Here is a 140,593-nt window from a genome sequence, read left to right on the forward strand (position 1 = left end):
GCCACAGGAATGCAGAATCTGAGTGGAGGTCACACAACCACGCCTCACAGTGAGGCAGCTGTGAGGAAGGTAGAGTTAAGTTCCTCCCAGGGACCTGGACTTGGAGAGGCTGAGTGGACTGAGTGGCGCTTAGGGGATTAATGGCCCACAATTATACACACCATCAGTTGGATTGTAGGTGAATCAGTCCTAAGTAGTTATGGCTTCAGAAATTACTTTCTGACCTAAAATCTCTGATCATTATGGACAGTCAGCAGGAGAGCTGACCCAAAGTTACTCCTGGGGAGGCTGGCAGCCTCATAGCTATGTCTCTTAACCCTGGGCATGTGCAGATTTACGCTAATAAGTGATAAAGTAAATCAAACCCACTATGTTAATATTTCGTGTTAAAAAAGAACAGGTACATATTTCATATTTTAGGTATTTCAGATAATTAAAAGACTGACTAATATAAGATTATAGTTGAGAAATAAATTATCCTTGTGATTTTTATTTTGCTATATTACTGAGTTGATAAGCACTTTTAGAACATTTAAGAATATTTAAGATTCATTATATGAAGGATGAACTTATGTTGGGACTAATGACACGTTAACTAACTCAGGCTGACTCCTTACTCCCCGGTGAGTGAGCAAGATCAAGGCCTCAAAGGCGGTTTCAAAAGTTAATGACGATAAATTGGACCACCCTCAGGGATTGGTTAACAGTTCCACGAATGTGATCAGCTCGTGCTTGCCATATAGTCCTATGGGACTCTCGCCTGCGTGAACCCCTCCATGCCTTGCTGACCTTTAAGCTGATTGGTTCCCGCCTAGCCCCCCACCCTACATAAAAGCTGTGTGACTTCCTCAATAAATGAGTTCCTGCTGTGACTGGTCTCCCTGCCATGTCTGATTGTCCTCCGCCCAGAGGGCTGGGAGCAGGCGGTCAGTCGGCCCTACCTATCCTGGTCTGACCTTGTTGGGGAGTGTCCCCTTCCCTTGCCTGGTCGAGAAGAGTAAGGGGGCTTAAGACCCCGACAAACTTAGACTTTTGAAAGGTACTGAAGCACTTGGAGTGGTTTTGTTAATTGAATACATAGATACTTTAGAAACCTATCAAATTTACAGTCACAAATGAAAAGTCTTAAAAATTTTATTACATTGCAAAATCCCCATCAAAAATGATTTAAATATTTGGGAGATTAATAAATGCAATAATGAACTTTGCAAATTGAAAGTTTAAAGAAGAGCATTTAATTTAGTTTTGTCAAATAATCAGCAGAATGTTACATTTTTAAAGTACCAAAGGAGATTCTGTATGGAAAAGGACATAAAAATGCACATTAATAACATTGACCACACGTTGGTGGTGAGTTGGGGTGAGTAGCCTTACCTCCAGGCCTGGCGACCTGCTGAAGCATCTGGCACGTGTGTCACCTACTGCTGCTATGACACCAGCACCCCCCCTTGAATCCAGCGGGAGTCCATCTTAGACCTGTGTTGCCCCACAAGCTGCTGACATAATGAGTTAAAGTTAAGTAAAACTTAGCATGATTTTCCTCTGACACGCTAGTCACTTCCCACATGCGCAGTAGCCACGGGTGGCAGGTAGCAATGGTTCTGAAAAGTGTTGGAAGACGTCCATCAACTCAGAGTTCTGTCAGACAGCAGTGTTTGGGGGTATTTTTCAGCTCTGGTCACATTATCACATTCCTTTAAAGTTCTCAAAAATAATTTACTTCGTTTGAATTTTGCTCACAGAAATTTCAGCAAATCCTCCCTCTGGAAGGGCAAACACTGTGCTGTTTAAGACTCCAGGATTCATCCTTTTTCATATCTCACTCACCTAGAGCTACCTTGACAAGACATCATACACTCGGGGGCTTAGAAAAGGAAAATGATTTCCTCACAGCTCTGGAAGCTGGGCAGCCTAAGGTCAAGTTCTGACCAGCTGGCCTCCTCGTGAGGGCTGTCTTCTGGCTTCTCAGGCAGTGGCCTCTTCCTGTGGGCTCACATGGTGATGCCTTCATGCACAAGGGGGTGAGAGGAAGAAAAGAGAGAGGGCTCTCTCCTGCCTCTTTGTGAATCGGCACTCATCCCATCCCAAGCCCTCCATCCTCAAAACTCCTCCTGTCCCAATCACTTCCCCAAGGCCTTATCTCCAAACACCATTACATCGGGTTAGGGTTTTCATCTATGTGTGGGGTACATATGATTCAAAACATAGCATCTACAGGATTAATTTTCTGGAGTTGCAGTTACAAAGTACCTCCAACTGAGAGGTTAAATATCAGATGGTTATCATCTCACAAGTCCAGAGACCAGAAATCTGAAATCGAGATGTCCTCAGGTTTGATTCCTTCTGAAGTCTGTGAGGGAAGATTTATTTAGGGCCCTCTCCCAGCTTCTGGTAGCCTTGGCTTGAAAGGGTCTTCTCCCTGTGTCTTCTCATGTTTTCCCTCAGTACCAGTCGGTGTCTGTGTTGAAAATCTCCCTGTGCGTAAGGCTGCTAGTCAGGTTGGATTAGAGCCTACCCTAAGGAACATCCTAACTTGACCATCTGCAAAGAGCCTACTTCCCAATGAGGTCACAGTCACAGGTACGACGAGTAAGGTCTTACACAACATTTGGGGAGAAACACTTCAACCCATACCACCTACCCATCCATGAGGCTTTCCAGGAGGACTGACGCCGAGTCGCTAGATGAGGGCCCAGGACCGGCCTGCAGGTGGTTTCTGGGTCTCATGAACTGAAGTAACATCTCCAAGGTGGGAGGGAGGCCCTGGGAAGGGGAGAGCTCAGGACTCACCCTTCTTTCACTCTGCTCTGAGTACCCCTCCACATCAGTGACCGCCATCTGAGTGCCCACTGGGAAACAGCACTGCCGTGCCAAGCCCTGTGCTCCTTCCCCTGGGCTACCATGCTGAGCTCACCCTGCAGGCAACCACAGTGGGTGTCCCTTAGTGGAAATGGAACCTGCCAGTGCTGGGTGGATAGGAGTGTCCCTAGGGGAGAAGAAGCTATGACCTCCTGCCACACTGAGCATGGAGTCCTGAGCGAGATCCTCATCATCAAGTGGGTCAAGAATCTGGGTTGCCAAGGTTGGTGGTCTAGGGTGGGTCTCGGGCAGGGGTTAGGATGAAGACCTGGGGTCCAACATGCTGGTGAGGTGGGGACAGGATTAGACCAGAGAATAATCTGCAGTCTCTTGGTTTAGACTCCCTTTGGGGAGGAAGTACTCAGACCTGGCCACTTCCTGTATTCAGAAAGTAGGGTATAGAAGGTCTTTAATTCTCCAGGCCCGCCCACCTGTTGCCTCCAGGAACACCATCCGCAGAGAAAAAGAGAAAGAGAGAGAGGGAAGAGTGTTTTACATACTCCTGTCTTTCACTTCACCCACCCTCACAGGAAGCCTTCCTAATGAGCTAAATGGATGTTTTTGGTTAAAGTGTCCTTCTGAAAGTATATGGTATACATGAATTTTTCACTTACTGAATTGATGTTTTGTGGACTCTCCTCAGTGACTGGGTGGACATGGACTCCACTGCTTACCACTCCCTGCAGTGCGACTGCTCATTTTGCCTCTCCATTCATAGTAAGCACGCCACTCTTCCGACTCCTTCTCATGGCAAGTGGGGGAGGGTAGTGAGTGCAGAGGATGTCCCTCCCTTATTATTATTTGTCCTGTTATGATTCAGCTATGAAACGTCCCCCCAAAGCTCGTGTGTTAGAAACATGATCCATAACATAACAACATTCAAAGTTGAAAAGATTGGATTAAGAGACCTGTAGCCTCATCAGTGAATTAATCCATTTGATGGACGGAATATTTGAATGGACTACTAGGAATGGATAATTAAGTGGTAATTGTAGGCAGGCTGGTCATGGCAGAAGGAAGTAGGTCGCTGAGGGTGTGTTCTTGGGGATTGATTAGATCTTGTCCCTGGCTCCTCACGTTCTCTCTCTGCTTCCCTGCCCCTGTGAGCTGACAGCTTTCCTCCACCACCACATTCTGCCTCAACTCAGGCCCAGAACAATGGAGTCAGTCAACCATGTACTAAACCTCTGAAATCATCAGCTCCCCCAAAACTATCCACTAAATTGTTCTTCTCATGTATTTTGGACACAGTAATAAAAAGTTAACAGGTCATTAGGTAATTCACTATGCCTGGTGGTTATTTCTAACAGAATTTTAACACATAATTCATGAACAGGATATCTGGTTTATACTCATTATTATTGTTAATAACTTTACACACACTCATTAATTTACTTGAAGTAGGACTTTAAATATTTTGTTTAAATAAGTGTTGAACATGAGCTGTATTTCCCCCTCACAAGGTGGGAAAAAAAGGTTAGGCTAAAGGTGCCCCAAGAGCTTGACACCAACATAACGCACAAATATTTACACCAACAAGACAGACAGTTATTATAGTATTACTAGGGAAACTAGTCATTAACTAAGACAGTCAGAATTCAGACCCCTTAACAATAAGTGTTGGCAAGATGTGGGGGAAAATGTACACTCATACATTGCTGGTGGGACTGCAAGTTGATGCATCCACCCTGGAAAGCAGTATGAGATTCCTCAGAAAACCTGGAATGGAAGCACCATTTGACCCAGTTATCCCACTCCTCAGTTTATACCCAAAGGACTTAGAATTAGCATCCTACAGTGATGCAGTCACATCAATGCTTAGAGCAGCTCAATTCACAATAGCCAAACTATGGAACCAACCTAGATGCCCTTCAATAGATGAATGGATAAAGAAAATGTGGTACATATACTCAATGGAATATTACTCAGCTTTAAAGAAGAATGAAATTATGGCATTTGCCAGTAAATGGATGGAACTACTAGAGAATATTATGCTAAGTGAAATAAGCCAACCCCAAAAAACTAAAGGCCTCATGTTCTCTTTGATCTGTGGATGCTAACTCACAATAAGTGGGGTGAGGAGGGATAGAAGTTCCCTGGATTAAACAAAGGGGAATTAAGGGAAGGTAGAGGGGATGGGAATAGGAAAGACAGCAGAGTGAACTGAACATCACTTCCCTATATTCATATATGAATTCAAGACCAGTGTAACTCCACATCATGTACAATCACAAGAATGGGAAGTTAAACTCTATGTATGTATGCAGTGTCAAAATACATTCTACTGTCATGAATAACTAAAAAGAACAAATTTAAAAAAATTTTTAAAGAATTCAGACTCTTTAGGAAAAGATTTCTGTAGGACATGAGAGTTGCTGAAGTCATCTTGCAAGATTCCTTTGTGAAAAACATCTTCAAAGACCGTTTTGTGATACAGAAGACTAGTGTGCCTTTCTGCAGTTTGAGGGAAAGAAGGAACACCGTATCATGCTGACATTTCCTTTGCTAGTTGTGTAAAGGAGTTCCACTGATGAGTTCTGAGAGTTCACACTGAGGTGGCAGGGGAAGCAGCCCTGTAGGAAAGGCTCAGAACTTCTATGAAAAGGAGTGTGTCTAGTGTGAAGCTTAATCTGGAGGTCAACTTGATAGACTGTGAGAGGCCTAAGATTAAGAGGCTTCTGGGCGTGTCAGTGAGGGTGTTTCCAGAGATGACCACCAAGTGGGACAGCAAACCAAGGTAGGGGGGACCTACCCTGAATGTGGGCAGCCCAGTCCCCAAGCTGGGGGTCTGACGGGAACGAAGAAGAAGGAGGACGTCAGTGCAGAGGCAAGCACCCCTTCCTGAACTAGTGCTGCAGTTGCTGTTGTGACCATCTGAGGACTCTGGACTCCAGCTCCTTCTTTCTTCCAACGTGGACTCAGACCAGTGATTTCCTAGGCCTTCAGCCTCGGGCTGGGGCTGCCTCATGGGTCCCTCTTGTTCTAAGGTTCCAGCTTCTTGGACCAAGTAGCTCCTGGTTCTTCTAGCTCTCCAGCCTGCAGATGGCCATTGTGAGACCGTCCAGCTTCTGACTGTGTGAGCCACTCTAAGAAATTCCCCTTCCACAATCATACATATACATATACATGTAAGGAGATGCATAAAGATATAACACCTACACACACATAAGTACAACTGGGGACTTTCGATTGCATCTGATCTTATTCCTCTGCATCTTTTGGCACTAATAAACATTCCATGGCTTCCAGAACATGACTGGTAATTCCTTTTTTTGTTTATATGCTAACTTTTGAATCCCCTTCCTGAATGCTCAGTCTCGGTATTGGCCAGTATTTCAGTTCTGGTTATTTCCCATTGTCACAGAAGTGGAAGAAGATGAGGAAGAGGAAGAGGGAGAGGGAGGAGGAGGAACAGAAAGAAGAAAGAAGAAGAGGGAGGAGAAGGAGAAAAGGGAGGGAGAAATGCATTTGTTTCTTATAGTCTTCAAACATACACAGGAAAATGACAAGCAGGTCCAAAATTCATGTGGAAATTCGACAGGCCCAAAACAGCTAAAACAATCTTGAAAAAGAACAAATTTATAAAGATCACATTTCTTCTTTTTTAATTTGTTTTTTTTTTGTAATTGTAGATGGATCCAACCCAGTGCCTCACACAAGTGCTCTGCCACTACAGCCCCAGCCCAATATCACACTTCTTGATTTCAACATAGTATAAAGTTACAGTAACCTGGACAGTGTAGTCCTGACAGGAAGATAGGAAAATAGTTCAAACGAATAGAATCAATGATCCAGAAGTAAATCCTCACATTTAAAGTCAATTGATCTTTTATCCCTGGTGTTTTTTGTTTGTTTGTTTGTTGTTGTTGTTTTGATACTGGATATTGAACCTAAGGGGTACTTTACCGCAAAGTCACATCCCCAGACCTGTTTAGAATTTTTATTTTGAAACAGGTCTTGCTAAATTACTGAGGCTGGCCTTGAACTTGTAATCCTCAGCCTCCACAGTGACTGGGATTACAGTAAAATCCACTGGTTTTTGACAAGGATGTCAAAAAATAATTGGATGAAGAAAGAGCTGTCTTCTCAACAAGGGTGTGGGGGACAACTGACTCCAGGCATGAAGAAGAATGCAGTTGTACTCCAGCTGTCCATCAGAGATGGAGAACCAGGAAAGCCAGTGTGAGATCGAGTCTGAAGCCTGAGGAAGGCGGGGGAGTCCCCTGGTAGAAGTCCTGGCAATGGACTGGAGGAGGTCTGTGCCCACCAAGATTCCTGGCTTCAATATTTAGTGCAGCAGAGCCAGGAGCTGAGGACTTGGAAAGTGACTGGGAAACCAGGACACCACTCTCATTGGTGTGACGTCTGCCTCTAGAGACTGGGTTAGGTTTCTTTCGGCTGCTGAGTGGAAAAATAAAATGTGGAGTGAGGCACCTTACAAGGGAATATTATTGGTCCATGAAAAGCATATACGAAAGCATTATCCTAAATGAAAGCAGTCACACACCGACACATACACACATGGACAACTCCATGCTGTTTGATTCTCTGTGTGTGAAATGGTCTGTATAGAAAGAAAGTGCACTAGCGATTTGTCCAGGTCCAGAGAGGGAGGAGGCAGGGACTTGGGGTGATGACTAAAGAACAGTTTCTTTTGGAGGAGGTGAAAATGTCCTAAGATTGATTTTAGTGATGGTTGTACACTTTTGCAAATACCCTACAACCCACTAAATTTTACATTTTAAGTGGTTGAATTGGTGGTATGTGAATTACATCTCAATAAAGCTGTCACAAAAAGAGGAAAAACAACCCCAATGTACTCATCATTTTCTGGATCATATTTCATTTATTTGCCTACAGTTTAGAGACCCTAATTTCCAATTTTGATTTCTTTTAATTGCCAAAATTTTCATGTATACTTAAAAACAAATCTTAGGCATAATTCTCCAACTTTGCTGAGAAGGTTGAGGGAAGCTATAAAAATCCTAGTGCCCAGGTGTCACATATCAATTAAATCTGAGCATCTGAAGGCGGGAGCAGGGTCCAAGCAGCCCCAATCAATGTGCAATCAATGTGCTAGAAAGTTTGTGCCACACTTCTCAGATAATTTAATCATGTAAATTTGGGGAAAATATTGTAGTAGAATGCAATTTGCTAATCAAAAAACAAAACGAAGTTTTCGCGGAAAAAACATTTATCTTTCTAAATCAAATAAGATTAATTGAACTACATTCGAGATAAAGGTTTCTAATATCCGTCATTAAAATTTTAAGCAAACTTAAAATTTAACTATTGAGCATTTAGATCGACAAATCGTGATATAAACCTCCGGGTCGGCAACACCTCCTCGAGACACAAAGACGGGGGACGGCGGGCTCACCAGCGGGCACAAGCAGGGGCCTCGCCGGCCACGGGAGGCGCCCAGGCCCCAGGACTCGCGCCCTTTCCCCTGCGGCCGGGAAGGAGCCTCTCCAGGAAGCTGGTCGGGCGGCGCGGGCCGGGGCGATGGCTCGGGTGACTCCTGGGGTCATCCGCTTCCCTGCCCGCGCAGAGGCGGAGTCCGACCAGCGGCGAGGGGACATGGGCCCGCGAGCGCGGCGCGCGCTGCCGCTGCTGCTGCTGCTGCTGGTGCGCATCGGGGTCCCGCAGGGGCGAGCGCCGCGTGAGTGCGGGGGCTGCGGCCACAGCGCGGGAGGGAGGGACGGCCGAGGGCCTCTCGGCTCCTGGGAGCTTGTGACCTCGAGAGCCTGCCCTGTCCGCAGCCCTGTCCCCGCTCTCCCGCCCAGACCCCGGGAGGGGACGCCCGCCCCGAAGTGCAGGCGGGGTCCCTCGGCCGGCGCGTCCCGCTCCGGGCCCCGCGTCTCTGCCCGGGTGGCGTCTGGAGCCCCGCTCCCTCCCGACCGTGGCGCTTCGGAGTAAACCTCGTAGCTCCCTCCTGGGCCGACCGCGGCCTGCGGGTCCGCGGCTCGCGCTCACTGTCCTAAGGCCGGCGGCTCCCGTTTCGTGCGGTCATCTCAGAACAGGAAGCTCTCACCTCTCGACCTCGGCGCCCGCCCGGTGTTTCCGCGCCAGGGCGCAGCGCAGATTGGTGGTCGCCCGCGGAGGGACCCTGCGGGGCGCGGCCGGGGGATTCCTCCGCGCCAGGCCGCCTCTGGCGGACGGTGTCTGCCCCCGCCCCGGGCGGCTCCTGAGAATCCGTCTCCGGGCCTCCCCGGCTCCCGCGCTGGTTCTCGGTCGGAAATACAGGGCACTTTGTAACGATCGAGCCCAATCCGGTGGAACGCATCGCTTTCAGCTCGGCTTTGCTGATTCGTTATATGTGGCATGATTAACAGGACTTTTTCTAAAGGATGCCAAAGTAGTGAACAATATTTAGCAATGGAGTCAGTTTGAAACCACATTTAGTTCTGTGGTTTTGACTGCCATTATGCCTTTGGAATAGGAACTATTAATAGGTTCCTGTTAAACTGGCCTCAGGTTAAATAGCTCTTAGGTTACAAAGAATGCAAGCAATTTGGTTTTCTGATGTTAAATTCGATACTTACACCCCTACTCTTAGCTCCTAGTGACTACCTAGTTACCTAACTGGGCACTCAGCGCAGCAGGTTACCTACCTTATCACACGTTGGACCGCTTACAGGTAACTTTTTTCAGTGGTACACCAGAAAGCCTATGTCTCCACTTTATACCTTTGATTCCTCAACAGCGCTCCGCATTATTGGTTGAATAATAGAATTTGAAGTTGAACAGAAATATTCATTGTTCAGAAGCATAGAAAGAATCCCAACCCTGTGTTGTGCTGTTTTAGACCCAAGGGGAGAGCAAGAAACAAAGTTGTTTTCTGTTTTTGTTTTTGTTTTCCCTTGGTTCTGGGGATGGAATGGGGACCTTGCGCTACTGCTGAGCTACACCCCAACCCTGGAACTCAGTCTTTATTTCCACTGGGTGGGGCTTGGGATGGTAATAAACAAATGAGCAGAAAAATACACGACATTGGGCAGCTGCTGGGTCTGTGAAGATGCGAAGCAGGGAGGTCAGGCCAGCCTCTCTGTCGCTCTGACATTTGAACCCAGACCTGAAAACAATAAGGGTGACACTGATGGAGACTGATGAGGAGCAGAGTTTCCCAGGAAACCAAGTGGGCCTGGAAAGCTGGTTGAAGCAGGTTTTCTCAACGCTACTCAACATTGTGTTGTTAGTGGAGGGAACTGTTATGGGCGCAGTAGAACATGTTGCTATTTTCTATTCAGAACATGCCACTAGGAGCAACCCCCAAATCCCTGCTGTGACCACCAAAAGTCTCCATATATTACCAAGTGTCCCCGAGAGACAAAATCTCCTCATAGAACCACTGGGAAGAAGGAAGAGCAAGGAGTACAGGGCCACACAGGTCTTGGTCTCAGGACCACAGGCAAGGTTGCGCGCCCCTGCTAGACTGGGGTGTGAACTCCAGCTGACGACATGACCCGGGGCACGTTTTTGAAGGTCACTTTGGCTGCTGTGTGGAAAGCAGGAGACCATCCAGGAAGCCATATGCTGCTGGAGGCCAGAAATGATGGAATGTATTTTGAAGGAAGTCGTTGAAGGATCTATGCATGCCATGGAAGAGCCAATTCAACAGAGACCCTGTTCTTTACTTATTTTACTTTATGTTAATTTAATTGGCGTGAGGAGTGCTGAGGTTGTTTCTGAGAGGGTGAAGGCAGAGGAAAGCAGTTTTGGGGGGAAATCAAGAGCCTGATTTTGGACACAAGTTTGAGACTCCAATCAGGCATCTATGTAGTAAAAAGCCCCACTAAAGTGAGTTCCTGGGGTCTCCATTCTAGTAAGCTCTGAGCAATTACCCTAAGCTTAACCACCAGGGCTGCAGACGCCTTAGGAGTTGCAGAGACTCTTGGCTCTGGGAAATGGCCCAGGTGTGGGAGTGGGGTGAAGGTTGGCAGCCTTGTGCAAAAGAGGGAGCCAGCTGCACCCGGGAGAGCAGCCTGGGCTGCCTGACTGAGGGGAGGTGGGCATTCTCTCTCCCTAGGGTCAGGACCAGATGCAGCTGGTGGCATGTGACGCCTCTGCCTCCCTCCCATTCCTCCCTGCCGCCCACCTGAGGGCCTGTTGCTTTGTCTCCAGGGTCCCACTCTCTGCACTACCTCTTCATGGGCGCTTCAGAGATGGACCTCGGGCTGCCTTTGTTTGAGGCTTTGGGCTATGTGGACGACCAGTTGTTTGTGTTCTACAATCATGAGAGTCGCCGCGCTGAAGCCAGAGCCCCTTGGGTCCAGGGCAGGACCTCGAGTCAGCTGTGGCTGCAGCTGAGTCAGGGCCTAAAAGGCTGGGACCCACATGTTCACGGTGGACTTCTGGACCATCATGGACAACCACAACCATAGCAAGGGTACGTGGAAGGGGCAGAGTCCTTACCATCTCAGGAATGCATCTGATGGAAGAAACTAGAAGGCAAGGGAGAGGAAGGGGGTTTTCATACTGAGATGACTGGGTCCTTGGGAATGGTTAGGACAGGAATCTTCTCCTTTGGTTTCGGTAACAAGACTGGGGGTTTTTCCAGAGTCCCACACCCTGCAGGTGATCCTGGGCTGTGAGGTGCAAGCAGACAACAGCACCAGGGGGTTCTGGAAATATGGGTACGATGGGCAGGACCACCTCGAATTCTGTCTGGACACACTGGATTGGAGAGCAGCAGAGCCCAGGGCCTGGGCCACCAAGCTGGAGTGGGAAGTGCACCAGATTCGGGCTAAGCAGAACAAGGCCTACCTTGAGAGGGACTGCCCCCAGCAGCTGCGGCAGCTCTTGGAACTGGGGAGAGGCATTCTGGACCAGCAAGGTATGCTGGAAACACCCACCTACCCCACACTCTAGAGATGGAAGGAGGGCACAGAAGGCAGGGGATTTCAGAGGTTCAAGGCTATGAATCTCTCAAAGTTCCGGAAAGTGCTTTCCTAATCCTAGGGTCTCCACCTTATAATTGAGGTAGGTGATGCTGCCATGAGTCAATGGTTTTAGCTATTTTTCTTATGTACATGGCTAAAGAGGAAGTATCTGTGGTTGCATGGATTCCAGGGCAAGAAAATACAAGTGGATGGCCTATCAGAGCAGCGGGGTCTTCTGGAGGTTAAAGTTATTTTCGTAAAACATGTCAAGTACAACAACCTGCCTATCTTATAAGACCCTTTCTACAAGAATGCATGCAGGGTCAACCCAGATGAATGGGTAGTCTGTATTCAGTGATTTTTGATCCACATAAAGGATCCGTCTGTCAGAACCGAGGACCTGGGTAACAGGTGTACGTATGTACATAGTAGATGGGAGATCAGGCTGATATACATCTAACTGTTCTCCAAATGTCACTGCCTCAGAGCTAAACCCTGGAAACCATTTCAGAGCAAAGGGTGTCCCTGCTGCACTGTTCTGCCTGAGGGGTGTGTACCTCCACCCTTGGAGGGAAGTGAAAGCTCCAGTCTTGCTGGCAGGATGGAAGTTCCCTCTCCTCATCCTTCCTCTTTCTGTCAAGTGCCTCCATGGTTGAAGGTGACTCGTCGCGTGGCCTCTGCAGTGACCATTCTGCAGTGTCAGGCTCTGAACTTCTACCCCCAGAACATCACCATGCAGTGGCTGAAGGACAGCCAGCCACTGGATGCTAAGGAGGCTGAGCCTAAGGATGTGCTGCCCAACGGGGATGGCACCTACCAGGGCTGGGTGGCTGTGGCCGTGCCCCCTGGGGCAGAGCAGAGGTACACCTGCCAGGTGGAGCACCCGGGCCTGGGTCAGCCCCTCACAGCCACCTGGGGTAAGGTGCCAGCCGGGGACACCTGCTGTGGGGAAGGGCTGGTCCCTGTGGCATGGAGGGACGGGTCTGCTCTGGTCAAGGTGCCCATTGCCAGCTTGAACGTGCCTCTACTCTTTCAGTGCCCTCTGCACCCAGTGCCCTGCTGGTTGGGTCATCAGTGGAACCACGGCTTGTGTCCTCATCTTCTTTATTGGAATTTTGCTCCGAATCTTGATGAAGAAGTATGCTTCACGTGAGTAGGGAAGGAGGAAGTGTCCTCAGGGCCTCCAACCCCAGGACACCATAGCCCTGCAGGAACAGGGCGGGGGAAGCCCCATCCTTGGGAACCCTTTCCCCCTCTTACTTCTTTGGAGGCACCGACACCTCCAAATTCTCTGGAAGCAGGAAGGGAATTGATGAAGTTCTTGATTCAACACACCTCCTTTGAGCACCTACTGTTTTACAAGTGCTGTTTAAGTAATGGCTGGGGCTTTGAGGCTAAGAAAGTCATTGTGGCTCTTGTCACCTCCCAAGTCCTGCAGGGAGTGAAATTGATCATAAGTACAGTCGAGGACAACCCCTGAGGCCCCAGCAGGTATGCTGCAAATGCTTCAGGGTGTCAGAGGACAGATGGTGTCACCTAGGGTTAAGAATGGCCCTGGACCTGAGGAAGGGGGATCTTAGATGAGGCTGAGGATCAGAGGGGTCTGCACAGCTGAGCAACCATGGAAAGGGGACCCTGTGAGGCCTGGGGAGGTGACTTCTATACCTCGCCCCTGGCTTTGCATTCCTGTCTGTTACCAGTTCCACCCTCCGAACTTCCATGGTGTGGGGAATGACGGGCAGGCAGAAGTCAGCTCATGCAGGGTTCTGGGCCCTGTGCAGTCATGACCATTGGGGGGTCAGTGAAGGGACACGGCAAGGAGGACCATGCTTTCCCTATGATGAATGGATCGATGGAGGCGACAAGGGGGAAGGAGACCAGTCAGAGGGCCAATAAACAATTCCAGACCGGAGGTGGACAGTGCCTGGACCCAGTACCCTGGGCACAAGTGGCCAGGGGATGAGATGGGTGGATGAGGAAGGCGAGGGACAGGAAGAGGCAGAGCGCTGCCTGGGTCTGTGCTGCCTGTCCCTTGGGGCTCTTGTCTTCACAGGCGGGGCCGCGAGGGACTACGTCTTAGCGGACTGTGAGTGAGGCTCAGCCTGCAGACCTCTTGCAGGGAGGAGACACCCTGGCAGACCTCTTGCAGGGAGGAGACACCCTGGACTCAAAGCCGGGGCACCCTCGCGGACTTCTCAGGGCTTCAGGAAGAGTTGGACCTGCCCAACAGAAAGTGCCTGAAGAACTCTCTGCTCCTCGCTTTCCCTGTTCAATTCCCCAGGAGTTTTTCTCCACATGTCTCTGAGTTTCTGCAAGACTGCCACCCTGGGCTGTGACCTGTCCCCGAGAGCTGAGTCCCATAAATCTCAGGCTGCACGTGGGGGCTCCCTTCATCTCCTCTGGCCTCAGACCCCACACACCTGTCATCTCGCCTCCTATATGTGGAACAGGGCTCCTTACAGTTTGGGGACTCATGGTTCATTTAACGCCTGAGAAAAGCCTGGCCTTTTCCCCGGGAACGTGTACATTTGTAGTCTTGTCAGAATTTTGCACTCAGCTCTTTGCATCAGGACCCACGCAGCTTTCCTCTGAATCCTCTTATTATCCAGGATCTGTCACCACACCCTGGTTTCGTTTCATCAAAGGGTGATCTAGGACACTGTGCAGCCGTGAAGGCTGTGCACTGCACCACCAAGGAGGCGCCTCTCCTGGAAAAGGATGGCGGTCTGTGTGCAGGTGATACTTTTCAGCAGGTGGGAGGGACATACATGGGAGGCGATTGAGGACAGCTACCTTTTCTAATTGCACAAAGATGTCCTATAGGTTTTCAAAGATAAAGGACAGCTGCATTTGTGATGCTTGTCTAATATGCTGAATCTAAAGTGCCTTCTCTCCTGGTCTTAGTAAAGAGAATCGTGAAAAGGTTGATTATAGTATTGATCATGAGGCTGACACTTATTTTTCAAAAGTGCTGGGTGTCCATCTACCCACATGCATTATTGCATGCAATTCTCATAATAACTCTATGGCATAGGTACTGTTATTCCCCCATCCTGCCTTTTATATGAAGAAAGGTGAAGTATGGAGCAATCTTGCAGTTGCCAGGGATGGAGATGCCTTTCAGACTCAGTCTGTTTGGCTGTTTGATCCATCACCCTCCACTACATTCAGGTGGTTGAGATGAGCAGAGAACACAGAGAAGAAGAGGCTTCTCTCTTGTTTCATTGCATTTCTTCTTAGTGAGCTTGACCCAAATGGAGGGAAACGCCATCTAACCATCTCCTGACCCTCAGCTGTCAGGTCTCCTTTCCAAATTCCAAAGTGCCTGAAAGGTGGTCACTCACTCCTCTGGTGTTCCCTCTGCCTTCTCTTTAGCCCCCACAGGAGGAATGTGATTGGTGCAGTCAGCTGGTGGCTGTGCTGGCTTTGTAGTGTCTGCCCTCAGCCATTGACTCAGACTCGGAATTCCAATGTCATTTCCCCTCGACAAACTGCAAACAGTATTTCCTACTGCAAGCTGGTAGAACGGAAGCTACCGGGCAACTTGCAGGATACACAGGCATCCACCGGGGACTGCTGGGATTCTAGTTCTCATCCCCATTTATGCACATCCTAAAAGCTAACCTCACCAGGCCACTTGGGAATTTCTGGGAAAGTGATTCATCTGACCATGTTCAAGAGTTATGTACCTACATGTCCATATATCTTCATCCGGATGCCATGGGCTTACTTTTGGCACTGTATACATTCGGCCGCAATGTATACATTTGGCTACTTGTGGTATGGCACTGTGGGAAGACAAGTGCCTCAGAAACCAAACAACTCAAAAGTTTGTTGGTAGACATTGAATTGGAGTAGAAATCTCAACTTTTTAAAAAAAAATCTTTATTTTTTTTTTCTGGTTATGTAAGTTATATATAGAAGAAAGTAAAATTGGGACTCATTGTAGAGAACTTGAAAATAAAATTAAAGCTATAATTTCATAAACCCTGAAAAACTCTATTAACAACTCAATTATTACCTTTTGCTATTGCTGCCCTAAAGTATATGAATTAACAAACATATTTTAATAAGCTTACGATGTGTTATGTATGACATGATTTTACTAAATGTTCTTGTCCATCTTATGCATATAATTAACAGTTCATGTAGGAGACATTTACAATGCTTTTAATGGTTTTTTACATTTTCTTGCATGGAATATTTTCATTAAACTGTGGCAGCTGAAATGATTGTTTTTATTCACTGTAGGGACAGTATCATCTAATCATAAGATATTGGTTATTTTACCTTCAAACCCATCACAACTCCAAATGTCGTGCTAAACTCCAAGTAGAATGCCAGAGGGCATCTTTAATCATACCTCCTGAATGAATGTCACCGTTTGATTCTGCAGCGGCTAGTTTTGTACTTGTTTTGTTTCACTCAGGCTGAAATTTCAAGAATTTCAAGAAATTTCAAGAATCTGCACAGAATACATGAATTCATCATCAGCAATTGTGGCCTGTTATTTTTCTACCATAGAAATGATAAATCTCCATTTTCTTTCAGTGTTTCTTAGGTCAATGTTTCTGACCTTTGTTTACCAACTTCTCAGGCTAACTACATTAGAAAAATTGAAGTCCTACATCTTACTTTTTTTTTTTAATTTGTTGGTTTTAGATATACATGACAGTATAGAGGGCATTTGACTTACTATATAGACATGAGTACAGCCCATTCCAATTAGGATCCCATACTTGTGGTTGTACACAATATGGAGTTACACTTGTCAAGTATTCATTTACCAGCAAAGGAAGTTATTTCCAGGAGGGGAAGAATAGAAGACCTAGGTCTTAAATTCTTAAAATCTTTTCATCTCTGACCAAAACTCAGGGTGGGAGCCAGGAGAATGGCGCCACCTGGGTGGCCATGGTAACAGTATTGCGGTGTCACGGGTCTCTGAAGGGCCCAGGAGGCTGAGGGTGGAGGGTTGAAAAAGGGCCTGTGCAAGAGATGCTGGCAGAGAAAAGAGCCTAGAAATTAGGGCAAATAAATAGTTAAACAGCTGTCACAGCAGCTGGAATCCCAGTGACTGTGAGCTGTGCCAGTCGGTGAGAGGCCTGGAGAACCACCAGGTCATCTGAGTCAAGTTCAGTGACTCAGTGGTGCCTGGCAGGTCTCAGTTCTCAAGATGTATTAACATGTTAATGGTGCTGAGAGTACTTTAGGTATTGTATAATACACACACTTAAAAGCAGACCTTTCTGTAAAATGCCAAACCTTATACGGTTGCTTATAAACTGCCATTCGTTTCTAACTACACTCTGGCTGAGTATGATTGTCCCTGCCAATTTGCATGGCTTTAAGCATGGAGATGTTCACCTGTGGGCAGGTATTGTCATTTCAACCCTGTAGACGTTGGGTCATAATTTGTACAATATTAAAGTATTTTGTGGGATAATTGTACTGTAGAGCCCGGCTGCTTCAGTATGTCCGGGCTGCATGGGCATGCATGCTCACCATTCTGTACCTTAGCAGTTGTTTAAGTTGTGCAAGATCCATATGGTGTATCTGGAGTAGATTCTTCTCTAGTGTCTGTTTTTGCCCAAATGTTATTTTCATCCTCAGTAGACCTCCTGTGGCATGGATGCCTTCTAAAACTATTTTTTATGCTAGTGTCTTTTTACTTACTACATATCAGCCTTTGTTTCCGAACATTTATTAATTACTCCAAAGAACCCCTTGAGAAAGGACATATTGTTATTCTGTTACCCTTATTTTGATTTTAGGGAAACCAAGGCACAGGGAGGTTAGGTAACTTGCTGAAGCCTACAGAGGTAGAAATGGTGTGCTGGGATTTTGATCCAGTGATTCTGTCTCAGAGTCAAGCTCACAACCACTACACAACACTTACCTTTGCATCCAGAAAACATGTGCAGCAATGTTACTGTCCTCTCAGGATAGGACCCCAACCATTCATCTGCTGCTGAGTACCAGCACCTCTGATGCTTTTGACCTGGAGGAATGAATTTGTTTTAATATTTCAAAACTTACTGTAGCCCTATAATTTTATCAGAAATATTTTGAAACATTTTTCAGGTGATTTTTTTAATTTAAGAACTTTTTCTGTATATAAAAATTTCCACCTGTTGGATTCACATTTCCATTATTCTCTGTGTCATTTCCATCTACTTTCTGTGTCATTCAAACCAATGATGAAATACAAGAAATATTGAGATGGATAGTACTGAAGCCCCTGCAAAATCGATTTTTACCTACCAGATTTGTGGGTAAACATTATTTCTGAAAAGTCGAATTATAGGTTTTGGTTCTAAGATTCTGAAAAGAATTGTGGAATCTTCAATGCACTCTTTAGAAGTTAAGCATCAATATTTGTATAGTCTCCTTGGGTACTTTACTCTGTGGGTCAATGGAGTGTCCTAGGTCCATTCCTTAAGCTGAGTTTGCTGCAGTTGACCTGGGTAAACAGTCAGTAATCAACTTCAGCACTGCCCAAAGAGCTTGGCCACCTGCACAGGACCATCTTTTTAATGGACTTAACAATTGATGGTCTTTCTTTTGTCTAAATTTGAGCAAAAGCAAATGCAAAAGTCTATTTTTGGGCTTTATGTATATGTATTAAGAACTATTCAAGAGAATTTTGAAAATTCAAGAGAATTTTGAAATAAAATCTATTTGCACCACGTTTATAAAAATTTTGAAACAATATTTAAAGGAGGATAAAGTTAGAAATTTGCTGTCCAAATAAATTTTTAAAAAAACAGTTCAAAAGCAAGTGTGGTGGTGCACGCCTATAATTCCAACAGCTCTGAAGCCTTGAGGCAAAAGGATTGAAAGCTCAAAGCCAGCCTCAGCAAAAATGGGGGGCTAAGCAACCCAGTGAGATCCTGTGTCTAAATAAAATTCAATAGGATTGAGGATGTTGCTCAGTGGGTCCCAGTGCCTCTAAGCTTAATCCCCGGTACCAGGAAAAAAAAGTAAAAAAAACTATAGTTTAATCAAAGGCGGTACTTTCTGGAATGCATGTCAGGACACAAAATTACCATGTTGTATGCACTATAATTTTATTTTCATGAAGTAATAAAGCACATAGAGATGCAGAGTTGTATGATGACCTGGTCCTTGTACTTTTTCTCTGCAACATTTGACCTGCAGCCTTAGCTAAATCAGCTAAGCATGTGTGATGGGGAGTCAGGAATCTAAAACTTTTCAATCTGGGGACAGAAGATAACCACCTAATGATATTATAAGTGTTAACAAACCATATAACACGGTGGGTTCTCCTGCCCTCCCTGCGTCTCCTCTCCCACTGCATCTCTTCTCCTTTCATGTGAGCAGGTCTGAGGCTATCATACCTTCTATATCTCAAGTCATGGTCTCATGCTAAGAACCCACTATGGGTAATTATTAACTGGATTGGGTGGTGAGGTGGGCAGTGTGCCTGTTTACGTTTTTAGACAAGAGTAATTCTCCTCCACCTGTAATTCCAGTGGTTCAGAGGGCCCAGCCAGGAGGATCATAAATTCAAAGCTAGCCTCAGCAATTTAATGAGGCCCTAAGCAACTTAGTAAGACCTCTCTTAAAATAAAAATTATCAAGGTCTGAAGATGTAGCTCAGTTGTTAAGCATCCCCTGGGTTCAATCCTCAGTACCAATTGTGTGTATGTGTGTGTGTGTGTGTGTGGTGTGTGTGTGCGCGCGAGACAGAGAGAGAGAGAGAAAATTTCCAATATCCACATCAGGAAGCTAAGTAGAAACTTGGTTTGAGAATCTCTTCAAACCATATTCAGACCTATTTCTTTTTTATCCCCCACCTTTTTTTGTTTGTTTTTGTTTTCTTAGCTTGATTAGCCTTGTTTTAACATCAATAATCTTATCAAAGAACTACCAGGGAGGAATTTGTAGGCTGTATAATGACCTTAATCAAGTATTAGCCTAGTACTACAATTAATCCCCAACTCTACAAAATGTACGTTCCTTTGTCTCTAAAACCTGAGCAAGTTGAAAGTGGATGAATGCAGGCAGAAAGGGAAGCCTGTTTAGGATTGCAAGATCAGGCAGGTTCGGCAGGCCAGGGAGAGGGAAGAGGGACAACTGATCACCCACCCAGGCCTTAGCTCTGTTCCCGATTCAGACTTTTGGATAAAAAAAAAAAAAAAAGCCAACAAACTTTTGACCCAAGGTAGGAGGTAGGAAGTAGGGAGGGAAAAGTTTGCATTTATGTCTTAATTTGCAGTTATTTGTCTACCTTGTCGTCTTCCCAAGCACAGAAAGAGAAGGTAAGTGTAGAGTTTTGTCATGGCCAGCCTTAAACTTTGTCCAGCACAGACAATCAAAATGTACTGGTTTGCCTGGAAATATTAGCAGTAGTGGAGGTAAAGTCCATCGGCCTAAGAATCCGTTCTATTTTAGATGTCATTTCTACTCACGCCCAAGGAACCATTACCTAACGTAAACGTCAGCACGTGGAAATAAAAAGAAACGTGGACTGGGAGTCCTCTCAGCGACACTGACCTAATAAGATCACTTCCAATTCACAGAAACGCAAAGAAAGACGGAATCTTGCGATACAAAACAGAAGTACGGCTTTTCAGCCCAATGGAATCGGCCCCGCTCGTTCCAGCCGCCCAACGAAAAGCTAGGTTTCACGGGCCAATCAGAACACTGCGGTCTTAATGGCGCATTCTCCTTGCTCCACCCCCCGTGACCTAATTTGGAAAACCCCACCTAACGTGTGTGGTTTTCAATCAGGTCCGCAGGAGTAGTATTTAAAAGGCTTGTCGGGCCCGTTTCGCTACTGCTTGCAGCCATGTCTGGTCGCGGCAAGGGAGGCAAAGGCCTGGGCAAGGGCGGCGCCAAGCGCCACCGCAAGGTGCTGCGCGACAACATCCAGGGCATCACCAAGCCCGCCATCCGCCGCCTGGCCCGCCGCGGCGGCGTCAAGCGCATCTCCGGCCTCATCTACGAGGAGACGCGCGGGGTGCTCAAGGTCTTCCTGGAGAACGTGATCCGCGACGCCGTCACCTACACGGAGCACGCCAAGCGCAAGACGGTCACGGCCATGGACGTGGTCTACGCGCTCAAGCGCCAGGGCCGCACGCTCTACGGCTTCGGAGGCTGAGTTCCTGCTTCCTCGGTAGCTTACGTTTTCTATAAACAAAGGCCCTTTTCAGGGCCGCCCACGAGTTCGTATGAGAGCTGAGCTAGCTTTAGCATTGGTGTTTTCCGAGTTGTATCCCGAGACGTATTAGATGTGCTTCAGAGCATGTGTTTCAAAAGCCTAAAACGAACACAAATACCAGCAAAACGGTGTTCTGCGGAAAACCTAACGCTTCGTGTCTTACACTGCGCAATCTAAGCTGTTTGGGCACTATCATTCAGCGATAAGGCTGGTTTGTGGAGGGTATGATTATGTATGCACTGTCCTGGCCAAAGTGAGGTTCTCTAATGTGCACCAAGGCTAGAAGAACGCTCAGTGGTGTTAACTTTGCTTTTAACGACTTATGCAAAACGTTGGGAACCCGGTGTTGAGACCTGGGGCTGCTGGTTGAGGCGCCATTCTTCATTCCGTCTGGGCTCACTGTCCTGTCAGGCAAGTGAGGCACATTCTTGGACCATTCTCATAATTCAACCTCTTAGGAACAGAGAGTCCATCATTTTCAAGCCAGGCAATGACGAATTGGTTAGCAACAAATGGAAATCTGTTAGGTCATGTTCCATTTACGGCACAATTTTTCCAAAGGCCTAATCATACAAATGACAAGAGAGGACCTAGTGAGCCACGGAGAATATGCTGGAATGTCAAGTCACACAATGCATAGTTTTGCACCAGGCTTTGTTTAGTAACACCTGAATCCAAGGTCCCAAATAAATCAACATTAGTATAAATTTATGACAGTTATGTAAAAATGGTAAGTTACAAGTAAAGGAAAAATGAAAAATTTTAAAAAGGTACTTCAGCTTGCACCCTGTTATACAATTTTTTGTGACAGGAAAGTTGAATTCTAGCCCTAATAACTACAGTCACATAAGATTTGAGGTAACATTTATGGTTACCTCGTTATCTCTGTGAACTGTTCTGCAGCCTCATAAATAAGATATTAAAATATTAAGATCACCTTCCTAGTAGACAAATAGTTTTAAAATACGTTATGAAACAAGTGGTTTGTTGATATAGCAATCTCGGCATAAACACTATTTTTACATCCTTGCATCAACTGTACTCTCAAAGTATTTTGTTTTTAACCATCACACACAGGAAATCCTAGACTTTAGCTAGAGGTTAATGGAAAAAAAGGTTAAATTTTTCCCTACCCCCCAATCCTGCGGCACCATGATTCATATCTATTCAGTCTATGGACACCAGGAAAATCCTAACTGGAATGATACCATATAGAATAATAAACAAGACTGTAGCATAGAATAGTGAAAAAATACATAAAAAGAAATTAAGCATGTTTCTGTGCTAACATATCACTCAGTTCTCCAATCCAATAATTCTAGAATAGCACACACATAACCAGCCCTTTTCTACCACAAACCCTACTATAGCCCAAATTTCAAGATGGTCAATACCCAAGACAAGAACATCTGTACTTCTGCAGATGTGATGCAGACCAACTTGGCTTCATCTCACTACTGCAACTCCCTTGGTTAGTACAGCAAAAGCATTAACTACTTTTACATTTTTCAGTGTCAAGCCATTTTAAAAATTTGGGTGGCTCTTAAAAGAGCCGTTGGGTTCTTAGAAAATCGGCTTATTTAAGCTCTTCACTTCTTTGAAGCCGCCTTCCTAGGGTTGGCCTTCTGCAGGGCCAACTTGGGCTTCCCAGCCTTGGGTTTCCCTGCTCTGGCCTTGGCAGGGCTCTTCCGCGGCTGAATGCCCTTGGCCCCTTTGGCCTTCTTCCCACTCCCTGGAGCTTTCTTAGGTGTAGTCCTGGGCTTCTTGCTTCCCTTACTGGTTTTGGCACCCTTAGGGGACCTTGAGTCCCTCGATAGGACCAGCTTTTTAGCCTTGGCAGAAGCCGGTTTTCTGACCTTGCCCTTGGTGGTTTCAGGGGCAGCCTTTCTGCTGAGCTTGAAAGAGCCAGAGGCACCAGTACCCCTAGTCTGCACCAAACACCCTTGCCCACCAGACTCTTGAGAGCCAACTTGATGCGACTGTTATTCTTCTCCACATCATAGCCGGCAGCCGCCAGGGCCTTCTTGAGCGCAGCCAAGGACACACCTGCACGCTCCTGAGACTCGGAAAGAGCCTCCGTGATCAACTTGGACACTGAGGAACTCCTGGCCTTGTGACCTGCACCTGTCAGGCCGACTGCCTTCTTCCCCCGCTTTTGGCAGGCGGCTTCTCCATTGTGCCTGGAACAGGATCAGTGGGAGCTGCAGGAGCTGTTTCGGACATAGCAGAACCAAGAAACAGGACCTATCAAGCAGCTACAAGTGTGAAATGTGGCGGGGCCTCAGGGCCTTATATAGGGCAGGGCGCGCTGTGATTGGTGCATCTCTCAGGCACCGCCCCCGCCCCTCGGAGGAGGAGCATTTGTGTTTGTTTTACCATGAAAAGTTGCATCCCACAAAACTGGAGAGTAGCAAATTGCCCAGGTTCCACCGCAGGATGGTTCCTAGAGACGCAGATTTCATATATCTTTTAACTTTTCAGTGACAAATGACCCTATGTGGCAAATGTCTTGGAGAAAGCCCTCGATTCTCCGTCAAATTCAAGAGAAAGAACCAAACTTCCTCTTTTCCTTCTTAATTCAAAAGAAATTTCTACTAGAAAATGTATTTCCCTCTTCCCAATGGCCCTCCATATGTGTAGCTTCTAATTGGTGAAGAGAAGAAATTATTCATAGCCCCAATTTTTATTGAAAATTATTTATATATGTGAAGGAAGTAACACAGATGTCTTAGCTGCATCACTGAAGAGTTAGAGAATGTAGAATTATCTAAAAACTGCAGGGTATGTCCTTATTTAGTCAAGGATCGTCAAATAAAACACAATTCACAGGTATGAGGGTGATCTGTGATTAAAACCACCTCCCAGCTCCTGGAACTTTATAGAAGAACAGCAAGGAAGCAAGGGTCTCACAAAATCAGACCACCCTCATGAATAGTGTCCTCCACTGAGTTTTTTGTCCTTTGTTAATTCAATACTCCCCCTTCTGGTCGCAGATAAACACAGTCCTTGCTCCCAATTAACTATAAATGAAGAGACAGGGACCCTGGTCTGAAGGCCCAGTGGAAACTGCAGACCCAATCTCTAAGACTGGACAGGCAGGTGCGGTTGCAAATGTGTTGGGAAAGTGTCCCTGAAAGAAGGTCCAGCGGCAGCTCTGAGCTTCTCCCCGCATGCACCGGGACTCTTGGTTTATAAATACTTTTCTATACGGAGTTCTCAGCTTCATTTTTCTGAGCACGCTATGCTTTCACATCAGTTTGGTTTCTCTGACCCTCCATGATTCCTGAGCTTTTGTGCCACTGTCAGTGACTTATGGATCAGGATGTGGATCAGGCTGATCCTTATAGTTACAGGTTGACAGAAGGTATCATTCCATTGCTTTAAAAGCAACAAAGAATGGATGAATTTAGGAAATTCTTACATTGCATAACAAACCCAGTTAAGGAACCATATTCATATTTTATCTTAGCTGAAAATGTAACATAGAAACAAGTAGTCCACATACATGCACACACCGCATCTCCTGTGCTGTACCGGCTGTTAAAAAAAAAAAAAAAAAAGATTCAGGACTGGCGTTGTAGCTCAGTGGTAGACGCTTGCCTAGCATGTGTGAGGCACTGGGTTCGATTCTCAGCACCACATATAAATAAATGAATAAAATCAAGGTCTATCAACATCTAAAAAGTTTTTTAAATCATTCATGTATGATATAGATATGTAATCTACATTCCTAAAAAATAGGAATCAAAAAGTCAGAGACAACTAATTACATAACTAATGAATCCATAGATTATACATTCATAAAAATCGTGTTTCTAACCAGTTATCTAAAGAATTATATATTAATATAATTATATAATATATAATTATATAATATAATTAATTATATATTATATATTAATAATTAGACATATATAGATTAATTATATATTAATAATTATATATTAATAATTAGACATTAATAATGTCTAAAATTTGCTCTATATGTAATTTATTGTGTGTACATATTCATATCCATATAGATTGCTATCTCACATATGTATAATGAATAGGAGATACTAGGAGTTTTTTTTTTTTTTAATGTTTCTCTTTTCACAAATTTCTACATGAATATTCAACACTCTTACACTCAGGGGAAAAACAAAAACAAAAACCTAAAAAACAAAGACCTAGTGTGGCAGCCAGGAGCTTGTCCATCCTTCCTTGACTGTTAAAGGTCCCTTCAGTTCTCTTTTCCCCAGTGTCATTCATTGTCATTGTTTTGTGAGATGAAACAGTGTCCAGCAGGGGTAAGTGGTGGAGAGATGTCTAGTGGCCGGCTGTTCCTCCTGTGAAAAGAAAGAAATTGACCGGTTCAGTGCTGTGCCTCAGACACCTGTTATTGTACTTGACTCTGAGAACAATGATGATTTGGCAACTGGCATTCACCAGATGCCTTCTCTGTGCCAGGCACAGTTTAAAGCACTTCCTGGACGCCAGTGCATTGGTCATTGCCACAGCCTTATGCGGTTACCTACTGTCACTCTTCCTCCTCAGAGGCGAGGACAGTAAGACACAGGGAGGCTGTCTGTGCAGCACAACTGTAGGATGTGGACCTCTGCAGGTTAGCACTCTAGTCTACACTTGAATGAAGAATGTGGCCAAGTCAGTGACCTGGAACTTCTATTTGATTGGAGACTTGAAGGATAGGAATTTTTCAGGTGAAATAGGAACTAGGGGTTTTCAAAAGAGACTTAGTGACATGAGCCAGGGGTGGGATGGTCTCAGTGGGTACATCAGCTTGGCCAGGTGCATGCAGAAAGCCCTCGAGTGAGGACAGTGGGAGTCCATGTGGGGGCTTCCACACGGGGAGCTGCAAAGAGTGTGCAGAAGCCTCCTTCTCTCAAGTGCTCATTCCTATGAGCAGCTGACAGAGGAAGTCACTCCCATGTCCCCCACTTCCATCTTCCTTTCAAATATGTGTAGTCAAAAGAAAAATATATACAATAGAAAGTACCCAAATAAATGCTTAGTGCTTCTTATAGTGTTATATAACATATTTTCCTTCTCCTCTTACGAGTAAATAAGGCACATCTCATTTTATGCTCTCCGGGTGTCCAAACCCAGCACAGCATAATGCATGCAGGGATTGCATAAGAGAAGCTCCCTGTAATTCCTGAGGGCTGACACAGTAGTCTGGCAGGGAGATGTAGGTTCTGTGACAAGTGTCCCACATTCATATAACCTGATTCTTGTAACTTGACTCATACTGTACCCAGGCCATCACTTCACTTTGGAAAGACAGAAACTTTTGTTACATCTCTTGCATATACTAATGAAAGGTAGCCAGTCACATTTAGATAGTTTTGAACAAAGATCTGGCTGGAAGCAGAGCCTGTGGTAGTGAGGGTGGACATGAGAGGAGCAGACCTCTCTCAGGCTGGTAAAGGGTACCACAACCCTCGGCGATCTCTCTTAATTCCAGGGATGAACTCTGATGTCACCATAGTGCATTTAATAGACAGTCTCACTTCCAGTCTTAACAAATACCACACAGGTTCTCCTAACACCTTAGAAAGGGCGCCTGATTTAAGGACTGTGCTGGGAGGGAAGCACAGCTCCCCCTCCCTGTGCTCACACCCCCTGACACACACCCTTCCAGTCCCACACCTTCAGGGGAGGCATGGAAATGGTCCTCTGAACAGTTCAGAGACAGAACCAAGAAGGCTTTATTCCTCCTCTTTTCTCATGGCTGGTTGAGCCCTTGGGCCTTCTTTATGCTCTCTTGCTAACATTGTGTTGCCTGAAGATGAACTGAATTGATACAGTAAGACACTGAGAACAGTGCCCGACACAGCAAGCACTACAACACTGTTAACTACTGGGGCCACTAGACATTTGCATTGATGTTAATAAGGGCATTATCAGACCTGTGACCTTGCCTGGCCCCCCTTTCCCTGTCTCACATTTCCCTTTCCCTGAAAGGCATCCCTTTCTTGCATCCTATGCAATCACCAGGTAACTATTGCTGCCTGTCTTCCCCAGCTGAGATGTAAGTCCAATAAGGGCAGCAACTCTGTCCTTTCCCAAGGAGACGGGCCTGGAGGTGACTCCTTAGCAGGTGAAGGATCGAGAGATCCAGACGTGGGTCCTTCAGGACAAGGGACAATTGGAAGAAGCCCCTTCTTGGATCATCCCAAGACTTGAGCTATACTCAGTCTGTGCTGGATGTCGTCACTGCCTCAGGAGAAGCCATTATGAGGCCTTTTAATAGAAACAAGGAAGAGGAAGAGGAAAGGGACAGAACAGGGAGGACAAAGAACTGGACATGATGACAGACTCTGCTTGCTCTTCCTCCACTACATTCTGCTTGTTTCTCTGCATGGGCCCACAGCCAATCTGAAGTCTGAATTTTCTTGTTTCCCTGGCAGGGAGGTGGGGTCGAGACTGAGTCTGGCCAAGCAAGATCGACAGGAATGACAGGTGCCACTCCTAGGCCCGGTCATGACAATCTCTCTCACAGAGGCATTTTCTTTCTTCCGTCTGCTGGCCTGATCCTTAGTCTCCAGCAGAGTCTCTGAGACCAAAGGATGCCCCAAGGGATGCAGTGGGAGAAGGCTGAGGGAGGAGCTACACCCTCACCACTGTGGGGCACCATATAATGGAATAATGCACTTCCATGGTGTTTAGCCACTAAGTTTCAAGGGTCTATTAAATACAACAGCAAGTATCGCTTACCTTGCTTTGATCTGTGGTTTATCTGTGGAAGCAAACTCAACATTGCCTTTTGCACTAGCACGGACACCTGGCACACCTAGACCCTAATGCCATATCTGCTCTCCTCTGTAATGATAAACAAATGCTATCCCCCTGCAAACCTCAAGCTCTGCAAAGCTTCTGGAATGTTAGCAGGCTCTGTTTAGACCCAGGCATCAGGTCTGTGCTCAGTACTTGTTCCCTTGGTTAAACAGTGGATTACCCCACCCTACAGTACTCACCCCCAACCCTGCTCCTTGTTGGATTTTCTTTTTTTTCCTCCATGACACTCACTTTCTAGTAGACCACATATTTGACTATGTTTTTCTGCCTTACTCCACTAGAGTCCTAGTTTCCTGAGGGCAGTGATTTTGACTTTGTTCACTGGCATATGCACACATGTCAAACAGTGCTTGAGAGATAATCATTGTTCAAAAATATTGAATAAATTAATTCCATTGTTTTTGTGCATCTGCTGTTTACCACGCTCAGGGACAGACCCTAAGGATATTGTGGTAATAAAATCAGAATTCACAAGTCTTGGCAATTAGGTGAAAATTGTGCAAAAGTTACACAGAGCAATGGGAGAGAGACGCTACCAGGGTAGGGAGGTGGTGGTCAGAGACACTCGCAGGGAAGGCAGCGGCCAAGCAGATGCCTGCAGAAAGGGAGAGAGAAAGCTCAAAAAAAGAAACCAGGAAAAGCTGATGTGTGCGTGCATATTTGGCTCCAGCATAGGGCATGACACAGGAGGAGCAGGAGAGGTCCCAGGGAAGGGGTAGGGGCAGAGCCTGCCAAGTCTTGTTTGTCTCAGGTGTTTGAGGAGGCTCCTGAAGGCAACAAAAGCTCTTTCAAGCCAGTAGCAGGACACCTCTGAGGACCCAGCTCACGGGTCAAGCAGGTGGGAGGTGCCTCACCCCTTCTCCTCACTTCCAGTTGACTGAAAGTCCCTCTGCCTTCAGGATCTACAGGGCCAAGTTCTGTCTCTGCCTCTCAAGAGTCTGGATTCCTGAGCACACTCTTCAAGCATGCTGCAAAGGCCTGGCCCTGCTGCTTTCTGGGCACAGGCATCTTTGAAATCCATCTGCGGCTAGAAAGTTTCCTCCATGCAGAATCTCAGACTCCGCATCATATCTGTACAATTATTAATTTTTTTACTTTATATATTTTTTAATTTCTAAAAATATATTTAATTCAGTGCACTAAATTCCAAATGTTTCTTTTAAAATCTAGTACCCAAGGCCCATTACCTCCATTGTTTAAGAATGTTTAACAATAGAACTGAAAATTTATTGAAAATTAAAATTTTCAGTATTTTCTATTTTGTTCTATTGCTGAGTTTGAGCATATAATAGATTTAAAAAAAACTTGAAAGAAAAATTAAGGCCAGGAATAAAGAAAGAAAGGTGATTAGAGGAGAAAGACATTATAAAGGTTTATGCTTACTGCTCTTGGACCCAATTCTTTAACTGTTGGAGAAACTGAATGGCCAGATGATTAGCCTAGGTAGGTTTGATGAGGTCAAGATTTTGCCCCAGGGTTGCCTCCCAGGTAGGATTATTTTCTCAAAATGAGATAAGTCTATCATCTCTGCTACTTTGTCCCTTTGAGCCAGCAGCAGGGAGATCTAACGCAAGGGCACTAACATCAATAGTGAGATAAAGTCAGATTTTTCTGTGGATTACTCTGCAAATAGCTCATTGGATGACAAGGCCACCCTGAGTGTTTAAACGATTCAGCCACGGTTCAATTTTCGTTCTTCCTATCTTCTGAGGTGAGAATTAGCAAGAAAGCACCTTTCTCCAGCACTTCCTTTTTAAAATTTATAATCAACCCACAGAACTTGAGGACATGCCAAGCTAAATAATTAATTCAAAGAATTTAGTCAAAGCTCAGAATGTCTTTCAGGAACGATCACACACAGACAGTTGTATACTCTGCCCAGCTTAATTTTATACCTGGTCATCCAGTATTATGCAAGATAAAGTTTGAGAAAAACTAATCTTAATGCCTTTTTAATTGAAGATTACTGGGATTGTTTGATAAAGTGGCAAATCTATACCCCCTTCCAAATCAGGAAGATTCAAGACGACTGTTGTTTTTATATGCTTAGAAATGTCTCAAGGGATAATTATATATACTCTGGGAAAATACACTTTCTTTTAAACCTATTGGGAAAACACAATGCAATCAGTTGACATTTTTGTAGCAAATAATTTGTAAAATTCTTCACATTCATGATAGACTAACTCTTACCAAGATCTCCAATCATAAACTGCCTCAGGTCAGTCCTTTTAGTAAAAAGATGGTTAAAAATAAAATTTGTAACAATTGCAGATACATAACTTTGTATGCAATAAAGATCTTTAATCTTTAGAATCTTCTGGAGGTAGATTACTACCTTCCTCTTTAGGACACAGATGAACACACTAAGCCAAAGAGAGATTAAATGACTTCCTTCTTCAAAGTCTCAGTGCTAACAAAGAATGGGCCGAGTCGAACTTGGAGATTCTATCTCCAGAGACTTTTACTTTTTTTAATCATGGAATAATGTTCTGTAGTCATTTTATTGGCATACCATTTCTGGAATAAGTGTTATTTTCATTTCATTTAATTCTCACCTGTCTTTTTAAGTAGGTAATTATAAGCGTCCTACAGTCTCAACATGGCTTTGTCAAACAATTAACTCAAGGACATTAGTTAATTATTAGAACACCTTTAGTTGTGTGCAAGTTATATCAAACACCAAGGCTGTTTTCAACCAGCAAAGTTAAAAAAAAAATTACATAATACAGGAGAGAAAAAAAACTGAAGACTGTCTAAAAATAGGATATTGTGCTAGGGCATTATTTTCAAGAGCTCATTGTGAATAGTCTGTTCTAGGATTGATCAAGAAGGACTTTTTTTTTTTTTTCCCATTATTGGGGATGGAACCCCAAGCTCTGTACTAGGCAAACACTATACACTGAGCTACACTACTACCCTCCAAGAAGGACTTTCAAAGCAATTTTTATAATCATTTAATTAGGTATTCTCTGAAAACTCTCACATTAAACTAATGATTTTAGCATTCCACTTTTCCTTATGGTGTGGAGAAAAAAAATGCTCATTGCTCAATGGCTCTTATGAAGATCCAGAAATAGTTTTGTTTTGTTGTTGTTGTATTTTGGTGTACAAGGTATTTTAACCGTTTTATTACTTTGAATTTAGGGTAGGTAAAAATAAAGGTATCAGAGAAAACTGACTATATTAGGATGCAAACACAAATAATGGGTATATAAAAAAAAAAAAGCTTGCAGTCTTTAGAGTGATGACATATATCAAATTGAATTTATTACACTACAAAACAGTACCAACTTTCTTAAAAATAAACAAACTAAAGTGTCATTATCTAGTATACGTATTTGTTTCTTCTGCAGCTATAGAACCTGGTTGCCCCTTCAACGAGCAGGCAATGGTGTTCACAGGTGCAGAACTGGACAGGCAGTCACCCAAACGACGCACCTGGTTCTCAGGGCCCACACACTACGTCACATAGCCAGCCTTTTACAAATCCAAAGTGACAAAGGCAAACATAATTCTTAATTCTCCGAAGACAACATTAGTTCTTAAACCTGCTGATCAATGGTAATATAAACTGTGTAAAAATAGCAGACTACATTGAGTAAACTTTTCAGCAAATTGTATTGTGTTCTCAAAGTCAGAAATTGTAAGGATGCAAAAATCAGGTATTAATTTATTCAATATTCATCTAAGTTCTTAAAGTTATCATAGAATGTAAATTCACCTTTTAAACTGACATAGTGAGTCCTTCTAATTTCTAACATTCTAAAAATCAATCCCCTTTAAAATGGACACTGTGATTTAATTTAGTCCAGCGCATGTTTTAGTTCAAAAATTATAAATAAAATATTTACTCATTTAACCAATAAACCTAGTGGGGAAAAATTAGTAAATTCACATTAATTACAGTAACAAAATAAACCCTAAGCTTCTGTGCACTATTAACTGAAGGTTATTTTTATATTATGCTGTTAAAAATAACCATCTTACACCAAATTAAGCTTGAGTTTATCCATAAGGTTAATTTTGATTAGAAATGATTTTCCCTATAAATATATATGCCAACTATTAAAATTTTCATTATTTAAAAGTTTTGCATTTTCTTATACCCTGTTTAACGAAGACCACTAATGAAACTGTTAAAACTGTTACAGTCTAAGAGGTAACACCTTTAAAACATCTTTTTGAAAAAACTGGGAATTCTTAAATTGATATGGCCTTGCTTATTACATCCCAAGTGTCAGAAAACTGCAGATATCATAGAGTGCTTAAGTAACATCGTAACTACAATCACATATTTTCTCTAAGATGCAAAAGTCTGTTCTTTGTACTAACTTACAAAAGATCCTCATGCTTAAGGGAAGGTGTAATTTCGCAACGCATAAAAGAACCTACCGTTCTGGAAAGGGTAGGCAGACCCAGTGGAACCCGCGTATGCCAACTCCATTCGCTTCTCCGTTCCCTCCCGCTCGCCCTAGTACTTGACTGCAGCGGCACTCGGGAGCTGGCCTGTCCTGAACTGCAATTCCTATCTAGACTGCCTGTGGCCACTATGTAGGTTTTGTTTCAAAGCTCAAAACGCCAGACCAATGGCGGCAGAGTGGAAGACTAGTATTCAGACAAAAGATTGGCTCGAGCCTACCAATCAGGTCTCGGTATACTGAAGTGTCAGGAGCAGTGTTTACTGCCTTAATCCCTACAAAGACAATGTGGACTCTTAAAACCACTTTGACCATTTCGATTTGAGCCAGATTGTTTAATCCCCAACGAAAGTTAGTGTGCTCCACAGCTCTTTTTGTGGGTAGGTGGGTGGCTCTTAAAAGAGCCTTTGGGGTTAGGTGTAAAAACGCTTACTTGGCAAGTTCACTTGGAGCTGGTGTACTTGGTGACGGCCTTGGTGCCCTCGGACACGGCGTGCTTGGCCAGCTCCCCGGGCAGCAGCAGGCGCACGGCCGTCTGGATCTCCCGCGACGTGATGGTCGAGCGCTTGTTGTAGTGCGCCAGGCGCGACGCCTCGCCCGCGATGCGCTCGAAGATGTCGTTGACGAACGAGTTCATGATGCCCATGGCCTTGGACGAGATGCCGGTGTCGGGGTGCACCTGCTTCAGCACCTTGTACACGTACACCGAGTAGCTCTCCTTGCGGCTGCGCTTGCGCTTCTTGCCGTCCTTCTTCTGCGCCTTGGTCACCGCCTTCTTGGAGCCCTTCTTCGGGGCGGGAGCGGACTTCGCTGGCTCAGGCATTTTAAAGCCTCAAAACAGCAGAAATATAATGAAAGTGTGAAGCAGATTTCTGCTATTTATAGGGCATTTATGCTAATGAGGGATGCAGAGCAAGTCTTACCTAATTGGAAGACAAACGGCAGGGCTGTCATCCAGGGGCAGAACTATGCAAATGAGGTATGGAAATACAGTTTTTCTATTGGTTTCTTAAATCATGCTTATTCTAGCCAATCAGAGAGTCGGATTTACTAGCCAGGAAATGGCTATAAAAGCAGGCCTGTCCTACATACTTCCTGGCTCTATTTGTTTTTGTCAGAACCTAGTTTCGTTGTGTTGGTGTCTTGAGTGTGCTGACTTGCGATGTCTGGTCGTGGTAAACAGGGCGGCAAGGCGCGCGCCAAAGCGAAATCTCGTTCTTCTCGCGCCGGGCTGCAGTTCCCGGTGGGCCGGGTGCACCGCCTGCTGCGCAAGGGCAACTACGCCGAGCGGGTCGGGGCCGGCGCGCCGGTCTACCTGGCGGCGGTGCTGGAGTACCTGACGGCCGAGATCCTGGAGCTGGCGGGCAATGCGGCCCGCGACAACAAGAAGACGCGCATCATCCCGCGCCACTTGCAGCTGGCCATCCGCAACGACGAGGAGCTCAACAAGCTGCTGGGCCGCGTGACCATCGCGCAGGGCGGTGTCCTGCCCAACATCCAGGCGTGCTGCTGCCCAAGAAGACCGAGAGCCACCACAAGGCCAAGGGCAAGTGATCTGACTGACATCTGAGCTTCCGGAAACGTTATCAAACCCAAAGGCTCTTTTCAGAGCCCCCCCACTTTTTCAAAGAAAGAGCTGATAACTAGTTGTACTCTAGCGTAACTCAAAACTTATTCTTGCCTTTGGTTTGGGAGGGAAAGCAAAAACTGGTCACAGGTAGAAAACAAAATTATTTAACAAAAACGTTTGTACGTACTTAGAGGCATTTTATCTCACCACACTATTTATAAGATGTTGTGACTGACAAATTGAACCTAACAGCTTAAGTGGAGAAATAGGTGGTCTGCAAGCTTCCTATTCCCTTAACTACTTGAAGGGACTTGAAGCCATACTTAAGCAGAACCACAACATCTCCCTCCTGTCATATAAATTGTGTGTATTATACCAATAGTTTTGTGCTCCTAAGCTAAAACAGCCTGATAGGCAACTAAGTGCTTTTAGTAACTATTTTAAGAAGCTCTCGAATTCCCAGTATGTGTAACGGAGCTACTCTCCCCACAAGAACCGCTGTTCGGTCCTGCTTTCCTAGGTTATGGGGCTCAAGTTTGCGGGAGGATGATAATTTTGCTTTGAATGGGAGTGCGTGGGCACGGAAGCCCAGCAGGGCCAAGGCTTGCCCAGGCCTGGGCTCCAGGACTAGCCAAGCATAGGAGCAATATATTCAAGGCTCCTGGAGCTCCGATGAAGCATTTCGAGAATGGGTCCCTTTTCCGTTAAAGTCCAATGTGTAGTGGAATTTATTATTATGTTTCATCCAAGCATAAGCTTGTTCCTGCAGCTGTGCCTTCTACTTTCCAGATTCCAGATACTGACTTGAATGCTGGAGACTGGTGTTATCCTCTCCTTATCTCCCTCGTTTCTTCCCCAAAGCTGCTCTCAAAGAAAAAAAAAAGTACAGTATCCCAGAGCTTGGTGAAGGCCAGGTGGTGGAAATCAAGTGGACACCTTAGTGGCCACATGATGTTAAATTTTCTGAGGCATTTTGAAAGTTATGGAAACTAATGGGCTGCCAGGCTGAGAACCATCAGACTTGGAGCAGGTCTGGCCTCAGAGTGCTCCTGGCCTAGATCTGCAGGGAGGTCCACATTCTTTCAGTCTGGCATTTACTGTGTATTGGACAACTTGCATCCTTAGTTTAGAATAACTTGATATGAGCCTTGGGACTATATTCATTTACTAGCCATTTGGACTTAAATCCACCTCCCACACTACTTAGGTGTATGACCTTGGTCTAGGTGCTTAACCCCTTTGGCCTCCACCTCTTCCCTGTCTATGCTCACCTTGCTGTGGAAGGAGTGGCTCAGCAATGAAATCAGCTTGCGCTAGTCAGGAGAGTTGGCTCTTGGGCATTTGCTGTGTGCCAGCCACGTCTGTGCGCTCTACCTTAAATCCCAAGGTCTGGACTTCTAATGATTCTCGTCAAAAAAATGGAGACTGAAAAATCAACACACAATGGATGAACTGTACTCACATACTACAAAGTCCTTGATGGCATCTTAAACTCTGTGAAGAGCTTACAGGTGGAGGAGAGATTAACTTCCCCTGAATTTACAGGAAGAGACAGATAAATCTTCACAATGTGTTCACATGAAAACACCATTTAAAAAAAAAAAAAAAAAGCCAGTGCCTTTTTTGATTTAGAGTGTGGTAAGTGAAACAAGGGTACCTGGTTTGGCAGAGATGGTTTCCAAGGGATACACAGAGCTTACTAAGTCAGTTTGTGTTGAGTAGGGCAAGGAGATAGAATCTGAAATGGAAATTTGATTGAAATATGTATTCTTTCCTGTGGGCTCCAATAACAACACTTTGTATTGGATTACTTAATACTGAGTGATACATTGTGAACTTTGTTAAACTTGATGGTCTCTTCTTCAACAAGACTTCCAGTAAGGTCAAGGGCCCCATCCTGTTAATTTGTAGCTAGTCACCACAGAATCTGGAATGAATAGACACTTGGTACATGGGCACCGAGTGAAGGTTGAGCTGCCTGACTCAGTGACTGTGCTGCAGCCAGGAAGCACTTTGTTCTGGAGGGTCAGTTAATTACCAGGGTAGACATTAAGTACACACCAGATGGACACTGTCACTAGCATCTTCTCTCACCAGGAGAATGTCCCTCCCTTCTAATAATCCAGTTTGCATTGGGAGGTTGTTTTAGGAGCTTAAGAGAAACACAGAAGGGACCAGCGGTCCACCTCTCACCTAAGAGATACAGCCAAGAGCCTCCTCCAAGTAAATGATGTCCGTCATAGCTCTGTCCTACCTCTGTCTCCAGCACACCTCCTTTAGCTCTGCGCTGCCATTATTTATATCTAAAAACCCTAGTTACTCCAGGGAAATTCTGTACTGGAAAATAAATCCTCCTTAGCTCAGCCCTTGAGCAGGTATCTATCATGCCTCAAGGGTTCTGGGAAATACTGTTTAAATTGGGGGCAAGTTGAAGAGATTGCTACACCCAGGCTACTCATTTGCTAAAGGCACTGGACACCAGCAACAAATTTATCCCAGGGTGTTACTGAGAAGTGAGTCTGGGTAGAATTATTATTTGGTTATTTAATGTACCCTGAACAACGTAGTTTGGTTAAACTCAATATCAGCAATTATTACATTCCCCTTTACATATCCAAATTCTCCTTTTCTTTACTTCATCTGTCTGTTTTTTTCTGTTGTTGTTGCTGTTGTTATCCTGTATCATTTGGATTCTTTTTTGCAAGCATGATGAATTTTAGAGCCAGTTGTAAAACACTTTGACGTACTTAAGATTTAGGTTACTTTCTAAAGGTTTGTCAACTGTTGATTCTAAATTATAATCATAAATTGATATATTACTGGTAAATATAATGCATATGTATTAGAAGATATTTAGAAATTTAAGTGAGATCCTTCTTATGCACACTGAAATAAGAATAAGGGTAGCCATAAGAGTCTAGCCTCTTATTCTTAATGCCAATTATCTAAATATTATACAAGCCAAAAAGATTAACATAAAGAAGTTTACTAAAAAACATCCATAACCTATATTTATACCTAGAAAAATTTGTTAATAAACAAAAACATATATTTTTTGAAAAAGAATAAGTACAATCATCACACCTTCCAGAGACACTGGAATGTGTCATGTAACTCCAAAATAAAGTGGATTGTCAGGCAGGGAATTCATTAGTCTATCACACTGAAACCGTATCAGACCTTCAGTGACTTCTTTGTTTCAGTTGTAGTTTGGACAGTTTGAGGGAAGCCACGTTTTTAGGATGTAGAACTCACACACACTGCTTACACTTAAGGCTCCATCTGAAAGCAGCAGGTACGCTAAGCTCCAGACTTGGGAATATGGCGACTGGCTGCCAGCATTGCTTAAACTTGCAACATGCCCTTGACAGTCTCAGTCTGCTAAGGCTGCCACAACAAAATGATGCGGACTGCACAGCTTAAGCAACAGGTTTGTATTCTTATAGCTGTAGAGTAAGGAAGCCTATGTCCAATGCTGCCAGGACGGGCATTTGGCGAGACTCTCCCTGGCTCACAGAGAGCTACCTTCGCCCTGTGTTCTCACAGCCTTTCCTCAGACGTGAGTAGAGTGCTGTCGAGTTTCAATAAGGGCTCAGTCCTATGGGTTTAGGGTCCATCCTTAGGATATTCTTTAACTTTCATTACCTACTAAAACCGTGTGTTCACATAGCAGTCAAACTGGGGTTTAGGGCTTCAACATAAGAATTGGGGGAAGGGGTAACAATTGAGTCCGTAACATTTCTCTTCTGGCCCAATAAAATTTATGTCCCTCCTACCATGCGAAATACATTCATTCCATCCCAACAGCACCTCCCCACTCCTTAATTCATCACAGCATCGATTCTGAAGCCTGGAGTGTAACATTTATCATAATGTACAGCTGAGAATCAAGGTAGGGTTTGTCCTAAGTCAAAGTTCCTCTCCAGCCATGAGCCTGGGAAACCAGTTCTGTGCTTCTAAAACACAATTATGGGACAGGCATAATATGGACATTCATCCTAAAAGGAAGGAAAGAAGAGAGAGAGAAAAGAAGGGAGGAAGGGAAGCTGGGAGGGAGGAAGGGAGGAAGTAAAGAAAGAAGGGAGGGGTGATAGGTCTTCGGTGAGTCCATGACCGGGCAGGGCAATATCTGTCAGATCTTATGTCTCTCCACTTTGGATTGACGCCCTCTCTCCCAGGGGCTGGCCCTCACAACTTTGCGGACTCCCTTGAGGAGGTGGAGCCATCCTTGCCTGCGCCCCATGCTCTCGCGCCACACTGGTGCCATGGTGGTTGTGGCAGCTCCCATCACCTCTGGGTCCCCTGGCGCCTTTCTTTCCTTTCCTGGAAGGATGGTCCATGCTTAAGGCCCCGTGGTCTTGCCTGTAGAATTCAGGAGGTCTGAGCACCTCGCTTACTTCCCATTTCCTGTGTTTAGTGTCTCTCCTGGTGTCCTCCCTTCTCTCTTTTGTGTTCTGCTGAGATGGCTGATTTAGTTCTTGAGGGGCACCCTTGACACTTTATCAAATCCTACTCAACACTCCTCTTTAAGAAAAGCTTTCTACCAGATAGACACACTGACAGACTCCCAAGCCTCCTAGTTCTGGTTCCTTTTTGCTTAACAATTCCTGCTTCGATTTCTCTCTTTCCTCTAGCACCTTACTGTAAGGAGTAAGGAGGATCCAAACTCTACCTTCTGAACTTTGCTTAAAAATCTTCTCTGCTAAATATCCTGTTCTGTGGCTGGTAAGTTCTACCTTCCCCCAAACACTCGAACATAGTTCAGGCAACTTCTGTGCCATTTTATAACAAGGACCACCTTTCTTCCAGTTTCTAATAACATATCCCTCGTTTCCATCTCAGACGTTACCAGAATGGAATTGAACATCCATATTTGAGCCAACATTTTGCTCATGATTATTTATGTATTTTCTGAGAAAATAGAAGCGTTTCTCTACCTCTCCTCTTTTCTTTCTGAGGCTCTACCAGGATTCCTGTTAGCATTTGTATTATTACTGCGAGTCCATTCACAGCAAATAGCTATTTCTAGCATGAACCTCAAAACTCTCTCAGCCTTTACCTATCACCAGATCTGAAGTCATATATAAATTTTTAGGTATTTGTTGCAGCAGGACCCCACCTCTTGGGACCCAAATCTATCAGTCAGTTTCGGCTGCGACAAAGTACCACAGCCTGAGCAGTTTAAACAACAGAAATTAATTTTCCCACTATTCCGAAGAAGAGGTTCGAGATCAAGTCCCAGAATGGTCAGCTTCCAGTGAGGTGCTCTTCCTGGCTCATAAGTTATCCCCCGACTCTGGCCAGTTGAGCACGTACATTCTTTCCTGTTTCTTTGATAGCCAGAGCTGAAACTACAGAGCTTTGACTATGTGCCACGGCAAATGTCATTGCATTAAATATTTATCTCAAAATAATCCATATGTTACATGCTCTAAATTTTAGAAACTTGGAGCCTGGTTCAGATTCCTATTTTGTGTGTCCTTGATGGTTTCCATCATTGCAGTTTCGAGGATCATCTCTATAATAAACCTCCAACTTCCCATCGCTGACCCTGACCTCTTCCCTGAAAAGTAAAGTACATCTCCAGATCCTTCCTTGACATCTTCACTACGAATGTCAAGAGGCCTCTGAACCCTGATCCTGAGCAAGGGGTAACACCATGCTCCCTCAGAACGCCTGCTCCTGTCCTCCCAACTCAGTAACTGATACTACCACAAGTCCACTTATTCACGTTAGTATTCCAGGAGTGAAACTGCTTGCTGCCTTTCCTTCATCTCCACAAATCCAGACTGCTAGTCATGTCGCCCACACCTCAATCCAGTGTGCAAGAACTCGTCACACTTCTTTTCTTTGCTCTTTCCCAGGCCACACCACTTCTATCAAGACCCAGGGGTTTCCATACAGGATGCCCAGGGTTCTTTGCACCCCTCCCAGATGCCCTGGATGCCAGCCACTTCAGATGCTCCTCTGGTGTGGTAATTTTCCAGGCAGTTGTTTCTCTGCAAGGACCCTGCTCTTTCCCTTAGTGGTTAAATTAAATAAAATATTTTTTTAAAAAGTTCTGAGGTCTTTTAGCTCCAATTTTTGGAATTTGAGCAGAATTTCTTCTGTGCCTAAATTGAACATAAGGGCTGAGGTAAGCCAACAAAGGACACAGAGCCAGCCTAGACAAGAGTCGGGGACATATTTGGAAGGGGTTGGGAAAGAGGCAGAGGAAAAGGGGGAAGCAGGTAGAGCCAAAGGAGGAGTCTCCACAGGGTAGTAGAATCTTAGGAGCAAGGGGTGGTTGGGGTAAGAGGAGAATTTCAGTATGATCATGAATTATGTGGAGGGAGGCACCTGGGCCAGGGTGAGGTGGCACCGTGTCATGGATCTGGGGACTGAGAGGAGTCAGGGAGGGGCCCGGTAAGAGGAGACCTAAAGTGTACAGCAATTTGTTATCAATTTTAAATGAGTAGATGAAGAGAGAAAAAAAATTCCCTAGAAAAGTTTCAAACCTGTTCGTTGCTAGAAATTCACCCTTGGTTTCTACCACTTGTGGCAAAGGAAGACAAAGGCAGGAGTAAAGTCCACTGAAAAGCATCTTTGGTTGAAATTGAGATTATTCGTCCTTGAGGATGCTACTGAAATCTCTGTGCGTTCAGAGTTATCCTCCTCTGTGAGCTCTCATAATACACCCAACTCCCATTCACAGATAGGATAATGCATTCTCCAGAAGATGGTGAGAATCTTAAGTCACTCTCCTGTGCAAATTAACCAGCATGATTTTTGGTCTAGAACTGCAAATTGTATTCTACTTCCCATTTCTTCCTTCAATAAAGAGTAAGATTTGGACAATAGGAGACTTGAGGGGTTGGTCCATGACCCACACTTCCTCTGGTAGCTATGCGTGGGGTTTGTGCTCTCAGAGATGATCTCTCTGTGTTGCCACTACCCATGTTGGAGAACTCCTATCTGAAGAAAGGAGTTCCTACCTTGATTTCAGGGTCATTTTCCCTCCAAATTCTCTTCACTACCGTAGCCCTATCAGTCAACGACAATACTGAGATGAAGGCCCTTGCACATGTGAAAAATCAGCTCTTTCTAAAATACCATATCAGGGACCACAGCATTCAGCAGTGGGGCCTCTGGAAGACACTGGAATGTTCCAAAGAGAGAGTTGGTACAGAGTGTGACGCTCTTTGGGAGGAAATCCATAGTGTTACTCTGGGACATGGAGCAACACAGCCAGCAGCCTGGTGAGTAGGAAAATGAGCCTTGAATGTGGGTGGGGACAAGACCCCAGGAGGCTGAGGGCCTCTATCCTCCCCCACCCCAGTTTCTCAGAAGCATATCAAAGTCTCAGGACACATCTGAGTCAGCCCTTCTGCCAGAGTTTCTCTAAAGGAGGGGCAGGGAGGGGAGTAGTTCCTCTCTGCCCCAGTGCCATGTGGGGAGGAGAAAGAGGAAGTGAAGCTCCTCAGCCTGAAGCAGTGCTCCTTTTGGGCTTTGGGGCAGGGCCTCACATTTTGCAGATGGCTCTGGGCTGTGACATCCAGGAGAATGGTAATTTCAAGACTTCTGGAAATACAGTTACGAGGAGCAGGACTACCTCACATTCCAGCCAGCATCGCTCTGCTGGAATGCTGATGACCCTGAGCCCAAAGCATGGTGCAGTTTGTCTTTATCAATGGTGACTGTAAGCACTATTTTCAGAAGTACCCCAGACCCGGGAAGAAACTTCTGGTGCAATCAAGGTAACCGTCCTCTAGTGGAATCGGTTAGACTAGCTTCAGCCCGAGACCCTCCATGCCTCTGCCCCCATCTTTTGGTGAGAGAAGCCAGTGCCCATCAGAACTTCACCAGGTTCAGTGTCTGGGCCTGTGGTCCATTGTGACTGGGTCTTGGTTCTGTCAGAGCAGGGATTGACCTGAGGGTATGGGGGAAGGAGACAAGAAAGGGAGGAGCAGTCCCTGACCAAAATCACAAGAAATTACAACAGGAACCTCGGTGATATTTAATTCATGGTCTCAACACCGACTCCCTGGAATGGAATTTGTGTTTCAGTTTGAACGGGGCATCTACTTCCTGACTGGGAATTTCACATGAGAAACCAAAGTACCTATAAGGGATCCCACGGAAACCACGCCGGACATGGGAAATCACATAAGGGAGTTTATTAAGCAAACAGAGTGTCTCCCTGAAGGGTAAGAGAGAAAATGAGAGGAAAAGAAAGGGAACGAGAAAGGGTGCGCGCTAGAGAGAGTGGAAAAGCGAGGAGGAGAAAGAAAAGAAAGCAAGTGAGTAGGAGAGAAAAGCAAGAGAGAAGATGGCGGTGAAGCTATCTTTAAGAATCCCGCTGGGCTAACAGGGGACCAATAACGGAGAAGGATACTTGCAAGCTGACGGATGAACCAATAGCTAGCTAGGATGTTCACAGACTGACAGTAGTTGGGAGGCGGGGAAAATGGCTGCTCCGGAAAGGGCGGGGGAGAGCAGCTTTCAGACTGACAAGCTAGGTTGTGATGCAACAGAAAGGGCAGGGAGCAGCTTTGCAATACAGCACCCTGTCTCCCACTAATGAGGAAGAGTCAGAACCTGGGAAAGTACAATTTAAATGAAGGATCCCTTCACCTGAGGCAGGCTGTGCCTCTCACTCTGCACTAGATTCTGAGTTAAGTTCTCCTGTCAGGGGCCAGGACACAGGATCTCATGCATGGTGGTTGTGTTTCTCCCAGCTCCTTCCTGAGTATTCCTGAAGCTCGCTCTCCTCATCTTGCACATCCGTCCTTCAGACATGTTTTAACACCTGTGGACAGGACTGCAGGATGTGCTCCAAGTGTTACCAGAGCATCCTCTCGCAGGTGACAGGCCACAGGAATGCAGAATCTGAGTGGAGGTCACACAACCACGCCTCACAGTGAGGCAGCTGTAGGAAGGTAGAGTTAAGTTCCTCCCAGGGACCTGGACTTGGAGAGGCTGAGTGGACTGAGTGGCGCTTAGGGGATTAATGGCCCACAATTATACACACCATCAGTTGGATTGTAGGTGAATCAGTCCTAAGTAGTTATGGCTTCAGAAATTACTTTCTGACCTAAAATCTCTGATCATTATGGACAGTCAGCAGGAGAGCTGACCCAAAGTTACTCCTGGGGAGGCTGGCAGCCTCATAGCTATGTCTCTTAACCCTGGGCATGTGCAGATTTACGCTAATAAGTGATAAAGTAAATCAAACCCACTATGTTAATATTTCGTGTTAAAAAAGAACAGGTACATATTTCATATTTTAGGTATTTCAGATAATTAAAAGACTGACTAATATAAGATTATAGTTGAGAAATAAATTATCCTTGTGATTTTTTTTGCTATATTACTGAGTTGATAAGCACTTTTAGAACATTTAAGAATATTTAAGATTCATTATATGAAGGATGAACTTATGTTGGGACTAATGACACGTTAACTAACTCAGGCTGACTCCTTACTCCCCGGTGAGTGAGCAAGATCAAGGCCTCAAAGGCGGTTTCAAAAGTTAATGACGATAAATTGGACCACCCTCAGGGATTGGTTAACAGTTCCACGAATGTGATCAGCTCGTGCTTGCCATATAGTCCTATGGGACTCTCGCCTGCGTGAACCCCTCCATGCCTTGCTGACCTTTAAGCTGATTGGTTCCCGCCTAGCCCCCCACCCTACATAAAAGCTGTGTGACTTCCTCAATAAATGAGTTCCTGCTGTGACTGGTCTCCCTGCCATGTCTGATTGTCCTCCGCCCAGAGGGCTGGGAGCAGGCGGTCAGTCGGCCCTACCTATCCTGGTCTGACCTTGTTGGGGAGTGTCCCCTTCCCTTGCCTGGTCGAGAAGAGTAAGGGGGCTTAAGACCCCGACAAACTTAGACTTTTGAAAGGTACTGAAGCACTTGGAGTGGTTTTGTTAATTGAATACATAGATACTTTAGAAACCTATCAAATTTACAGTCACAAATGAAAAGTCTTAAAAATTTTATTACATTGCAAAATCCCCATCAAAAATGATTTAAATATTTGGGAGATTAATAAATGCAATAATGAACTTTGCAAATTGAAAGTTTAAAGAAGAGCATTTAATTTAGTTTTGTCAAATAATCAGCAGAATGTTACATTTTTAAAGTACCAAAGGAGATTCTGTATGGAAAAGGACATAAAAATGCACATTAATAACATTGACCACACGTTGGTGGTGAGTTGGGGTGAGTAGCCTTACCTCCAGGCCTGGCGACCTGCTGAAGCATCTGGCACGTGTGTCACCTACTGCTGCTATGACACCAGCACCCCCCCTTGAATCCAGCGGGAGTCCATCTTAGACCTGTGTTGCCCCACAAGCTGCTGACATAATGAGTTAAAGTTAAGTAAAACTTAGCATGATTTTCCTCTGACACGCTAGTCACTTCCCACATGCGCAGTAGCCACGGTGGCAGGTAGCAATGGTTCTGAAAAGTGTTGGAAGACGTCCATCAACTCAGAGTTCTGTCAGACAGCAGTGTTTGGGGGTATTTTTCAGCTCTGGTCACATTATCACATTCCTTTAAAGTTCTCAAAAATAATTTACTTCGTTTGAATTTTGCTCACAGAAATTTCAGCAAATCCTCCCTCTGGAAGGGCAAACACTGTGCTGTTTAAGACTCCAGGATTCATCCTTTTTCATATCTCACTCACCTAGAGCTACCTTGACAAGACATCATACACTCGGGGGCTTAGAAAAGGAAAATGATTTCCTCACAGCTCTGGAAGCTGGGCAGCCTAAGTCAAGTTCTGACCAGCTGGCCTCCTCGTGAGGGCTGTCTTCTGGCTTCTCAGGCAGTGGCCTCTTCCTGTGGGCTCACATGGTGATGCCTTCATGCACAAGGGGGTGAGAGGAAGAAAAGAAGAGGGCTCTCTCCTGCCTCTTTGTGAATCGGCACTCATCCCATCCCAAGCCCTCCATCCTCAAAACTCCTCCTGTCCCAATCACTTCCCCAAGGCCTTATCTCCAAACACCATTACATCGGGTTAGGGTTTTCGTCTATGTGTGGGGTACATATGATTCAAAACATAGCATCTACAGGATTAATTTTCTGGAGTTGCAGTTACAAAGTACCTCCAACTGAGAGGTTAAATATCAGATGGTTATCATCTCACAAGTCCAGAGACCAGAAATCTGAAATCGAGATGTCCTCAGGTTTGATTCCTTCTGAAGTCTGTGAGGGAAGATTTATTTAGGGCCCTCTCCCAGCTTCTGGTAGCCTTGGCTTGAAAGGGTCTTCTCCCTGTGTCTTCTCATGTTTTCCCTCAGTACCAGTCGGTGTCTGTGTTGAAAATCTCCCTGTGCGTAAGGCTGCTAGTCAGGTTGGATTAGAGCCTACCCTAAGGAACATCCTAACTTGACCATCTGCAAAGAGCCTACTTCCCAATGAGGTCACAGTCACAGGTACGACGAGTAAGGTCTTACACAACATTTGGGGAGAAACACTTCAACCCATACCACCTACCCATCCATGAGGCTTTCCAGGAGGACTGACGCCGAGTCGCTAGATGAGGGCCCAGGACCGGCCTGCAGGTGGTTTCTGGGTCTCATGAACTGAAGTAACATCTCCAAGGTGGGAGGGAGGCCCTGGGAAGGGGAGAGCTCAGGACTCACCCTTCTTTCACTCTGCTCTGAGTACCCCTCCACATCAGTGACCGCCATCTGAGTGCCCACTGGGAAACAGCACTGCCGTGCCAAGCCCTGTGCTCCTTCCCCTGGGCTACCATGCTGAGCTCACCCTGCAGGCAACCACAGTGGGTGTCCCTTAGTGGAAATGGAACCTGCCAGTGCTGGGTGGATAGGACTGTCCCTAGGGGAGAAGAAGCTATGACCTCCTGCCACACTGAGCATGGAGTCCTGAGCGAGATCCTCATCATCAAGTGGGTCAAGAATCTGGGTTGCCAAGGTTGGTGGTCTAGGGTGGGTCTCGGGCAGGGGTTAGGATGAAGACCTGGGGTCCAACATGCTGGTGAGGTGGGGACAGGATTAGACCAGAGAATAATCTGCAGTCTCTTGGTTTAGACTCCCTTTGGGGAGGAAGTACTCAGACCTGGCCACTTCCTGTATTCAGAAAGTAGGGTATAGAAGGTCTTTAATTCTCCAGGCCCGCCCACCTGTTGCCTCCAGGAACACCATCCGCAGAGAAAAAGAGAAAGAGAGAGAGGGAAGAGTGTTTTACATACTCCTGTCTTTCACTTCACCCACCCTCACAGGAAGCCTTCCTAATGAGCTAAATGGATGTTTTTGGTTAAAGTGTCCTTCTGAAAGTATATGGTATACATGAATTTTCACTTACTGAATTGATGTTTTGTGGACTCTCCTCAGTGACTGGGTGGACATGGACTCCACTGCTTACCACTCCCTGCAGTGCGACTGCTCATTTTGCCTCTCCATTCATAGTAAGCACGCCACTCTTCCGACTCCTTCTCATGGCAAGTGGGGGAGGGTAGTGAGTGCAGAGGATGTCCCTCCCTTATTATTATTTGTCCTGTTATGATTCAGCTATGAAATGTCCCCCCAAAGCTCGTGTGTTAGAAACATGATCCATAACATAACAACATTCAAAGTTGAAAAGATTGGATTAAGAGACCTGTAGCCTCATCAGTGAATTAATCCATTTGATGGACGGAATATTTGAATGGACTACTAGGAATGGATAATGTGGTAATTGTAGGCAGGCTGGTCATGGCAGAAGGAAGTAGGTCGCTGAGGGTGTGCTCTTGGGGATTGATTAGATCTTGTCCCTGGCTCCTCACGTTCTCTCTCTGCTTCCCTGCCCCTGTGAGCTGACAGCTTTCCTCCACCACCACATTCTGCCTCAACTCAGGCCCAGAACAATGGAGTCAGTCAACCATGTACTAAACCTCTGAAATCATCAGCTCCCCCAAAACTATCCACTAAATTGTTCTTCTCATGTATTTTGGACACAGTAATAAAAAGTTAACAGGTCATTAGGTAATTCACTATGCCTGGTGGTTATTTCTAACAGAATTTTAACACATAATTCATGAACAGGATATCTGGTTTATACTCATTATTATTGTTAATAACTTTACACACACTCATTAATTTACTTGAAGTAGGACTTTAAATATTTTGTTTAAATAAGTGTTGAACATGAGCTGTATTTCCCCCTCACAAGGTGGGAAAAAAGGTTAGGCTAAAGGTGCCCCAAGAGCTTGACACCAACATAACGCACAAATATTTACACCAACAAGACAGACAGTTATTATAGTATTACTAGGGAAACTAGTCATTAACTAAGACAGTCAGAATTCAGACCCCTTAACAATAAGTGTTGGCAAGATGTGGGGGAAAATGTACACTCATACATTGCTGGTGGGACTGCAAGTTGATGCATCCACCCTGGAAAGCAGTATGAGATTCCTCAGAAAACCTGGAATGGAAGCACCATTTGACCCAGTTATCCCACTCCTCAGTTTATACCCAAAGGACTTAGAATTAGCATCCTACAGTGATGCAGTCACATCAATGCTTAGAGCAGCTCAATTCACAATAGCCAAACTATGGAACCAACCTAGATGCCCTTCAATAGATGAATGGATAAAGAAAATGTGGTACATATACTCAATGGAATATTACTCAGCTTTAAAGAAGAATGAAATTATGGCATTTGCCAGTAAATGGATGGAACTACTAGAGAATATTATGCTAAGTGAAATAAGCCAACCCCAAAAAACTAAAGGCCTCATGTTCTCTTTGATCTGTTGGATGCTAACTCACAATAAGTGGGGTGAGGAGGGATAGAAGTTCCCTGGATTAAACAAAGGGGAATTAAGGGAAGGTAGAGGGGATGGGAATAGGAAAGACAGCAGAGTGAACTGAACATCACTTCCCTATATTCATATATGAATTCAAGACCAGTGTACTCCACATCATGTACAATCACAAGAATGGGAAGTTAAACTCTATGTATGTATGCAGTGTCAAAATACATTTCTACTGTCATGAATAACTAAAAGAACAAATTTAAAAAAATTTTTAAAGAATTCAGACTCTTTAGGAAAAGATTTCTGTAGGACATGAGAGTTTGCTGAAGTCATCTTGCAAGATTCCTTTGTGAAAAACATCTTCAAAGACCGTTTTGTGATACAGAAGACTAGTGTGCCTTTCTGCAGTTTGAGGGAAAGAAGGAACACCGTATCATGCTGACATTTCCTTTGCTAGTTGTGTAAAGGAGTTCCACTGATGAGTTCTGAGAGTTCACCACTGAGGTGGCAGGGGAAGCAGCCCTGTAGGAAGGCTCAGAACTTCTATGAAAAGGAGTGTGTCTAGTGTGAAGCTTAATCTGGAGGTCAACTTGAGAGGACTGTGAGAGGCCTAAGATTAAGAGGCTTCTGGGCGTGTCAGTGAGGGTGTTTCCAGAGATGACCACCAAGTGGGACAGCAAACCAAGGTAGGGGGGACCTACCCTGAATGTGGGCAGTCCCAGTCCCCAAGCTGGGGGTCTGACGGGAACGAAGAAGAAGGAGGACGTCAGTGCAGAGGCAAGCACCCCTTCCTGAACTAGTGCTGCAGTTGCTGTTGTGACCATCTGAGGACTCTGGACTCCAGCTCCTTCTTTCTTCCAACGTGGACTCAGACCAGTGATTCCTAGGCCTTCAGCCTCGGGCTGGGGCTGCCTCATGGGTCCCTCTTGTTCTAAGGTTCCAGCTTCTTGGACCAAGTAGCTCCTGGTTCTTCTAGCTCTCCAGCCTGCAGATGGCCATTGTGAGACCGTCCAGCTTCTGACTGTGTGAGCCACTCTAAGAAATTCCCCCTTCCACAATCATACATATAACATATACATGTAAGGAGATGCATAAAGATATAACACCTACACACACATAAGTACAACTGGGGACTTTCGATTGCATCTGATCTTATTCCTCTGCATCTTTTGGCACTAATAAACATTCCATGGCTTCCAGAACATGACTGGTAATTCCTTTTTTTGTTTATATGCTAACTTTTGAATCCCCTTCCTGAATGCTCAGTCTCGGTATTGGCCAGTATTTCAGTTCTGGTTATTTCCCATTGTCACAGAAGTGGAAGAAGATGAGGAAGAGGAAGAGGGAGAGGGAGGAGGAGGAACAGAAAGAAGAAAGAAGAAGAGGGAGGAGAAGGAGAAAAGGGAGGGAGAAATGCATTTGTTTCTTATAGTCTTCAAACATACACAGGAAAATGACAAGCAGGTCCAAAATTCATGTGGAAATTCGACAGGCCCAAAACAGCTAAAACAATCTTGAAAAAGAACAAATTTATAAAGATCACATTTCTTCTTTTTTAATTTGTTTTTTTTTTTGTAATTGTAGATGGATCCAACCCAGTGCCTCACACAAGTGCTCTGCCACTACAGCCCAGCCCAATATCACACTTCTTGATTTCAACATAGTATAAAGTTACAGTAACCTGGACAGTGTAGTCCTGACAGGAAGATAGGAAAATAGTTCAAACGAATAGAATCAATGATCCAGAAGTAAATCCTCACATTTAAAGTCAATTGATCTTTTATCCCTGGTGTTTTTTGTTTGTTTGTTTGTTGTTGTTGTTTTGATACTGGATATTGAACCTAAGGGGTACTTTACCGCAAAGTCACATCCCCAGACCTGTTTAGAATTTTTATTTTGAAACAGGTCTTGCTAAATTACTGAGGCTGGGCCTTGAACTTGTAATCCTCAGCCTCCACAGTGACTGGGATTACAGTAAAATCCACTGGTTTTTGACAAGGATGTCAAAAAATAATTGGATGAAGAAGAAAGAGCTGTCTTCTCAACAAGGGTGTGGGGGACAACTGACTCCAGGCATGAAGAAGAATGCAGTTGTACTCCAGCTGTCCATCAGAGATGGAGAACCAGGAAAGCCAGTGTGAGATCGAGTCTGAAGCCTGAGGAAGGCGGGGGAGTCCCCTGGTAGAAGTCCTGGCAATGGACTGGAGGAGGTCTGTGCCCCACCAAGATTCCTGCTTCAATATTTAGTGCAGCAGAGCCAGGAGCTGAGGACTTGGAAAGTGACTGGGAAACCAGGACACCACTCTCATTGGTGTGTGACGTCTGCCTCTAGAGACTGGGTTAGGTTTCTTTCGGCTGCTGAGTGGAAAAATAAAATGTGGAGTGAGGCACCTTACAAGGGAATATTATTGGTCCATGAAAAGCATATACGAAAGCATTATCCTAAATGAAAGCAGTCACACACCGACACATACACACATGGACAACTCCATGCTGTTTGATTCTCTGTGTGTGAAATGGTCTGTATAGAAAGAAAGTGCACTAGCGATTTGTCCAGGTCCAGAGAGGGAGGAGGCAGGGACTTGGGGTGATGACTAAAGAACAGTTTCTTTTGGAGGAGGTGAAAATGTCCTAAGATTGATTTTAGTGATGGTTGTACACTTTTGCAAATACCCTACAACCCACTAAATTTTACATTTTAAGTGGTTGAATTGGTGGTATGTGAATTACATCTCAATAAAGCTGTCACAAAAAGAGGAAAAACAACCCCAATGTACTCATCATTTTCTGGATCATATTTCATTTATTTGCCTACAGTTTAGAGACCCTAATTTCCAATTTTGATTTCTTTTAATTGCCAAAATTTTCATGTATACTTAAAAACAAATCTTAGGCATAATTCTCCAACTTTGCTGAGAAGGTTGAGGGAAGCTATAAAATCCTAGTGCCCAGGTGTCACATATCAATTAAATCTGAGCATCTGAAGGCGGGAGCAGGGTCCAAGCAGCCCCAATCAATGTGCAATCAATGTGCTAGAAAGTTTGTGCCACACTTCTCAGATAATTTAATCATGTAAATTTGGGGAAAATATTGTAGTAGAATGCAATTTGCTAATCAAAAAACAAAACGAAGTTTTCGCGGAAAAAACATTTATCTTTCTAAATCAAATAAGATTAAATTGAACTACATTCGAGATAAAGGTTTCTAATATCCGTCATTAAAATTTTAAGCAAACTTAAAATTTAACTATTGAGCATTTAGATCGACAAATCGTGATATAAACCTCCGGGTCGGCAACACCTCCTCGAGACACAAAGACGGGGGACGGCGGGCTCACCAGCGGGCACAAGCAGGGGCCTCGCCGGCCACGGGAGGCGCCCAGGCCCCAGGACTCGCGCCCTTTCCCCTGCGGCCGGGAAGGAGCCTCTCCAGGAAGCTGGTCGGGCGGCGCGGGCCGGGGCGATGGCTCGGGTGACTCCTGGGGTCATCCGCTTCCCTGCCCGCGCAGAGGCGGAGTCCGACCAGCGGCGAGGGGACATGGGCCCGCGAGCGCGGCGCGCGCTGCCCGCTGCTGCTGCTGCTGCTGGTGCGCATCGGGGTCCCGCAGGGGCGAGCGCCGCGTGAGTGCGGGGGCTGCGGCCACAGCGCGGGAGGGAGGGACGGCCGAGGGCCTCTCGGCTCCTGGGAGCTTGTGACCTCGAGAGCCTGCCCTGTCCGCAGCCCTGTCCCCGCTCTCCCGCCCAGACCCCGGGAGGGGACGCCCGCCCCGAAGTGCAGGCGGGGTCCCTCGGCCGGCGCGTCCCGCTCCGGGCCCCGCGTCTCTGCCCGGGTGGCGTCTGGAGCCCCGCTCCCTCCCGACCGTGGCGCTTCGGAGTAAACCTCGTAGCTCCCTCCTGGGCCGACCGCGGCCTGCGGGTCCGCGGCTCGCGCTCACTGTCCTAAGGCCGGCGGCTCCCGTTTCGTGCGGTCATCTCAGAACAGGAAGCTCTCACCTCTCGACCTCGGCGCCCGCCCGGTGTTTCCGCGCCAGGGCGCAGCGCAGATTGGTGGTCGCCCGCGGAGGGACCCTGCGGGGCGCGGCCGGGGGATTCCTCCGCGCCAGGCCGCCTCTGGCGGACGGTGTCTGCCCCCGCCCCGGGCGGCTCCTGAGAATCCGTCTCCGGGCCTCCCCGGCTCCCGCGCTGGTTCTCGGTCGGAAATACAGGGCACTTTGTAACGATCGAGCCCAATCCGGTGGAACGCATCGCTTTCAGCTCGGCTTTGCTGATTCGTTATATGTGGCATGATTAACAGGACTTTTTCTAAAGGATGCCAAAGTAGTGAACAATATTTTAGCAATGGAGTCAGTTTGAAACCACATTTAGTTCTGTGGTTTTGACTGCCATTATGCCTTTGGAAATAGGAACTATTAATAGGTTCCTGTTAAACTGGCCTCAGGTTAAATAGCTCTTAGGTTACAAAGAATGCAAGCAATTTGGTTTTCTGATGTTAAATTCGATACTTACACCCCTACTCTTAGCTCCTAGTGACTACCTAGTTACCTAACTGGGCACTCAGCGCAGCAGGTTACCTACCTTATCACACGTTGGACCGCTTACAGGTAACTTTTTTCAGTGGTACACCAGAAAGCCTATGTCTCCACTTTATACCTTTGATTCCTCAACAGCGCTCCGCATTATTGGTTGAATAATAGAATTTGAAGTTGAACAGAAATATTCATTGTTCAGAAGCATAGAAAGAATCCCAACCCTGTGTTGTGCTGTTTTAGACCCAAGGGGAGAGCAAGAAACAAAGTTGTTTTCTGTTTTTGTTTTTGTTTTCCCTTGGTTCTGGGGATGGAATGGGGACCTTGCGCTACTGCTGAGCTACACCCCCAACCCTGGAACTCAGTCTTTATTTTCCACTGGGTGGGGCTTGGGGATGGTAATAAACAAATGAGCAGAAAAATACACGACATTGGGCAGCTGCTGGGTCTGTGAAGATGCGAAGCAGGGAGGTCAGGCCAGCCTCTCTGTCGCTCTGACATTTGAACCCAGACCTGAAAACAATAAGGGTGACACTGATGGAGACTGATGAGGAGCAGAGTTTCCCAGGAAACCAAGTGGGCCTGGAAAGCTGGTTGAAGCAGGTTTTCTCAACGCTACTCAACATTGTGTTGTTAGTGGAGGGAACTGTTATGGGCGCAGTAGAACATGTTGCTATTTTCTATTCAGAACATGCCACTAGGAGCAACCCCCAAATCCCTGCTGTGACCACCAAAAGTCTCCATATATTACCAAGTGTCCCCGAGAGACAAAATCTCCTCATAGAACCACTGGGAAGAAGGAAGAGCAAGGAGTACAGGGCCACACAGGTCTTGGTCTCAGGACCACAGGCAAGGTTGCGCGCCCCTGCTAGACTGGGGTGTGAACTCCAGCTGACGACATGACCCGGGGCACGTTTTTGAAGGTCACTTTGGCTGCTGTGTGGAAAGCAGGAGACCATCCAGGAAGCCATATGCTGCTGGAGGCCAGAAATGATGGAATGTATTTTGAAGGAAGTCGTTGAAGGATCTATGCATGCCATGGAAGAGCCAATTCAACAGAGACCCTGTTCTTTACTTATTTTACTTTATGTTAATTTAATTGGCGTGAGGAGTGCTGAGGTTGTTTCTGAGAGGGTGAAGGCAGAGGAAAGCAGTTTTGGGGGGGAAATCAAGAGCCTGATTTTGGACACAAGTTTGAGACTCCAATCAGGCATCTATGTAGTAAAAAGCCCCACTAAAGTGAGTTCCTGGGGTCTCCATTCTAGTAAGCTCTGAGCAATTACCCTAAGCTTAACCACCAGGGCTGCAGACGCCTTAGGAGTTGCAGAGACTCTTGGCTCTGGGAAATGGCCCAGGTGTGGGAGTGGGGTGAAGGTTGGCAGCCTTGTGCAAAAGAGGGAGCCAGCTGCACCCGGGAGAGCAGCCTGGGCTGCCTGACTGAGGGGAGGTGGGCATTCTCTCTCCCTAGGGTCAGGACCAGATGCAGCTGGTGGCATGTGACGCCTCTGCCTCCCTCCCATTCCTCCCTGCCGCCCACCTGAGGGCCTGTTGCTTTGTCTCCAGGGTCCCACTCTCTGCACTACCTCTTCATGGGCGCTTCAGAGATGGACCTCGGGCTGCCTTTGTTTGAGGCTTTGGGCTATGTGGACGACCAGTTGTTTGTGTTCTACAATCATGAGAGTCGCCGCGCTGAAGCCAGAGCCCCTTGGGTCCAGGGCAGGACCTCGAGTCAGCTGTGGCTGCAGCTGAGTCAGGGCCTAAAAGGCTGGGACCACATGTTCACGGTGGACTTCTGGACCATCATGGACAACCACAACCATAGCAAGGGTACGTGGAAGGGGCAGAGTCCTTACCATCTCAGGAATGCATCTGATGGAAGAAACTAGAAGGCAAGGGAGAGGAAGGGGGTTTTCATACTGAGATGACTGGGTCCTTGGGAATGGTTAGGACAGGAATCTTCTCCTTTGGTTTCGGTAACAAGACTGGGGGTTTTTCCAGAGTCCCACACCCTGCAGGTGATCCTGGGCTGTGAGGTGCAAGCAGACAACAGCACCAGGGGGTTCTGGAAATATGGGTACGATGGGCAGGACCACCTCGAATTCTGTCTGGACACACTGGATTGGAGAGCAGCAGAGCCCAGGGCCTGGGCCACCAAGCTGGAGTGGGAAGTGCACCAGATTCGGGCTAAGCAGAACAAGGCCTACCTTGAGAGGGACTGCCCCCAGCAGCTGCGGCAGCTCTTGGAACTGGGGAGAGGCATTCTGGACCAGCAAGGTATGCTGGAAACACCCACCTACCCCACACTCTAGAGATGGAAGGAGGGCACAGAAGGCAGGGGATTTCAGAGGTGTCAAGGCTATGAATCTCTCAAAGTTCCGGAAAGTGCTTTCCTAATCCTAGGGTCTCCACCTTATAATTGAGGTAGGTGATGCTGCCATGAGTCAATGGTTTTAGCTATTTTTCTTATGTACATGGCTAAAGAGGAAGTATCTGTGGTTGCATGGATTCCAGGGCAAGAAAATACCAAGTGGATGGCCTATCAGAGCAGCGGGGTCTTCTGGAGGTTAAAGTTATTTTCGTAAAACATGTCAAGTACAACAACCTGCCTATCTTATAAGACCCTTTCTTACAAGAATGCATGCAGGGTCAACCCAGATGAATGGGTAGTCTGTATTCAGTGATTTTTGATCCACATAAAGGATCCGTCTGTCAGAACCGAGGACCTGGGTAACAGGTGTACGTATGTACATAGTAGATGGGAGATCAGGCTGATATACATCTAACTGTTCTCCAAATGTCACTGCCTCAGAGCTAAACCCTGGAAACCATTTCAGAGCAAAGGGTGTCCCTGCTGCACTGTTCTGCCTGAGGGGTGTGTACCTCCACCCTTGGAGGGAAGTGAAAGCTCCAGTCTTGCTGGCAGGATGGAAGTTCCCTCTCCTCATCCTTCCTCTTTCTGTCAAGTGCCTCCATGGTTGAAGGTGACTCGTCGCGTGGCCTCTGCAGTGACCATTCTGCAGTGTCAGGCTCTGAACTTCTACCCCCAGAACATCACCATGCAGTGGCTGAAGGACAGCCAGCCACTGGATGCTAAGGAGGCTGAGCCTAAGGATGTGCTGCCCAACGGGGATGGCACCTACCAGGGCTGGGTGGCTGTGGCCGTGCCCCCTGGGGCAGAGCAGAGGTACACCTGCCAGGTGGAGCACCCGGGCCTGGGTCAGCCCCTCACAGCCACCTGGGGTAAGGTGCCAGCCGGGGACACCTGCTGTGGGGAAGGGCTGGTCCCTGTGGCATGGAGGGACGGGTCTGCTCTGGTCAAGGTGCCCATTGCCAGCTTGAACGTGCCTCTACTCTTTCAGTGCCCTCTGCACCCAGTGCCCTGCTGGTTGGGGTCATCAGTGGAACCACGGCTTGTGTCCTCATCTTCTTTATTGGAATTTTGCTCCGAATCTTGATGAAGAAGTATGCTTCACGTGAGTAGGGAGAGGAGGAAGTGTCCTCAGGGCCTCCAACCCCAGGACACCATAGCCCTGCAGGAACAGGGCGGGGGAAGCCCCATCCTTGGGAACCCTTTCCCCCTCTTACTTCTTTGGAGGCACCGACACCTCCAAATTCTCTGGAAGCAGGAAGGGAATTGATGAAGTTCTTGATTCAACACACCTCCTTTGAGCACCTACTGTTTTACAAGTGCTGTTTAAGTAATGGCTGGGGCTTTGAGGCTAAGAAAGTCATTGTGGCTCTTGTCACCTCCCAAGTCCTGCAGGGAGTGAAATTGATCATAAGTACAGTCGAGGACAACCCCTGAGGCCCCAGCAGGTATGCTGCAAATGCTTCAGGGTGTCAGAGGACAGATGGTGTCACCTAGGGTTAAGAATGGCCCTGGACCTGAGGAAGGGGGATCTTTAGATGAGGCTGAGGATCAGAGGGGTCTGCACAGCTGAGCAACCATGAAAGGGGACCCTGTGAGGCCTGGGGGAGGTGACTTCTATACCTCGCCCCTGGCTTTGCATTCCTGTCTGTTACCAGTTCCACCCTCCGAACTTCCATGGTGTGGGGAAATGACGGGCAGGCAGAAGTCAGCTCATGCAGGGTTCTGGGCCCTGTGCAGTCATGACCATTGGGGGGTCAGTGAAGGGACACGGCAAGGAGGACCATGCTTTCCCTATGATGAATGGATCGATGGAGGCGACAAGGGGGAAGGAGACCAGTCAGAGGGCCAATAAACAATTCCAGACCGGAGGTGACAGTGCCTGGACCCAGTACCCTGGGCACAAGTGGCCAGGGATGAGATGGGTGGATGAGGAAGGCGAGGGACAGGGAAGAGGCAGAGCGCTGCCTGGGTCTGTGCTGCCTGTCCCTTGGGGCTCTTGTCTTCACAGGCGGGGCCGCGAGGGACTACGTCTTAGCGGACTGTGAGTGAGGCTCAGCCTGCAGACCTCTTGCAGGGAGGAGACACCCTGGGCAGACCTCTTGCAGGGAGGAGACACCCTGGACTCAAAGCCGGGGCACCCTCGCGGACTTCTCAGGGCTTCAGGAAGAGTTGGACCTGCCCAACAGAAAGTGCCTGAAGAACTCTCTGCTCCTCGCTTTCCCTGTTCAATTCCCCAGGAGTTTTCTCCACATGTCTCTGAGTTTCTGCAAGACTGCCACCCTGGGCTGTGACCTGTCCCCGAGAGCTGAGTCCCATAAATCTCAGGCTGCACGTGGGGGCTCCCTTCATCTCCTCTGGCCTCAGACCCCACACACCTGTCATCTCGCCTCCTATATGTGGAACAGGGCTCCTTACAGTTTGGGGACTCATGGTTCATTTTAACGCCTGAGAAAAGCCTGGCCTTTTCCCCGGGAACGTGTACATTTGTAGTCTTGTCAGAATTTTGCACTCAGCTCTTTGCATCCAGGACCCACGCAGCTTTCCTCTGAATCCTCTTTATTATCCAGGATCTGTCACCACACCCTGGTTTCGTTTCATCAAAGGGTGATCTAGGACACTGTGCAGCCGTGAAGGCTGTGCACTGCACCACCAAGGAGGCGCCTCTCCTGGAAAAGGATGGCGGTCTGTGTGCAGGTGATACTTTTCAGCAGGTGGGAGGGACATACATGGGAGGCGATTGAGGACAGCTACCTTTTTCTAATTTGCACAAAGATGTCCTATAGGTTTTCAAAGATAAAGGACAGCTGCATTTGTGATGCTTGTCTAATATGCTGAATCTAAAGTGCCTTCTCTCCTGGTCTTAGTAAAGAGAATCGTGAAAAGGTTGATTATAGTATTGATCATGAGGCTGACACTTATTTTTCAAAAGTGCTGGGTGTCCATCTACCCACATGCATTATTGCATGCAATTCTCATAATAACTCTATGGCATAGGTACTGTTATTCCCCCCATCCTGCCTTTTATATGAAGAAAGTGAAGTATGGAGCATCTTGCAGTTTGCCAGGGATGGAGATGCCTTTCAGACTCAGTCTGTTTGGCTGTTTGATCCATCACCCTCCACTACATTCAGGTGGTTGAGATGAGCAGAGAACACAGAGAAGAAGAGGCTTCTCTCTTGTTTCATTGCATTTCTTCTTAGTGAGCTTGACCCAAATGGAGGGAAACGCCATCTAACCATCTCCTGACCCTCAGCTGTCAGGTCTCCTTTCCAAATTCCAAAGTGCCTGAAAGGTGGTCACTCACTCCTCTGGTGTTCCCTCTGCCTTCTCTTTAGCCCCCACAGGAGGAATGTGATTGGTGCAGTCAGCTGGTGGCTGTGCTGGGCTTTGTAGTGTCTGCCCTCAGCCATTGACTCAGACTCGGAATTCCAATGTCATTTCCCTCGACAAACTGCAACAGTATTTCCTACTGCAAGCTGGTAGAACGGAAGCTACCGGGCAACTTGCAGGATACACAGGCATCCACCGGGGACTGCTGGGATTCTAGTTCTCATCCCCATTTATGCACATCCTAAAAGCTAACCTCACCAGGCCACTTGGGAATTTCTGGGAAAGTGATTCATCTGACCATGTTCAAGAGTTATGTACCTACATGTCCATATATCTTCATCCGGATGCCATGGGCTTACTTTTGGCACTGTATACATTCGGCCGCAATGTATACATTTGGCTACTTGTGGTATGGCACTGTGGGAAGACAAGTGCCTCAGAAAACCAAACAACTCAAAAGTTTGTTGGTAGACATTGAATTGGAGTAGAAATCTCAACTTTTTAAAAAAAAATCTTTATTTTTTTTTTCTGGTTATGTAAGTTATATATAGAAGAAAGTAAAATTGGACTCATTGTAGAGAACTTGAAAATAAAATTAAAGCTATAATTTCATAAACCACTGAAAAACTCTATTAACAACTCAATTATTACCTTTTGCTATTGCTGCCCTAAAGTATATGAATTAACAAACATATTTTAATAAGCTTACGATTGTGTTATGTATGACATGATTTTACTAAATGTTCTTGTCCATCTTATGCATATAATTAACAGTTCATGTAGGAGACATTTACAATGCTTTTAATGTTTTTTACATTTTCTTGCATGGAATATTTTCATTAAACTGTGGCAGCTGAAATGATTGTTTTTATTCACTGTAGGGACATTATCATCTAATCATAAGATATTGGTTATTTTACCTTCAAACCCATCACAACTCCAAATGTCGTGCTAAACTCCAAGTAGAATGCCAGAGGGCATCTTTAATCATACCTCCTGAATGAATGTCACCGTTGATTCTGCAGCGGCTAGTTTTGTACTTGTTTTGTTTCACTCAGGCTGAAATTTCAAGAATTTCAAGAAATTTCAAGAATCTGCACAAGAATACATGAATTCATCATCAGCAATTGTGGCCTGTTAATTTTTCTACCATAGAAATGATAAATCTCCATTTTCTTTCAGTGTTTCTTAGGTCAATGTTTCTGACCTTTGTTTACCAACTTCTCAGGCTAACTACATTAGAAAAATTGAAGTCCTACATCTTACTTTTTTTTTTTTAATTTGTTGGTTTTAGATATACATGACAGTATAGAGGGCATTTTGACTTACTATATAGACATGGAGTACAGCCCATTCCAATTAGGATCCCATACTTGTGGTTGTACACAATATGGAGTTACACTTGTCAAGTATTCATTTACCAGCAAAGGAAGTTATTTCCAGGAGGGGAAGAATAGAAGACCTAGGTCTTAAATTCTTAAAATCTTTTCATCTCTGACCAAAACTCAGGGTGGGAGCCAGGAGAATGGCGCCACCTGGTGGCCATGGTAACAGTATTGCGGTGTCACGGGTCTCTGAAGGGCCCAGGAGGCTGAGGGTGGAGGGTTGAAAAAGGGCCTGTGCAAGAGATGCTGGCAGAGAAAAGAGCCTAGAAATTAGGGCAAATAAATAGTTAAACAGCTGTCACAGCAGCTGGAATCCCAGTGACTGTGAGCTGTGCCAGTCGGTGAGAGGCCTGGAGAACCACCAGGTCATCTGAGTCAAGTTCAGTGACTCAGTGGTGCCTGGCAGGTCTCAGTTCTCAAGATGTATTAACATGTTAATGGTGCTGAGAGTACTTTAGGTATTGTATAATACACACACTTAAAAGCAGACCTTTCTGTAAAATGCCAAACCTTATACGGTTGCTTATAAACTGCCATTCGTTTCTAACTACACTCTGGCTGAGTAATGATTGTCCTGCCAATTTGCATGGCTTTAAGCATGGAGATGTTCACCTGTGGGCAGGTATTGTCATTTCAACCCTGTAGACGTTGGGTCATAATTTGTACAATATTAAAGTATTTTGTGGGATAATTGTACTGTAGAGCCCGGCTGCTTCAGTATGTCCGGGCTGCATGGCATGCATGCTCACCATTCTGTACCTTAGCAGTTGTTTAAGTTGTGCAAGATCCATATGGTGTATCTGGAGTAGATTCTTCTCTAGTGTCTGTTTTTTGCCCAAATGTATTTTCATCCTCAGTAGAACCTCCTGTGGCATGGATGCCTTCTAAAACTATTTTTTATGCTAGTTCTTTTTACTTACTACATATCAGCCTTTGTTCCGAACATTTATTTAATTACTCCAAAGAACCCCTTGAGAAAGGACATATTGTTATTCTGTTACCCTTATTTTGATTTTAGGGAAACCAAGGCACAGGGAGGTTAGGTAACTTGCTGAAGCCTACAGAGGTAGCAAATGGTTGTGCTGGGATTTTGATCCAGTGATTCTGTCTCAGAGTCAGCTCACAACCACTACACAAACACTACCTTTGCATCCAGAAAACATGTGCAGCAATGTTACTGTCCTCTCAGGATAGGACCCCAACCATTCATCTGCTGCTGAGTACCAGCACCTCTGATGCTTTTGACCTGGAGGAATGAATTTGTTTTAATATTTCAAAACTTACTGTAGCCCTATAATTTTATCAGAAATATTTTGAAACATTTTTCAGGTGTATTTTTTTAATTTAAGAACTTTTTTCTGTAATATAAAAATTTCCACCTGTTGGATTCACATTTCCATTTATTCTCTGTGTCATTTCCATCTACTTTCTGTGTCATTCAAACCAATGATGAATACAAGAAATATTGAGATGGATAGTACTGAAGCCCCTGCAAATCGATTTTACCTACCAGATTTGTGGGTAAACATTATTTCTGAAAAGTCGAATTATAGGTTTTGGTTCTAAGATTCTGAAAAGAATTGTGGAATCTTCAATGCACTCTTTAGAAGTTAAGCATCAATATTTGTATAGTCTCCTTGGGTAACTTTACTCTGTGGGTCAATGGAGTGTCCTAGGTCCATTCCTTAAGCTGAGTTGCTGCAGTTGACCTTGGTAAAACAGTCAGTAATCAACTTCAGCACTGCCCAAAGAGCTTGGCCACCTGCACAGGACCATCTTTTTAATGGACTTAACAATTGATGGTCTTTCTTTTGTCTAAATTTGAGCAAAAGCAAATGCAAAAGTCTATTTTTGGGCTTTATGTATATGTGATTAAGAACATATTCAAGAGAATTTTGAAAATTCAAGAGAATTTTGAAAATAAAATCTATTTGCAACCACGTTTATAAAAATTTTGAAACAATATTTAAGAGAGGATAAAGTTAGAAATTTGCTGTCCAAATAAATTTTTAAAAAAACAGTTCAAAAGCAAGTGTGGTGGTGCACGCCTATAAATTCCAACAGCTCTGAAGCCTGAGGCAAAAGGATTGAAAGCTCAAGCCAGCCTCAGCAAAATGGGGGCTAAGCAACCAGTGAGATCCTGTGTCTAAATAAAAATTCAAATAGGATTGAGGATGTTGCTCAGTTGGTCCAGTGCCTCTAAGCTTAACCCCGGTACCAGGAAAAAAAAGTAAAAAAACTATAGTTTAATCAAAGGCGGTTACTTTCTGGAATGCATGTCAGGACACAAAATTACATGTTGTAGCACTATCATTATTTTCATGAATTATAAAGCACATAGAGATGCAGAGTTGTATGAATGACCTGGGTCCTTGTACTTTTTCTCTGCAACATTTGACCTGCAGCCTTAGCTAAATCAGCTAAGCATGTGTGATGGGGAGTCAGGAATCTAAAACTTTTCAATCTGGGGACAGAAGATAACCACATAATGATATTATAAGTGTTAACAAACCATATAACCACGGTGGGTTCTCTGCCCTCCCTGCGTCTCCTCTCCCACTGCATCTCTTCTCCTTTCATGCTGAGCAGGTCTGAGGCTATCATACCTTCTATATCTCAAGTCATGGTCTCATGCTAAGAACCCACTAGGGTAATTATTAACTGGATTGGTGGTTGTGAGGTGGGCAGTGTGCCTGTTTACGTTTTAGACAAGAGTAATTCTCCTCCACCTGTAATTCCAGTGGTTCAGAGGGCCCAGCCAGGAGGAGTCATAAATTCAAAGCTAGCCTCAGCAATTTAATGAGGCCCTAAGCAACTTAGTAAGACCTCTCTTAAAATAAAAATTATCAAGGTCTGAAGATGTAGCTCAGTTGGTAAGCATCCCCTGGGTTCAATCCTCAGTACCAATTGTGTGTATGTGGTGTGTGTGGTGTGTGGTGTGTGTGTGCGCGCGAGACAGAGAGAGAGAGAGAAAATTTCCAATATCCACATCAGGAAGCTAAGTAGAAACTTGGTTTGAGAATCTCTTCAACCATATTCAGACCTATTTCTTTTTTATCCCCCACCTTTTTTTGTTTGTTTTGTTTTTCTTAGCTTGATTAGCCTTGTTTTAACATCAATAATCTTATCAAAGAACTACCAGGGAGGAATTTGTAGGCTGTATAATGACCTTAATCAAGTATTAGCCTAGTACTACAATTAATCCCCAACTCTACAAAATGTACGTTCCTTTGTCTCTAAAACCTGAGCAAGTTGAAAGTGGATGAATGCAGGCAGAAAGGGAAGCCTGTTTAGGATTGCAAGATCAGGCAGGTTCGGCAGGCCAGGGAGAGGGAAGAGGGACAACTGATCACCCACCCAGGCCTTAGCTCTGTTCCCGATTCAGACTTTTGGAAAAAAAAAAAAAAAAAGCCAACAAACTTTTGACCCAAGGTAGGAGGTAGGAAGTAGGGAGGGAAAAGTTTGCATTTTATGTCTTAATTTGCAGTATTTGTCTACCTTGTCGTCTTCCCAAGCACAGAAAGAGAAGGTAAGTGTAGAGTTTTGTCATGGCCAGCCTTAAACTTTGTCCAGCACAGACAATCAAAATGTACTGGTTTGCCTGGAAATATTAGCAGTAGTGGAGGTAAAGTCCATCGGCCTAAGAATCCGTTCTATTTTAGATGTCATTCTACTCCACGCCCAAGGAACCATTACCTAACGTAAAGTCAGCACGTGGAAATAAAAGAAACGTGGACTGGGAGTCCTCTCAGCGACACTGACCTAATAAGATCACTTCCAATTCACAGAAACGCAAAGAAAGACGGAATCTTGCGATACAAAACAGAAGTACCGGCTTTTCAGCCCAATGGAATCGGCCCCGCTCGTTCAGCCGCCCAACGAAAGCTAGTTTCACGGGCCAATCAGAACACTGCGGTCTTAATGGCGCATTCTCCTTGCTCCACCCCCCGTGACCTAATTTGGAAAACCCCACCTAACGTGTGTGGTTTTCAATCAGGTCCGCAGGAGTAGTATTTAAAAGGCTTGTCGGGCCCGTTTCGCTACCTGCTTGCAGCCATGTCTGGTCGCGGCAAGGGAGGCAAAGGCCTGGGCAAGGGCGGCGCCAAGCGCCACCGCAAGGTGCTGCGCGACAACATCCAGGGCATCACCAAGCCCGCCATCCGCCGCCTGGCCCGCCGCGGCGGCGTCAAGCGCATCTCCGGCCTCATCTACGAGGAGACGCGCGGGGTGCTCAAGGTCTTCCTGGAGAACGTGATCCGCGACGCCGTCACCTACACGGAGCACGCCAAGCGCAAGACGGTCACGGCCATGGACGTGGTCTACGCGCTCAAGCGCCAGGGCCGCACGCTCTACGGCTTCGGAGGCTGAGTTCCTGCTTCCTCGGTAGCTTACGTTTTCTATAAACAAAGGCCCTTTTCAGGGCCGCCCACGAGTTCGTATGAGAGCTGAGCTAGCTTTAGCATTGGTGTTTTCCGAGTTGTATCCCGAGACGTATTAGATGTGCTTCAGAGCATGTGTTTCAAAAGCCTAAAACGAACACAAATACCAGCAAAAACGGTGTTCTGCGGAAAACCTAACGCTTCGTGTCTTACACTGCGCAATCTAAGCTGTTTGGGCACTATCATTCAGCGATAAGGCTGGTTTGTGGAGGGTATGATTATGTATGCACTGTCCTGGCCAAAGTGAGGTTCTCTAATGTGCACCAAGGCTAGAAGAACGCTCAGTGGTTGTTAACTTTGCTTTTAACGACTTATGCAAAACGTTGGGAACCCGGTGTTGAGACCTGGGGCTGCTGGTTGAGGCGCCATTCTTCATTCCGTCTGGGCTCACTGTCCTGTCAGGCAAGTGAGGCACATTCTTGGACCATTCTCATAATTTCAACCTCTTAGGAACAGAGAGTCCATCATTTTCAAGCCAGGCAATGACGAATTGGTTAGCAACAAATGGAAATCTGTTAGGTCATGTTCCATTTACGGCACAATTTTTCCAAAAGGCCTAATCATACAAATGACAAGAGAGGACCTAGTGAGCCACGGAGAATATGCTGGAATGTCAAGTCACACAATGCATAGTTTTGCACCAGGCTTTGTTTAGTAACACCTGAATCCAAGGTCCCAAATAAATCAACATTAGTATAAATTTATGACAGTTATGTAAAAATGGTAAGTTACAAGTAAAGGAAAAATGAAAAATTTTAAAAAGGTACTTCAGCTTGCACCCTGTTATACAATTTTTTGTGACAGGAAAGTTGAATTCTAGCCCTAATAACTACAGTCACATAAAGATTTGAGGTAACATTTATGGTTACCTCGTTATCTCTGTGAACTGTTCTGCAGCCTCATAAATAAGATATTAAAATATTAAGATCACCTTCCTAGTAGACAAATAGTTTTAAAATACGTTATGAAACAAGTGGTTTGTTGATATAGCAATCTCGGCATAAACACTATTTTTACATCCTTGCATCAACTGTACTCTCAAAGTATTTTGTTTTTAACCATCACACACAGGAAATCCTAGACTTTAGCTAGAGGTTAATGGAAAAAAAGGTTAAATTTTTCCCTACCCCCAATCCTGCGGCACCATGATTCATATCTATTCAGTCTATGGACACCAGGAAAATCCTAACTGGAATGATACCATATAGAATAATAAACAAGACTGTAGCATAGAATAGTGAAAAAATACATAAAAGAAATTAAGCATGTTTCTGTGCTAACATATCACTCAGTTCTCCAATCCAATAATTCTAGAATAGCACACACATAACCAGCCCTTTTCTACCACAAACCCTACTATAGCCCAAATTTCAAGATGGTCAATACCCAAGACAAGAACATCTGTACTTCTGCAGATGTGATGCAGACCAACTTGGCTTCATCTCACTACTGCAACTCCCTTGGTTAGTACAGCAAAAGCATTAACTACTTTTACATTTTTCAGTGTCAAGCCATTTTAAAAATTTGGGTGGCTCTTAAAAGAGCCGTTGGGTTCTTAGAAAATCGGCTTATTTAAGCTCTTCACTTCTTTGAAGCCGCCTTCCTAGGGTTGGCCTTCTGCAGGGCCAACTTGGGCTTCCCAGCCTTGGGTTTCCCTGCTCTGGCCTTGGCAGGGCTCTTCCGCGGCTGAATGCCCTTGGCCCCTTTGGCCTTCTTCCCACTCCCTGGAGCTTTCTTAGGTGTAGTCCTGGGCTTCTTGCTTCCCTTACTGGTTTTGGCACCCTTAGGGGACCTTGAGTCCCTCGATAGGACCAGCTTTTTAGCCTTGGCAGAAGCCGGTTTTCTGACCTTGCCCTTGGTGGTTTCAGGGGCAGCCTTTCTGCTGAGCTTGAAAGAGCCAGAGGCACCAGTACCCCTAGTCTGCACCAAAACACCCTTGCCCACCAGACTCTTGAGAGCCAACTTGATGCGACTGTTATTCTTCTCCACATCATAGCCGGCAGCCGCCAGGGCCTTCTTGAGCGCAGCCAAGGACACACCTGCACGCTCCTGAGACTCGGAAAGAGCCTCCGTGATCAACTTGGACACTGAGGAACTCCTGGCCTTGTGACCTGCACCTGTCAGGCCGACTGCCTTCTTCCCCCGCTTTTTGGCAGGCGGCTTCTCCATTGTGCCTGGAACAGGATCAGTGGGAGCTGCAGGAGCTGTTTCGGACATAGCAGAACCAAGAAACAGGACCTATCAAGCAGCTACAAGTGTGAAATGTGGCGGGGCCTCAGGGCCTTATATAGGGCAGGGCGCGCTGTGATTGGTGCATCTCTCAGGCACCGCCCCCGCCCCTCGGAGGAGGAGCATTTGTGTTTGTTTTACCATGAAAAGTTGCATCCCACAAAACTGGAGAGTAGCAAATTGCCCAGGTTCCACCGCAGGATGGTTCCTAGAGACGCAGATTTCATATATCTTTTAACTTTTCAGTGACAAATGACCCTATGTGGCAAATGTCTTGGAGAAAGCCCTCGATTCTCCGTCAAATTCAAGAGAAAGAACCAAACTTCCTCTTTTCCTTCTTAATTCAAAAGAAATTTCTACTAGAAAATGTATTTCCTCTCTTCCCAATGGCCCTCCATATGTGTAGCTTCTAATTGGTGAAGAGAAGAAATTATTCATGCCCCAATTTTTATTGAAAATTATTTATATATGTGAAGGAAGTAACACAGATGTCTTAGCTGCATCACTGAAGAGTTAGAGAATGTAGAATTATCTAAAAACTGCAGGGTATGTCCTTATTTAGTCAAGGATCGTCAAATAAAACACAATTCACAGGTATGAGGGTGATCTGTGATTAAAACCACCTCCCAGCTCCTGGAACTTTATAGAAGACAGCAAGGAAGCAAGGGTCTCACAAAATCAGACCACCCTCATGAATAGTGTCCTCCACTGAGTTTTTTGTCCTTTGTTAATTCAATACTCCCCCTTCTGGTCGCAGATAAACACAGTCCTTGCTCCCAATTAACTATAAATGAAGAGACAGGGACCCTGGTCTGAAGGCCCAGTGGAAACTGCAGACCCAATCTCTAAGACTGGACAGGCAGGTGCGGTTGCAAATGTGTTGGGAAAGTGTCCCTGAAAGAAGGTCCAGCGGCAGCTCTGAGCTTCTCCCCGCATGCACCGGGACTCTTGGTTTATAAATACTTTTCTATACGGAGTTCTCAGCTTCATTTTTCTGAGCACGCTATGCTTTCACATCAGTTTGGTTTCTCTGACCCTCCATGATTCCTGAGCTTTTGTGCCACTGTCAGTGACTTATGGATCAGGATGTGGATCAGGCTGATCCTTATAGTTACAGGTTGACAGAAGGTATCATTCCATTGCTTTAAAAGCAACAAAGAATGGATGAATTTAGGAAATTCTTACATTGCATAACAAACCCAGTTAAGGAACCATATTCATATTTTATCTTAGCTGAAAATGTAACATAGAAACAAGTAGTCCACATACATGCACACACCGCATCTCCTGTGCTGTACCGGCTGTTAAAAAAAAAAAAAAAAAAGATTCAGGACTGGCGTTGTAGCTCAGTGGTAGACGCTTGCCTAGCATGTGTGAGGCACTGGGTTCGATTCTCAGCACCACATATAAATAAATGAATAAAATCAAGGTCTATCAACATCTAAAAAGTTTTTTAAATCATTCATGTATGATATAGATATGTAATCTACATTCCTAAAAAATAGGAATCAAAAGTCAGAGACAACTAATTACATAACTAATGAATCCATAGATTATACATTCATAAAAATCGTGTTTCTAACCAGTTATCTAAAGAATTATATATTAATATAATTATATAATATATAATTATATAATATAATTAATTATATATTATATATTAATAATTAGACATATATAGATTAATTATATATTAATAATTATATATTAATAATTAGACATTAATAATGTCTAAAATTTGCTCTATATGTAATTTATTGTGTGTACATATTCATATCCATATAGATTGCTATCTCACATATGTATAATGAATAGGAGATACTAGGAGTTTTTTTTTTTTTAATGTTTCTCTTTTCACAAATTTCTACATGAATATTCAACACTCTTACACTCAGGGGAAAAACAAAAACAAAAACCTAAAAAACAAAGACCTAGTGTGGCAGCCAGGAGCTTGTCCATCCTTCCTTGACTGTTAAAGGTCCCTTCAGTTCTCTTTTCCCAGTGTCATTCATTGTCATTGTTTTGTGAGATGAAACAGTGTCCAGCAGGGGTAAGTGGTGGAGAGATGTCTAGTGGCCGGCTGTTCCTCCTGTGAAAAGAAAGAAATTGACCGGTTCAGTGCTGTGCCTCAGACACCTGTTATTGTACTTGACTCTGAGAACAATGATGATTTGGCAACTGGCATTCACCAGATGCCTTCTCTGTGCCAGGCACAGTTTAAAGCACTTCCTGGACGCCAGTGCATTTGGTCATTGCCACAGCCTTATGCGGTTACCTACTGTCACTCTTCCTCCTCAGAGGCGAGGACAGTAAGACACAGGGAGGCTGTCTGTGCAGCACAACTGTAGGATGTGGACCTCTGCAGGTTAGCACTCTAGTCTACACTTGAATGAAGAATGTGGCCAAGTCAGTGACCTGGAACTTCTATTTGATTGGAGACTTGAAGGATAGGAATTTTTCAGGTGAAATAAGGAACTAGGGGTTTTCAAAAAGAGACTTAGTGACATGAGCCAGGGGTGGGGATGGTCTCAGTGGGTACATCAGCTTGGCCAGGTGCATGCAGAAAGCCCTCGAGTGAGGACAGTGGGAGTCCATGTGGGGGCTTCCACACGGGGAGCTGCAAAGAGTGTGCAGAAGCCTCCTTCTCTCAAGTGCTCATTCCTATGAGCAGCTGACAGAGGAAGTCACTCCCATGTCCCCCACTTCCATCTTCCTTTCAAATATGTGTAGTCAAAAGAAAAATATATACAATAGAAAGTACCCAAATAAATGCTTAGTGCTTCTTATAGTGTTATATAACATATTTTCCTTCTCCTCTTACGAGTAAATAAGGCACATCTCATTTTATGCTCTCCGGGTGTCCAAACCCAGCACAGCATAATGCATGCAGGGATTGCATAAGAGAAGCTCCCTGTAATTCCTGAGGGCTGACACAGTAGTCTGGCAGGGAGATGTAGGTTTCTGTGACAAGTGTCCCACATTCATATAACCTGATTTCTTGTAACTTGACTCATACTGTACCCAGGCCATCACTTCACTTTGGAAAGACAGAAACTTTTGTTACATCTCTTGCATATACTAATGAAAAGGTAGCCAGTCACATTTAGATAGTTTTGAACAAAGATCTGGCTGGAAGCAGAGCCTGTGGTAGTGAGGGTGGACATGAGAGGAGCAGACCTCTCTCAGGCTGGTAAAGGGTACCACAACCCTCGGCGATCTCTCTTAATTCCAGGGATGAACTCTGATGTCACCATAGTGCATTTAATAGACAGTCTCACTTCCAGTCTTAACAAATACCACACAGGTTCTCCTAACACCTTAGAAAGGGCGCCTGATTTAAGGACTGTGCTGGGAGGGAAGCACAGCTCCCCCTCCCTGTGCTCACACCCCCTGACACACACCCTTCCAGTCCCACACCTTCAGGGGAGGCATGGAAATGGTCCTCTGAACAGTTCAGAGACAGAACCAAGAAGGCTTTATTCCTCCTCTTTTCTCATGGCTGGTTGAGCCCTTGGGCCTTCTTTATGCTCTCTTGCTAACATTGTGTTGCCTGAAGATGAACTGAATTGATACAGTAAGACACTGAGAACAGTGCCCGACACACAGCAAGCACTACAACACTGTTAACTACTGGGGCCACTAGACATTTGCATTGATGTTAATAAGGGCATTATCAGACCTGTGACCTTGCCTGGCCCCCCTTTCCCTGTCTCACATTTCCCTTTCCCTGAAAGGCATCCCTTTCTTGCATCCTATGCAATCACCAGGTAACTATTGCTGCCTGTCTTCCCCAGCTGAGATGTAAGTCCAATAAGGGCAGCAACTCTGTCCTTTCCCAAGGAGACGGGCCTGGAGGTGACTCCTTAGCAGGTGAAGGATCGAGAGATCCAGACGTGGGTCCTTCAGGACAAGGGACAATTGGAAGAAGCCCCTTCTTGGATCATCCCAAGACTTGAGCTATACTCAGTCTGTGCTGGATGTCGTCACTGCCTCAGGAGAAGCCATTATGAGGCCTTTTAATAGAAACAAGGAAGAGGAAGAGGAAAGGGACAGAACAGGGAGGACAAAGAACTGGACATGATGACAGACTCTGCTTGCTCTTCCTCCACTACATTCTGCTTGTTTCTCTGCATGGGCCCACAGCCAATCTGAAGTCTGAATTTTCTTGTTTCCCTGGCAGGGAGGTGGGGTCGAGACTGAGTCTGGCCAAGCAAGATCGACAGGAATGACAGGTGCCACTCCTAGGCCCGGTCATGACAATCTCTCTCACAGAGGCATTTTCTTTCTTCCGTCTGCTGGCCTGATCCTTAGTCTCCAGCAGAGTCTCTGAGACCAAAGGATGCCCCAAGGGATGCAGTGGGAGAAGGCTGAGGGAGGAGCTACACCCTCACCACTGTGGGGCACCATATAATGGAATAATGCACTTCCATGGTGTTTAGCCACTAAGTTTCAAGGGTCTATTAAATACAACAGCAAGTATCGCTTACCTTGCTTTGATCTGTGGTTTATCTGTGGAAGCAAACTCAACATTGCCTTTTGCACTAGCACGGACACCTGGCACACCTAGACCCTAATGCCATATCTGCTCTCCTCTGTAATGATAAACAAATGCTATCCCCCTGCAAACCTCAAGCTCTGCAAAGCTTCTGGAATGTTAGCAGGCTCTGTTTAGACCCAGGCATCAGGTCTGTGCTCAGTACTTGTTCCCTTGGTTAAACAGTGGATTACCCCACCTCTACAGTACTCACCCCCAACCCTGCTCCTTGTTGGATTTTCTTTTTTTTCCTCCATGACACTCACTTTCTAGTAGACCACATATTTGACTATGTTTTTCTGCCTTACTCCACTAGAGTCCTAGTTTCCTGAGGGCAGTGATTTTGACTTTGTTCACTGGCATATGCACACATGTCAAACAGTGCTTGAGAGATAATCATTGTTCAAAAATATATTGAATAAATTAATTCCATTGTTTTTGTGCATCTGCTGTTTACCACGCTCAGGGACAGACCCTAAGGATATTGTGGTAATAAAATCAGAATTCACAAGTCTTGGCAATTAGGTGAAAATTGTGCAAAAGTTACACAGAGCAATGGGAGAGAGACGCTACCAGGGTAGGGAGGTGGTGGTCAGAGACACTCGCAGGGAAGGCAGCGGCCAAGCAGATGCCTGCAGAAAGGGAGAGAGAAAGCTCAAAAAAAGAAACCAGGAAAAGCTGATGTGTGCGTGCATATTTGGCTCCAGCATAGGGCATGACACAGGAGGAGCAGGAGAGGTCCCAGGGAAGGGGTAGGGGCAGAGCCTGCCAAGTCTTGTTTGTCTCAGGTGTTTGAGGAGGCTCCTGAAGGCAACAAAAGCTCTTTCAAGCCAGTAGCAGGACACCTCTGAGGACCCAGCTCACGGGTCAAGCAGGTGGGAGGTGCCTCACCCCTTCTCCTCACTTCCAGTTGACTGAAAGTCCCTCTGCCTTCAGGATCTACAGGGCCAAGTTCTGTCTCTGCCTCTCAAGAGTCTGGATTCCTGAGCACACTCTTCAAGCATGCTGCAAAGGCCTGGCCCTGCTGCTTTCTGGGCACAGGCATCTTTGAAATCCATCTGCGGCTAGAAAGTTTCCTCCATGCAGAATCTCAGACTCCGCATCATATCTGTACAATTATTAATTTTTTTACTTTATATATTTTTTAATTTCTAAAAATATATTTAATTCAGTGCACTAAATTCCAAATGTTTCTTTTAAAATCTAGTACCCAAGGCCCATTACCTCCATTGTTTAAGAATGTTTAACAATAGAACTGAAAATTTATTGAAAATTAAAATTTTCAGTATTTTCTATTTTGTTCTATTGCTGAGTTTGAGCATATAATAGATTTAAAAAAAACTTGAAAGAAAAATTAAGGCCAGGAATAAAGAAAGAAAGGTGATTAGAGGAGAAAGACATTATAAAGGTTTATGCTTACTGCTCTTGGACCCAATTCTTTAACTGTTGGAGAAACTGAATGGCCAGATGATTAGCCTAGGTAGGTTTGATGAGGTCAAGATTTTGCCCCAGGGTTGCCTCCCAGGTAGGATTATTTTCTCAAAATGAGATAAGTCTATCATCTCTGCTACTTTGTCCCTTTGAGCCAGCAGCAGGGAGATCTAACGCAAGGGCACTAACATCAATAGTGAGATAAAGTCAGATTTTTCTGTGGATTACTCTGCAAATAGCTCATTGGATGACAAGGCCACCCTGAGTGTTTAAACGATTCAGCCACGGTTCAATTTTCGTTCTTCCTATCTTCTGAGGTGAGAATTAGCAAGAAAGCACCTTTCTCCAGCACTTCCTTTTTAAAATTTATAATCAACCCACAGAACTTGAGGACATGCCAAGCTAAATAATTAATTCAAAGAATTTAGTCAAAGCTCAGAATGTCTTTCAGGAACGATCACACACAGACAGTTGTATACTCTGCCCAGCTTAATTTTATACCTGGTCATCCAGTATTATGCAAGATAAAGTTTGAGAAAAACTAATCTTAATGCCTTTTTAATTGAAGATTACTGGGATTGTTTGATAAAGTGGCAAATCTATACCCCCTTCCAAATCAGGAAGATTCAAGACGACTGTTGTTTTTATATGCTTAGAAATGTCTCAAGGGATAATTATATATACTCTGGGAAAATACACTTTCTTTTAAACCTATTGGGAAAACACAATGCAATCAGTTGACATTTTTGTAGCAAATAATTTGTAAAATTCTTCACATTCATGATAGACTAACTCTTACCAAGATCTCCAATCATAAACTGCCTCAGGTCAGTCCTTTTAGTAAAAAGATGGTTAAAAATAAATTTGTAACAATTGCAGATACATAACTTTGTATGCAATAAAGATCTTTAATCTTTAGAATCTTCTGGAGGTAGATTACTACCTTCCTCTTTAGGACACAGATGAACACACTAAGCCAAAGAGAGATTAAATGACTTCCTTCTTCAAAGTCTCAGTGCTAACAAAGAATGGGCCGAGTCGAACTTGGAGATTCTATCTCCAGAGACTTTTACTTTTTTTAATCATGGAATAATGTTCTGTAGTCATTTTATTGGCATACCATTTCTGGAATAAGTGTTATTTTCATTTCATTTAATTCTCACCTGTCTTTTTAAGTAGGTAATTATAAGCGTCCTACAGTCTCAACATGGCTTTGTCAAACAATTAACTCAAGGACATTTAGTTAATTATTAGAACACCTTTAGTTGTGTGCAAGTTATATCAAACACCAAGGCTGTTTTCAACCAGCAAAGTTAAAAAAAAAATTACATAATACAGGAGAGAAAAAAAACTGAAGACTGTCTAAAAATAGGATATTGTGCTAGGGCATTATTTTCAAGAGCTCATTGTGAATAGTCTGTTCTAGGATTGATCAAGAAGGACTTTTTTTTTTTTTCCCATTATTGGGGATGGAACCCCAAGCTCTGTACTAGGCAAACACTATACACTGAGCTACACTACTACCCTCCAAGAAGGACTTTCAAAGCAATTTTTATAATCAATTATAATTAGGTATTCTCTGAAAACTCTCACATTAAACTAATGATTTTAGCATTCCACTTTTCCTTATGGTGTGGAGAAAAAAAATGCTCATTGCTCAATGGCTCTTATGAAGATCCAGAAATAGTTTTGTTTTGTTGTTGTTGCTATTTTGGTGTACAAGGTATTTTAACCGTTTTATTACTTTGAATTTAGGGTAGGTAAAAATAAAGGTATCAGAGAAAACTGACTATATTAGGATGCAAACACAAATAATGGGTATATAAAAAAAAAAAAGCTTGCAGTCTTTAGAGTGATGACATATATCAAATTGAATTTATTACACTACAAAACAGTACCAACTTTCTTAAAAATAAACAAACTAAAGTGTCATTATCTAGTATACGTATTTGTTTCTTCTGCAGCTATAGAACCTGGTTGCCCCTTCAACGAGCAGGCAATGGTGTTCACAGGTGCAGAACTGGACAGGCAGTCACCCAAAACGCACCTGGTTCTCAGGGCCCACACACTACGTCACATAGCCAGCCTTTTACAAATCCAAAGTGACAAAGGCAAACATAATTCTTAATTCTCCGAAGACAACATTAGTTCTTAAACCTGCTGATCAATGGTAATATAAACTGTGTAAAAATAGCAGACTACATTGAGTAAACTTTTCAGCAAATTGTATTGTGTTCTCAAAGTCAGAAATTGTAAGGATGCAAAAATCAGGTATTAATTTATTCAATATTCATCTAAGTTCTTAAAGTTATCATAGAATGTAAATTCACCTTTTAAACTGACATAGTGAGTCCTTCTAATTTCTAACATTCTAAAAATCAATCCCCTTTAAAATGGACACTGTGATTTAATTTAGTCCAGCGCATGTTTTAGTTCAAAAATTATAAATAAAATATTTACTCATTTAACCAATAAACCTAGTGGGGAAAAATTAGTAAATTCACATTAATTACAGTAACAAAATAAACCCTAAGCTTCTGTGCACTATTAACTGAAGGTTATTTTTATATTATGCTGTTAAAAATAACCATCTTACACCAAATTAAGCTTGAGTTTATCCATAAGGTTAATTTTGATTAGAAATGATTTTCCCTATAAATATATATGCCAACTATTAAAATTTTCATTATTTAAAAGTTTTGCATTTTCTTATACCCTGTTTAACGAAGACCACTAATGAAACTGTTAAAACTGTTACAGTCTAAGAGGTAACACCTTTAAAACATCTTTTTGAAAAAACTGGGAATTCTTAAATTGATATGGCCTTGCTTATTACATCCCAAGTGTCAGAAAACTGCAGATATCATAGAGTGCTTAAGTAACATCGTAACTACAATCACATATTTTCTCTAAGATGCAAAAGTCTGTTCTTTGTACTAACTTACAAAAGATCCTCATGCTTAAGGGAAGGTGTAATTTCGCAACGCATAAAAGAACCTACCGTTCTGGAAAGGGTAGGCAGACCCAGTGGAACCCGCGTATGCCAACTCCATTCGCTTCTCCGTTCCCTCCCGCTCGCCCTAGTACTTGACTGCAGCGGCACTCGGGAGCTGGCCTGTCCTGAACTGCAATTCCTATCTAGACTGCCTGTGGCCACTATGTAGGTTTTGTTTCAAAGCTCAAAACGCCAGACCAATGGCGGCAGAGTGGAAGACTAGTATTCAGACAAAAGATTGGCTCGAGCCTACCAATCAGGTCTCGGTATACTGAAGTGTCAGGAGCAGTGTTTACTGCCTTAATCCCTACAAAGACAATGTGGACTCTTAAAACCACTTTGACCATTTCGATTTGAGCCAGATTGTTTAATCCCCAACGAAAGTTAGTGTGCTCCACAGCTCTTTTTGTGGGTAGGTGGGTGGCTCTTAAAAGAGCCTTTGGGGTTAGGTGTAAAAACGCTTACTTGGCAAGTTCACTTGGAGCTGGTGTACTTGGTGACGGCCTTGGTGCCCTCGGACACGGCGTGCTTGGCCAGCTCCCCGGGCAGCAGCAGGCGCACGGCCGTCTGGATCTCCCGCGACGTGATGGTCGAGCGCTTGTTGTAGTGCGCCAGGCGCGACGCCTCGCCCGCGATGCGCTCGAAGATGTCGTTGACGAACGAGTTCATGATGCCCATGGCCTTGGACGAGATGCCGGTGTCGGGGTGCACCTGCTTCAGCACCTTGTACACGTAGACCGAGTAGCTCTCCTTGCGGCTGCGCTTGCGCTTCTTGCCGTCCTTCTTCTGCGCCTTGGTCACCGCCTTCTTGGAGCCCTTCTTCGGGGCGGGAGCGGACTTCGCTGGCTCAGGCATTTTAAAGCCTCAAAACAGCAGAAATATAATGAAAGTGTGAAGCAGATTTCTGCTATTTATAGGGCATTTATGCTAATGAGGGATGCAGAGCAAGTCTTACCTAATTGGAAGACAAACGGCAGGGCTGTCATCCAGGGGCAGAACTATGCAAATGAGGTATGGAAATACAGTTTTTCTATTGGTTTCTTAAATCATGCTTATTCTAGCCAATCAGAGAGTCGGATTTACTAGCCAGGAAATGGCTATAAAAGCAGGCCTGTCCTACGTACTTCCTGGCTCTATTTGTTTTTGTCAGAACCTAGTTTCGTTGTGTTGGTGTCTTGAGTGTGCTGACTTGCGATGTCTGGTCGTGGTAAACAGGGCGGCAAGGCGCGCGCCAAAGCGAAATCTCGTTCTTCTCGCGCCGGGCTGCAGTTCCCGGTGGGCCGGGTGCACCGCCTGCTGCGCAAGGGCAACTACGCCGAGCGGGTCGGGGCCGGCGCGCCGGTCTACCTGGCGGCGGTGCTGGAGTACCTGACGGCCGAGATCCTGGAGCTGGCGGGCAATGCGGCCCGCGACAACAAGAAGACGCGCATCATCCCGCGCCACTTGCAGCTGGCCATCCGCAACGACGAGGAGCTCAACAAGCTGCTGGGCCGCGTGACCATCGCGCAGGGCGGTGTCCTGCCCAACATCCAGGCCGTGCTGCTGCCCAAGAAGACCGAGAGCCACCACAAGGCCAAGGGCAAGTGATCTGACTGACATCTGAGCTTCCGGAAACGTTATCAAACCCAAAGGCTCTTTTCAGAGCCCCCCCCACTTTTTCAAAGAAAGAGCTGATAACTAGTTGTACTCTAGCGTAACTCAAAACTTATTCTTGCCTTTGGTTTGGGAGGGAAAGCAAAAACTGGTCACAGGTAGAAAACAAAATTATTTAACAAAAACGTTTGTACGTACTTAGAGGCATTTTATCTCACCACACATAAAGATGTTGTGACTGACAAATTGAACCTAACAGCTTAAGTGGAGAAATAGGTGGTCTGCAAGCTTCCTATTCCCTTAACTACTTGAAGGGACTTGAAGCCATACTTAAGCAGAACCACAACATCTCCCTCCTGTCATATAAATTGTGTGTATTATACCAATAGTTTTGTGCTCCTAAGCTAAAACAGCCTGATAGGCAACTAAGTGCTTTTAGTAACTATTTTAAGAAGCTCTCGAATTCCCAGTATGTGTAACGGAGCTACTCTCCCCACAAGAACCGCTGTTCGGTCCTGCTTTCCTAGATTATTGGGCTCAAGTTTGCGGGAGGATGATAATTTTGCTTTGAATGGGAGTGCGTGGGCACGGAAGCCCAGCAGGGCCAAGGCTTGCCCAGGCCTGGGCTCCAGGACTAGCCAAGCATAGGAGCAATATATTCAAGGCTCCTGGAGCTCCGATGAAGCATTTCGAGAATGGGTCCCTTTTCCGTTAAAGTCCAATGTGTAGTGGAATTTATTATTATGTTTCATCCAAGCATAAGCTTGTTCCTGCAGCTGTGCCTTCTACTTTCCAGATTCCAGATACTGACTTGAATGCTGGAGACTGGTGTTATCCTCTCCTTATCTCCCTCGTTTCTTCCCCAAAGCTGCTCTCAAAGAAAAAAAAAAAAGTACAGTATCCCAGAGCTTGGTGAAGGCCAGGTGGTGGAAATCAAGTGGACACCTTAGTGGCCACATGATGTTAAATTTTCTGAGGCATTTTGAAAGTTATGGAAACTAATGGGCTGCCAGGCTGAGAACCATCAGACTTGGAGCAGGTCTGGCCTCAGAGTGCTCCTGGCCTAGATCTGCAGGGAGGTCCACATTCTTTCAGTCTGGCATTTACTGTGTATTGGACAACTTGCATCCTTAGTTTAGAATAACTTGATATGAGCCTTGGGACTATATTCATTTACTAGCCATTTGGACTTAAATCCACCTCCCACACTACTTAGGTGTATGACCTTGGTCTAGGTGCTTAACCCCTTTGGCCTCCACCTCTTCCCTGTCTATGCTCACCTTGCTGTGGAAGGAGTGGCTCAGCAATGAAATCAGCTTGCGCTAGTCAGGAGAGTTGGCTCTTGGGCATTTGCTGTGTGCCAGCCACGTCTGTGCGCTCTACCTTAAATCCCAAGGTCTGGACTTCTAATGATTCTCGTCAAAAAAATGGAGACTGAAAAATCAACACACAATGGATGAACTGTACTCACATACTACAAAGTCCTTGATGGCATCTTAAACTCTGTGAAGAGCTTACAGGTGGAGGAGAGATTAACTTCCCCTGAATTTACAGGAAGAGACAGATAAATCTTCACAATGTGTTCACATGAAAACACCATTTAAAAAAAAAAAAAAAAGCCAGTGCCTTTTTTGATTTAGAGTGTGGTAAGTGAAACAAGGGTACCTGGTTTGGCAGAGATGGTTTCCAAGGGATACACAGAGCTTACTAAGTCAGTTTGTGTTGAGTAGGGCAAGGAGATAGAATCTGAAATGGAAATTTGATTGAAATATGTATTCTTTCCTGTGGGCTCCAATAACAACACTTTGTATTGGATTACTTAATACTGAGTGATACATTGTGAACTTTGTTAAACTTGATGGTCTCTTCTTCAACAAGACTTCCAGTAAGGTCAAGGGCCCCATCCTGTTAATTTGTAGCTAGTCACCACAGAATCTGGAATGAATAGACACTTGGTACATGGGCACCGAGTGAAGGTTGAGCTGCCTGACTCAGTGACTGTGCTGCAGCCAGGAAGCACTTTGTTCTGGAGGGTCAGTTAATTACCAGGGTAGACATTAAGTACACACCAGATGGACACTGTCACTAGCATCTTCTCTCACCAGGAGAATGTCCCTCCCTTCTAATAATCCAGTTTGCATTGGGAGGTTGTTTTAGGAGCTTAAGAGAAACACAGAAGGGACCAGCGGTCCACCTCTCACCTAAGAGATACAGCCAAGAGCCTCCTCCAAGTAAATGATGTCCGTCATAGCTCTGTCCTACCTCTGTCTCCAGCACACCTCCTTTAGCTCTGCGCTGCCATTATTTATATCTAAAAACCCTAGTTACTCCAGGGAAATTCTGTACTGGAAAATAAATCCTCCTTAGCTCAGCCCTTGAGCAGGTATCTATCATGCCTCAAGGGTTCTGGGAAATACTGTTTAAATTGGGGGCAAGTTGAAGAGATTGCTACACCCAGGCTACTCATTTGCTAAAGGCACTGGACACCAGCAACAAATTTATCCCAGGGTGTTACTGAGAAGTGAGTCTGGGTAGAATTATTATTTGGTTATTTAATGTACCCTGAACAACGTAGTTTGGTTAAACTCAATATCAGCAATTATTACATTCCCCTTTACATATCCAAATTCTCCTTTTCTTTACTTCATCTGTCTGTTTTTTTCTGTTGTTGTTGCTGTTGTTATCCTGTATCATTTGGATTCTTTTTTGCAAGCATGATGAATTTTAGAGCCAGTTGTAAAACACTTTGATGTACTTAAGATTTAGGTTACTTTCTAAAGGTTTGTCAACTGTTGATTCTAAATTATAATCATAAATTGATATATTACTGGTAAATATAATGCATATGTATTAGAAGATATTTAGAAATTTAAGTGAGATCCTTCTTATGCACACTGAAATAAGAATAAGGGTAGCCATAAGAGTCTAGCCTCTTATTCTTAATGCCAATTATCTAAATATTATACAAGCCAAAAAGATTAACATAAAGAAGTTTACTAAAAAACATCCATAACCTATATTTATACCTAGAAAAATTTTGTTAATAAACAAAAACATATATTTTTTGAAAAAGAATAAGTACAATCATCACACCTTCCAGAGACACTGGAATGTGTCATGTAACTCCAAAATAAAGTGGATTGTCAGGCAGGGAATTCATTAGTCTATCACACTGAAACCGTATCAGACCTTCAGTGACTTCTTTGTTTCAGTTGTAGTTTGGACAGTTTGAGGGAAGCCACGTTTTTAGGATGTAGAACTCACACACACTGCTTACACTTAAGGCTCCATCTGAAAGCAGCAGGTACGCTAAGCTCCAGACTTGGGAATATGGCGACTGGCTGCCAGCATTGCTTAAACTTGCAACATGCCCTTGACAGTCTCAGTCTGCTAAGGCTGCCACAACAAAATGATGCGGACTGCACAGCTTAAGCAACAGGTTTGTATTCTTATAGCTGTAGAGTAAGGAAGCCTATGTCCAATGCTGCCAGGACGGGCATTTGGCGAGACTCTCCCTGGCTCACAGAGAGCTACCTTCGCCCTGTGTTCTCACAGCCTTTCCTCAGACGTGAGTAGAGTGCTGTCGAGTTTCAATAAGGGCTCAGTCCTATGGGTTTAGGGTCCATCCTTAGGATATTCTTTAACTTTCATTACCTACTAAAACCGTGTGTTCACATAGCAGTCAAACTGGGGTTTAGGGCTTCAACATAAGAATTGGGGGAAGGGGTAACAATTGAGTCCGTAACATTTCTCTTCTGGCCCAATAAAATTTATGTCCCTCCTACCATGCGAAATACATTCATTCCATCCCAACAGCACCTCCCCACTCCTTAATTCATCACAGCATCGATTCTGAAGCCTGGAGTGTAACATTTATCATAATGTACAGCTGAGAATCAAGGTAGGGTTTGTCCTAAGTCAAAGTTCCTCTCCAGCCATGAGCCTGGGAAACCAGTTCTGTGCTTCTAAAACACAATTATGGGACAGGCATAATATGGACATTCATCCTAAAAGGAAGGAAAGAAGGAGAGAGAGAAAAGAAGGGAGGAAGGGAAGCTGGGAGGGAGGAAGGGAGGAAGTAAAGAAAGAAGGGAGGGGTGATAGGTCTTCGGTGAGTCCATGACCGGGCAGGGCAATATCTGTCAGATCTTATGTCTCTCCACTTTGGATTGACGCCCTCTCTCCCAGGGGCTGGCCCTCACAACTTTGCGGACTCCCTTGAGGAGGTGGAGCCATCCTTGCCTGCGCCCCATGCTCTCGCGCCACACTGGTGCCATGGTGGTTGTGGCAGCTCCCATCACCTCTGGGTCCCCTGGCGCCTTTCTTTCCTTTCCTGGAAGGATGGTCCATGCTTAAGGCCCCGTGGTCTTGCCTGTAGAATTCAGGAGGTCTGAGCACCTCGCTTACTTCCCATTTCCTGTGTTTAGTGTCTCTCCTGGTGTCCTCCCTTCTCTCTTTTGTGTTCTGCTGAGATGGCTGATTTAGTTCTTGAGGGGCACCCTTGACACTTTATCAAATCCTACTCAACACTCCTCTTTAAGAAAAGCTTTCTACCAGATAGACACACTGACAGACTCCCAAGCCTCCTAGTTCTGGTTCCTTTTTGCTTAACAATTCCTGCTTCGATTTCTCTCTTTCCTCTAGCACCTTACTGTAAGGAGTAAGGAGGATCCAAACTCTACCTTCTGAACTTTGCTTAAAAATCTTCTCTGCTAAATATCCTGTTCTGTGGCTGGTAAGTTCTACCTTCCCCCAAACACTCGAACATAGTTCAGGCAACTTCTGTGCCATTTTATAACAAGGACCACCTTTCTTCCAGTTTCTAATAACATATCCCTCGTTTCCATCTCAGACGTTACCAGAATGGAATTGAACATCCATATTTGAGCCAACATTTTGCTCATGATTATTTATGTATTTTCTGAGAAAATAGAAGCGTTTCTCTACCTCTCCTCTTTTCTTTCTGAGGCTCTACCAGGATTCCTGTTAGCATTTGTATTATTACTGCGAGTCCATTCACAGCAAATAGCTATTTCTAGCATGAACCTCAAAACTCTCTCAGCCTTTACCTATCACCAGATCTGAAGTCATATATAAATTTTTAGGTATTTGTTGCAGCAGGACCCCACCTCTTGGGACCCAAATCTATCAGTCAGTTTCGGCTGCGACAAAGTACCACAGCCTGAGCAGTTTAAACAACAGAAATTAATTTTCCCACTATTCCGAAGAAGAGGTTCGAGATCAAGTCCCAGAATGGTCAGCTTCCAGTGAGGTGCTCTTCCTGGCTCATAAGTTATCCCCCCGACTCTGGCCAGTTGAGCACGTACATTCTTTCCTGTTTCTTTGATAGCCAGAGCTGAAACTACAGAGCTTTGACTATGTGCCACGGCAAATGTCATTGCATTAAATATTTATCTCAAAATAATCCATATGTTACATGCTCTAAATTTTAGAAACTTGGAGCCTGGTTCAGATTCCTATTTTGTGTGTCCTTGATGGTTTCCATCATTGCAGTTTCGAGGATCATCTCTATAATAAACCTCCAACTTCCCATCGCTGACCCTGACCTCTTCCCTGAAAAGTAAAGTACATCTCCAGATCCTTCCTTGACATCTTCACTACGAATGTCAAGAGGCCTCTGAACCCTGATCCTGAGCAAGGGGTAACACCATGCTCCCTCAGAACGCCTGCTCCTGTCCTCCCAACTCAGTAACTGATACTACCACAAGTCCACTTATTCACGTTAGTATTCCAGGAGTGAAACTGCTTGCTGCCTTTCCTTCATCTCCACAAATCCAGACTGCTAGTCATGTCGCCCACACCTCAATCCAGTGTGCAAGAACTCGTCACACTTCTTTTCTTTGCTCTTTCCCAGGCACACCAGCTTCTATCCACCAAGCACCTAAGCTGTAAGACATTTGCGTGGTTGGTGTAGTTTTCTGAAATGCCTGTCCTCTGACTTTTCTCTCAGTGAGCTGGTTTTCACCCTTCAGGTCTCAGCTCCTCCTCAGACGGGCCTGATGTGGTTCTGCCTGGAAGGATTAAAGTTCTAAGAATATGATATGTGAATATCAGGTGACATTTTGGGAGACCCTTTGTGTACTACTGTGTAAGTGTGTGTGTTTGGGGGTAGAAGGATCATCATTAAGGAAGAAGGAAGCACAAAAACAATACAGGAAAGAATACAGACCACAAAGGTCAAAAGAGGCTTAAGATACAATATATGTAAAGACAGCAGTAGACAATGGGCAGGTTTAATAAACGCAAAGGACAAAGAGGAACAGCAAGTATCAGGAAAAAGGCAAAGGACATAATATAAAAGATGACTAAAGAGGGGATGTTATAGTCTTCATTAAATTCAAATGGTCTAGTGATTAAGTTATGCAAACTAGAGCAACAAAAAATACTACTTCTTACCTACAAATGGAGATCCACTCACTAAAACCACTAATATCAGGGCTGAGGAGGACAAGGAAGAATTTCCACTGTCATATCATCTTTGAGAACTTGTCCTGCTAAGACCTACTACTAGATACTTAGGAAGCTGAGATGTCTTTCAATTAGAATAAGTGCCTTGCTATGTAAGTTTGTATATGTAAGAACTATTTTTTCAATATTTTAATAAAGAAAAAAACCTAATTATAGATGCTCATTTTCTAAATAACATAAATGAGAAAACCATTGACTTAATCAACAGGACATCCATCCATCCAAGGGAATATTAAGTAGCCACCAAAGACAATATGATGTGAGAGAGTCACACACACAACCTGTGGGAGTAAAGAAAGATGGAAAGGTGTGGAGGAAAACCCATCACAGTGTCTGACTCAGGGCAGGCAGGTTACGAGGGACGAGGAGAGATCATTAACCTTTATAAACATCTATATGTGAAGTGTTAAAAGAAGTATGTATTAATTTTGCAACTTAAAGCATAAAAATAAAAAACAACAACAAAAGAAGATTGTTCTCCCTCCTTTCCACCCCTAATTACTTTCTATCAATAAGACTGTTTAAATTGTTTAAAACATGGTGAAACTGGGTGAAATGGTACACACCTGTAATCCCAGCAATTCAGGAGGCTGAGGCAGGAAGGTCAAGTACAAGGGCAGCCTCAGAGGCTTAGCTAGACCCTGTCTCAAAATAAAAATAAAAAGGGCACAGTGGCAAACACCTGTAATCCTAGAGGCTCAGCTGGCTGAGACAGGAGAATCGCAAGTTCAAGGCCAACTTAGGGAGGCCCTGTCTCAAAATAAAAAATAAATAAATAGATAAAAAGGACTGGGATGTAGCTCAGTAGTAGGTAATAGAGTTCCCGTGGGGTTCAAGCCCCAGAACCACAACATACCCACCACACACACAAATACAGCCTGACATTTTTGTTTATCAGATCCCTTCCCATGTGTTTACCTCTTCCCATGACACGTTGCTCCATTAAGTGGAGACCTGGTCTGTCCATTTACTGTGATCCCCCAGCACCTAGCAGAGTTCCTGACCCTTAATAGGAACTCAGATATCTAGAGAATGAACCAGAGATAGATGCTTTGCCCAGAAAGCCCTTCCCCTTTCCCAAGAATGTCATCTGAACCTCTATATAAAGGTTCACAAACCATTTTTGATATACTGCCGACTCATCCCACCGAGAGAGTTGGATGTTCACTCCATTCCCTTTTCCACACTCTACCTTCCCCAGTTCCTGCACCAGCCTCTCCACATTGGGTGTCTCCTATTAACTCTGTTTTTCCAAGTAGCCATAAGTATTTCAATAGTCTGTTCTCTTCTGGTTGGAGTATGCATTGAAGAATTCTTTCTAATATGCTCTGAATCTATGACTAATAGAGTTTGCCTAAAATCATAAAAAGAAAGGGGTCACAGCTGGGTGTGGCAAAATCAGCGCTGTGTTCCCACTTGCAGTGTCTGCTCTATCAGACGGGAACCTCTGTTTTTCCATTCTAATGCTGGGGTTGTCCTGTTCACATTCTCTTCTACAGGGAGAGTTTGTTGAAAAATCATACCTCCTTCGTCTGTTCATGGGGACTTCTCATCTTTCGCATCCAACAGATCTTTAGTAAATTCCCAGAACAAAGACATTCACAAGGAGATGAGCCTGGGCAGGACAGAGTACTCACTACCTAAGCTCCAGGAAGCTTATTCCCGGGTCATGCGCCATTTTCGTCATTTGTTCTTAAACTCCAGTAGCTGAATTTGGAGAGAAGACACAGGATGAGTTCCATATCCATGCCATCTGTGACGCTGTGAATTTAAATTCAATAATTAAAAATTCAGTTTCACAGTCTCACTAACCATATTGTCAGTTACCAGTGGCTACTGTATTGGACAGTGCACAGAGAACATGTCTATCACAGAAATCCTACTAGCTAGCACTAGGCTACGTACTTCTTGTCAAGTGCACCTAATCAGACTCCTCCAGGAAGCATCTGAGAATAAGTTTGCCAGACAAAAATATAAGACACCAGTTAAGTCTGAATTTTGGACAAACAAAATTTAATCATTTTAGTGTAACTATATCCCCCAATATTGCGTGGGATGCATAACTCTTGGGAAAAAAAAAACAAAAACAAAACACATTGTTTATCTGAAACTCAAATTTAATTGAACATTCTCTACTTTTATTTGCTAAATAGATCCAGTTTATTTGAAGGGCAAAATTAGAGCATCCTTCTTGGGAGATGGAGTCCTTCAGCTGCAGGTAGTTCCTTGTGGGGAGTTGAGACGTTCTGGCCCCTAGAGAAAAGCCCACTCAGCTGAAGGGGAGAGTAACAGAGTAAGCTTTTTGTCTGTGTGAGGAAGACTGAGAGAGAGGCTCCCAAACACTTTTACTTTGAATGTCTTCTCTCCCTTAGGTTTCAAAATTTATTATTATCAGAAGAAATACCAGGGTCCCAAGTGCCTGCCAGACTAAACCAATTCTCAGAAAACTGGCTAAATAATGCCTGCATTCCTACATCACTGACTGATTCTGCACCTACAAATTTCCTCCAATTCTTCTACCCAGGTGTGGTGGCACATACCTGTAATCCCAGTGACTTGGGAGGCTGAAACAGGAGGATCGAAAGTTTGAGGTCAGCCACAGCAACTTCAGGAGGTCATAAACAACTTAGGGAGACCCTGTTTCAAACTGAAAAAGACAAAAACAAATAGGTGCAGGGAATATATCTCAGGAGGAAAGCTCCTCTGGGTTCAATCCCCAGAAACAAAAAAAAAAAAAAGAAAAGAAAAAAAAACTTATTCTAGTTTTATTTCTCTGTGTTTACATGTGTGCTTTGGGAATAAATAAAGAGGTTTAAGGGAAGAAAAAGAATATAATTGAGAGGAGCTCTCTTAATGTAAAATGTATCTTTTTTTAAATAAGTGATTGAGTCACAGGTTTCAAACAACTTGAAATAATAAGTCACATACTGAGAATACATCCCTCAACATCTCACTAGTTGATCACATTTTTGTCCTGTGTATCTGCCCTGTAAAAATTTAAGTTGATGGGAGTCAGGAATGAATATATGGTTTATCTCCCCACTTTTTGTTCTTACAGGAAGCTGACTGGGTATAGTGATCTGAACTTGCTCTTTTAATAATATAACTTGAAGAACTTTCCACAAGACACACACAGGGCTTTCCATACACAGTTGCATGAATGTGTCTTAGTCTGTGTAACCCATCCTGTATTAGGGTTCTCCAGAGAGGCAGATCCAATAGGAATGCGTATATCTCAAGAGTGGGGATTTGTTAGGGGCATCAGCTCATTCATCATGGAGGTGGAGAAGTCCCACTGCAGTCTTGTGCAGATCAGAGACCCTGGAGTGCAGGTAGGTGGACTGAATCCAAGAACAAAAGTCTTAGAACAAAAGAAGCTGATAATCTAACTCTTAGTCCAACTTCGAAGGCCTCAGAACTGGGGTGGTAGTATCAGTCCTGGGGTCCAAAGGCTGGAGAGCCTGAAGTTCTCCTCTCCAGGGGAGGAGTGTATCCCAGCTCCAGCAGAGAGCCTTTCCTAGATTTAGTTCCTTCCAGATCTCCAGTTGATTGGATGATTACCTCCCACATTGAGGGTGATTTGTCTAACCCCCAAGTACCACCAACATATGAAGATTAAGTTTCTAAAACACTCCAACTATAGCAATTAAAACAATTCTGGAATGATTAACCCCAATTTATAGCAAAATTGAAATTGCTGTCATATTCTGCTGGGAATGCAGAAAGTGAACTGAAAGTCAAGTCATTCTTGAGTTGGACTCAAGATCCTCCCCTTTCTTCATTTCAAAACTCAATTTCTTCATCTCCAAAATGGAGGTGGCATCTGCCTTCCATGACAATGAAAATGAAAAAAAAAGATCATGTGCGTGAATTATTTGGAGCGGTAAAGAACAGCAAAAGCCAAATTATTTAATTTCTAACACCAACTCTTTTGTAAGAGTCTTATGTAATCAGATCCCCCAGGTTCCAGCCTGACAAGAAGAGGGTGAAAGCAGGAGGAAAGTAGGAGCTTCCCTGGTTAAACTGACATTCCCTGCTCTCTCTGAGCAGGAGTTAGAAAATGCACCCTCCTAGTCTGCCCTTCTCCTGGTGCTTTCTGTTCTTTTACCTGCCGTCAAAGTCAGGTTTTAAAAATGTCTCTGCTGGAAGGGGTGTTGCTCAGTGGCAGAGCACTTGCCCAGCCATGCACCAGGCCCTGGGTTTTATACCCATCACTGCACAAAAAGAATGTCTCTGCTACTCTAACTTTCTCTGCTGGGGCTGAAGGCCTGTTTGGTCCTCTGCTGTGTTCCCTGCTCCAACTCCATGCCTGAGGTTGCCTGGCAAACCTTAGTCCCTCAAGAAATAAGAGTGGATGATTTCACAAGGCCTATTTGGGGTAGAGCTTTAACTTCTGGCTGTGAATTTCCAGGAGATAGTGGGACAGTTACTTAACCTCACATGCTGAGTTGGACAGAAAGAGTCAACTTATTTTTAAGAAATGCCTACAATAAATCTATAAAAAGTGATTTGTGTGTGAACACACACATACACACATATACATACATACACACATGCACACATGCATAGACAGTATGTAGACATCGAGGTGAGATGGGGCAGGGTACATCCACACACCTTCCACTGGAACTTCTCTGGGTCTAGAAGAGCAGCCCAGTGGAGTGGGTGGACCTTTCCAACTCCCAAGACAGAGACGCCCCAGGCTCAGTCCATTCTGCTTTGGCTTCAACTTGACTGCCTCCCTTCAGTGGGAATGCAGAGAATCATCCCTCCTGGCTCCTTGAGCAAACTTAACAGAGAAAAGAAAAATGTGAATGGCCCTGAAGGAACAGGGCCGTGGGTAGCTGGCCCTGTGGGAAGAAAGGGCAAATGAAGGGCAGAGCATTTCCTTTAGCACAATCCCTTTAGATGGTGGATAAAGAAACTGGGGCTCTGGTCGAGTTGATCTCCTGCCTGGCGCCAACACAGACCAGTGGCTGGTGGGATCCAGGCTCTGAGATATAGCCCCACCTTCGAGTGTCATTCTCCCAAATCACCAATGCGAAAATCCATGTGTCACTTTGAATTCTTCCTTACTTTCTCTGGGGTAATATGGTTGACAGAAATTGGTTATAAAGACAATATAAACCATGAGAATCAACAAATGCTGCAAATCAGATTTTTCTGTTTTGTTCCTGGAGAGCTCATCATTAAACATTTCCCTGCACCCAGTCGCCCTAAACATCCTAAACATCTGGTGCTTCTCACCTGTAAGGTTCTCTCTCCCTCTCTCTCTCTCCCCTCCTTCCCCTTCCTCCTCCTCTCCCTGTTCCCCAATATCCCCACCCCACCTACACACACACACACACACACACACACACTCTGACTTTCTCTATTCTATTGTGAGAAGGCTGCTGTCTCACCTCCTAAATGACCCCAAAGCTTCTGGGCTGACTTAAGGCCCAGGCTCCCGCCTATGATCTGCAACTTCTACGTCAGAGTTCAGTGGGGTTTCCCTACTCCTCTATTTTCATGTTTGCTTTCCAGATCTTATGAAGTCTAGAACACTCTTCTTCAGAAGCTCACCTGGCTCAACCCCTCATTTCTGTCACCTTTTTGCTCAGATGTCACCTTCTCTGTGAGGCCCTCTGTGACCATTCTGCTCCTCCCAGAGGGATTGGCAAGACAGCAGTGGTCAGTAGAAGATGACGCTGGGGTGTGAACTGTCAGCACCCCGTGGCCAGGAATGCCATGAGCAAAGTCACCGTGAGGGCACAGAAGAGCTCTTCACCAGTGACCCGGGGGACTTCCTTTTGTTGCCAGGCAAGTAACCAGGAACATGGTGCTGTGCTCTCTGTGGGAAGATCAGCAGATGCTCCAGGTGCTGGGAGGCGGGCTCTCCAGCTGTCATCTCACAGAGAAAGATCTGCTCTCGTGCTTTCTCCATGAAATGGAAAAGTGGGTCCCCTTGGAGCACAGCCGCCTGTGCACAATGCTGTCCCCCGTCCTGCCCAGGCCTAGGACTTTGCTAGCTGCATGAGAACAGGCATCACATACCTGCTGACTACCTCTGAGCTCCACCTGCACGCCAACCCTTGTGGCTGCTGAGGGCTGATAGGGAGACAGAAGCCAAGAGCAGGGGCCTATTAGGAGGTGTTAGGTTCCCTCCGGAGGTGGCCGTCAGTGGAACTGAGTGGGTGCTTCCTGCTTTCAGTACTGGGCTGGGTCTAACTTTTCATTATCATCTTAATCACTTGAGTCTCCTCGTCTCAATTGCTTGCCGTGAAAGCCACACACCAGTAGCTCTGTGATTTTTCATTTATCCTTCAAATGTCCCCCTTTCTTTCCCCACTGTCTTTCTCTCCACTTTCTTTTACCATTGTTTTCGAAGGAGTACTTTTAAAAAGTATCTTTCCTGCTTTCACAGCCAGTAATCAGTGTTGAAATACAGGGAGCCCTATCATGGCACTCTGCAGACGCCACCTGGGCACGGTGCACGTGAAGGACAGGAGAGTTCAGCTGGATTTGTGGGGCCCCGCGTCCGTGTTGTGAAGCCGCGCATGTGGAAGGGTGCTCTGACTCGAGACCTCTCTGATCTGACTGGGACCTTGGAAGCTGTGCCTCCCAATCAGTTGCTCAAACTCACAGGGGTGTAAGCTAGGCTGGGGAGACATCTAACTCCTCCCTCATTCCGTTAGCTTATGCTGATCACTAACTGCCAGCCGTTAACTCCTATATGTCACCCTCATGATAAATTAATGAAGTAGGTGCCACTGTTACTTGAGTTTTTAAGGGAGAAGACTGAGACACAAGAAATCGAGTAACTCTCCCAGATCCAGTACCTAAGAAGATGGCAGGAGGGTGGGGGAGAAAGAAGTGTTGGGAAAGTGAAAGGGACAGTGCACGTAAGACCTTAAGAGACCCAAGCAGGAAAGGAGCCCTCAGTCAGCGCTGCTGCTGCTTGTTAGTTGCCACTGTCATCTCTACCATGATGATCATTGTTTTACTGCAGAATGGTAAGGTAACCCAGGGAGTTAAGAACCACCTACTTCTTAGGAGACTTTGTTTTGTTTGATTCCATGTGGTTATTTGTCCCCGAGATTTTTTTTCATTGGTGTATTATAATTACACAAAATAGGGGGTTTCCTTTTTACATTATTTGCACAAGCACACATTATATCCCCCAATGTGACTTGCTCAGTGGTGTTCTTAAGTCCCTCCCTTCCGTCGTTCCCTTGGTCTCTTTCCTCTGTCCTAATGATCTCCATTTGGTTATTTATTACTCCAGTTTCATGTTGTATGTTACTTTTTAGCTACAAAATACCTGGAAGAAGACCCAGATGTTGTTTTTAAACTTTCGATTAGTTATAATAGACTGAGAGAGAAAGAAATGGACACCGAACTTTTAAAAAATGCAAAGACATTTGATTTTTAAAAATTTGTTCTTTTTATTTCTATGCAACCCAAATTGGATGGTAACAAACTTGAAAACTGGTCATTTGGGTTTCTGCGATGGTGTGAAACCAGAGAAATAAAAGCACAGGTTCGCCACCTGTCTGTCCCTACTTGATATTGTAGGGTAAACGTGAGCCAATCGCTCTCCCTGTTCATGCTCAGTTTCCTTATCAGAGGATGGCCAGGAAGATTAAATGGCATGACACGCTGAGCCCCGAGCAGACTCCTTCCCCCTCACAGGTGTGTGGATCGTCTCTGGGTATATTCTTTATCCATTGCCTGGTCACAAATCATGAGGAAAGCTGGCAGCTTCAGGCTCTGACCTCAGGCCAGCCGTCCTCTGGCTCTCACAAGGCTGCCCTTCAGGTGATAGACAGGGCTGCAGCCATCCAAAGGCTCAGCAGGGCCTGATCAGCTTCCACGCCTGAGCACGTGATCACTGACAAACGAAAGTACCTCCAGGTCTGTTTGACTGAGGTCTTGAGTCCTCGCTTGTTGTCACAGGCTTTTTTCTCCACAGGGCTCCTTTCACCATGGTAGGGGACCTCCTAAGGGAATGAGCAAGTGAAAGGGTCCTAGACAGCAGTCACAACCGTTAGTACCTAATCTCAAAATGACACACGTCACTTTGACAGTTGCTCGAAGCAAGTCACTAGATGCAGCACACTGGAGAGGAGAATGTCGGAGGGTACAAGCGTCCCAGACAGACATCCTCCTAGAGGATACCCACCACCCTGGGACATCACGACCTGTTCCACTTAAGACACAACTGTCCTTTTGGTCCAGCATTATTGACACAAGAGTGCCCCTACATTTTCAGGGCATCTGACTGAAAGCAAGTAAGGCTGCATGCTCAGAAATCTGAAATTGCAAGAATATGTGTGTTCTTTGAGTTTCTACCAGTTTTATCACCTGCTGGCTTACGCTCTGGTGCAGCTGTCCATCACTGAAAATGTGCCTCCCAGGTGCCTTTGCTCTCTGGTTTCCAGGTTTGGCCAATGGGAGGCACCGGTGGAAGGCCGTGGTGGGACCAGTCTTGCCTCCCTTCCTTGTTTGCTTCATGAAGCTTCTGCAGCCTCACCTGCATTCTTGGATTCCAGTCCCGCCAGAGAGCCCTTCTGAGACCTCAGCCTCGCCTGCTTGTGCAGGGGCCCTCTGGCTCCTCTGCAGAATGCCAGCATTCTCTCCTCTTCCATGTTCCACCAGCAAAGCGGAGATGGCAACCTTCTGCTGCAGTTGATCTTTAGGTTGCTCTCCACACCCTCTGGAGAGTTTCTCAGCTCCTCCATTATGTGTACCCAACTTCCTCTATTAAATCCCTGCTACATGAAATCCCTGGGGCTCTCACTCCCTCTCCTGCCCTCAAATGCAACTGTATAAATATCCTGACCAATAGGAGGATTGAATACAACTGAAAAGCAAGGGCTTTTTCTAAGCAACTGATACAGAACAGAGTTTGTGGATTTTTTTACTGCTAAATACCTACCCTGCTCCTCATGATCAGAAGTCCAGAAGACAATTGCTTCCTCAGCATGGATCTTCACTGATCCAGTCCAAAGTTTCTGTTTTGTACAGTGAGAGGCTTTGTGAATGTGAATATGTTAAATACAAATACTATGCTATTTTATGTGAGGGATTTGACCATCCATGAATTTATGTATCTTGGGGGTGGGGCAGATTCCTAGAACTAATCCCCTTAGGATACCAAGGGACTATTGTGCACTGCCCTACAAATGGACTGCTATGCTCTACCTGCTGCATTCTAACCCATCCCAAATCACGGAAGAGTGGATAACATGTGTGGTAACTTACTATGTGCCAGACACCATATAAGCCTGCCAAAAATCATTTAATCCTAGCAACAATCCTGCCAACTGTCCTAAGCACTTGACAAACACTCACTTAATCTTTATAATAACCTTATGTATTATTATTATTACCATGTCAGGTACTATTACTAAGTAGGTAATAGTTGTCTCAGAGTTGATTAAAATAATGCAACCAAAAAAACTCAAAACTTGGTAGATAATGACAGGCAGGATTATTCCAGCCCCACATTGAGTTTCTTTCTGGATAAGCAGCAGCTCCACTCTGCATCTTAATCACTGAGTTATGTGGGTAGAAGGAAGATGACATGAAGGGAACACATTTCTTTCAGTGAATGTGCTGGGAAGCAGGCACATGCCACTTCTACTTTATCCAGCAAAGTTGCTCACATGGTGAAGACTGACGTAGATGTGAAGGGAGGAGTACTCTTCACATGGGAAGGAATGTTGTAAATCCATATTCATGGCAAGGAAATGCATAACCTTTCCACACAGGGCAGGAAAAACAGGGCACGGTCGTCTAATCTATTGCTATATTCTTGTCCAAATTTTAGGCATAAGAAAATTGAGAAAAAGAGTTTAGTAAATTTCTTAAAAACAAAGTAAATGACAGGATTGAGATTTGAAACGGAGTGATCATACCCAGAACTGTGACAACCAGACTCCAAGATGGCCCCGTAATTCTCACCTTCTAGCATTCGTACACTCATGTGGTTTCTTCCCAGGTTAGATAAGATTTACCCTTAGAACACTGTACCTTTTGCTTTTCTCTCTTGGATCACTTGTTCTGGGGGAAGCCAGCTGCTGTGTAGTGAGCCCTCAAGAAACAAAGTCCTTCTGCCAACAGCCAACACCAATGTGCCATCCAAGCAAATCATCGGGGAACTGGACTTTCCAGCCCATTCTTCAGCCGAAGTCTGCAGATGACCAAAGCCCCAGCTAACACTTTAATCTCCCCAGAGATCCTAAGTCAAAATTGCCCATTTGTCACCCCCAAATCCCTTACCCATATACTACATAATAAAATTTTATCATTATTTTGATGCACTAAGTTTGGGGACAATTTGTTTTGCAACAATAGATAACTGTACAAGAGTCTACCTGCTTAACCATTATGCAAAACCACCATTACATATGAAGTAATGATCCTCCTTAACAGATAATGTTTACATTCAGAAACCAGCAAACTCATACAATGTAGGGGGAGTGGAAAGGGAAATGTAAGGGAAAATAGAAAAAGTAATAATGGGTAGTATGGTAATACTGTGGTTTGGATCTTGAATGTCCCCCAACAGAACATGTATTGAAATCCTGGTCCCCAGCCCACGGAGCTATTGGAAGGTGGTGGAACCATTATCGGGTAGGGTCTAATGTGCCCATAAAGTTAGGGTCTTAAGATGTGCCCATGAAGGTGATATTAGGAATTCAGTCCCTTCTCTTGCTTTCTCTTTCTCTTTGCTTCCCAGCTGCCATGAGGTGAGGAGCTTCCTCCGCCACTGGCTCCCACTGTAATATACTATCTTGTCACAAGCCCAAAAGCAATGGTGTCAACCAACTCCATACTGCACCCTCCAACCTGTGAGACAAAATGTATTCTTCTTATAAATCGATTGCCTCAGGTATTTTGTTACAATAACCCAAGGCTAACTAGTAGAGAGAATTGAATAACAAAAGTACACAGAAGTCCAATGCAACATTGTACTATCTCTGCTGAAGACACTAGAAAGACATTTGAATAAATAGATGTAGATGTTAAAAAAAAATTTGCTTATGAAATGATCATGGTTCAATATTAAGATTAGTAGAAAAATGGTATCTTTGGAAATACTGTTTTTCGTGGGGCTTCCTTTCTAATGGAAGAGAATATTCCTTTTCTCTTGCCAGGATTAAGAGATCTGTGCTTCGCCTCTTAAAAGCACATATGTGTGCACTTGTTTTTTATATTCTTAAGATCTCCTGTCCCAAGAGATTCTGTATTGATCCTTCATCTCATCCCCAACCCCAACCACTCTCTACCTGCATCTTTTTCAAGCACACAGCCTGCCTCCAGATTCCACAGTATTTTCCTCCTGACAGCTCAGAGGGAAGGTCATTTACTCCTGGTCAGACTTCCACCTTGAAGTAATAATGGATCTTGGATTTTCCATATGCTTCAAAAGTCACATTAAATTTAAGAATTATTTACTACATTCACTCTTTTCAAATCTCTGCCTTTATTTATTTATTTGGCTTTGATTAATTTATTTAGATATAGAAGATTTTAACTCTGAGATTAGAACTTAAGATATGTATGTACATACACATATGCATAAGATATAAAAAATATAGACATAAAATATAAAAACAGAGGAGGATAACCTCTTAAAATGAAGTCTATAGTATAATGTTTTTGCAGCACACTGAGACCCATCACTCATGAAATAGGTTGAGTTGGTTGTTATCAGTTATATTGAAGTAGAGAAGAGAAGAAAGAGTGGGAGAGAGGAGAAAATGGTAGATCAAATTGCATTAAAAAGTAATAGCTATACTTTCTAAAACTTCTGTTTTAATTAATGGTATGCATTCATAAGTGTGAGTGAGCATATTTTGTAAAACATTTATTTAGGTTACAGCCAAAACTATTTCTGAAAAAAAAAAATAATAATGCCTAGTCAGCAAATAAGCTCATGAAAATAAATTTAAATCATTACTATTTAGGTTATTCGTGCTAACAAAGTGCCTCAGAACCTAGTGTCTGGAAACACCTGTGTTACTATGCTCACAGATTCTGTGCATCAGAAGGCAGAGTGGAGTTAGTTTGTCTTTGCACCATGATGTTCAAGACTTCAGCCAAGAAGACCTGACCACCGGGAGCAGAAAACACCAGGATACCCCTTCTTTCACATCCTGGTCCTTGAATGGATGGTTCAAAACTTAGAATTGCTAAGCAGAGCAACCAAGCATGGTCTCCACAGTAAACTTGTCTTTCTCAGAGTATGGTGGCCTCAAAATAATTAAAATTCTTCTGAGATTGTACAGAAGTCCAAGCCTGAGAATTTCAGCAAAATTAGATTTGCCACATTGTATAATCATAAGGCAGTTCATGAGGATCAGTCTAGCTAAATAAATATGCAAGGCACAGTTATGATATCAAACAGCAATGTAAGTGTACAAACTTGAGCTTCAGCAATATAATAACACAGGGAAGAATCTGGTTGAGGGGGGAAGGCTAAACACAAAATAATAAATACTCTGTGATTTCATATATATAATTTCAAAAAATAGACAAATTACAGCACATTGTAATACATATGTAGGTGGAACATCTGTGAGAAAGTAATTTCAATGAAAGTCCAGATAATAGGCAGGAGAGAAAAAGGGGGACAGTATCTGAATGCCTGGAAAACAGCAAGTATCTTTTAAAAAATAATCTTTATCATGTTTTTAAGGGAAACATGTTATTTACCAATAATAAAACCTCCAGACTTTGGATAGAAATGTCAAAAGTACTTGTGAATTTAGATACAACAATAAAAGTCATCTATGCTTCCACCACTATGGAATCTACATCATGTTTTATGTTTTATCTATGGAAAATGCTACAACATGGTGACATAGAAAGTGAAAACATTTTAGGATGCTTCTTATGCCAAAAGGTAGCTCAAAAAGTTCCTTATTTTCCTCACCTTGTTCTCCTTGTAATGTTTTACCTAACAATATACAAAGACTAGGAAATAGGTATTGATACAACATTAACTAAATTTCAGATCTTACTCAACTTTCACAAACTTTTCCGCCAGTGTTCTTTTACTGTTCCAGTATCCTATTCAGGATCTTACATTGAATTTGGTTCTTATTTTTCCTTAGTCTCTGCCAGTCTAGAATAGTTTCCAATCTATCTTTGTCTTTTATGACTTTCACACTTTTAGAGTGCTTATCAGTTATTTTCAAGAATGCCCCTCAATTTGAATTTGTCTAGAGTGAGCATATGCATTTTCATCAGGAAATGCCACCAAAATGATGAAGGACCTTCTCCCAGCCAGGAGCTCACACTTGTCACCCCTTTCTGGTGTTCCCCTTGCTGGCTGAGTTACCTTGCTGGTAGTGTCTACCTGGTGCTTCACACACACTTATTGTCTTTCCCTTTATACTTGGCAGGTGTTTTGGGGGAGGATAATCAAGACTATGCAAAGGCACCTCTTCTTGAACTTTTGTCCTCTGACTTTCGCATTCATTAGTGGATTTTGTCTGTAAAATTACAATAGTGTTGACGCCAGTCATCTTCTATTTCTCTCTTTTCTTCCAAATTTACTAATTGGAATTATACTATAAAGAAGAGTTATCTAGTTTCGTTTATTTATACATTTTTTATTCTATTAGTTAAAATCCATTACTATCACTTTTTATTTTGTTTAAATACTACCAGCTTTCTCCATTAGGAGTTCCTTGAGACTGGCTAGCTAGTTTCTCCAACAAGTTTCCTTAGGAGATTTAAATCATCTCCTTGTTTTCTGACACCATAAAATGTTCCAGGACCATCCTGTATTTTCCCTACCTAGGCCTTGGGAAAAACTACTTCTCTAAAGAACTCTGGGTTCTTTTTCCAGGGAAATCCTGCCTAAAAAGTACAGACTGGGTGTGCCAGTATGCAAATAGATACTGTGTTTAACTACTTCTAGATTCTCTCAGTTGGCATAGCAAGGAGATATACTGACCCATGAGAATACACACTCGGATCTATGCTCTATGTAACTGTATGGATACTTTTAAATATGAATTAATATTAATACCTCTGATTCTAATTCAAGACTATGAGGTTTGTTTATCAGAATACTTCTGTCAGTGAGAACACTGGAACTCATTATCCACAACATAGATAATTGTAATTACTTGTTCAGTTCTAATGTACACATAGTTTCAAAATGGATAACTCACATCCCTGAAGAAACTCTTTTACTAGATAACAGTAAATATTTACATGTATGTGTGTATCTTTTGTGTCTTCAGCCTTACAGTATCCAATCAATATTGTTTTGCACAGTTACTTAAACTAACTTTTATCTTCCTTTCAGTGTTATTATGTTGCTAATTTCATACAATTTGATTCCTTTGTTAGTGCTTGTATTCTATGTTGTATTTCCCCCATCATTCTTATTGGCTTTTTTGTTTTGTTGTTGTTGGGGTTTGGGTTTTTTATTGGTTTGTTTTGTGGTACTGAGATTTGAATTTAGGGATGGCCTACCGCTGTGCTATACCCCAGCCCTTTTTATTTATTTATTTTTATTTCGAGGCCAGGCTGGCCTTGAGTTTGCCATCCCCCTGCCTCGGCCTCCTAAATCACAGGGATTACGAAAGAATGCCACCCTGTGGGTTTAACTGGCTTGTATTTTTTCAGAGTCTGTGTTGCCAGCAACCTAGAACTTCTGGACTCACACCATGCTCCTACCTCAGCCTCCCAAGTAGCGGGGCCTACAGGTACACAGCACGGTACGAGGCTTTCTGTGCATTGTAAGAGTTTGTTTGTGTAACAGTTTATTTTGTTCACATTAAAACATCACTAGAGCTTTAAGGGTCAGGGTTATATGCTAAGGTCTACTCAAAAAAAAAAAAAAAAAAAAAAAAAAGTCACTGCTCTCATCCTTGCTATGCTATGCCTCTTCCTTTTGTTCCTTCTTTCTACCTCTTTCTTTCTCACCTGCCTCCTATAGGCAAGCATTCTCTTTAAAAATGAGCAGAAGTATGCTTTCTGTATCCCTTCTTTCTCACACCACTAGTATCAAGGTATGGGCATTCTTGTGTGCTTTGCCTTATTTCCTGGAATTCACTCCACACTCTTGCATAGAGAGCTTCCCCAGTCATTTTTGCAGCTGCACGTTACTCCATTGTGTGAATATTATTCAACCATTCCGTTTTCCATGCACATTAAGATTGCTTGCACTATTTCATGATTCCAAACAGTTTGCAATGAATAATCCTGGGCATGCAACCCTTTTTCAGCTGTTGACATAAATAAAAACAATATCTAAGATAGGAAGTTGGCATTTTCTCTTGCATGAAACATCTCTCCCCAAACTCATGGTAACATCATTCTAAGATAGAGAATTCCAGAATTAAATATTTAGAATCCTGATTGTGAAGTTAAAGGAACCAAGTGTGAGATTCTTTCCTTTTACCTTTTCTACAAATCACATTACACTTTTGGGTAAAGCAGTTTCCTTGTCCAAGATGGAAATGATCAGTGTCTCCACTTCCATCACTCAGGGTTTCCTAGATGCTTAAAATGTCAGTAATAGGAAATGACTTTCTTGACTCATTAAAGATAGAGCATACCTGAGAATATTTCATGGTTGTGAGAGCTCAAGGGATCACATAAGAAGGGCATACTGGACATACTGGACGTATGATACAGCAAGTTAGGAAAATGCCATTTATGTGAGAAGCTCAGCACACAAAGGATTGTATATATAGTAAACTACATCCACTATGCTCTGGTATCTTATTTTTTATTCTAATTCATTTTTTAAAAATTGGCCTTGCGACTACTACAATAATTTTGTAACTTTTAATGTTTATTCAAAACTTGCAGTCTGAGAAACACTGTTTGATAGGCGTGCGTGCTTCAAAGCCAGACCAATATAACCTAGAATTGGCATGGTACCTTCTACTAATCATCTTCTCTGGAAAATCCTGAACCTTTGCGAGTCTGTTTCCTCCAGGGTAAAATGGTGCTAGCAGCTACAGTAGAGGATTGCCATATGTACTAAGAGTCTGCAGGGAGCACACCAATGAAAGGGGTCAGGAGTGGAGGTGCTGTACGAAGGAATTCAAGCAGTCCATGGGCAGAAGCTTCAGGCTACCTTCTGTGGAGGGAAAGTAAGGAACAAGAAGACACTTACTTTACTCTTCTTTCTCCTTCTTAAAACTACTGTAGAGGCTAGGCAAGTGTGATTTTAAGCAAGTCATGATATTGGATTGCTGTCCCTACCCTTACTGCATATGGTCACATCCAGCCTAGGTGTCCCTTCTGAGGTTTCACAGGCAAGCCCAGCAATCCACAAAAACACTCACATGAGAGGAAATACTTTTATTCTGTCGGTCAATTCCAAAGAGAGCAGCAGTGATTTCTACACTTAACTGGGCATAAGAGTGGCATAAGAAACTTGCTAAATATTCGGATCTTGAGAACCCACTGGAGATTTATTATATCAGAATCATCTGGAACAAGGCCTTGGAATTTATACTGAAAACACATGGATACTTCTGGTACATTTGTATTGTTGGAAGATCAATGAGAAAGGGAATCTTCTGGTATTGCTCCTATTTCAACACATAAAATCTCAAATACTTGATTTAATATTGGCCCAGCTTCAACGCCTTCTTCGTTAGTAAAGCAGTTTTATTCATCAGGAAGCACACTACACCACAAGGGACAAGCAGAGGCAATTTGAAAGATCACAGAGTTTAAGTTCATCCAAGTTTGAAGCAGTGCATGTACAGAGAATAAACAAAGGCACCTGAGAGCAAACTTTAACATGTTCTGCAAGTTTCCATCATTTACAGGAGTAGTCTTAATTATCGTTAAAAAAAAATGGGCATCATCCCACCCTTCTGTCCCTAAATGCCCACATAGTCACAATTTCTCTTCTGTGTTTATAGCTTGATTCTTTTTTTATCTTTCCCCCTTGTACTTTTTAACTTTATTCATTCATTTATTTGCTTATTTATTTAGAGACAGGGTCTACATTCCCAGGTTGGCCTCAAACTCATGATCATCCTGCCTCAGCATCCTGAGTAGCTGGGATTATAGGTGTACTACCTACACCTGGCTTCTTTTTTATTTTACTATATACCAAAGGACACATTCAATGTACACTAACATTCACAAATTTCATTGAAAATATTTACACATTAAGGCTTAAGAAATACTGATAATGCACATCACTTTTATACCAAAATCAGCATTAATTTAAACTGTAGTATTTAAAACATTTCATTAATGTTATATTTGAGCCATTGTTATTGAGTTGTTGTGTGTGTGGAGAAGACTTGAGAAATGGAATTAAAAATTAAAGTTATGTTCAATACCAAATCCACAGTTATACCCACAGGATACTATCATATCCCCTTATAGCACTGGGCAATACTACATCTTGTCACTCTAGAAGGTGTCTTCCAGTGTTTAAAAGACAACTTCAGCCAGACCTTCCCAGAAATCATTCTTTTCACTGGGCTTTCATTAAAACTTTTCCTTGAGTGGGTAACTAGCTAAGAAAATCTATTCTTTTGGCACCTTGCAAAGGATGTCTTTGGAAGGTAAGGAGTTGGATTATATAACTTCTCAAAGCTGTTTCTGAGGTTGAAATTTGAACTCGTCATCCAGTCTCCATGTATTCCCTTTCTTTTCAGGGAGCTCTGGGAAGCATTAGGCCATAAACTTCAGTAAAATTGAAACCATCCATGGTGGGTAGACTAGTCATTCATCAGATATTCAGTAATAACAGGGTCTGGATTTCTCTAACAATAGAAATAATGATGTTCCAATCTACACGTCTTGTTTATATTTCTCTCATGATCAATGATTGAATTTTAGATCTAACTAGTATATTACAATCTGGTTCAGAAACATGCCAAAAGAAGTGAGCGACGTTAAGGCAAATTCTTCCAAGAGAAATGCATCTCCACTTCAGCGACTTTATTGACGTCCTTTGTGTGCTATTTGAAAATTAATCCTTTTTCATGCTTGTACCCTGGGTGTGTTTTAGACTGTCCCTTGTTTCCCAAATACCCTGAATTCAAGGTATTTCAATACATGGAGCAGTTGTCCAGAGGAAGAGAGAAGCAACAGCCCCGCCCCCAACCCTTGGGAGCAAAAAGGAAAATTATCCTAAGGAATTATTTTAAAACCCAGGTGCAGCGAACAGAAATAAAACTATGGTTGCATAGATTGATGTCCCAGGGGTCCAAATTTTAACCCAAATGAGCAATAATTTGTTTGGCGTTAAACTAAACCAGTTTGATGAACTCAAATGCCCTCGGCTCAATAGGCAGGACTCTCCGAGGAGCCTGTGTTACTTCCCTCACTTAAGCGCAGATTTGTAATAAAAATCTTAATGCCAGTAGCATGCTTTTTGGATACATAAGAAGCTAACCACTTGGAGAATCATATTTGGGAGGTCAGAAAACTCCACCGTTAAAGATCAGTTTATAATTTACGAAGAAAATAGAAAGTTTTGTTTCTCCGAGTTGAAATTTGCCGAGCACGGCGGGAACTATTGCTAGTTTTTGGCACAAGGATTTGTGCTATCCTCATTATTTGAGATCTGCATGAAGCCTGAGGCTTCGAAGATCATTATGTGAGAAAAATCGGACAATTCGATGTAGAGAATTTTGATATTTTTGGCTTTTTTTGAGGTGTAACAAACACAACTCGGGATCCGAGAGGACACTCTGCGGCTGCCAGCGAGGCGGGCTGGACAGCGCACCAATCACGGCGCAGCTCCGCCCTATATAAACGGGCGGGCGCAGCGCCGCGGCCCGAGTCCCGGCCAGTGCCTCTGCTTCCGGCTCGAATTGCTCTCCCCACGCCCGCCTTCAACATGTCCGAGACTGCGCCCGCCGCGCCCGCAGCTCCGGCCCCCGCCGAGAAGACACCGGTGAAGAAGAAGGCCCGCAAGTCTGCAGGTGCCGCGAAGCGCAAGGCGTCCGGGCCCCCGGTGTCCGAGCTCATCACCAAGGCCGTGGCCGCCTCCAAGGAGCGCAGCGGAGTGTCCCTGGCCGCGCTCAAGAAGGCGCTGGCGGCCGCGGGCTACGACGTGGAGAAGAACAACAGCCGCATCAAGCTGGGCCTCAAGAGCCTGGTGAGCAAGGGCACTCTGGTGCAGACCAAGGGCACCGGCGCCTCGGGCTCCTTCAAGCTCAACAAGAAGGCGGCCTCCGGGGAGGCCAAGCCCAAAGCTAAAAAGGCGGGCGCTGCCAAGGCTAAGAAGCCTGCCGGAGCTGCGAAAAAGCCCAAGAAGGCGACAGGCACGGCCGCCCCGAAGAAGACCGCCAAGAAGACCCCAAAGAAGGCGAAGAAGCCGGCCGCAGCTGCGGGAGCCAAAAAAGCGAAGAGCCCCAAGAAGGCAAAAGCGGCCAAGCCGAAGAAGGCGCCCAAGAGCCCAGCAAAGGCGAAAGCGGTGAAGCCCAAGGCGGCTAAACCAAAGACCGCCAAGCCTAAGGCAGCCAAGCCAAAGAAGGCGGCAGCCAAGAAGAAATAGGAAGTTCCTTCGGCCAACTGCTTAGAACCTCGACACAACCCAAAGGCTCTTTTCAGAGCCACCCACAGATCTCAGTAAAAGAGCTGTTGCACACTCTGGGGGCGTGGCCAGGGTGGGAACGCCACGAGGAGGGCGGGGCTCTCCGAGGAAAGCCGGGGAGGTGGGTTTCTGAGGCGCTCCTTGCCTGCCAAGCTAGAGGGAAACTTAGGAAGTTTAAAGCAGGGAAGGCCCTGGGAGGTAACTGGGCGCCCGCGTGCCAAGGTCGACTGCACTGCCTGGGGCGTGTTTTGAGTTAGGCGGTCGTACACATTCTTTACTGGGTTAAAGGCTCATTTCGCTTGGCCTTGTCCCGTCTGGTTAAGGTACACAGCTATGTTCTTGGAGATAACGTCCTCCAAATTTTACTGGTGGTGGGTAATGATAAGTAATTTCCACACTAGACGTTTCTGAAAGTTGACTTCTCAGCACCTTGCAGAGGTTTCCAGTGATCAATCAGCCTCAGCCGTGGGGTGCGCTGGGCGAGAAGTGTGCTTGCCTTACTTCGTGTGTGGCCATCTTAAGGACTTCAGTGCGACATCGAAGGTTGACTCGCCAGCCCAATGTGAGTACCCAAGAAAAGTTCACTGTGCTCCGCGAAATATGTAACGTTCGTGCTGGAAGAGACCTATTTATAGTAGCTTTGGGTATCCAGTTTGGGCTTTCTGATTGGATGAAAGTGAAATAACACAATAGCCAATGAAAAGAGAGAATTTCGGTGTCGTTAACATTGGCATTTGTGACGACATACTAAAATTAATCCAATCATAAACGAAAACTTATTAACCTCATTTGAATACCGAATCTATAAATGTAGGTAACCTAGCGGGGAGTGATTATTTTCCTAGGTATTTGCATCGGTGTTCTGGTTTTTGGTTTTGGGCTTTTTTTTTTTTTTTTTTTCTCTTTTAAGCCGTAATGCCTGAGCCCACCAAGTCCGCTCCCGCCGCAAAGAAGGGCTCCAAGAAGGCGGTGACCAAGGCGCAGAAGAAGGACGGCAAGAAGCGCAAGCGCAGCCGCAAGGAGAGCTACTCGGTCTACGTGTACAAGGTGCTGAAGCAGGTGCACCCCGACACCGGCATCTCGTCCAAGGCCATGGGCATCATGAACTCGTTCGTCAACGACATCTTCGAGCGCATCGCGGGCGAGGCGTCGCGCCTGGCGCACTACAACAAGCGCTCGACCATCACGTCGCGGGAGATCCAGACGGCCGTGCGCCTGCTGTTGCCCGGGGAGCTGGCCAAGCACGCCGTGTCCGAGGGCACCAAGGCCGTCACCAAGTACACCAGCTCCAAGTGAACTTGCCAAGTAAGCGTTTTTACACCTAACCCCAAAGGCTCTTCTAAGAGCCACGCATAATTTCCACAAATGAGTTGTGATTCTTAAATTCCAAACAATTCTTGGATTTGATTCTTAAATTCCAAACAATTCTTGGATTTGTGGTACTAGACGGAAAGCTACCTTACCTATCTTTAAGGTTACATCAGTGCTGCATAGGAAATACAATGTGCAAGGGGTAACAATGGCTACCAGAAATTAAGTACTCTATGCACGTACAAGTTCAGTGTAGTTAAAGAATCACAACCGCATACTAATAAGAACGGAAAATCACGCTAAGTATGAGTTCTCCGTTTGGAGTACAAAGGTATCCAATTTGTGAAGTGATCCATGACTCGGTGATGACTTGGCCCTGGCCACAAAAGAGCATGCTCTGACGACCTCGTTCTGCTCAGAGCTTATCCCTTCCCCCTTTTCCTTAAAATCTTGCCATCTAGATAACCTGACCCTGGAAAAGGCCCGATTACTTAAATCTTAGTAAAAATATGAAGGTTTTCTGGGTATGCTTTCTGTGCATTGGAGCTAAATTTGTGTTTGTGACTTAGCTGGCAAGTGGTGGAGCAAGAAGGGAAACTTCTCTCTAAAAGGTGCCAAAGGAGATCAAGGGAGGCAGTCTTTGAGACACTTTCCATTTGTCAGTAGTATACCTTCTCAGAAAATTATTTAGTTTATTATCTTTTGGCAACAGATTAAAAGTCCTCTGGGTGACAGGAGAAACCTAAGTCAATCTGTTAAGGTGCCTTGCTGCTGATGGGCAAGAGTAACCTCAGCAATGAGATTCCTTTTTCAGCATGGTTCACCCTTTCCTGGGTGTTCCCACTTGTGGAGGAGGAGCAGAGATAGAAGGGGGCCAGGAAGGGACAGGAGGTGTGACACAGGTGAGGTGACCTTAGAGTGAAGGGTCTTCAGGATAGAGAATTTAGGAAGATGGTACTGGAAGAAGGAAGTATGAATCTAGAAACTGGTGTCCTCACAAACAAATGTATTTATAAATTATGGTGATAGATTTTGTATTATATTGCAAGCTTGGTACTTGGATGTATAATGAAAAGTCTAAATTTTTAAAATTTTTTAAAAAGCAGGGTGAATTAGCTATGAAAGTAACAAACTCAGGCCCAGGAACATGGTCCATGTGAAACCTAGTCCAAGCACTACAGTTGCCCTTCACCCAAACCTGAATTTTGCTTTTTAGGGTGTTCTATGGGGCTTGATCATGGTGTGGGGCCTGATAAGAAATCATCATCTGGGAAGCCGAGACATCAAACTAAAGCCTACCTCCTCTTAATAACAAGAACAAGGTTTTTAAGGAAAAGGAAAAAGTTTTATTGATTTTCTAGCAAAGGAGAAACACAGGGGGCTCTTGCCCCAGAGACTGTGATTCTCTCTGCCAGAGGGAACAAAGTGGTTTTTAAAAAGAAATAGCACAGCCTGGAAATAAATATTATCAGTAGATAAAATTAGTGTCCTTGAGAGAGTCCTTGCTCCAGTTCCCAGGTTTGTAGTTTCTTTATGTTTGCAGGCACTGACATTCTTCAGGGCAGTGAAGGACATGATAGCTTAACTTAGCCTATGATGGGAAAAATGTTAGTCTTGTTTCCCAGGCTGTTACAGAAGAGGAGCTGGGAAAGAAGAAAAGGGGCCGTGGAGTCAGTTTTAAAATAAGTCACTTGCAGGGCTCGTACTCAAAGCATGAAGTGGACCCCTTTATTGTCAAGGTAGAAGGAGGAACTGAAACCATACTCACTGTCACAGCACATAAGCCTCCCACGGATGACTGCAAGGTAAGAAAGTCAGTTCCAGACTCAGTGCTCAGCAGAATCCATCCTTCCACCAATGCGGGTCACAGCCAGCCTTGCCTGCTTGTCCTCAGCATGTGCACCAGAATTCAAAGTAGTTAGAATTTACCCTGGGGGTAGCCAGGCTGTTTGTATGCCCCTGACCATGCGGTAGAAGTAAATATCAATCATCTCTGCAGGAACAAGTTTCATGTTAGTCCTCAACAAATCCCCACAGAAAATATTCTTTAAAAAAACAAAAACAAAAAAACAGAGCTTCGCAAGAAAAATTGGTAAAACACCATGAAACAAAGAAGTATGACCAGAAAGGAGCAACAATGAGAACAAAAGGAGTAAAAGGTGAAATAAGCAGACTTTCATGTATTAAAGCAAAAAAGCTTTAATGTCTTTAAAAGAACATCTCAAAACATGTTGACAAATTAAGAAAATACAAAGATAACAGAATTGAGAAAAGAACCAAATAGGAATTTTAGAAAATAAACAAATTTATAATTAGTTATAATAGGATTAAAATTAAGTTTAATGGACAGGTTTAAGAGCTCATTGAACCCAACAAAAGAAATTTGATGAACTACATAGCCAGGTTATGTAAAATTAAATAAAGAAATCATCCAGAGTGTGTAGAGAAAATATGAAAGCAAGTTTTTTGATATCTAGATTTATAACAAAATGATCTGACATTTGGCTTGCAATTTAGTGATAGCTGATCATGTTTGGAAAGCAAACATAAATACAATTGCCATGTAATTGTAGTACTATGGTATCAGAATGAGGCAGATGTAGGATTTAAAAGATCATGTCTGAGAATTCTACAATTGATGGACTCAAGTATAATTAAAAATAAGTGAACTGAAAAATGTTATAACAAAAAGGGGGTCACTATGTGATGCTGTGAATTAAGTTTTATAAATTCTTAACAGATACAATATTGATGTTCTTCAGTTTGTGCCTTCTGTTCCATACTGACAGATGCATCAAACTAAAGCCTGTTTAAATTCTGCATGTTATACTATGAAACAATGGATTTATCTGTATTTTACATCTAGCTAACTATCAAATTCTGCTAATTTCATTCAATATTTAATGGAATGCTTTATTTCATTTGATATTATTAGCAGATAAAAGGATTTTCTTTCCAGTAACTTTTTTAATTGCTTTTATTCTGTCAATTACAGTCAAAAGCAGTATTCCACATTAGAAACATTAACAGTCATCTTTTTTCCTCACTATAGTAGTTCATGATTTATAATATTTTTTTTCTGCATATGTGTAGTACTTACTGTGTTGATGTAGTTTCCTTCTGACTTTTTTTTTGTTAGGAATGATTTCTCCCATGAGTTTTTGGCATCTGATGAAATCATGGAGTTTTCCTCCTGTAAGCACTACAGTGGAGCCAAGATGGCTTTCCCAGGATTGATCCACACTTGCATTTGTAGGCCACATCTTATTTGTTCATCTTGTATTATTATCTTAAATATGGGCAGGATAAGTTCTGTTAACTCTATGTGTTTTTTTTCCCCATTTCTGTGCATACATAAAAACATTCTCCGATTTTTCCCTTTTGGGTTTAACTTCACCTTTTTCATTATGAGTCTGGTATCTCCATGAACTTGTGGGTCTCTCCATCTATTAGCAAATTACTATGTAACAAATCATCCCCAAATTGAGCAGCTTACATCAATGAACATCTAACACTTACTATCTTTTGGTTTCTGTGGGTCAGGAGCTGAACAAGTGCTTACAGCTCAGGTTCTCTCCTGAGCTTAAGGTCAAGCTTAGACAGTGGTCATCCAAAACCTTGATGACATGCCAGAATGTCAGGCAAGATTCAAATAGTTGTTGATCAAATGCCTCAGTTCTTTGCCACACAACCTCTCAAGAAGTCTTAGTGACCATCTTCAAAGTATGGTAGCTGCTTTTCCTCAAAAAGAGAATAAGCAACAAGTCTTTTGTAACCAAGTTTCATTGTCATTCTGCAAGTCTATTCATTATAAGCAAGTCACTTAAATCTAATGCATACTCAGAAGGGAAATTATGTCCCTCTTTTTAAGGTAAGAATAGAAAAAGATCTTATTAACATTTTTAAAACCACATCATCTTTTATGCTTTTAAGTACTAAAGTGTAAAAATAATTTGTGCTTTAATAACCACATAGTAATCTGCTATAATGTCACCTAGACCTGATATCTTTATCAGGTATTTATCACCTTTCAGAATCATAACTTAGGTTACAGTTACCACTGTCCAGAAAGGCCAATAAAATCCCCACATGATTTTCCTGATGGACATTTCCCTGAGACTGTAAAAGATAAAATGCCTTTGTATTTACTGTCCAGTATTGGCCCATCACAGGAACTTAAAAAAAGGTATTACGTATTTTTAATTAATTCATCTGTAAAATCCCAAACTGCAATCTGTAAAACAAATCTCTGGCATGTGACTGTTGTCGGAATGTTCAACAAATAGGTTTGAACTTTTTAAAGAAAAAAATACTAAAAGTAAAAAATTAAAATCTCAGTACTGTGGAATATGAAAACAAGAAAATATTCTGATAAAACAAATGAAATTTAAAATTGGACAAGAAATTAAAGCTAATTTAATTAACATATAGATTTTAAGACTGATTTTTTTAAGTTCAATATGTAAAATATAAGAGATTAAGAGTTTGAGGATTATAAAGATTCTTGAAGTGTGTCCGAATTCCCTGGCAAATTGAAGTATAACCATCATTCCAGAGTGTTAACTTATATAATCGGTTGACTCAAGAGGTTGTCATTGAATGTCTTTGGGCAAGTCACCAGCCTTAGCACTGGAGATAAAGAGATAAGGTTGTCCTTGACCTGCAAGCCTTCAGAAACACTTAAAGATCATTACTTTCATCTTCATCTGTCTTAAAAAAAAAAAGTGTTTCTCAGACTTTGAAAATCTAGAGGAAGTCAAAGGATTTTGGCTCCCACTCGGAGTGCCAAACTCATTAAAGTATTCATCTCAACTTTAGTTGAAATCTAGTAGTACTAACACGACTGTGCCATATTGTGAAGTTAAAAACAGTCTCAACTGCCCTTACATCTGACACCAAATTCAATGCTCAGGCGTGTCTAAAACCACCCTCAGATTTGATAATTCACTAGTAGGAACTTGCAGGACACCAATAAAAGCTATTATACACAATATTACATTTATTTCAGCAAAAGGACAGAGATTAAAATCAGGCAAGAAACAAAGAGCAAAATGTAAGTTGTTTCAAATACATCATCAACACAAGGAGGAGTAACAACTAGAAAACCTGTCTTGGTGCCAGACTGTTTAATATGGCCTTGGTCACATTAACAGAGATAATATGCTGACCTTTAGTCTCAGTCTTCAGAGGTAGGGCAGATGTGGCAAGGTCCAACATCTTTAAACTGTCTGGACTATCCCAGGACCCCTGGCAATAAAAAATAAGCTAATGGACCTGACATTCCTAGAGATCACCTAGGACAAGGTCACACAACTCTTTGGACAATGTTATTTCTTTACTACACGTTTTACTGCCCTTTACTTCAGGTGAGCAAAAGTAACTTTAGTTGTGTTTTTTTTTTTTTTTTCTCCCATAGGAAAAAAATGTTTAAATTAAAAATTTTAATTAGAGATCTATCATTAAGCATATCTTGAGTTCCACATGTATTTGATTTTTCTGATTATTCTCTTACATTGTTTTAGATATTTAAATCAACTGGAGACCCAGAAATTATAAGATTTCTCATTGAAGAATGTTTTCTACTTTACTCAGATGAACAACCTTAGCAGTATCCTCCTTGATTTACACTCCCAAATTCCCCTCTGGATCCTGACTACAAGAAATGAATATTCAGGGATAGATATCAACTTTGAGTAAAGTTTGGAGTTCTTGGACTTCATTCTGGTGGTAGTATGCATGTTCACTGCTAAATAGAAAGGTGTGGGGGGAACTTTTCTTTACATGAGCAGCCATAACTTGAGTATTTTTTCTCCTGTAAACCATGACAGGGAACAAGAACTGTAGAAAAATAGAAACTATGTTTTAGGATTTGTTTAAAAGTTTGACAATGTTTACCTGTAATTTATAAATATCAAACAATATAAATATCCAGCCAACTAAATTTTGGGAAAGAAAGAATATAGGGAGAAAAAGAATGGTGGCAGAAATTAAGGACTCAGAAAAAGAATGGAAAAAGTAAACCAACCATAAACAGGGAAGAAAGAGATTAGAAATCCAAAGAAAAGCCTACAAAAGAATGTGGAAGGAGAAAGGCAGAGAGAAAAGAGTGAGCTGTGTAGATTAACCTTGTCACATAGTTGGTGTCTAGCTGGGAATAATACCTGTTTTATACTAACCAAACTACTCCCCATATTTCTTGGGTTGGGGGTTGAGAGAATTGATTAAAATGGCACTACATCTGTGAGGATTTCTCTGAACATTCAAATGTAAACTGGCACCCTTCTATCTTCATCCTTAACTTCCCCTATTCATTCTTCTCCATTATAGTTATTACTAACAACTTTTTATTTTTGTTTGATTCCCACTTCTCTTGCTCAAGATTCCAAGATCCATAAGGGTAGGGAGTTCATATTTTTTGCTGGTGACTCCTTCATGTTTAAGGTTCTTCTACACGTAACAAACTCAAAAAATATCTGCAAGTTGACATAATAAATTACATTATTTAAGTGTATATATGTATGTAACAACAGGGGTAGAAGACAAGGTTGAATTGTCACAGAGGTTCAATGGAATGAGTGACCCAGTAAAGGGTTCTAACTTTTCTTAGCTCTACAAAGAGAATAAGTGTGGACCACTTAGAGTTATCTTAAGGATAAAGTGAGATAAAACAGTAAAGCTCTTAAAACAGTGGTGGCCTTTTGGTAAGGCCTTCACAATTGTTGGCAATTATTTTACTTTTCTGAGTTAAAATGAAAATCAAAGTGGCCAAATTGTTTCAGAACCTAAAGGGAAGGATTAAGAGCTTTTGAACTATTAGATTCCCACCCAAGAAGAGTGGTTGAGGTATGTGAAACTGAAATCATAATCAGATATTTCTCTTGACAAAACGTGATTTGAGCTATTATTTGTTAATGCTGATTATTAAGCAGGTAACTTTGAACAGGAGTTCCTAATAGAACATTATACAAGCACATGTAAAAAGAACCCTCTTCTTTATATAGCAAATATTAATGCTGATGGCAAAATGACACCTAACAAATACAATCTTTTTATTTCTTCAGTCAAGGGAGAGAGATGAATGCAGAGAAGAAATGAATGCATAAAGTAACTGAAAACATGAATCTGTCCATAAGGTATGAAGTATGAAAAGTTTGATCTGCCTGAGAATGACTGACTTGCAAATACAACCCATCCTGATTTACCACTCAATAAATCATCAAAAGATCACTGCCTAAGCCAAAGAGATTAAACAAGATGTTTTAGAGTCTCGTTTTTCTTTTTCGTTTGATTTATTAAAAACAATTTACTTCTGTTACAGGATTAGTTATTGGTAATTCACTATCATGGACTGCCTTTGCTGAAAGTCAGAGGATGGCAGATAGTCTATAAAAGAAACAACATAATAAAACCTGTGGAGAATTGGAATTCTCATTCATTTTATTCAAATATTTCTTTGAAGGTCTTCTTTCTAGATATCTATCTTCCCATTACCCACCTATCTGCTTACCTATCTTCACGACTTTTCAGCTCCAAGGTCTGAGTAGATGAAGCCTTAAGCATTGTTTTGGCTTTGGTGATGACCATGAAGGTAAACAGTTTAGCTCACACCTGTATCTGAATTATAGGAAACAATACTTTGAAGCAGTCTAAAACTTCAGGGTTTACCAAAACCACCTGAAACATTTAATAACAAATTGCTGGGCGCCACCCTCACAGTTTTTGATTTGTCAGGTCTAATATTAGACTTGAAAGTACTTGTAAATTATCCAAGTGACGCTGATGCTGCTGGTCAGGGAACCGCACCTGGATAACTTTGTTTTAAAGGTCACGGAACTACCCTGAACCGCTACCACCAAACAGCCATACAAACCCCAAATTTTTTTTAGCTGGCGGGGAAGAGATCCTGAAAAACCGAAGAGGCGGTACTCTGGACACAGCTCTTCAAGGCAGCAGCAAATCCTCAAGCCCACCTCTCCTTCCGCGCAGGCTCTGTCATACATACGTCCCTCTCGCCACTTCCCCCGACACCGGTCTGTATCAGGGCCGGTTCGCCACGCCCCCCACTTCTGTCGTAGGGCCCGCTCGCCACGCCCCCCACGTCGGTTCTCTCTCAAGGCCGGCTCGCCACGACCCCCACGCCCGTTCGCCATGCCACCTACGCCGAATCCGTCGTACGGCCGGCTTGCCACGCCCCCCATGCCCGTTCTGTCTTACGGCAGTATCGCCACGCCCCTCACAGCGGCTCTCCCCTACGGCCGGCTTGCCACGCCCCTCACGCCTGTTCTGTCGTACATCCTGTTCGCCACGCCCCCCACGCCGGTTCTGTCGTACTGCCGGCTCGCCACGCCCCTCACTCCTTGCCCACAGTCCGCCATTAGGCTCGAGCATCTTCATGCGGTCTGGTTGCCTTGCTCTCGCGCGCTTTATCTACCGGTTGCTGGCAGTGGCTCCGGTTCCATGCTAACCCTCCCGAGAGTCTGAACTCTCCGTCGTCGGGATTGGCAAGTAAAAACTGACTGCGACATTTGAAGACCGAGGAGTAGGGCCAAGCCGCTCCTCCGCGGCGGAGACTGCAAGGAGGCCTTGCTGTCCGCCGGCCCTGGCGCGGGGACGCGTCTGCGGCTGGATGCTTCCCAGGTGGACAGTGTGCTCCTGACAGCCTCTTCACCTGCACGCGCCGACATCCACCAAGCAGAGTAGACAACAGTGCCTAGGCCCGCAGTGCTTTTAGAAGCACACGAAGGCATTGATTTCTTTTAAAATCAGAAAAATAACATTTCAGGTAGAAGAAAACATTAGACTATATAACGTAGGTATGTAATCTTTCAATAAATTTTCCGTTATTTTAACAAAAGGGGCCCACGAAGACAAGAGTGCCCAGGATCAGAATATAATGCAACCGCAGATGTGCATAGCAGACAGCTCTTCCAAAAGGCTTTTATTCGTATACTTTTTTTTTTTTTTAACTAACATAATACCTAGACACATTTTAGTTGCTTTCCATGTGTTATTTTCTCCCAGCACACTTGTGGACTCTTATCCCGGTTTTACTCGTGAGTATACCAAATGAAGCTTAAAATAACTTGCCCAGTGTCACACAGTTAAATGACAAGGCATTCTGACACAGGTTGTCTCCAGAGGTGTCTCTTTTAATCATATAGATTCTCATGGACCTTTTCACTGACAAGTACATTATTTTCAAAGACAAAGATAATAATTGTCTTTTCCTGTTGAGTTCTTACTGTTCTGTCTTCCTGTCCTAGTCTCGTGGTGTTGGCCATACTCCAGTGTCATGTTCAGTAGGCGCAGTGCCACAGTCCTCTTGCTCCTGGCTCTATGAGAATACTCCCAAACTTGCAACAGTACGTGTTATGCTCACTGAGGCTACTTTTTTCGAAGTCATTCTAGGCTGTTGAAAATGTTTATGATGAATAAATGTTGTATTTTATCATCTCAGCATTTATGTAGATGACCATAGAATTTTTCTTCTGTTATTCTCCTACATTAGAAGATTTATAATGGTAAACTTTCTTGTATTCTTGGAATGAACTGTATATGTTGTGCTGGTTTTTTTTTTTTTTTTTTTTTTTTTTTTTTTTTTTTTTTTTTATAATACTGCCTATTGGTTTCTATTTTCTCATGTTTTAAAGAGGTCTTTTTTCAGATAAGTGAGAGGAGACTATAGTTTTGTTTCTTGTCCTGTTTCTGCCTTCATTTTTTTTTTCATATTTTTTTAAGTTTCTCCCTCTCCCTTCCCTCCTTCCTCCTTTCTTCCTTTTTTTTTTTATTGTTTTGTATTCTTCTTTAATTTGTAAAGTTATCTATTGCTTTCTCTTTTTTGTGTGTGTGTCTCCCTTTTTGTTGTTACATTTCCTTATTACTACATTGTATCTTACCACCACTTCTTCCTTTTAAGAATATGTAGTTGTGTATCTTAGGCATTTCTTTTTCCTAATGAATGTTTTTATTGTTATATATTTAACATTATACTGTATTTTATGCTATATCTTTTCCTTTTACTACCACTTCAGGTACATCTTGAAATCTTCATATATATTATTGATTCATGTTTATTTCCTTGTGATTTCCAGTTATCCATGTTATTCAGTATTGTGATTTTTAGTGCCAAGTATATGGGAAGATTGACATTTTCCTATCTTAACAAAAAAATTCTATTGCTCTTTGGTTAGATCATAATAAAATAGTGCTAGTGCAGTGTATATGAAATGTATTCTTTGGCATATCTTATCACATTTTCTGAAGCCAGGATTTAATTTTTCAAAAGTTTTAGAGTGTACTTTGGAAAAAAAAAAATTGGATGTTCTGTGAGAACAAGAGTCATAGATTGAGTTTGTGTATGCTGTTGTTCACATCTGTAGCCATAAGCATTCTTTCTTGCTTGCTATCTGTATATCTAAGAGTAGTGTATTAAAAGGTTATCCTACAATTGTAAATTTGACATTTGACATTCTCCTAATTCTGCCAGTTGCCTTAGATAGTAGTTTTGTGGTCAGGAACATCTAAGGTCATAAGAGTTACAACTTATTGATGGATATTTATTTTATCCTTATGAGACATAACTCTGTGAACCAAAGTTCTCTGATCTTCGTATTGAAGATCCTGCAGTCTGTTTGACTGACTAGAGCATCCTGGTTGTGGAAAGATGGAATGTTGCAGATCAAGATCTAAAATGATCTTGGACTATCTTTAGTCCCTTTTAATAGCCATTCATTACCAACTTTTGTATCAGACCTGATATTCTCGTGGCTGCTAAGTAAAACTCTGGGAGTGTAGTTTTAAGCTTAGCAGAATTCTAACTTCTACCTACTGTAAAGCTAAAAAATGCTGTACCTTCTGAAACCTGTAAAAGAAGTTTCCCCACTCTGCTGCAACAACCCCTACCTGAAGCCCTCACCAGTATGTATGCTGAATGCTTTGATATATGTCTTTCCTGTTTCTCTAAAAGTTCATGTACCCTCTTCTTCGGTGAAGCATGTTGTTCAAGGTGGCCTCATGCCATGATACCAGAACTGGTCAATCATATCTGACTCAGAATAAAGAATCCCTTCTTTCCTTTGGGAAGGAGCTGTATTTTGTGTCAACAGTTATTTATGTTTTCTGGAAGTTCTGTTATGTTCATTTTCTGCATTTGATGGTCTCATTCCTTGACTGAATATTTCAGGTTTTATTTCTTTGAGCATTTAGTAAATAGATATTTTGTAGTCTCTGATAGTTCTTGTTTGCTGGGAAGCCTGATTCTCCATACTGTTCATTTTTTTCTCTTCAATTTGGTGACATTTATTATGATATTGTATTTGTTTGTTCAAAGTTCCTGATGATGTGTCCTGCACATAATAGGAGCTCAGTGAATAACTGCTCAATAAATGAATAGCCTGTGTAAACCTAGAGAACTTGGGTTCCAGATTGTTCCCACCTGGGGAATAATGATCTATAAACCACTTTGAATGGATTTCTGAAGGGAGTAGTTTTCTTGGTAAGGCAATAGATGGCGCTGTTCACCTGAATCACCTTAATTCCAGGTCACTTTTAATGAAATCCCCAGACCAAGTGAATTTAGTTAAATTTTGGGTCAGATTTCCTCTGCTCTCCTCTGCAGAACCTTGTAGAGACAAATTTTGTTCCTCAGAAATTTTTGCTGGTTTATCCCCCTCCATCTTGTTCTTTCCCAGAGTGTTGGCTTAATGGGAGATATCTTAGTTCTATTTAAAAGCCTAGAATTCTCTTCCCCAAGACACATGCATTAATTCTAAGAATTGAGAAACTTCTGATAATGATATTAAATCCAGAAAACCCTAAGTGGTTTGTTTATCTATCTAGCTTCAAATTCTAGGAGTTTTTTGTTTTTTGTGTTTTTGTTTTTGTTTTTGTTTTTTTTTATTCTGGGCAGTTCCAGGGAATTTTCCTTGGTTTCTGTTTGTTTTGTTCTATTTGTTAGCAGGGCAAGGATGTACTCATATTTGTTGCATATTTGTCTTTAGGTGAACATTGAGGGCTACCCACTTTTCCACATTTCAGATAGACACCTTTACTGTGTCCATTTCTATTCCTTAGTAATACTTTTAGCTTTAAATTTTTTGTCTGATATTAATACTGCTATACTTGCATTCTCTTGCTAAACATTGTCCAGGCATATTTTTCCTTCATCTTTATGTTTTGTTTTAATTGCTTGATTGATTGATTTTTTGGTACCAGGTATAATATAAAGCTTCTCCCCGGCCCTTTACATTGCAGTCATTTCCCGCCTCCCATCTTACAACCTGAGGTCAGTCTGTGAACATCCTAGCTAGCCATTGGTTCATCAGTCAGCCTGCAAGTCTCCTTCTCCGTTTTTGGTCCCTGTTAGCCCATGGAATTCCAATATTTAGGAGAAGCTCCTGCGCCATTTTTCTCCTTTTCCTTTCTTTCCAGCCCCGAGCAGATGCTCTAGTCGTCCGCCCAATGAAATCTTTGGTGTGAGTTCCAAGTGGCCTTCTGGGCGTTGTCGCTGGACAGCGACTCAGACCGGGCACCCAGAGCGCCTGCTCCCCCGGTTTCAAGGGTCTGAGCTGCCTTGGGGCCCGAGCTGAGCCGCATTTTTCTCACACCAGGAATTGAAGCCACATCCCATCTTTATTATTTATTATTTTGAGACAGGGTCTCACTAAGTTGCTGAGGCTGACTTTGAACTTGGAATTCTTCTGCTTCAACGTCCCCAGCCACTGGAATTACAGCTTTATTATTTTTTAAATCCATGCATGATTTGTTTTCAGACCAATATATTTGTTAAAATATAATTTCAGTAATCTGTTCTGAAACAAGAGGAGCCATGAGAAACATTTTATTGCATACATTTAATGGCTCTATTTAAAAATAGAAATGTCATAAAAGAACCAAACACTGTTCATATTCCAGAGAAGAAATACTTTTCCGAGAAAGGCAAATGATTTCACAAGCATCAATATACCTTAGGATATTACATTTAATATATACCATTATTTTAGAGTTCTATTTTTTGCAAACCTGAATTTTAAAATATCCGTTTTTTGATCTGGAGAGAATTGTAATAACAAATGTGATCAGCACTTCTCTGTCCTTCCTCCCTGTAAATATCAGACCCAGCAAGATTTAAATGAGATTTTCCTGATTACAGCTGATGATATTAACCACCATCTTGTTGCCAAAAAACCTAGGTCCTTGTCCCCAATACCAATTCAATAATGAGGACACGGTTTTGGAAAAAAAGGAACAGGGTTTATTGCTTTGCTAGCAAAGGAGAAACAGGGAATTCCTGTCCCAAAGACTGTTCTGCCCATCAGGAGGAACGGGGCGGGTTTTAAGGAATTCTTCAAGGTTTACATTCCAGGTGTGCTGTGGTTCCAGGGTTAGGATTCACTCTTTAATTTGGGAGATAGTCCTCAGCAGGCATCTCCCTGTGGAGCACAGGCCATCCTCTCCCCATCCCTGCCCCCAGGTTAGGGAGGGAGAGGGAGAAGAGAAAAAAGAAAACTTGTCCCTTTTAAAAATAAGCCTCAGAGCTGTATTCAGAAGGGCAAGTGAACCACTGTTACAATCTGAGTCCAGTGAGCCTGGAAAACTGCCACCATTTTCGGTTCTAAAAATGTCTTCCTGTAAGGAACTACCCTTCACCATAAAGCTGAGTTGATTCCTTTCTTCAAGGAAAATTTCTCAGGCATTAGAAAATGTGTATTCAATTCAAATTTGGGTACACAATCCCTTTGCACTATATTGATATTGGAAGCATTTATTTTACTAATTTCTTTGCAGCCCTGTCTTCTTGCCTTTACCACTGTTCTTTGAGTTCAGTTTTCTTGTTGAAGTAGCTGTTCATTCATTTTTTTACTTAATTTTTGGACTAGATGTGAGACATAAGAGGAAATAAGAAGTCAAGGATAGTTTTAAAGTTGAAGGTGGTTTGAGCACTTGGCGGAAAAGTAGCCTTTCATCAAGATAGGCAAGAGGGTTAAGAACAGTTTTTAAAACTTGGGGACAAGTCAATGTGAAACAGTGGTCCACTAGCCCTTTTGAATATAGATCGGAGGCTTATTTTTTAAAAGAAACAAGTTTTCCTTTTCTCCCCCTCCCTCACTTGGGGGCTGGGGACAAGCTTACCCTGAGCTCTCTGTGCTCCACAGGAAGGAGGTGCCTGCTGAGGATCTGGGAGATGACTGTCTCCCGAATTAACAAGTGAATGTAAACACACCTTCAGGGCACCCTGGGACCCCTGGCAAGGCACCCCTCTGGTAGCCTTTGAAGAGCTCCTTTCAAATCCCCCTGTTCCTCCTGGTGGGCAGAATCACAGTCTTTGGGACAAGAGTCCCCTGTGTTTCTCTCTTGCTAGCAAAGTGATAATAAACCTTTTTTTTTTTTTTTTTTTTTTTTTTCTTTTTGGCAAAACCATGTCCTTGTTATTGAATTGTCATCGGGGACAAGCTTTCCACAACAGAGTGTCATGAGGTGAATGGTGCCCTGTCTTTTGGTATGCCAGACCTTGACCTTCAGCTCTAGATGTGTTGATGAGTGGAAAATTCCCCCTGGGCTGCTCCCTAAAAGTGTCTCAGCCAGGCTCACCCTGTTTGGAGTCAACACACTTCACTCCAGAGCCTGACCCTGGAAGTCTTCCCCTCCCCTTCCTCAAAAGGGCCACCCCCCCTCCTCACATCCAGCAGGTCTGCGGGAAAGCAGGAAGCACACCCAGGGTCAGCACTGTTCTTGAGGTATGTAATATGAGCCACACATGCAGGTTTTAAATCCTTTGGTGAATACATTTTAAAAACATATGACACTGGTAATTCAATTTAATAATACTTTTATTCTGATAGGGCTAAAATTTTATAATTTGAACATGTGACCCATAAAGAAATTAATGATAGTTTTATGTCCTTTTTTAATACTAAATTGCTGAGATCTGCTATGTATTTTAGACTTAAAATGCACCTCAGTTTTTGGTGTTTTTAGTTGTTTTGATTTTCTTCTGTGGTACTGGGAATTGAACCCAGGGTACCAGTCTAGCACTGAATTAAATCCCACCCATTTTTGTTATTTGTTTTAGACAGGATCTAAGTTTTCCAGGCTGACCACAAACGTGTACTGTTTCTGCCTCAACCTCCTGAGTCATTGGTGTTACTGTCACCCAGCCACATTTCTTTTAATGTTTAATTTTCATTGGAAATACTTGATCTGTATGTAGATACTTAAAAATTTACAATCAAATTACATATCTAGGTTGTACTACTATTTTTTTTTCAATTGCATCAAAATTTTTTTTAATTTAAAAACTAAACAGTATTTTGAAATTTAGCTTTGTGGTACCTGTATTCACCCGGAAGTGCTCAGTAGCCTCATGTCACTAGTGGGAAGCATTATGATGACTCAACTCTAATCTATAGACTCAAATTCATGATCCGTTCCTCCTTTGTTTCTCCAATACCTAGGAGACTTCTTAATAAGTTTGTTAAATAGGCAAGTGAAATATACTAAAATAATTACTAAAAAAGCCTCAAATACCTACTTACATGGGTGAGAAAAATTAGATTGTTAACTTTCAAAATCAAAAAATAGATTCTATTAGAGTAGTGGAGAAAAACAGGGAAGAGAAGATATTGAATTTTCTAGGGGTTTATTGGTTACTGGGGAATTGAGGAAAACTCAGAATGCAAATAATGGAGATCAATTTAGGCAGTGTAACTCAAGCAAGTCATCTAATTTATCAAGTTTATCAGCATAGGTAGTCAAGTTACCCAGCAGCTATTGTCTTAACTATTCCAGAGGAGCTCAGGGGTTAGAGATCAGCCTAGGCAACACTTGTTTTCTTTAAAAAAAAAAAAAAAGAAGAAGAAGAAGAAGAAAAAGAAAGGGTGGAATTAGAGGACAGGTTGACCCTGTAATATATGTCAAAATGTTCCCACTAGCACCTCTGGTTCAGATCAGGTAGACACCTTTCCCTCAATGCAGATTCTCCTTGTAGCTAATTGTATTCCTTTGATTCACTGAGTTACCCATTGATTTTTTTGCTAAGTGAATACTAACTGCCAGTTTAAAAGCTGCCCTTTTTTTTGACAGGGTCTCTGCAACTCCTGGACTCGGGCATCCTTGTGTCTCAGCACCATACGAGGTATATTTGCAGACAAAGAGAAAGGGTCTTTAAAAAAGTCCAATGATTAAAACACAGGACAGTATATGTTAATACGATTGAAGAAATAAGAAATGGGTAGAAGGACATAGACGACAGACAAGAAAATAGGATTTTAATTTAGAAGTTCCATATACGGTTTTCAGGCCTGTCGCTTTTGAAGGCTATCTCCCTTTCAGGCCTATAACTCCCACATTCCAGAGAAATCTATAACTCTACCTGTGTACTGTCAATTAAACTCCCAATAAATTGATTAAAGAGAGACAATATTTCAAGAACCTATAATTTGGGGGACTTTCTGGCATGACCTACTGATCAGATTGAGTAAAAAGACCATAAAGACTACATTAGCCTCAGGATCCTGAGAATGACCAGACCACCTTACGTGTCATCCCCACGTACCTTTCCATACGCCACTCACCAGGGTTCCTGGACAAGAGGAGCCTGGAACTCCAAAACATGTCTCACTCTAGAGTGGGCCCACAATCTTCCTGGAATGAGTTTTCCTTACTTTACCACATAAGCGTGTGTCTCTCAGATCACCTGCATTCTCCCTTGAGTAGGTATCCAATTTCTAAATAAACATCTGTCTATAACTCCTACAAGTGTGTACTGAAATTCTTTTCTGTCACATAAGCCAGTACCCTGCTGTGCTGAGTCCAGTTTCCCCTTCTCTTCTGGAACTTCCGGGACCCTTCAAAGACACCTTTTCTCCCATGAACATAAGAACACTATGAATCAACTGATAAGAGGGGGGGAAAATGTAGGCACCTTTTGCATACACCATAGAAAAATGTTTTTATATCTACACTAGGAAACATGGAAGAATGATCACAGCAAAACTGACCTCAGTAATCCCAAACTATTACAATAAATCGAGCAAACCAAAGCTACATAGTAATGATACTGTGGTAAATATCAACAAATCTCAAAAACTTCAGATGGAGTGAAAAAATCAAATTCATATGCAGCATATGATTCCACTTAGGTCACAACAAAAATAGGCAAAATGAAGCAGTGTACAATATATAGGTCTATATGTGGAGGCTGGAAATATAAAGAAAAACAGCAAATGCTGATCATGGTGGTGTGTACCAGTAATCCCAGCCACCGGTAGGCTGAGGAAAGAGGATCTCAAGTTCAGAGCTAGTCTGGGTAAACTTGGTGGAACCTTGTCTCAATAAGAAGGGTTGTGTATACTGTTCAGTGGGAGACTGCCCTGGGTTCAAACTACAGGACAAAAACTAAATTTTTTAAGTACACAATTTTTTTGTTTGTTTTGTTTTGTGTAACAGGTATTGGGCCCAACGGTGCTTAACCATTTAACCAAATCTCAGCACCTTTTATTTTTTATATGGAGGAAGGGTCTTGTGGGAGTTGCCAAGGCTGGTTTTGTATTTTCAGGCCTCCTGCCTCAGCCTCTGGAGTTGGGAGCACGGCTGGGGGCCACCCAGCAAAGTTTAATGATATTCTTGAGAGGGTTTTTCAAAACCAGGTATTTGTTTTATAATTCTTGTTTATGTTGAATAACTTTTGTATAGATATTTTTCTATAAAAATTTTACAAACCACTTCAATCGGTTAAATAATCTCAAGGCTACTTGATAGTTCTTGCCATTTTTTAAATATCCAATATCTTTTTCTACGTACCATATCACCATTTTTTTTTCAAACAGATATAAAAGTACAGAACTTTGAAAGTCTTTAGCTGTAACTCTTAAAATCGCAGATGTCAATCTTACTTCATCAAAGTCAGTCAATGGGTCTCACTGGGCTAGGGGGCTAATCCTGAAAATCCAAGGGCTGGGGATGTTGCTCCCTGCTAGAGTGCTCACTCAGCATGTGCTGAAGCCCTGGGTTCAATTCCCAGCACTGTAGGGGAAAAAAAAGTTCTTAGTCCTGTTAGTCAGAACTCGGATGTGGGTGCTTTGGTCACACTTCTGCACTCCTATCTCTGTCCTTCTACAATTGGAACATGTATCACTGGACCCTTCTCTATCAGTACCTTTATAAAAGTACACTTTGTGACTAAAGACATTAGCTCATCTTCTCTGGGTGAATTTCTTTAGTCTTTTACATTATTTTCCTCTGCATTTCCAATTGTCATTTTCTGTCTTCCTGCCATTTTCCCCTTAATCCAGTTTTAATTTAGTCTCATTTTTCTTTTTTGTCTGATAAGTATACTGTATAATAATCTTTTTTTCCTTTTTAAAATTTTTAAACCGAGAACAACACAAGCATTCTCTCTGCCTAAATCGTCTCTGCCTATTGTCATTCTCACTCTACTGCTTACAAGCAATAGTAATTGAGGCAAAGGATCTCACACTGATAACCAAATACCCTTTCTACAAGAGGGAAAAGGAGTAGTATTCATTACCTGAGGGCTTTAGGATTAGATAAGTACATGCAAAACACATGAGCTCTTCTGAATGTTGTTACATAGACTAAATCATGAATGAGAAAGAAGTAAAGACGTGAATACATCTTCAAGAAGTTTTCCTTCACTTAAGTGAGAAAAATGAATTATTTTGTGGAGACAAAAGGAGGAGACTGATTAAACTCCCAGTGCTCCACCATTAGGTGTCATCCTGCTTCACAGGGGAAGGCCCAGTGATAAGAGCCCTGATGCCCACCCCAGGGCTATGGCAAGGGCAGCACTGCTGGATGGTTTAACTCAGCACTGAGGAGTTGGGAAGCACCCTGCAGGAAGGAGAGAATTAGCACATCATTGTACCGAGACAAGGAAATAATAGGAATTGCTATAGTTGTGTGTTATACAGTAATAAGAAGCTGTATTTGGTCTTTGCCTGGACTTGTAAAACTAAAATAAAGGTGCTTAGTGACAAACTTGCTGTGTGGCAGGATGACACTCCTGAACAATGCCGATATGAACCTTTATCTATGATTTGAGTGGTGGCTCCTAGTCTAGTTGTGTTCTGGTCTTTACCAATGAAGATCAGAGCATGGCTGGGCTGAAAATCACTACTTAAACCCCGGGACTTTTGAAGCAAACTGTCAGCAGCACCATGACCAGAGGACTCCATCTCTCTCTATCTCTTGACTGCCCTGGCTGCTGTCCACTCCATCACTGATTGCTGATCAACCATTGTCACCGAGGCCAGACGGCTGACACCCAGCCTTCGGCTTATTGGACACCCAAGGACATCCAAAGACATCCGAGGAACTGAGAGAGGCTACAGCTGAGAATAATCCCCTCAGTCTTGCAGACTGACTTCTTGTCTAAGAGACGTTGCATTGAGTAAATCCATAGGGATTGGACTCCAGGTGAACAAGGGAGTGAATCTTCAATGTATTTGTGACTTGCTATTATTAGGAATGTTGAGTGTGCATTACATGAATAAAATCCACCCGTTGGAACCAAACTTGATTCCTCTCTTACTGCTCGCGACAATGACCAAATTCAGGAAAAGAAAACAATAATGAACTGAAAGCAAACTTGTTAAACGCCAGGTTGTTCCATTTCAGACTTGTTCCTTTTCATCTAATTGCGTTCAATCACTTGATTTCTGTTCTTCACTCTGTGGCTAGACTAGGTTACTTGTTTTCCAACAGGAAGGATTTGGCCATAGTAGCTTAAAAGTTCTTCGTGTTACCTCCTTTAAGCAGTGCTAGGTTTCTCGCTCGCTGGAATGTCTCCCGCTCCTGCTGTTTTCCCGCTTTATTTGCGCACTCCTTCAACTGTAGGCCACCTTGTCTTCAGAGACAAGGGCCTATCCCCTAGCTCTTCACCATTCCTCGTTTCCCTCCCACCAAGTCTAGAATCTAAAAGTATAAAAATATAAATCGAAAATTAAAAATGAAATCCAAATTACAAACACAAATCTGAAGTAAAGTGAATGAGGCAAGTCTAAAATGAAATACAAGTATAAATCGAAAATACAGCATTTCCAGAGGCTCTTAAATGGGTCTGTAAATTCGTAGTTACCTGTACCACCAGCTTCGCTGCTGTGGCATCTCTTGAGAGAGAAATATATTTCTTATTTCATTTTATTTTTTTGGTAGGGGGCTATGTGCCACGGATTGAACTTGATCACTGAAAAACATCGCCAGCCCCGTTCTGTATTATTAGAGACAGGACCTCGTTTAGTTGCTTACCGCCCCGCTTTTGCCGAGGCTGGCTTTGAACTATCAATTCTCCAGTCTCTGGAGCCGCTACAATTACAGGCATGGGCCACCTCCAGATTGTTTCCAATAAAAAAAATCTGCTACTGCCTGAAATGTTCATTAGGTTAAAGGAGCTGATCTGATTGCTGAAAAACTGCTCTCAGAATTTGACCAATGGGAGACTAGGTCTAGAATCTTTCCTTGCTTACAGGCCAACATAAGTGAGCCAACCAGAGTTCGCGACAATAATGCCTCATTTGCATAGGATTGTCTACAAATAAGCAGAGTCAGAACGCTGGAGTCTCATTCTCTTCCCTGAGCAGCTGAAGCGAAGATGCCTGAGCCAGCGAAGTCCGCCCCGGCCCCGAAGAAGGGCTCCAAGAAGGCGGTGACCAAGGCGCAGAAGAAGGACGGCAAGAAGCGCAAGCGCAGCCGCAAGGAGAGCTACTCGGTGTACGTGTATAAGGTGCTGAAGCAGGTGCACCCCGACACCGGCATCTCGTCCAAGGCCATGGGCATCATGAACTCGTTCGTCAACGACATCTTCGAGCGCATCGCGGGCGAGGCGTCGCGCCTGGCGCACTACAACAAGCGCTCGACCATCACGTCGCGGGAGATCCAGACGGCCGTGCGCCTGCTGCTGCCCGGGGAGCTGGCCAAGCACGCCGTGTCCGAGGGCACCAAGGCCGTCACCAAGTACACCAGCTCCAAATAACCGGTCCCTGCCATTGCTGATTAAACCCAAAGGCTCTTTTCAGAGCCACTCAACTGTTCGCAATGAGTTGTGCACTGATGGGGGATGCGTTCCTGGCCACATGCAATTTTCTTCAGTCCCGTCTCGACTAGCTGTGGTTTGGGGGTGCTATTTTGTGAGTGACTAAACTGTGTAGATGATCAGAGTGCCTTGCCTAAATATGAATTTGGGCTTTTAATGTCCGCGTAGGTAGTACGTGGGCCAGTGTCAGCTCTTCATGAAACTGGTCCTCCTTTAATAGGAAAAGGCAAACATCTGGATTACCAGTAACAGAACACTGGAAATGGAAGTTCCCCCATGTGAAGGCGCATGCCTTCGCCCCCATGTTAATTATTTGCTGCTCTGCTCTCTGCCTTCGGATTCCTTTGAGAATGCTTTTTAATTAACTTACTAACAGGTTGAGGACGGCTGCCTTCCCTGCTAGAACTAGATCCAAATCACTAGTTTCCAAATCTGGTGGAGGGTTATAGGAATGACTCCCTAACCTTAAAGTCACTCCTACTTGCAAGTTCCTATTCGGGCTGCCTTCTAATGACCTCTTTCATTGTGAGGTGAACAGGCGGGACCGAGGGCCCTCTGCAGGTCATAGTGTGAAAAGAATAATTGTCGAGGTAGTGTTCTTGTTCTTTGTTTCTTTTTTGAGGGGGGTAGCATGTGCTCTTACTGAGTTATACTCCCAGTCACGAGGTGTAGCTTCTTAAGGTGCATTTTCTGGACCTTGAGGTCTGCAAGTCTACAAATCTGTGATCACTTAATATTCAACAGACTAAACCCCAGGAAATAGATGAGCTTCCCTTCCTCATTTCTCAAGTCACTGTGGGGTAGAGGCTGTCGAGGGGGAGGTAGGCAAAAAGAGTTTTGCTGGGAGCTCTTAGTGGCAATACCACGTCCACCTGAGTACGCTTTTGCTACCTATGGAGGGGCCTTGAGAAACACTCCTAGTCAGCCTTCCTAACCATTTTGCCTTTTATTCTTCCAAGATAAAGTAAATGCAAAGATAAACAAATATATTTTATTTTTTGTGATTCACCCATTTACTCCAAGGATCAGTAATTTGTTCCCCTTCATTAAGCAGCATTCCCTAATATGGATTTCCAACTCGTTTGTTCAGTTACAAACTCATGGGTATTTGAGTTGCTTCCATTATTTCGATATTATGTTTGGTAGTCTTGTATGTAGGCCTTTTTAAAATTTTTTAAAACTTATTCTAATTGCTTTTACATGACAGAATGCATTTAGACACATTTTCACAAATGGAACACAACTTCCTCTGGCTGAACAAGTTATTTTAAATTTGCCAAAATGCAAGTGCATTTCCACGCTACTCATTGAGGTTTTAATTTCAGATAGTACTGAAACTCCCTGGTCAATAGTGAATCTGATTGTCATTCCAGAGTCACAGATGTCATTTTAAAAGGACATCTGATCATGTGTCACCCCTACCCTGAGCCTCTGTGCTCTTAAGCATAAAATCAGAACTCTGCTGTGGCCTCCAGCTCCACAAAATGTGGCCTCATCTAACCCAACCTCAGAATATTATTTTTCTGCTTTTTGTTTCTCCTTTTTCTCTTTTCTTCATTTTTTCTTTTTCCAGATTTTGAAATTCCCATGATGCCCCAGCCTCTAGTCCTTTGCAATTTTTCTTTCTCCGATTGCCCCTGGTTGTACACACCTCCCCAACACACACACATTATTTGGTTGATCAAAAACTCCCATCTTAGCTAAATTATCATATTATTGGAGAATGTGGTCTCCAGTTCACAGGTTCTCATGGCCCCAAATTGATTTTAATACCCAATCCCAAACCAATGAGTAAGAAAAGGTATGGGCATTCAGGATTGGTGGGACTGAATCAGGATCAGATATGTAAGTCTTAGAGGAACTCTCCCTTCTTGGGAGCAGGAGGCAGAAGTCAAAGGGATAATTGTACAAAATAAAAGTTGCATTAGAAGGAAAGAAGAGAAATGGTCTTCCTTGAGGCATTACGCAGTCTTCTTCGAAGACATTCCCAGCAGACAGAAGGAGCATCCAGCAGACTAAAGGCTGACCAAACTTTCAAGGGCCAAGAACAGAGTTATGTAGAATATAAAAGAGTGATTATCAAACTTGAGTTTATATTAGAATCCAGTGGGAAGAGCTTGATAAAGAATGAATTGCTGGTCTGGTCCCAATCCCAGAGTTTCTATTTTGTTAGACCAGGGGCAGTATCTGGAAATTTACAGCTCTCTAAAAATGTCCCAGGGGATACAAATGTGCTTATTTGGGAGTACATTTGAGAACAGTGGATATAGAGAAGAGCAATCTTAACAAGGCCCCTGACCAGCTGGAGCTTCCCTGGCAGTCAAGATGAAGTAATGGCTTTTCACAAATCTAGCAAGATGTGGTGATGAACAGCTATAATCCCAGCAACTCCAGAGACTGAGGCAGAAGTATGGCAATTTCAAGGCCAAACTCACTAAATTAGAAAGGCTAGAAGCAACTTAGCTAGACTGTTCCAAAATACAAAATAAAAAGGGCTGAGGACATAGCTCCATGATACAGCACCTTGGGTTTCATCCCCAGTACTGAAAATAAATAAATAGAGCAAAATCTACATGTCAAACAGTGAAGTTTAGGTTGATTTTTCAGAAATTAAAATGCTACTGAAAGCTGCTGAGCAGATAATGACGTGATCAGCTTGCTTTCAGTAGCAGGATATTATATGGATTGGAGAGAAATATTGGTGAAAGAGGATAAATGCTCAAACTACAGAAATAGATACAGAAATAGGGCAGTGGATACAGCAAATATATCCGATAGCAGTTTAAGAGTTTCCATTGAGTATTTTATCAGGTTTTTGTTGTAATTTTTCTGTGCCAGGTGTTAAAATTCAACATCAAGCAAGATATACAAATGCCAGCTCTCCTGGGACGAGGCTCACAGTCCCAGGAGAAGAGAGATAGTAAACAAGTGGACAACTGTGCAAGACAATTCAAATAGTTCTGAGTTCTATGAGGAAATAAAATAGAACCAAGTGTCATGAGAGTGATTAGGTGGCACTCTAGAGAAAGGAACCAAAAATCTAGGAAGTAAAAGTCCTGCAACAAGGTGACTCTTGATACAAAAAAAAAAAAAAATTCTAAAGAGAAAGGAATTTGTGCTAAAGTAATAAAAGGCTTATGTACTGGACGTTAGTGATCAAAAGTAGCGTTAAACTATGAGACTGTGAGCGAAACAAGAAACTGATCCTGTGGAAAAAAAACATGCCAAAAGAAGACCTATTTGTTTTGTCATAGTACACTATCGGAATTTTAAACACTTTTTAAGTTGCTATGTGTTCAATAAAATTGAAAGTAGCAAGAAATGAAGGAAAAAATTGAGAGGTTACTTGAAATAATCAGGGTGAAATTATTACAGTTAGATTCAGGAGAAAACCAAAATAATTGATGAATTGACTTGTATAGATGAAGAATCAAGTGGCTGAATTTATTGAGCCCTTTATATGGATAAGGGATTATGTGTCTTACTCTATGAAACAATAACGGAGACTAGGTAATGGATAATGAACACAAAGTTATTCCTCATAGGTCTACAAGCTAGGAAGTGACATCTGGCGAGGGCCATCTGTTGTACCTTCTCAAGTCAAAAGATGACAGGGCAAAAGAGAAAGGGGGATGAACTCAACCTAGAGTTACCATGGATTATGGACCCAGGAACAACAGTACCTAGTAAATCACCACAGATCACAATGATAAAAAATAGCAGTACGTGTCTTTATGGTTCCAATGCCAACTTCTTTTTCTGTAGGACTCTCAAATGTCATGAGAAGTGAAAACAGTTATAGCAATAATAACAATAACAGACATTAGGTTTATCATGTCCCATGCATTGGTCCAAATGCTTAACAAATATTTAATCTTATTCAATATCAAACCTATAAGATAGGTAGTACTCTTATTCATAAATGAGGTAACAGGCTCAGAGAGGTTAAGAAACTTGAACAAGAGCACTCCTTGGTACAAAGTTTCCCAAACATTAAAGAGTTTTGAGGCTGTTTCCTAACAATATATGGTTCGCTTAATTACATAGACTACTATTTATGAATTATTAAATATAATTACTAAGAAGATCAATACAAGAAAAATTCAAAAGGGCCTCAAGATAAAAAGCATTTTAAAGTCGTCTTTCTTAAATCAGACTAAAAATAATATGTGAGATTCAGTTCAGGCCTTAAGGCCTGTGAGAATTCTTTTTCAGAATGGATGCTGTTACATTCTGAATTATAAACTATTAAGAATTCATCTAACTACGTAAGAATATATAGGTCTTCCATACTCAGAAAAATGATGACAAAATAAACTCACTCTTATTCAAGATGTTCTCCAATATTATGTCTCTCCTTTTCTCTCTATCCTTAAATCTCCAGATCTTACGCCCTAACATCATAGAACCCAGGTTGTTAACAGGAAATCCATGGAGCTGTGAGAGTCCCTTGAGACTCAAAGGATGAAAGAAGCTCATGAAATGTATATATCTATACATGTATTTTTAAACACATTCTTTTTAGCAGAGTTTTTGATTCATATATTAAGAACTATTCTTCTAAGGGGAGACAATACTTTGAAACACCCAGATTATAAATTTAAAATATCTCTCATTCAATCTCTAACACACAACAGGCTTCAATGTGCCCTTCCTGTAATTCAACCACAGAAGTTGCCAAGAAAAACTCCCATGGCATCAACTTTACATAAAAGAGCTCTTATGTCAAGGGAAAGACATTGCACACGAATAAACAGTGAGAAAACTAAACCACGTTTTATGGTAAAGTTAACTTACTACACAGAGACTTGATGATAAATGAGCTTGAAGACTTTTTAGTCCCATGGAACAGATCTACTTCGATTACCCAGCTCTGTAAAGCAACTCAACTAATGATCCACCACCAGGAGATCTTGTTCCTTTCAATTCAATGTCCAATCATTTAAGGACTCATGTTCCCTGCTAGATCAGAAGATTCAGCAATATAACTGGTGGAAGACTGAAGAGACAACCCTCAAGACTTTTAAAGTCCACATCTGAGTGACTTGCTACTTCTCATATTTCTCAGGAATAATCTAGCCTCATGTCGCCAGAAAACGTTGCCTCTGGGTGTATAATCTACACTTCTCTGAATAAACAGGCAAATTTCACTGGGAAAATGCCACCTACAGCACAAGACTTCTAACGGGACAAGCCCACCTGTAAGACAAGACTACTGTGGCAGACAGCGCCACAGTCCCAGACTGCAAAGTTAACAGTAGGCGTACACTTAATGCACATCTCACTTCCTGACTTGGGAGGAAACGTAAGATGAGTAAAGACCCAGGTGGCGAAGACACGTGGCAGCACCGCATTACACTAGGTGGCCCAACTGCTGAACAGGAGGCTGCGACACAACACAACTTCTGCTCTCGCGTTCTTTAAAGGAAGCGAGTCCAGCGCAGAAAAGTCTCCATGTACTCCATTCTGCAGAAGCACAGGGGCAGAACTAATTACCAGTCCAAACGGTCTGCAAAACCGCCTCTCTACCGGGCTCTCCCGGCATTCGCATAGACCCTGAGCCCAAACTTCCCATTAGCACCAGGAAACACCGCCAGCCCTCATACCATCATGGAGACGGAGGGCAACGCCACTGTTACAGGGAAGTAGTGCAACCCTTTCGAACGAGAAGTTAGGTGGCCCTGAAAAGGGCCTTTGAGATTCGTAAGCGAAGGTGGAAACCTGGACGCTCAGCCTCCGAAGCCGTAGAGCGTGCGGCCCTGGCGCTTGAGCGCGTAGACCACGTCCATGGCCGTGACCGTCTTGCGCTTGGCGTGCTCCGTGTAGGTGACGGCGTCGCGGATCACGTTCTCCAGGAAGACCTTGAGCACCCCGCGCGTCTCCTCGTAGATGAGGCCGGAGATGCGCTTGACGCCGCCGCGGCGGGCCAGGCGGCGGATGGCGGGCTTGGTGATGCCCTGGATGTTGTCGCGCAGCACCTTGCGGTGGCGCTTGGCGCCGCCCTTGCCCAGGCCTTTGCCTCCTTTACCGCGACCAGACATTATGAAGACAAAGGCGAACTCTCACCAAATGCAATCGACGAAGAGCCACAAGGCATTTATAATAACGAGGCGGACCTATTTGAAAACAGGAAGAGCAGGGGCGGGAACTACAGTCAGTACCCGCCCTTCTGCGCAATTGTCTCTCTGGCTCTCAAGACCCGACCAGGAAGAGCCTGAGGCAACTGCAGAACATGGAAGTGCACCTTCCTCTGTGTGTATGTGTGAGTGTGATGTACTTACATACTTTCCACAGAGAAACCTGACACTTGCCCCTCAGATTTCCAGCAGTATGAAAAAATACATGCTGTTATTCCTTATAAGTCGCTTTAAATGTAATTTTAATCAGTTCACATTTGTTGTTTAACATTCTGGGATGATTTTTTATTGACTTATGGATGCCTGCACACCTAAGCAGGGCTGTTTCGCAGGCAGGCCGACTGAGGGTAATAAAACTGTATGATGGCGACAGAATCACAGGAATAAGGGGGGACTCGAAAATAAAACTACAGGAAATTTTCCATCTTTATTTTTACTATTGTCCAATTGAACTTTAGCATTTTCTCCACCTGTGAACAGAATTGGCAGGATACGTATTCCTCGTCATAGCATATTGCAGTTGTCCATATCCCAAAAGAGCATTTAAACACATCAATCTTGCACTAGTAATTCTGGAACATATGGGTTGATTAGGTTTAAATATATTAATAAAGAGGCAAATGTTAATATTTCACTACGTTGGATTGTTCTATAATTTGACAAATCGATCAGTTCCCTTTGTATTTCCATGTATAATTTCTTAAACATTTAAAAACATTCCAGGAAGGGACCCAAAAGATTATTAAGACAAAAAAATTAATTCCTGACATAAAAGAGTTAAGAATTCCTCCTCTAGAGGATCCTAAAAGAGTGAAAGTGTCTGAGCTTCACAAATGTTCAGAAAGAAGTATTAAATTCTATGAACGATTGAATAAAAACAATGTTTGTAGAATAATCTGATAGAAATATATAAGGGTAAACAGCAATGCCTTTCTTCTTAATAAAAGAAAAAAGATTATTTTCCTTCCCTTCAATCTTAGAAAGTTTTCTTTGAAAAATAGTCTGTTCTTAACCAGTTGAAATGGAGAAAAACTGTCTGAGGGATTAAAGCCAGTTTCCATTTTTCCCTTTTGAGGATAGGGATGTACCTGGGATTGAACCAAGGCCTGGCACAGGTTGCTAGGCAAGTCCTCATTCACAAAATTATTTCCTTTTGTTTTCAGACAGAGTCTGACTAAATTGCCCAAACTGGCTTGGAATTTGCAATCTTCCTCTGTCAGTCCCCCAAATAGCTGGAATTGCAGTTGGGATGGTGAGGCAGGAGTAAAGAGCTAAATTTAAAGGTAGGAATTATGGAAAGAAAAGGACTGCAAAGTCTGTGAATGGCAAAGGGAACTTCCCCTACCACAGTCATTATTCAAGAGGAGCAAGAGAAGCATGAAATCTGTGCAGGCAGATCTGACCAGAACTGCTGGCCCAAAAGTAAAGGACACCGTCATTTAAATATATTTTCATGTTTAAAGATTTTCTCAGGGGGTAGACATGAAAATTTTTGATCCTTTGGAAATTGGCGTAGGATCCATGAGAGATTGCTATATATTTTAAGAATAGTTCATTTTTCATACAAAATGTATAAGATTTCACCCCTTGATTCCCTTGTTACTCTGAATTGGGAGTAGCCACCAGCTATGTCAATTAACGTAATAAATAATTCTTGGTAACCCTGTCTTTATTAGGGATATTCAATTTTTGATCTGCATGACCTAAAGGACCCACTGTGCCAGAGACCCTGCAGCTGGCAATTTGCAATAGAGATATACCTCCAAAGTCATGGGCCAAATAACCTCCGGGTATGATTACATGCACCTCTGAAATTTGTTCATAAATTTCACAATTTATACAGGAGATTGAAGTTGCAGCTCTCATCTATTGCGGATACGAGAAGTTGTGCATTTTACTGTGCTGAGATGTGTGTGATTTTTGCCCCAAATGTATAGTTCTTTTGTACTTCCTTACATATATGTAAATCAGTTCATGCTTACTCAATAATAAGTGGTGTGTTTTCTCCCTTCTATTTGATACAGACATATCACTTCATTACCAGAATTATTTCTCCAAAATGTGAAAGCCCATAAGGTTCATATTTCTTTATTTGATTTTAAGTAGTTATATGGTTATTGAACCTGAATTATATGTCTGGATTAATATTTGGATTAAAACTCTTAGAAAAAAAGACAGTATGGGCTATTTCAGAGTTATGGTAGAAACTGGAACTTATGAAAGAAGTATCTTTATCTTCAAAGGTGTAAAGGCCGGAACAGATGAGACTTTCATTCAGTGAAAAACAAATAACAAGAATGAAGCTCTTCTATGTCAGCAGTGCTGCACGGCAAACTGTGCAGAAACAAGCATTTGGGAAGTAGCCATGGAGGCAGAAGCAACAAACAGGGCTTTAGGACACTCATAACTTCTGTTGGAATCCAGACTCTGCATATGGAAAACATTTTCATATCAATAATTGTATGCCAGATTGATACGACCAAGTTCATATTTGGTTGTTTACAATCTCCTATGGAGATGTAAAAGTGACCCAATATGCAGATACTGTAAAATAGATTATAATGGCCATTAAACTGGTCAGTGTAGGAATTCAAAGTGAAATGACTAAATCCTGAGAGATGGGAAATGACATATATAAACATTTCAAAGTATGTTATTAGATTCGTTTGAAATATCCTTTAAATTAGGGTGGGGAGCAAAAAAGGAAGAAAGAACTGAAGAAAATATACAGTGAAACATTAGGAGACTTGACCAACACCATGTAGCTCTTAAGAGACAAATCCATACTCAAATACAGGTCAGTGTTTTTTATAAATTCCATGATCATTCTAAACAACAGTGCCAGAATGGCAATTCAAGGCCACAGAATAGACTTTGAATGCCTTACAAAAGTGAAATTCTTAAATCCTAAAACTACAGGAATATGGGTCATATAAATTTGAAGCTCTCCCATAGCAATGAACAGGATGAATTAAAGTCCATAGAGATGAGGAGTAGAAGCCAAAAAAGGAGGCTAAGAAAATAGCCAGTTACAACATAAAAGAGCCAGAATCAGAACCACGATGGGGAAAATGAAAGAAGATGAATTCAGACAGAATTCATCAAACATGGTGACAGGCTTCATGTGGTAACAAAGGAAGGGAAAGAATTGAGGAACTGAAGTGCCAATTAAAGAAAACAAATGTGTGCCTAGCAGAAGTTTTAGGGATGCCAATTATAATATTGTTCCTTAGATAAAATTGGTGATCTTGGGAGTCTGATATATGTAGATGAAAAAACAGGTACTCAGTAATCAACCAGCATTAGGAAAGAGGACAGGACTGCAGGAAGAGACTTCTATAGTCTCCACATACAACTTATATATGAATCCAAGGAAGGTAAGGAGGGTAGGCCACTGGATAATTCCTGCTTTGGGAAGGGACAACTCTTCCTTTTTTGCTGCAGAAGAAAATCAGTTCTCATGAGTTAAATCACTTTACAATGGGAAAACATAAGCTCCACAAAAAGTGAATAAATTCTCAAAAAGTGATTTATAATGAGCTGATTTCTCATCTCAAACACTTAAATTGTTTTGAATTTTTATTAAAATTTATTTTTTCCCTAGTCCAATTTGGGTCAGCTACCTGAAGTATTCAGACATTTGTTGATTTAGATGGGATCAAGGACAAGCATGAAACCCTCACTTTCTTGAACTTTGTATCCAGCATTTTTGGGGGGGATACCAGCGATTGAACTCAGGGGCACTGTGACAACTGAGTCACATTCCCAGCCCTATTTTTGTATTTTATTTAGAGACAGGGTCTCACAGAGTTGCTTAGCTCCTCCCTTCACAGTCATAATGAAAAACAGACTTGTACTTACTTTAAAATAAACATTATGGGGAGGGGGAAAAAAATCATATAAGAGGTGAAGAAAATGAATAAAATTAGACAAATTTCTGCTGAAGCTAAATTGTAACACATCCCCTCAAACTTTGGATTAGTTGGAAATGTACTGAGTATAAAGGAGTTGTTTTTAAAGGGGTGTGTGTGTGTGTGTGTGTGTGTGTGTGTGTGTGTGTGAGAATGCTGAGGATTTCATTAATCCTATACCTGAACACCTTGTCAAGGTCTCTTCCATATGTCAAACATTACAGATCTTAATCTGCAAAGGGTCGTAAACATTTCACTAACTGATTCTCCCAAATAAAATCAATTTACAGAATTAGTTTTGAACTCATAAAAGTTCCTCTTTCATTTATGGTTTCCACTGAATTGCCCCTGAAATCAACTACTGTTTCAACAATAATCTCAGAGAGATTACTGGCAATTCTCTTTCCCATTTCCTTACAGAAATGAACAATTGAACTCCCAAAATTAACATCCCAAAGAAACCACTATGTTGATTTTTGGGCCTAAAAAAAAGTCTTACTTGAACTGATGAACTATTGTTCCAAACATCTGCTACTGTTGTTCTAATGGAGAAATCCCAAAACAGCCTGTTCCTGCCCATAATATGCAACAGATTTCCTGGATAAGCTCAAAAGAATCAAGCAGTTGAATTCATGAGAAGTCAAGAAGAGGATATAATTAGATTGAAATCAACTGAAAATACAAAGAGATTTTAGATGTTAAACAAAGATGTTGTCTCTTGCAACTGATAATGTGAAAGGTCCCTGACAAACTCAAAGGACAAGATTTCCAAAAATAAAAAATTTAAAAAGGGGGAGAACTATAATCTAGGATTGGAGTTTTGGATCAGTGTTGATAGGATGGGCTACCATGCACAAGGTCTTGCACTGAATTCCCAGCACCAAGACAACGGAGCACAAAAGAGAACACGGAAAAAAAAAAGGATCAAAGCCTTAGTAATCACACTGTACCTTAATATAAAATTCGAGGTCCCTTCTGAGAAGCTGCAACCTTGAGATAGGAACCAATCAACTTAAAGGTATTCTATGCATTTTCCTATTCCAGGCCTATCCGCTTTAAGTCTTGGGTTCTCTTGACACCTGAAATTTAAAATTTCCGAAACCTCCCCTACCCACAACTCTGCCTCTGAAAACTCTAGAAAAGGTCAGGACAACGTTGTAAACATTTATTAAAAAGAATAGTGAAAACTTCATTTAACTACAACTTTCGTGGGTTAAAAATGTGAGGGAACATTTGCAAGAGCATTGCTCAGCTCTTCCACGGAAAAGGTGGGTGGCTCTGAAAAGAGCCTTTGGGTTCGGCTTAGAAATTGTATGTAACAAAATTTACGCCCTCTCCCCGCGGATGCGGCGCGCCAGCTGGATGTCCTTGGGCATGATGGTGACGCGCTTGGCGTGGATGGCGCACAGGTTGGTGTCCTCGAACAGCCCCACCAGGTAGGCCTCGCTCGCCTCCTGCAGCGCCATGACGGCCGAGCTCTGGAAGCGCAGGTCGGTCTTGAAGTCCTGCGCGATCTCGCGCACCAGGCGCTGGAACGGCAGCTTGCGGATCAGCAGCTCGGTGGACTTCTGGTAGCGGCGGATCTCGCGCAGCGCCACGGTGCCGGGCCGGTAGCGGTGCGGCTTCTTGACGCCGCCGGTGGCCGGCGCGCTCTTGCGGGCGGCCTTGGTGGCCAGCTGCTTGCGCGGCGCCTTGCCGCCGGTGGACTTGCGAGCCGTTTGCTTGGTACGAGCCATTACAAACGGAAAGGTACAGATTTAATAGGAAACTGAATGCTTGAGACTGGCTACCTGTGTATATATAAGGAGAGGCACCTTCTGATTGGGCCACGCAGTCTTTACCTTGTAGCTAGCGGCAAAGGTATTGGTGGCGACATTCACTTCCTGATCACATGAACAACCCAAGCGTTTAACCCAATATTAACTTCTTCCTGTTTTCAAGTCTTGCTCCCCTGTACTGTCCTTACAACATTTTTTAAAAAGATGATTTCACTTTTCTCCGCATTAGGACGGCGTATTACTGAACAAAATTGTAAAATATTAGAGCCAGAAACTCTTTCAATCACCTTTTGGAAAAGGCGCGCACATGTAATTTTCAAGACAATTTAGTATCTTTTAGAAAAGTTGCATGTACATAAAAATTCTGTATCTGAGCTTGGGAATTTGTTTAGCAGTACCATAACTTCACTATTTTCATTAATAGCACCCACGATTTCAGTCAAGACCTATGCAAACATATGTAAACACCCTAAATTCGAATTGACATGTAATTTTTTAATCAGTATTAAGTTTGGTTTTAAGGTAACCACTGAAAGTGAAACATTCTATTCCCAATTTTAACAGCCAAGGGCATCATATTGACCAAAGGTGACTGTCTCATGCTGTTGTAAAACAGCATTGGAACTGCGCCTTTATTGCTGTCACGGAATTGACATCTAAATGAAAACGAAACGAGTAATGTGGCTATTTAATTTTGCAAGAAGAGGATTTAACTACCTATAATTTAACTACCTCCAATACTTTTGGACTACTGAAATTTGCTTTTGCAACTTCAAAAAGAATAATTCCTTTTTTCTTTATGTGTTGACCAACAAACTAGATTCAAGATTACGTAAAGTGGAAGCCCTTTGAATGAATACATAAGTGGCTCTGAAAAGAGCCTTTGGTTATGACTGCCTCGAGATGGAACTTTCCAGCTGTTTACTTGCCCTTGGCTTTATGGTGGCTCTCGGTCTTCTTGGGCAGCAGCACGGCCTGGATGTTGGGCAGGACACCACCCTGCGCGATGGTCACGCGGCCCAGCAGCTTGTTGAGCTCCTCGTCGTTGCGGATGGCCAGCTGCAGGTGGCGCGGGATGATGCGCGTCTTCTTGTTGTCGCGGGCCGCGTTGCCCGCCAGCTCCAGGATCTCGGCCGTCAGGTACTCCAGCACCGCCGCCAGGTAGACCGGCGCCCCGGCCCCAACCCGCTCGGAGTAGTTTCCTTTGCGTAGGAGCCGATGCACCCGGCCCACCGGGAACTGCAGCCCGGCTCGAGAAGAGCGAGTCTTGGCCTTGGCGCGCGCCTTGCCTCCCTGCTTTCCGCGCCCAGACATGTTCAATCTCAACAAAACTGTTCAATCAGAAAAAGAAAGACTTGCTTTCAATTTCATGGCAACTGAGAATCTCTTATACTTGTAAACCGGATTATAATTTACGCTTTTTGATTGGTTAACACAATGTGTACACTTTTAACCAATTGGAACGATGGAATAGAATTCCCTTCATTTGCATACGACCCAACTGCTCAGGAAAGTTATCCAATCAAACCGTGACGTTTTAAAATCCGTGTTTGCATAGAACACTACAACTACTACCGTCAACGTGGGAAAGATTCATTTTTTCTCTTTAACCTGAGAACACATCTTTTATCTGTCATGCCTGAGCCAGCAAAATCCGCCCCGGCCCCGAAGAAGGGCTCCAAGAAGGCGGTGACCAAGGCGCAGAAGAAGGACGGCAAGAAGCGCAAGCGCAGCCGCAAGGAGAGCTACTCGGTGTACGTGTACAAGGTGCTGAAGCAGGTGCACCCCGACACCGGCATCTCGTCCAAGGCCATGGGCATCATGAACTCGTTCGTCAACGACATCTTCGAGCGCATCGCGGGCGAGGCGTCGCGCCTGGCGCACTACAACAAGCGCTCGACCATCACGTCGCGGGAGATCCAGACGGCCGTGCGCCTGCTGCTGCCCGGGGAGCTGGCCAAGCACGCCGTGTCCGAGGGCACCAAGGCCGTCACCAAGTACACCAGCTCCAAGTGAGCAAGCTACTTCCTTCAGAAACCAAAGGCTCTTTTCAGAGCCACATATGTCTTCACCCAAAGAGCTGTAATGTGTTTAGCTTTCCAACTTTGAGGCTTGTCATGTGAAAAAAGGATCTAACCATGGTTGTACGGAGGTCAATTTTGCAGTCCGTAGTTATTAGAATATTTTTTATGGGTCTGTAAAAAAATGGCAGTGACAAACCTTTATCCCAAATTACTTCCTTAAGACCGGGAAGACTATTATTATGATTATGATTATTCTTTAAAAAAAGTTCAGAGATGCATTACATTAAAATGTAAAGTAGAATGACCTTTTAAATCAAGGGAATCCTTGCTGTGTAATAGCAAACAACTAGTCAAGATTACCAAGTTATGTTATTTCCATGAAGAAAATACATGAAAACTTACAAGTATTTGAAGAATGAAAGCAAAAGCAGACGAGGTATTCCACACATTTGGCAATGGCAGAAGCCACACGTAAGAGGTAACAGTAAAAAGTTGAATGCTAAGCATAGGACTACAGAGAACAAACCTGGGGGCTGAGACCAGTTACTGATGCCACTGAAAGGGTCACCTTGCCAGAGTTCCCTCTCTCACCTGCCCATTTTCAGCAGCTTATTTTCATAGCCTAGGAAACATCCATCTTAAAACACCACCACCAACAACAAAAACCCTGAATAAATACTTGGATGGAGGGTACAGAGTTGCAGTGCACAGTGTATTCACCATACAGCTATTGTAAAAAGGTGGGAGGATGTAGAAGCAGAGAAATAGATCTAAGTTACTGACACATGGGCTTTCTGTCCACTGCTCACAAGGTAGCTAGTCTCCCCACAGCTTGTGATTCCAGACAGGGAGGGACCCACAAAAAGGGTCATGTCTTTTCCAACCTAATCTTGGAAACATCATGCCAGTATTTTTATTTCATTCTGCTCATCACTGTGTCAACAGCCTCATACGTATCTGTGAAACATCTGTTTCCTGATATTAAGGCTCATATTACACAATTCCCTTGATAGTAGGGAGTTGTGATGTTCCCTAGTGTACAAAATGCAGCAGAAGTGGTCAATGGCATTTTAGGACTCTTTCAAAACTGTTGATTCCCTTTACTACTCACTGCTGTCATTCAAGGTGTCCTGTGTAGAGGCCACTGGGGCAAATAACAGATGTGGTCTGCTGACCTGTGTATCAAAGGGGCAGGGTAAAGTTTTAAAGAACTTTTATCCTATGTATGAATTTACTGATGTCATAGTGGATGATGACAATTTTAGATGGAAACAACAAGATTTGGAGTAAGCAGAAGACTGTATCTTCAACCCCCAAACCCAGCTCTCTCTCACACACACATGCAAACACAGAGGCATTTGGGGCCTGGGACATTAGACATGACATATCAATATTGAAGTTATATATAAAACCATGAGGACGGCTACGAACACATTAAAAGCAATACCTAGAGAGCAAGATGATGGGGAAATAATGGTCTTAAGACAACAGTAGTAGATCCATACTTAAAAGACGCAATATTCATGACAATCTGGGATTAGCATAAAAAACAGGGCAATGAAACAGACGATCTCTACAACTGCACATACTTGGGTAACTGATTCTTCACAAAGGATGAAACAATCAGTTATTGGAATCCCCTTAGCAATAAAAGACATTAGAAGTCTTAATACACACATGCAAAATAACTATGGATTCGTGTTTTGTGCAAAGTAACGTTCTCTTCACCAAAAAAAAAAAAAAAAAAAGAACGGTTGAAGAGTAGAAAAATCTGTTAATTGGGTTGTCTGGGGATGTGAAAATAATTGTTACCAAGCACTAAGAAGTGAAGACAAACGCCATTCTACATACTACAGACTGCAATACTTGAGTCGTGTACAACCATGGTCAGATCTTTTCTGACATGACAAGCCTCAAAGTTGGAAAGCTAAACACATTACAGCTCTTTGGGTGAAGACATATGTGGCTCTGAAAAGAGCCTTTGGTTTCTGAAGGAAGTAGCTTGCTCACTTGGAGCTGGTGTACTTGGTGACGGCCTTGGTGCCCTCGGACACGGCGTGCTT

The 140,593-nt window shown here is 43.3% G+C and overlaps 16 protein-coding genes and 2 pseudogenes across 22 annotated transcripts in view; 10 read left to right on the plus strand and 8 right to left on the minus strand.

Annotated features, from left to right (window-relative positions):
- Positions 1 to 8,086: 8,086 nt before the first annotated feature.
- LOC306665813 (hereditary hemochromatosis protein-like) lies at positions 8,087 to 12,804 on the plus strand (the record flags this gene model as incomplete). The annotated part of the gene is given in 5 exon segments (XM_079147413.1): positions 8,087 to 8,521; positions 10,984 to 11,192; positions 11,194 to 11,248; positions 11,420 to 11,695; positions 12,383 to 12,804. Coding segments are annotated over 5 exon segments (1,119 nt in total), but the record flags the coding sequence as incomplete, so codon positions are not given.
- A 7,734-nt stretch (positions 12,805 to 20,538) lies between these two features.
- LOC306664988 (histone H4) lies at positions 20,539 to 20,931 on the plus strand. Its single transcript, XM_079146139.1, has one exon. The coding sequence runs from the start codon at positions 20,554 to 20,556 to the stop codon at positions 20,863 to 20,865; it is 312 nt and encodes a 103-aa protein (XP_079002265.1). The 5' UTR covers positions 20,539 to 20,553; the 3' UTR covers positions 20,866 to 20,931.
- A 324-nt stretch (positions 20,932 to 21,255) lies between these two features.
- Positions 21,256 to 24,413, minus strand: LOC306665152 (histone H1t-like; annotated as a pseudogene). The gene has a single exon. The product of its transcript is annotated as a histone H1t-like (transcript).
- Positions 24,414 to 24,961: 548 nt separating this feature from the next.
- On the minus strand, positions 24,962 to 75,595 carry LOC306666569 (histone H2B type 1-C/E/F/G/I). Of its 2 annotated transcripts, XR_013765332.1 has the most exons (3): positions 75,170 to 75,595; positions 67,676 to 67,833; positions 24,962 to 25,079 (listed from the first exon to the last, which is right to left on the minus strand). XR_013765332.1 is itself a non-coding variant. In XM_079148733.1 (2 exons), the coding sequence occupies exon 1, from the start codon at positions 75,557 to 75,559 to the stop codon at positions 75,179 to 75,181; it is 381 nt and encodes a 126-aa protein (XP_079004859.1). In that variant the 5' UTR covers positions 75,560 to 75,595; the 3' UTR covers positions 67,544 to 67,833; positions 75,170 to 75,178. The 2 variants fall into 2 exon arrangements, 1 of the variants encoding a protein (XP_079004859.1); XM_079148733.1 differs by lacking the exon at positions 24,962 to 25,079 and having other exon boundaries at positions 67,544 to 67,833.
- On the minus strand, positions 25,167 to 33,006 carry LOC306666570 (histone H2B type 1-C/E/F/G/I). Of its 2 annotated transcripts, none has more exons than XR_013765333.1 (2): positions 32,119 to 33,005; positions 25,167 to 25,253 (listed from the first exon to the last, which is right to left on the minus strand). XR_013765333.1 is itself a non-coding variant. In XM_079148734.1 (2 exons), exon 1 carries the CDS (start codon positions 32,965 to 32,967, stop codon positions 32,587 to 32,589), a length of 381 nt encoding a protein of 126 aa, XP_079004860.1. In that variant the 5' UTR covers positions 32,968 to 33,006; the 3' UTR covers positions 25,167 to 25,253; positions 32,578 to 32,586. The 2 variants fall into 2 exon arrangements, 1 of the variants encoding a protein (XP_079004860.1); XM_079148734.1 differs by having other exon boundaries at positions 32,578 to 33,006.
- On the plus strand, positions 33,226 to 33,713 carry LOC306666567 (histone H2A type 1-C-like; annotated as a pseudogene). Its single transcript has one exon. The product of its transcript is annotated as a histone H2A type 1-C-like (transcript).
- On the plus strand, positions 50,435 to 56,454 carry LOC306665301 (hereditary hemochromatosis protein homolog). The gene is given in 7 exon segments (XM_079146695.1): positions 50,435 to 51,028; positions 51,030 to 51,085; positions 53,554 to 53,817; positions 53,989 to 54,264; positions 54,955 to 55,230; positions 55,350 to 55,463; positions 56,370 to 56,454. Coding segments are annotated over 7 exon segments (1,128 nt in total). The 5' UTR covers positions 50,435 to 50,927; the 3' UTR covers positions 56,411 to 56,454.
- LOC306665228 (histone H4) lies at positions 63,133 to 63,510 on the plus strand (the record flags this gene model as incomplete). Its single annotated transcript, XM_079146561.1, has 1 exon — positions 63,133 to 63,510. The coding sequence occupies one exon, from the start codon at positions 63,133 to 63,135 to the stop codon at positions 63,442 to 63,444; it is 312 nt and encodes a 103-aa protein (XP_079002687.1). The 3' UTR covers positions 63,445 to 63,510.
- LOC306665516 (histone H1t-like) lies at positions 64,665 to 66,996 on the minus strand. The gene has a single exon (XM_079147104.1). It carries the CDS (start codon positions 65,730 to 65,732, stop codon positions 65,097 to 65,099), a length of 636 nt encoding a protein of 211 aa, XP_079003230.1. The 5' UTR covers positions 65,733 to 66,996; the 3' UTR covers positions 64,665 to 65,096.
- A 247-nt stretch (positions 75,596 to 75,842) lies between the features above and the next one.
- LOC306665835 (histone H2A type 1-C) lies at positions 75,843 to 76,351 on the plus strand. Its single transcript, XM_079147443.1, has one exon. It carries the CDS (start codon positions 75,899 to 75,901, stop codon positions 76,289 to 76,291), a length of 393 nt encoding a protein of 130 aa, XP_079003569.1. The 5' UTR covers positions 75,843 to 75,898; the 3' UTR covers positions 76,292 to 76,351.
- Positions 76,352 to 101,571: 25,220 nt separating this feature from the next.
- Positions 101,572 to 102,346, plus strand: H1-4 (H1.4 linker histone, cluster member). The gene has a single exon (XM_079148610.1). It carries the CDS (start codon positions 101,622 to 101,624, stop codon positions 102,279 to 102,281), a length of 660 nt encoding a protein of 219 aa, XP_079004736.1. The 5' UTR covers positions 101,572 to 101,621; the 3' UTR covers positions 102,282 to 102,346.
- A 248-nt stretch (positions 102,347 to 102,594) lies between these two features.
- On the plus strand, positions 102,595 to 111,056 carry LOC306666472 (histone H2B type 1-M-like). Of its 3 annotated transcripts, XR_013765309.1 has the most exons (3): positions 102,597 to 103,625; positions 110,698 to 110,764; positions 110,950 to 111,056. XR_013765309.1 is itself a non-coding variant. In XM_079148612.1 (2 exons), the coding sequence occupies exon 1, from the start codon at positions 103,236 to 103,238 to the stop codon at positions 103,614 to 103,616; it is 381 nt and encodes a 126-aa protein (XP_079004738.1). In that variant the 5' UTR covers positions 102,595 to 103,235; the 3' UTR covers positions 103,617 to 103,625; positions 110,693 to 110,905. The 3 variants fall into 3 exon arrangements, 2 of the variants coding, with proteins under 2 accessions (XP_079004738.1, XP_079004737.1); XM_079148612.1 differs by lacking the exon at positions 110,950 to 111,056 and having other exon boundaries at positions 102,595 to 103,625; positions 110,693 to 110,905; XM_079148611.1 differs by lacking the exon at positions 110,950 to 111,056 and having other exon boundaries at positions 102,599 to 103,625; positions 110,698 to 110,905.
- A 13,155-nt stretch (positions 111,057 to 124,211) lies between these two features.
- Positions 124,212 to 124,672, plus strand: LOC306665903 (histone H2B type 1-C/E/F/G/I). The gene has a single exon (XM_079147575.1). It carries the CDS (start codon positions 124,240 to 124,242, stop codon positions 124,618 to 124,620), a length of 381 nt encoding a protein of 126 aa, XP_079003701.1. The 5' UTR covers positions 124,212 to 124,239; the 3' UTR covers positions 124,621 to 124,672.
- Positions 124,673 to 130,351: 5,679 nt separating this feature from the next.
- On the minus strand, positions 130,352 to 130,754 carry LOC306665902 (histone H4). The gene has a single exon (XM_079147574.1). It carries the CDS (start codon positions 130,719 to 130,721, stop codon positions 130,410 to 130,412), a length of 312 nt encoding a protein of 103 aa, XP_079003700.1. The 5' UTR covers positions 130,722 to 130,754; the 3' UTR covers positions 130,352 to 130,409.
- A 4,716-nt stretch (positions 130,755 to 135,470) lies between these two features.
- On the minus strand, positions 135,471 to 136,665 carry LOC306666091 (histone H3.2). The gene has a single exon (XM_079147926.1). The coding sequence runs from the start codon at positions 136,462 to 136,464 to the stop codon at positions 136,054 to 136,056; it is 411 nt and encodes a 136-aa protein (XP_079004052.1). The 5' UTR covers positions 136,465 to 136,665; the 3' UTR covers positions 135,471 to 136,053.
- A 640-nt stretch (positions 136,666 to 137,305) lies between these two features.
- LOC306666092 (histone H2A type 1-B) lies at positions 137,306 to 137,867 on the minus strand. Its single transcript, XM_079147927.1, has one exon. The coding sequence runs from the start codon at positions 137,818 to 137,820 to the stop codon at positions 137,428 to 137,430; it is 393 nt and encodes a 130-aa protein (XP_079004053.1). The 5' UTR covers positions 137,821 to 137,867; the 3' UTR covers positions 137,306 to 137,427.
- Positions 137,868 to 138,103: 236 nt separating this feature from the next.
- On the plus strand, positions 138,104 to 138,568 carry LOC306666093 (histone H2B type 1-C/E/F/G/I). Its single transcript, XM_079147928.1, has one exon. The coding sequence runs from the start codon at positions 138,142 to 138,144 to the stop codon at positions 138,520 to 138,522; it is 381 nt and encodes a 126-aa protein (XP_079004054.1). The 5' UTR covers positions 138,104 to 138,141; the 3' UTR covers positions 138,523 to 138,568.
- A 1,919-nt stretch (positions 138,569 to 140,487) lies between these two features.
- The window catches only part of LOC306665342 (histone H2B type 1-C/E/F/G/I), a 463-nt gene continuing 357 nt past the window's right edge, over positions 140,488 to 140,593 (minus strand). Inside the window, exon 1 of the mRNA XM_079146745.1 lies at positions 140,488 to 140,593. This exon is cut by the window's right edge and continues 357 nt beyond it. Coding sequence (XP_079002871.1) covers positions 140,537 to 140,593 — 57 coding nt within the window. The 3' untranslated portion in view covers positions 140,488 to 140,536.

The sequence above is a fragment of the Sciurus vulgaris genome (assembly GCF_902686455.1).
Source record: "Sciurus vulgaris genome assembly, chromosome: 7".
Taxonomy (NCBI): Eukaryota; Metazoa; Chordata; class Mammalia; order Rodentia; family Sciuridae; genus Sciurus; species Sciurus vulgaris.

Excerpts from the sequence above, each read along its gene's own strand:
- LOC306664988 (XM_079146139.1), top strand. The coding sequence starts at position 20,554 with ATGTCTGGTCGCGGCAAGGGAGGCAAAGGCCTGGGCAAGGGCGGCGCC.
- LOC306666570 (XM_079148734.1), bottom strand. The coding sequence starts at position 32,967 with ATGCCTGAGCCAGCGAAGTCCGCTCCCGCCCCGAAGAAGGGCTCCAAG.
- LOC306665516 (XM_079147104.1), bottom strand. The coding sequence starts at position 65,732 with ATGTCCGAAACAGCTCCTGCAGCTCCCACTGATCCTGTTCCAGGCACA.
- LOC306666569 (XM_079148733.1), bottom strand. The coding sequence starts at position 75,559 with ATGCCTGAGCCAGCGAAGTCCGCTCCCGCCCCGAAGAAGGGCTCCAAG.
- LOC306665835 (XM_079147443.1), top strand. The coding sequence starts at position 75,899 with ATGTCTGGTCGTGGTAAACAGGGCGGCAAGGCGCGCGCCAAAGCGAAA.
- H1-4 (XM_079148610.1), top strand. The coding sequence starts at position 101,622 with ATGTCCGAGACTGCGCCCGCCGCGCCCGCAGCTCCGGCCCCCGCCGAG.
- LOC306666472 (XM_079148612.1), top strand. The coding sequence starts at position 103,236 with ATGCCTGAGCCCACCAAGTCCGCTCCCGCCGCAAAGAAGGGCTCCAAG.
- LOC306665903 (XM_079147575.1), top strand. The coding sequence starts at position 124,240 with ATGCCTGAGCCAGCGAAGTCCGCCCCGGCCCCGAAGAAGGGCTCCAAG.
- LOC306665902 (XM_079147574.1), bottom strand. The coding sequence starts at position 130,721 with ATGTCTGGTCGCGGTAAAGGAGGCAAAGGCCTGGGCAAGGGCGGCGCC.
- LOC306666091 (XM_079147926.1), bottom strand. The coding sequence starts at position 136,464 with ATGGCTCGTACCAAGCAAACGGCTCGCAAGTCCACCGGCGGCAAGGCG.
- LOC306666092 (XM_079147927.1), bottom strand. The coding sequence starts at position 137,820 with ATGTCTGGGCGCGGAAAGCAGGGAGGCAAGGCGCGCGCCAAGGCCAAG.
- LOC306666093 (XM_079147928.1), top strand. The coding sequence starts at position 138,142 with ATGCCTGAGCCAGCAAAATCCGCCCCGGCCCCGAAGAAGGGCTCCAAG.